This window comes from Equus caballus, chromosome 6 (genome assembly GCF_041296265.1).
Source record: "Equus caballus isolate H_3958 breed thoroughbred chromosome 6, TB-T2T, whole genome shotgun sequence".
NCBI classification, from domain to species: Eukaryota; Metazoa; Chordata; class Mammalia; order Perissodactyla; family Equidae; genus Equus; species Equus caballus.
In genome coordinates this window covers 77757748-77901926 of record NC_091689.1, presented here as the reverse complement: position 1 = coordinate 77901926, position 144179 = coordinate 77757748, and the positions used below count along the sequence as shown (strand labels likewise).

Below are 144179 nucleotides of genomic sequence, written 5' to 3'. Positions count from 1 at the left end.
TGTCTGCATTGTAGAAATACTTACTCTGAGAGGCATCCTCACAAACAGCAAGTTCTTCAGTTCATTTCTCTTACGGAGATCTTAGTAAACAGTGCTTATAGGCTAATGGGCTGTTATTGTTGGAAATGATCTTAAACACCATCCAGCCCAACTCTCATCTTTTAGGTGAAAAAAATAGATGAGATCTAGAAAAATAAAGTGATTCGATCAAGGTCATTTAGCTGGGTAATGTAAGCCAAATCTCTTAGTTAGTCTTGTGCTTTTTTTTCACTGCATTCCACATCTCTCAATTTTTAAATTGCTTAATTTGCCGGTCTCTCTACTTGGACTGATTGTTTACACAGACCACACCGTCTTATGTGAAAGTCTGACTTAATCTCAGAGAAATGTCTGATTAAAAACAGTTATTGCAGACTCTACTGTTTGACTACTTAATGCTCATTCCTTACCTCCACCCCAAGTTTGTAGTAGTATCCATCTTGCTGCCCTCATATCTCAAGGGACAATGACCCCATCCTCAAGGCAGAGACTATTTAGTCTAAGTCCAACCTGGAAATCCCATTTTCTTTTCAATGCTTAGCTTAGGAATGAGCATGTGACCCAATTTAGGACATTGGGACATAAGGGGAAATCTACTTAAGAGTTTCTGGAAAAGATTTCTTTGTTTCTAGCAGGCAAAAGCAAGGAAAGATCATTTCCTAGATGTGGCCACAATTGAATGTGAGGCCTGGAGCTTCTGCTGCCCTTTGGGACTGTGAGGGAACTTAGCTAGAGGGCAAACGTGACCGACTAAAGAAGATGGAACAGAGAGATGAAAGAACCCAGATTCCTTGAGGACATTGTTAAGCTGCTAGACTGCCTGTGTTGTTAGATATTAAATAGCTTTATTGTTTAAACGAGTTTAAGTTGAGGTTTTATGTTATTTGCAGCCAACATTAGCCTAATGGAAATGGTTATCAAAGACATAGTATCTTATATCCAAATTTTTCTTAAATATATACTTTGCTAAATTTAATATAAACCTGCTGCCTAAACATAGTCTCTGGTCCACAGAGACCATAGGAATATTTTCAGAGGAATCTAAGTACTGTCTAATTTCTATGCCTGTAAATCATGACCATGCTTCTCTATTCTTCCAGGTTCAGATGTTACAATTTGACCTACTGCCCTCGAATTGGCCTGCCAATTTTGGATTGTTCAGGAGAATTAAATGACTTTAATTCAGACATGTTCTCACCATTCCCTGTTATCTTGTGTTCTGCTGCTTTACACGTTTATAGGACCTGCTGGGCCCTTGAGTGTCTGTATTTAGGACAATGATGAACTGTTCTTCTCAGAGATGATTTGTTTTTTAAATCTCTAATCCCAACGCCCTCCACTCCAACAATTTCCGTAAATGATGGGTAGCTTAGAGATTCTGTATCTCTAGACACCAGGGTCGGCATAGGCTCGTGGTTCTCACCCCTGCCTGCACATAAGAATCAGCTGGAGAGAGCTTAAAGTCCTGAAGCCAGGGTTCCATCCTAGAGGAAGTAAGTCCGAATCTCCAGGAGCAGGATTCAGGCATCAGTGTTTCATTTTTTTAATTTTAAAATACTTTTGTTTTTAAATAATACAAAACTTACCAAAAAGTTGCAAAAATAGTGTAAAGAATTCCTGTATACCGTTAATCCAGTTTCTCTACAGTACCTTTATCATTCTCTTCCTCTCCATCTCTCTCCTCTGTCTCTCTAAGTATATATACTCTGCATATACACATATTTTTTTCTGAAATATTTGAGAGAAAGTTGAAGATGTGACACCACTCTACTTCAAAATATTTTAGTGTGTATTTCCTAAAAACAAGAACATTCTTTTAAATATTTATAGTATAATTATCAAAGTCAAGAACTTTACAGTGATAATTATCTTATCTTATCTACAAGTCTCTTTCAGATTTCTCCAAATGTCCCACTGATATTATTTTTCTGGTCTAGTTTCTAGTCTAGGATCCAATTCAAGATCACCATTGCATTTAGTTACCACGTTTCTTTACCGTCCCTTAATATGGAATTGTTTCTCATATTTTTCATGACCTGAAATGTTTCTAAATAACCGACTAGTTATTTTGTGGAATGTTACTAAATTTAGGTTTTTTTGTTTTTTCCTTATGATTAAATTCAGGTTCTGCGTTTTTGGCAGCAACACCCCAGAGTGATGCTGTGTCCTTACAGGGATACTGTAAGGACGTCCTTACCAGGAGGCAAATGACAGGCATCCATATTTTTAAAATTTCTTCATGTGATTCCAACATGTGCCCAAAGTTGAGAATTACTCATTTTGGCCAAGTATAAATAGACACTTATTTTTCAAGCTGAATATCTTTTTAACAGGTGGAACCAGGAAGCAACCAGGAAAGAATCTTCTAACTTTGCAAGGGGTGAATCAAACCAACAAGTCAAAAGGTGAAGTCAAAATGTTGTAAAGGTTGGTGACAAGACTGAAGGAAAGATAAAGGATGAAGGAGCTATGAAGTTTTCATGTTCTACCCAATTTAAGTCTATTTCTTAAACTGCTACTGAATTCATTATGTTCTTAAAAGGCACTCAAGTACATTTGGGTCTTTCCCTCAATCATCTATCTTGTTCTTCCACACTTATAAACCCTTTTCTCCTCTGTGTTCCCATGGGACTGTGTTCCTTTGTATTTAATGTACTTACCTGGTTTCTCTCTAGGTTGCAAGTTTCCCGGGTGCAAAAATTTCATCTTATTAAAATTTTATCTCCCTACACCATACAGATGATAGTATATTATTAGATACTCAGCGAAGACCTGCCAAAATAGATTATATGAAGTTGCCAGCTCACATTTTCTTTTCTTTTCTTTTTTGTTTTAAACAAGGTTTATGTAAACAACAAAACACTTGACTTGAAGGGAAAACTATATAGGATTCATTTCTTTTAAATTTTTCCCTATTTAAATACAGATTGCCCCATATGTAACAATTATGTACAAAAAAGTTACAAAATTGCCATTGGTTTTACAACGATAAATGAAAAAAATTAAAATTCTCCAATGGAACATGGTATGCAAGGATTTTTATGTTGTTGTTTGTTTTGGTTAAACAGTGAGAACAAAATAACTTACTGGAATATAAAGATAAGAACAAATGAGCATGCCACTAATGGAGAAAGGGAGTGTTTTCACAGAACCAGTATTTTTCTCCATTCCATCTCCATTTGATGTTGATCAAAACATACTATTGGCCATTTAGTTTAAAAAAAAAAAAAGCAATACCTGTGTGCACATACACCAGTCACTTTAGGTACAGTAAAAGAAAGGGGAGGGAGAAAATGAAAGAACTGAGAAAACTATACTGTAGTCATCAAGACGTACTGGAACCAAATTACAGTTTCTAACTGAGCATGTATTTTTGGTCTGTGGGAAGAGAGTCCTGGAGTAAAGTAGCAGGTTCCCTTTTTAGTAGATACCTCCTGTCTGCTGCAGGAACACGTCAGTGGTATCTTCATCCTCCATTTCCACCTGTGCAAGTGTCTCTGTTTCAGGGATTGGCTAACCATCAATTCGGAATCTGATCTGCTTCATTGACAAACTCTGTCATTCACAACTGGCTTTCATTAATTTACTAAGTTTATTAAGTAGTATATACCTCTTAATCTTAAACCACAGAAGCATCCTGCCCCGTCACCTTCAGATTAATATGAAGACATTGAGAAACCTAACTGCAGGCACTCATGGAGCTTCCTACCCCTTGCTTGCGTTCGTACCAAGAACCCAGGATTATAAATAGAGTCCAAAAATGTGTAACTGGAGGGGAGGAGATGAGATCCTCCTCGTCCAGTGGCCATTTCTTGTCAGTACTTTACCACTGAGATGACAATTATCTTTGTCCCCATGGTCCATACAGGTGTGATGGCTCTCTGTGGCTTCCATATCACAGGATTTGATGGTGACACAAGTTACGTCTCTGTATGGCCCTGGAGCCCAGGAAATGCAAATTTGGTTCACAAATATTTTGATGGCAAGCAAAGCTTTTTATAAAAAAAAGCAAACATCTTGCATGTCTTTAAGCAGGTCGTGTGCTCTCTAGTTAGCCACAGTTGCCACCACACCTTACTGCCTGCACACGTTTCACGCATTTGTATTACTCATGGTCCCAAAGACATTTGACTTCCAGCCCTTTCTCTTAGGCTTCATCCCTCTCGGCTGTCTTGCCAACTCTCAGAGAGGCACCTCCAGACCTTGGTCAGAGCTTGGTCTCCTCTTCTCCTGGAAACTACAGATCCCTCTTCTCTCCTTCTAGCCTACAGCTCGGGAAAGCTTTTTATTCTCAGGGAAGCTTCCTTCTTCCATGCCGCTCTGGCTCTTCCTCCACTCCATTCTCATTCTTCCACTTCACCCCACAGACCACCGTCATCTACCACGTCTGCATCTCTGCAGGTCGTTGTCTCCTTCTCTTCTGCATCCTGTCCCCTTTCTCTCCCAAGGCAGTGGAATTGAATGGTACCTTTCTCTTGGAATGGGAAGAAAATAGTCATAAAGACCAGGAGAAAAAATGGTTGATATTTCAAAATACAACTCCACTACCCACATATAGTTATAGTTATTCCAGGTTCCTATGCTGTAGAGTAACAATAAACTAATTGTTTTTGTCTCCCAGCTGAACTTGTCTACCATTAAATTATGATATTTCATAAGTAAAATGCACAGTTTAAAAAAGTAGAATACCTTGAAAATACACTTAAAACCCAGTAAGCTTTTCCTTTTTGCACATATCCATTTCTTTTAACCTTCAGCACATAAGACGCAAATTTTGCTGACCATAGATTTAAAGGGTGACCTCAGTTTAAGATAGCTAAAATGAAAGTCTCACAAGCCTCTCTCTCTATTCCCATCATCCTAGGGTTCCCCAAATGCCTAACCAACATTTTATTTCCTAAATCACAGTCTTCCCTTCCAAGGAAAAGCTCCACATCATTCTCAACTCCCCGAAGCAGGTCCTACCTCTGTAGGTCATGTTAGTTGCATGTTTGGGAGGACTTCCCCACCCTCAACCATTTAACCATTAAACAACTCGTAAATTACACTTTCAACATTCTTCCCAATGAGCGCTTTCTTCTGATTCATTAGACGTTTGGGAGCTGTTCCCATCCCGACCTCAGTCTGCCTGAACGTGCTGCTCTTTCATGGATGGTCTGTTTTATCTTTAAGATTTCTTGACATTCTCTATAACTCCATCCACGGCAACACCGCTTCTCAGATTCAAAGTGGAGGACAGCACAGCAAGTGTTTGCTTTGGTAAAAGCTCCCTGGAACTGGAACAGGCAGACAGAGCCCCAGCCGAACTTTCCCAGCTTGGTTACCCATCGTCTTCAGCACTAAGCCAGCCTGGTTGTAAACAATGATTAGGTTTCTAACAATGAGTAACTCTTCACAAGAGTTGTGATGTCTTTGTGGTTCCAGGAAGGATAAGTAAACACTGCATGAAGGTTGATAGGTGGAAATAAGAGGAATTCAAAGTCAGACCAGTTTAACCACAACGCATGCCTTCATGCAAGGCTCAGTTCCTCTCTCCCATTTCCCTTTAACTAATATTTCTGCCTTCTCAGTCTCCATTACTGGGTTTAAATTGTTTGCTCTTTGTTCTGTTCAGCTAAGGCTGGTTTTTCCACCTTGTCTCATGGACAGGTGGGGCTCATTTGCTTCTAGCTGTTATTCAGCTCCTGCGAGTCTGTCTTGACAAGAAGATTCCTTTGCCATCACTCATTTTACCGCTAATTGGGAGCTTTTCATTTATGGCCAATTATAACCATCAATTAAGCTTTGGTAAATAGTTTTTTCTTAAATCTTTTTTCACAAAATGAAAAGGAACTCTATTTAGTAAAAGACACAGTTTTTCTTTCTCTCCTATTATCAATAATTTTATTGTAGAAGCTGTTGTGAAACAGTAATATTACCTATTTTTTTATTTTCTGAAATTGCAAAGAACAATACTTTAAGTGCCTCCATTTTGATCCTTTTCAGATCAGTTACTCATTTAAATTCCACAAATGTTCATTGAACCCTATAAAGGAGCCCTACCAAAAAATATAAGATCCAGTTCTTGACTTCAGTAGTTGGTAACTTTGTAGAGCAGAAGATCATACGCACGATTATAATAGAAGATAAAATCTCTTAAATGCTGGGGAAGAAAAGAACACACACTACAAAGATGCACCACTAAGGGGAAGGCTGAGTCCAGCTGGGGAGCGGGTGGTGGATTTGGGAAGACTTAGAGACGAAGCTAGAAGGAAGGGCTGACTTTTGACAGGAAGAAATAGGAACGGAAGTAGAGAAGGCATTTCAGGTGGACAGAACAGAACAAGCAAGGGAATAGAGGTGGGAAAGAGCAGACACGCGCAGGGAGAGCTTGGGTTAGCTGCAACTTGGAAGGCGAGGGAGAATAAGGCTGGAAATGCAGCTTGGGCTTTGGTCATGGACAGCGTCGTACTCATGTCAACCAGTTTATACTGTGCTCCATAGTCTATATGGAGCCAGTGGAAGTTTTTGAAAAGGAAGGATATTGTCAGAGCTGTGCTCAGAGAAGCTTGTTTGAGGATATAACTTACAAAGTGGGAGTTTTAGCAGAGGTGGACAGATGACAGCCTGTGGCCAAATGCAGCCTATCACATATAAGTCAAGAGTTTTTTTACATTTTTAAATGGTTGAAAAAAAATCCAAAGAATAATATTTTGTGATACATCAAAATTATATGAAATTCAAATCTTAGAATCCATAAATGAAATTTCATTGGAACACAGCAACATTCATTCGTTTATATATTATCAGGACTGCTTTACTATAATGGCAGATTCTGAGTCAATTCCAGCAGATTCTGCTGTAACAGCAGAGCTGAGTGATTGCGACAAAGACCATATGGTTCACAAAGCCTAAAATATTTACTGTCTGGCCCTTTACAGAAAAAGTTTCTCAATCCCTCATTTAGAAGTCTAGTTTAAAGAAATCAGACTTTGCACAACTAGGAATTTCAGAAAAAAAATGTAAAATACACAGAACTAACACTTAGCCTCGATACCTAAAATTTTGCTCCACGTTAAAGCAGGACAAAGCATTTGTTACTGTTCATTCATTCATGTATCTACTCACCTTATGCTCACCAATTAGTAACAAGTTCACTCTTACAACTGTGAACTTCAAAGTAGAGAACCAAACAAAACAAAAACACAGAGTTTAACCCTGGATAGGCAAAGGCAGAGAAAGCATCACATTTCCTTTCCCTGGGCAAAGCAGAGCCGAGAAGGTCCTGGATCCATCACTTGCTCCGTCACCCTGGGAAAGCCACATAACTTCACTTTCACGTCTACAAATTAGGTTAAGAAAATCTTCCCTTCCTACCTCAGAGAGAATGAGATAATGCAGATGACAGTATTCTGTAAACATTAAGTTGAAACATAGTAAAATAACAGTTTCATATAAAATAACAAATATTGAGCATGGACCATGTGCCAGGCAGTATTCTAGTCTCTGAGGCACACGTAGAACAAAAAAAGATGCCTGCTCCCGTTTCTTAAGAAAATGTCAGTCTTACCATCCTTTCTCTCATCTATCCCTGTCCCCCTCCAGTGACAATTTCTATGCTATGGAAAATTGTTATCCAGTCACGCGCTGCATAACGATGTGTCAGTCAATAACAGACTGCACATATGATGGCGGTCCCATAAGATTAGTACGTAAGTGTGTAGTAGGCTTTACCATCTAGGTTTGTGTAAGTGCACTCTGTGATGTTCACACAACAACGAATTCTCCTAGTGAAGCTTTCCTCAGACTGTTTCCCCATTGTTAGGCGAGGCATTACTATAATTATACTTCATTGTAATGATCTTCGATTGAAGTTACTATATGCTAAATCCGATGGGCCCTTCTCTGACACGATAGTTTTCCCCCAGTCACTGGCCCTGAGCTAGAAGTGAAACTGCTATAAATTATTGTTGACATTCAGAGAGGGGAACTAGGCAGGCTTCTTATCCCTGGTAAGGATCAATCTATTTTGTCCAAGGATTTTAGTCATGGTGAATGTAAAAATTCCTTCCTAAGTGCAGACAATTTCAATTTCTCCTTGACAATATCAAATAGCTGGGTAAGGCTTTATAAAAACTGAGATGGACTCCCTGGGAAGGATCCCAAAAGACATATTCTAAGATTACAATGCAAAATAGGAAGTTATCTGAAGAGCCACATTGAAAGTATTTTAATAAAAATTTACGCACAGAAGACCCCTTCTGTCAAAGTCGGCCTTTAGATGTACTCTAAATTCTTAATTTAAAGGCATTTTCTTTTAGTTACTTTCTTGACCTGTTAAAATATGAAAGTTTATCTCTTTTTTTTTTTTTGAATGGACCTGAATCACACCACCTAGAAATTCATTGCAAGAAATATTTTATGTCTATCTCCAATAAATTAAGATCTTGGGTAGCACTGTCCAATAGAATTTTCTGGGATGGTAGTTTTCTGTATCAGTGCCGCTAGCCACACGTCGCTAATGAACACTTGAAATGTGTCTAGTATGATGCAAAAACTGAATTTCTAAATTCTATTTAATTTTAGTTAATTGAAATTTATCATTAAATAGCCACCTATGGGTAGCCGCTACTATTATGGACACTGCAGATCCAGGGCTGCTAGACCCTGAGAGCTGTGCCTTCTAATTCTCCCCAGTTAGAAGTCGAGTAAGAGTCTAAATTGCTACCACAGCACTTTTTACCTTTGAAGAAGAGCAGAACCATCGAAAGACATGAAGAAGAATCTTCCTCTTCGCCTCTGCACAGGGCAGAGGTTGGGAAGAGAGATGGAAACTCTGTGTTTGTATTTAGCTTTATGGGGCTAAAGGGAAAAAATGTTGTAAATACCCATAAACCATCACCTTCCCATGAATCCTGATTTATACTCTGTTTAATACAGAGAGAATTTTTTAAAAAGTACCTTTCTTTCTGACATCTTATAGACTCAAACAATTTCTCATTTTGCTCAGATCGGGGAATTTCCTCCTAAATCCCTTTCCCTTACACCAAGTTGGAGTTTTCCTCGTTCATTCAGCAGACGTCAATTCTGACATTTACTGGGCATCCCTACAGTGAATAGAGTTAAGTCCTGCAATCATCAATGCAAATCGAATATGCCTGTTGAATGAGCCAGTGGGGCACAATCAGAGATTCTCTTTATTCCTTTTCCCCTAGGACCCTACAGATCCACTCTCTCGCCAATTCTTTCCTGCTTGGGTTGTGGGGGGCGGGATACCCAGCAGATTCCACAGCTGTTAGAGTTCCCCGCGGTCACAAGAGTAGTTTCATTCGGTAGTTTTGAAAAGTACCTTCCTATCTAACCTTGAAATGTCCATCTTTTACCCAGTTTAAAACCTCTGTGTCTCCCATCAAAGCCTATCTTTGGCTGGGAAATCTGCAGGGTTAAGAGAGCCGGGTGAGATTCTTCTTCCTTGCTCCTTCTAGCCCCCTACTCCTCATCTACTCCCTAGTGCATTTTGGGCCCCTCCAGGGTTGGAGCATATGGGAAAAGAGAAATAATAGTGGGAGTCTATTCCAACTGTAATACCAGATTCCTAATCTGGTATTAGTGCCCTCTGGCTGTGGCACTAATGTGTGACCTCTTATCATGAGATCTTCTCTACCCAATATCTCCAACATCATCACAGGGGGTTTCACACTCATAGTTCTTTGACTTGGATGAAGATGCCTTCTTGACTGGCCACTGCCCATTCCCCACTCAGCCTCCTGGCTCCCAAGCAGTTTGCACTTACGTTGGACACCTTGGCCCTCCAGACCATCCTCTTAGCCAGAATCCTTCTCAAGACGATCCAATCAGCTCCCTTCTGCTGGCCCATGGGATATACTTCTGAACTTGAACCCTTCCAAAATGACTATCTCTCTGCTTTCAACAAGTCCAGGGCAATTTCAGCCACAGCCTCTTCCCTCTAAACTTTCAAGTGTGAGTCCCTATGTCCTTCAAACTCTATGGGACTCACATCAGGTTCTCCAAGTGGTTCTCTTGAAATCTCTCATTTGACTTGAGGTAAGAGGGTAACACCCCCAGCCACTTTCCCACAGAGAAGGGTATCCCTACATCAACAGTCCCTCCAAGGAAATTCAAACTCCCAGTTTCCCAACCTCCCGATGCATTCTTAGCATTCTATTATAAAGCCTACATAGATATCTTGTGGTAATGGGGTTATAGCTTTGCGACATTGATTGATACTTTTTCAAATGAATTATTAAGTGACAAACACTGACCAGTAGTTTTTGATTCAACATGTGCATCAGCTAAGGATGCTTTTGGCTGTAACCAGTGATGTACTAGAAAACGTTTAACAACCAGGTTTCCAGGGGGGATAAAACCCCTAACTCACAGTATTTGCCAATTTCCGAGTTGTAAATAGTCCTGTTATGGCCAATTTCAAGGTAATGACATGAAGTCACTGAATGTAGAGTTAGAAAGAGATGTGCACAACAGCTCTAGTGAGCACATATGAGCTGACTCCGGCACTTACAAATCAAACTGGCTTACACTATAAGGGAATATACTGATTTACATGACAGGAAATCTGGAGGCAGGGTGAGAGTTAGGGCTTGCTTATCTATTGGTTCGTGGAACTCATAAAAGACCCAAGTTCTTTCTGGCTCTCTGTGCTGCCAACAGCAATGTTAGCTTGATTCTGAGGCACTGCTCTTGACTTGAATAAAGGCAACTCATTCTGAATCTTTTCTTGGTCTGAGCTTTAGAACTTTAAAGTAACTTGGCCTCAAAGACCTTATAAGTAGATTTTTCTTTAGAATTTAATTTCTTTCTTCCTGTCTTAGTCTCAGTATAATTTTCAGGTGAAAAAAAAAGTTGTGCCAGATGATCTGTAGAGTCCCATCAGCTTTAAAAGAGTTATGACCTGCTCCCACAACTTGTTTCCACATATCCTTGTTTCTATGTACTTTTCCATGATGATCTCACTTCTCACATGGTTTCAATTATTCCCTCTATGTATTGTAGATAATTCCCAAATATGTAACTCTAGCTCTGAAATATCTTCATAACTACAGTATGTACCTACATTTCCAAATACCCAATCAACATTTTTTACATAGGTATCCCAGTGACCTCAAATTCAACCTATCTAATCTAAATAAATCAGTCCTCCTTTGTCCTTTCCAAAGAAATAAACAAACCAACACAAAACTTCTCCTGAAAGTGTCTGTCACTGTTCAGGGCACCACTACTCTCCAAGGTATACAAGTTGACTCATCTTTTGATAATCAAGGGTGATGCCCTGGTCAAATCTGATTTAAGAAAGTAGATGGCTGATAGTTCAATTCACTGTGGTAGGGAGGAGTGGAGAATAAAATGGTTTGTGATGGTATGGGTTGGTGGAGAAGGAGTAGAGCATAGGGGATGAAGTTGGCTTTGGATGTACTAAATTGAAAGTGTGATTGTGACGTCCAATAGATTTTTGGGAGACAATTATATTTGTTGGTCTGATACTCAGGAGAGAGATGTGGGCTGGAGAGAAAGAAGGACTTGGTATTGGCATGGATAAACACATCCAGGGGGAGTGGGAAGAGTGGGAAAAGTAGAAAAGCCCTGAATATGACACTGAAGGGAAAACAAGGGGGAAAAATCCTGAAAAGTCAACTGCAAAGAAGCAGAGAGGCCAGAAGAAAGCCAGGAAAATGAGGGGGCAATGAGGCCAAGACAAGAGAATGTTCAAGAAAAAGTTCAAGACGAGAGAGTCGAATCCTGCTGAAATCTGACGTAGGCTAAGTCTGTGAAGTGTTCTCTGGATCAGCAACAAAGAGCTCATGGGAGATCTTCCAAACAGCACTTTCAGGGGTGTGTTGGGTGCAGCAGCCAGAATGTGGTGAGTGGAAAGTGAGGATGTGGATGACTATTCAACAAATGGCGTTAGGAAAAGTCATAACCCTTTGGGAGGAACAATCAACAAATGTTCACTAAATATCTATTATGTGGCCAGAGTGAAATAAAAACAAACAAGAGATAAGTTCTAGTGCCTGCCTTTAAGGAAAATGAACAGAAGCCTGCATTTGAAATACAGCCAAAATTCACTGGCGTTTTCAGGGGTGGAAGTGTGAAGAGAATATTGAAAACACCGGAAGGGGCAGGAGTGGAGGTGTAATGAGAGCAGATTGGGACATGTACTGAGGAAGTGTAGGAGATAGTCCAGTGTGCTCTGAAATGAGCTTTAGAAAAATTAGCTAAGTTTAAGCAAGACAGAGCAAAAAGAAGGAAAGTTGGAAGTAGGAACACTGGTTGGGAAGCTCCTGGTCCACCACACTTTTCATGGACATTTCAATACCTTCAAGACCCTGCTATTTGAACAGCAACAACCACCACCACCACTATGGAAACTGCTTCCTCCAAGCCCATACTTTTCTCTAACGCTAGCCATATTCTCTTCTTCTCTTTACAACCAAACATTTGGAAATATTTTCTTAACCATGCATCCTGATCTCCTTAAAGTCCTTTTGAGTCAGTTTACATCAACCTCCTTATAAATTTTATCTCCAGGTTCTTTCTCATGGAGGAAGGGAAAAGGAAGGGGATGTGGACCACTGAGTGGTGCACTCACAGTACGTGTACCAGGCAGGCCTCTGTGCTTCTGCCAGGCAGAGAGGTTCTCCTCACTCTTCTTGGCTGCTGCCCCCATCCTCCACATCCTTCCTCCCTCTGTTTTATGCGTCATTGTGCTTCCATCCTCTCAATCTTCCAGATATTTTCTGAAACCTTTGTTCAATGCTGGTCCACTTTCTGTTCTCTTTGCTGTTATAAGTTTATCCCTTTACTACGGGGTCTTGGGAAGGTTCAGTTAGATTTTTGAAATAGTCTAAGAGAATAGAAATGAATAAGAAAAAACATTTCTCTCACAGATTCTGATTGGCCTACCTTAAAATGAATTTACATGCAAAGACAAAATTCATCTTCAAGTTATGGGTGACGGCATGCTCAGCTGTCCTCTCCCTGGGGACTTTGCCTCATTTTTCCCCACTAATGAAATGCTCTGACCTTCCCTTGTCTTGTTCCTTCTTTTCATTCAGGACTCTCCTCATATGTCACATCCTCAGAAAGCCCTTCCTTAATGGTCGACCTCTCCCTGCCCAGTCACTCTCCCGTCACCTGTGTTTGTTGTCTTCAACGTCATTATCACTGGCTGAGAGGCTCTTGCAGGCATGTTGTCTCTCGTGTTCAGGGTGGAATCCTAGGAGCTTAGAGCAGTCCCTGACCCATAGTAAATGTGCAATAGTTTCTATATAATTTATTTATTCAATGAGGTACATTCACAATGGTTGTAGCTTTTGTGTTTGAAACAAACAATATTCTTTTCCATCTTTCTCAAAAATTAGCAAAAAAATGTAGTTTACATGGTTAACTTTAGGTCCTAATTGTGGCATTTAAGTCTTTGAAAGCATTCATCACCATGCCACACTTCAATTCCACAAATATTTCCGAAATACCTACTAAGGGTAAGTATAGTAGAAGACACAGAAACGTAAGTGACAGTCACTGGGTTCTGCTGAACCATATAACATGGTTCCCTGTGCCATCTGGCATCAGGGAGAAATGTTCTAATCTGGCCTCCAAGATCCCCCACCCTTTCTCTCTTTAACTTGATCACACAGCACTCTTCTTCAGTCGAGCTCATAAATTAACCATTTCTGTACTTCTGTTAACTACATTACAGAATGCTTTCTTTCTACATAATCAAATCCCGGCCATCCTTCAAAGCCCAACTCAAAACTCTTTTCTCCATGTGCCTTTCCCCAAATCCCAAGTTTTATTGTTGTTCATCGTCTTTGAACACCGAGTACACAGTCTGTCAGAGAACTTCAGCTCTTTATTATCCACTCTTTCCTGTTGTAAGTTCTGGCTCCTCGTTGGATGATAAACTTCAAGAAGAGGTTACAGGAGGTGCTCCCTAAACACTGGTTGACTGAGCACCACCTGACTAAGTGCTCTGAAATAGGTTTGAAGTTCAGAACCATGCTCATGCAACAGGATGGAAAGAGATCTTGAGAGTTCTTCTAGAAAATCCTATTCTAGTCTCTACCTGAGCTAACAGACACTCTGCCGTAGTCACAAAACCCCCTTCCTCCATCATAGACATACGTGTTACATTGGGGATGATCTGGTAGCCCTGTGTATTCCCAACTCTCTCCTCCTCCCACTCTCCAACATCCTGAGTCCATATCACCAAGATGATAGACTCGTTGGAAGGATAAAAGTGACAAGGTGGAGGAAGGGCGAGGAGGAAATGGGATGGTTTGGATATTTTTTCGTTTAGAGAAATGTGGAAGTGTATTAATTTATCCACTCTGTGTCTAACTTCTGAAAAAGATTTCAGTGGGAAAAGAAATGGGATTACAACCCCTCGTGTCTTTCACACATCAAGCACTGAATTGTGTGTGTGTGTGTGTTTTCTGCCCAAATTAGCAGTGGAAAAGAAAGGATTCCGAAGCTGTTGGTGTCATGATGCCAAAATATCCAGATGAAGAATTCAATCAATTGTGCAGATGTTCCAAATGCATAATGCCAAATATCTCGATCTGTGGAAACATCCAGTGACAATCTTTTTTCACATTGTTCTTGATATTTTGGCAGGATACAATTGCAGCCTGGTTTGCTGAGCTTAAGAGCCAAAATCACATTTTCCATCTAAAGTTATGAGGTTGATACTCTGGAAAGGGCTTTTGGTGTCCTAAAGATTTATATTTTCTTCTTTCAGGGAACTCTTCGAGCAGGAATTATTTTTCTTTTATTACTTATTTAACTTAACCAGAAGTGGAAAAATGATAGACATATCTTCAGAAAGTGCTACAGAAATAAATAAATGCTGTATTCTTAAAAACAAATGGTGTACATCAGGACAAAATTTAAAAAGTGATTTAAATAGTCTAAGGAAAAAACGTACAGGATATTGTGAATTAAATTTTCTTGCATCAACATATTGTTTTAATAACACGACCTTTCCAAACTCGGGTCTATTTCAGGAAAGCTCTAATTTGGCCCCAACCATCCAGATCCTCAAATATCTGACACCCTGATTCCACAGGCCACCCTCTCTAGCATCAGAGCAACTTGACACCAGAGTTCCATTTGGAATTTTGCATCCAGATAATCCCCCCAGTTTCACATCCCCGTGATGCTGGGTCTGCCCAGACAACAAGCCCTGTGGTCATCTATCTTCTTCCTTACCCCAAACTGATTTTCTCTCTCCAGACCCACCCCTCCCGCCTTGAATGCTTGATTATTTGGAGAGAGGGGAGGCAAAGAACAAAGATTCTCCACTCTCACTTTTGACAGAGCTAAAGTTCTTTTCAATTATGTTACCATCTATGCTTATTTTTTAAAAAAATATTTTATGGTCACTATGATTAAATACACAACCAAGTGTTGTTTCTAAGGTACTCACTGACTGTCTTAACCAAGGGGCCAAATTTCCTCTCACAATTTTGTTTTATTTTTGCCTTCCAAAAATTTTATCCTAAATACTCAAAAAATAAAACAAAATTTTCAAGCTATCTTTTGTACCTAAAACTATCTTTGAGATTTCCCAGATGAAGCCTGAAAAATTACAAATATTGGTTCTTTCACCTTATAAAAAGAGAGGTGCTGGAAATAACTGGGTTTGTTTTGAGCTGAATGGGAAGAGCTGTCAAGTCAGCAGAGACGCTCAGCCATTCCTAGGTTAACTTCGTACAGGTAAAATTTTGTTCATATAAGTTTATCAGAAATTGTATGCTTTATGGGAAATCCTTGGTGATTTGTCAGTATCTTCACTGTCCACAGTGTAGTTTAACTCTCAGGGATAACATTGATCAAAACTCTAAGAAATTGGTGTGTCGGGTTTTCCTGTATTTATCAGAGTCCTGGTATTGCTTTGTCTGATGACCAGAAGGTGTTAGGCAACCGTAGTGTTACCATCAGAATTTCAGTAGTTTCAAATTTTACTTAGTTACGACCTGTCTCTTTAATTTGAATGTATCGTCTTCTAGGCCAGTTGCTCTCAAGCAGGGACATGTATCAGATTTACTCGTGGAGTTTTATAACAATGCAGCTGTCCACACCCTAGCCCTGATTTACTTAAACTCCTTACTTGATATTCTTGGCCTATTATGAGTCAGGATTATTAAATATTATAGCTCAAGATTTTTTCCTCTATAAAATGATGTTCATCCATTTGTATAAATCAGATGTAACATTCATTGAGTTCATTGAAAATACACTTCGTTATTATCCTTAGAGATATTTTATCTAAAAGAAAAAATTTAATGACTTTATTACCTTTGTGGTATACCATAACCTAATCCCACAAGTGAGGTCCATCCTATTCACAGGTCTGCTCTCCCCACACTCCAGGGGAGGGGGTTCTACGGGGCGTGTACACCAACGAGCAGGAAGCTTAGCAGGCAACTCAGAATTCTATTGTTTCTCAATCCATCCTCATCGACATTTAAGTTAGCAGAAATTTCTTTTTTTCTAATCTTTAAACTGCAACTGGCAGTTTTAACTTTGGTTATTTAGTATTTACTTCTTTTTGTAACTTCTTGTAATTGAAGTTGGAAGAGGCATAAGGTGACATTAAGCCTGTCCCCTTGGTCTCCTGGAGAGTGTAGCAGGCACTCTTCTAGTTCCTCTTGCTGCTTCTTCGTTTCTTTGCTGTTCCAGAGAGCTCTCTGCTCTTCTTTCCATCCTTTGTGTTGATATTCTTTGGGGTTCCATCCTCCGCTCTGCTGTCTTCTCCCTGGCTTTACTTTAACTGATTGGTTTCATCTATTCGTATTGCTTCAACTCCCAGCTACATGCTAATACCTCTCCGATTTATATCGCTAGCCCAGTCATCTCTCCCGTTTAAACATTATTATCCTCATTTTCCTTAATTTAAACCAAATCAGTTGTTAAAATGTTATTCACCATGTTTATATGTCAGAGATTCTAATAATTTGCACTTTCATGACATTTATAAATCTTGATTTATTTTAAAATCTATTTTATGTTACTGTTGATTTTATTAATAAAGCTTTAAACAGTTTTCATCTATGCTAGCTCAGGGACTGACAGATGGGATAATTGTCCTGTGAAAGCTTCATTGCAAATTCAGGAGATCTTCAGGATATTTGCTCTTGAAGCGTCACGAGTATGTTTTATAAGTGGCAGTCAGGAAAGTTCCAGCGGTTAGGCTAGCTTAACGACGTTTCCCCAGGAAATATTTTATTCCTGTGAGTCTTTGTATCATCCTCAGTATGGTATGGCAGGTGTTACCTGTCATTAATCAAAAAGTCTGAAATAAAAGATATTTTACAGTAATTTGCTATCATCAACATCATCACCATAACCACAACATACGCAAGTACATATCTAAGAAAACATTTCTTCTGTTTTGAGAGAGGAGATAGATGAAAAAAAAGAGGAACAGGTAAAAATGGAGGTGAAAAAGCAGAGATAAGTGGAAATATCAAACTGAGGATATTTGTAAGTTACCAAGAAGAGAGGGGAGACAGGTTTCCCTCCCACGGGAACTCATTCTTTGCGGCCCCACCAGCATCCCTTTGTTACCCAGGTGGAAACATAAGCTACAGTTTAGAAGGGTCTTTAGAAGGCAGCTAGAAAAGGCAGTGTTTATAGAATCAGAACTTTCAAACTATTTGGAAATAATGAGCAAATTGAGGTGATGAAGGGAGATAAGGAGAAGGAGTTAGTGGGAGACAGCGAGACAGAGACAGAGAGATACAAAGAAAGAGGGAGACCCACTCAGAAAGAGGACAAGAGAATACTTCCAGTCCAAGCCTCGAACAGAGGCCCACAGACAGGCATCTGGTTCAGAATTCTGAAGTCCTGGCATTAGGAAACCACCAGGCCACTAGCGCTCTGTCATCATGAGCCGCTATGAAATGAACAGGAAGGAAAATCTGCCAGTCTTCCCAGCTTGCAGGAAGTGCAATATCTTTGTCACCACATTTTGTCCACGTACTGAAAAAAATGAAATAACAAAGTGTTTAATAAACAGCTTCAGATGCTAAAAACTTCATACTTTTGTCACATGTAAAACTATACAAAACAGATAATAATAGATTAGACATCTACACAGTGCCACTTCCAAAGGTCAAAGTATCCTTCAGATCCTAAGATCACTTTAATCAATGGGAGCTTCCACAAAGGCTACTATACACAAGCCTTTCTAAACTCGTCTGTAGGTGAAAATATACCTGTTTGAATTAATGCAAACTACTGCATCAGAAACATAGAGAAGGGTTATTATTCACCCAAAAAAGTCTCAATTTTTGAGTGACATTTTTCAGAAATATTGTATTGTTCTACTGAAACTTCTTCTGGAAGTGTTCTGCTTCTCTCCCTAAAAATGTACACCGTTGCTCATTTGTCAGCTCTGATGTTTTTACTACAGAATAACGACAGTAATAATCGTAGCCATCATTTACTGAGCACTTCCTATGTGGCAGGTATTATTCTAAGCATTTCACAGATACTAGCTCATTTAATTCCCAACATGTTTAGTGTTATTGTTATCCCCATTTTACAGACGTGGAAATCAAGACACAGAGAGGCTAAATAATTTGCCTCCAGTTACACAGCGACTGGTAAATGGCTGAGGTTTTGCTCATGCTGGGACATATGCCTGCAAGGCCTGATTTCAGTATTTTTGCCCCTCAGTGCCCCATTTATTTTCAAGGTCTAGTTCAGAAACCACTATCTTCAAGAAAGCTTTTCCTGACACCTCCCGCCTTACTCCCACCCCCAGGAGAATGAATGACCCCCTCTTCCTCAAGCCCCCAGCACATTTTCACCCTTGCAGCATACGTCGCCTTTATACTTCTAGTTTTCTCTAACACAGCATCTAGTATAGCACACCACAGAGGCTTCATAAATGCTGTATACAATTATCTAATGCACTCTGGACACACCTCCTCCAACTAGAAGAATTTATTTCTCCTCGAACCCCCACAACATTTAGCACTTCTCTTACAAAACTTACTTTAACTCTTTTTCTACTGTTTTAATCCCTCATCTTTGTCCAATCTCTTGCCACATCTTATAAATTCCTTTCTGTTAGGGGCCTTATTTGATGTACAATACACAAAATCTGTGTGCAAGGAATGCACTTAGAAAATATCTGTTAAAATGAATGGATGGGAATGACATACACTCCCGTCAGATCATTCAGTCCTTAGGATGTATATTGTAAAAGATCTATTCCTTAATTATGTCCCTTAAGTGGATTCTTAACAGCCCTGTGCTCCGCTTAGCTGGATAGTTACATGTAGGTTATAATTCTACCCCTTTCCCTTTTAGACAAGGGCCCTGCTATGAGGCTCTATGGACATAAGAGTTTTGACATCCATTAATAATGTAGTAAACAGAGGTCGTCTGAAAGAGGGAAGCCGGGAGACCCAGAAAGTGAAAAGTGGGACCCTGGTCTGAGAAACTCACTCTTCTGATAAAAAGAGGTAATAAGTCATGAAACTAAGAATGTAGGAAGCCCTGAAGTGACAAGCTATGACTTTGACAAGGGTAGGTAGACAGGGGTCCTCTAATAGTGTGCCTTCAGGGGACTAAGGAAAAGGAATGCGAATAACCCCTCTCCTAGTTTGGGTAAAGAAGAACCCATGATTGGCTCTTTGGCCAAGGCAGAATGGACTTGACTTCTTCACGTTCTAGAACTATGAGAACTGGCTAACATGGCCACAGAAGCAGATAAATGTGTTAGCTCACATGAATGCCAGATTCTTTACTCTGTTCTCTGCTTAGATGCATATGGTTTGCACCACAGAATCTCTCATGTGGCGATGGAGTTGACTGTTGACTCTGTCCGTACACTGGGATTTAGGATGAAAGCAAAGACTGAAAGGATGGGACTTGATTGTTGATAGAAGGTGGTCTGAAAGGTTTGGTTTAAAGGGGAGAATTCTATTGTCCCTTGGCGGGTGGCCTTGCAAGGTTCAGAAGGGTTGAGGCCAGCCTCCATCCTGATGCCTTGGTATCTTTAACACACAGCCCCCCGCAACACCCTTCAGTTGATTCTCCAGAACTGCCCAGAGTCTTCTCCCTCTATTTTGCTTATCTTTCCACCTGGCAGCCAGGCTTTGAGATTAACACATGAACACTGTCCTTTCTTTTTTCCTGTGCTTCCTTCCAAGATCTCTAAAAAGTCTATATCTCGTGGTTAAAGAGTTTTTCCAAGATGGTTCAGAATTAAAACTTAGACTATTGCAGTTTGATGATGGTCTTCAAAGGGAAAGAACATGTCTTTTGTAAACTTGGTAAAATTTCTGACAGCCTGTGTCTGCACTTCACAGTGCTTTTTCTGTCAATCATTAAAAAATGGATTAAAAACAGTTTATCCAAATTAATGCACGGACATGGCTTAAAAAACTAAGGTGTATTAAAGCATTTTTATTAAAAATCAACAGTTGGTTAGCCCACCTCTCTCCATCATCCTGTCCAAACAACTTTGAATTTCTTTAACTATTTCTTTTGGGTTTTACCTTTCTGTTTTAAAACTGTAACTTCTCTATCTTGATTTTTTTCAACTTTAGCCAATACTTATCATTGAGATTATTTAACTCTCACAAGTCCTACCTCCTTAGTAACTTTCCCTTGCCCTTTCTCCCAATACAGATATATCACACTTTCTAAAATTAAATGATTCCTTCATGATTGCGCTATTATAGTTATCTAAACATTGACCAATGCTGAGTCAAACATTGCAGTTTGATATATTTTCTTTCTTGTATAAAGAACTCTTTTGTTTTTCTTCCCTTTTTTGCAGTTTCTCATGTGTCTATCCAACTGCTCCATGAGATCTGTCAAATGCTTATCAGATTATCCAAACGGCTTCATCAGATATTTACTGATGTCATTCCCGTCCCCCACCCTACCCGACTCCCCTCCCAAATCTCCATGCTCAGTCTTCTTTTCTCCTGCTCCAATTGACATGAATTACTTTCTGGTCCTGAGTGGAGTTCTCATCCTGGTCCTGCTCGTGCTGTTTTCCTGTGTTGGGCCCCCAGTTTCCTGGGTTGCATAACTTCTTCTTTCTTGGCTTATTTCCTCCTTTTCTAAAGTATATTCTCCAGTACATTCCTAAGAAAGGGTGCATGGGTAGTTATTTTTCTGAGTCCTAACATAACTGAACATGTCTTTTGCTCTCATACTTGATTGATAGTTAGGCTGAGTATAGAACTTTTGACCTAAAGTCTTTTTTTTCGTTTTCTCAGATTTTGAAGACTGATCCATTGTCTTATAGCTTTCAGTGTTACAACAGAAAGATCTGATGCTATGCCATTGATTTTATATATACACACACACACTCACATATATGGTCACATAAATGTGTGTATATGTTCATATATGTGCATATATGTATATATATGTTCAGGGTGTTTAAATCTTCTCTAAGAAATTTTTTTGGTGCTCCTAAATTTCAAGATGCTTTGGAATAAATTTTTAAAAAATTCATTATTCAGAGTGCTCTGTGAGTTTTTAAATGTGGAAGCTCATGTCCTCTAGTCATAGGAATTTTTCTTGCTATTTCTTTTACCTTTCTCTATGCTGTATTCTCTGCTCTTTCTTTCTAGAAATCTTATTGTTGAAATTCCTGGGTTGATCCTCTAATTTTGTTATCTTGTCTCTATTGGGTTGCAACTCTTTTCTTTTTGTTTCGCTTTTTGGGATAGTTCCTTTGATTTGCTTGTAATCATATTTTTATATTCAGGGGCTCTTTCTTTATTCCCCAATAGCAGCCTGGTCTGCTAGGAAAATACCGAGATGAAATATTTTCTCTTATCTCTCTGAGGATACTAACAAAATATGTTCAATTTGACCTTTTCTTCTATTTCTCATATCATGTCTTTTTCTTCCAAGTTCATTTTTGTGGTTTGTTTTCATTACTGTGTTTTCGTGGTGGCTTTCCACAGATGTTTGGTATTCTGTGGGTGTCCATTCACATTTTCCTAAGAGCTTTATTGAGATATACTTCACATACCATACAATTTACCCAAAGTATGCACTTCAGTGGTTTGTAGTGTTGTCACAGAGTTGTGCAACCATCACCACAATACACTTTAGAACATTTTTATCACCCCAAAAAGAAGCCCTATACTCACTAGTAGTCATTTTCCGCTTCCCCTCAATCAATCTACTCTCCCCTGCCCTCGCCTGACCCAGCCTTAGGAAACCACTAATTTACGTTCGATTTCTATTTATTTGCCAATTCTCAACATTTCCTATAAATGGGGTCACACAAAGTACGTCTTCCATGACTGACTTCTTTCGCTTAAAATGTTTTCAGGATTCATCCACGTTACAGTATGTATCAGTACTTCAGTCCTTTTCATTGCTGAATAGTATTCCCCTGTATGGATATACCGTATTTAGTTTAACCATTCATCAGTTTATGGATATTTGGGTTGTTTCTACTTTTTGACTATTATGAGTAAGGCTGCTATGAACATTCATGTATAACTTTTTGTGTGAACATATGTTTTCATTTTTCTTGGGTTTGTATCTAGGAGTGGAACTGCTGGATCATATGATAACTCTACAAGTAACTCTTTAAGGTACTGTCAGAGAGATTTCCAAAGTGCTGCACCATTTTATATTCCTACCAGCAATGTAGGAGGTTTCAATTTCTCTACATTCTTGCCAATAGCTGGTAGCTGTTATTATCTGACCTTTTGCTAATAGCCATGCTAGAGGGTAGGAAGTGGTATCTTGCAGTTTTGATTTGCATTTCTCTAATGGCTAATGATATTGAGCATCTTTTCATGTGCTTATTGCCTATGTGTATGTTTTCTTTGGAGAAATGTCTCTTCAGATCCTCTGTCCATTTTTAATTGAGCTATTTGTCTTTTTATTATTGAGTTGTAAAGGTTTTCATATATTCTCGATGCAAGTCCTTTATCAGATATATGATTTGCAAGTTTTTTCTCACATTCTGTTGGTTGTCTTTTTGCTTTCTTGATGGTATCCTTTGAAACACAAAAATTTTAATTTTAATAAAGCCCAATTTATCTATATTTTTTCTTGCTTAACCTACAGTCACAAAGATTTAATCCTATCTTTTCTTCTATGAGTTTTATAGTTTTAGTTCTTACATTTAGATCTATGATTCATGTGGAGTTGTTTTTTGTGTTTGATGTGAGGAAGCAGTCCAATTTAATTCTTTTGCATATGAATATCCCGTTGCCCCAACACCATTTGCTGAAAAGACTTGTCCATCCGTATTTAAGAGTGAAATACTAAAAGACTAATTGGAAGTGCTGTGTGCATGAGAGGGGCTAAGCAACTGGTAGGCTTTACTCTAGGGTTATTGGGCTGTGAGCTGGCCTTTTCCCTAGGTTCCCTAAGAAGATAACATTCAAAGATATATCGCTCTGTCCTCAACCCTGCTCCTTACCCCATTGTACCTACTACTTTTAGGTTCAGAACATCTCTTGCTTAACTTCTCCAAAGAATTAGCCTGTGGTCCCTTAGAGAGAGGTGATGGGTAGGTAGGTAGGAGAAGGTTGTCACTTGTCCAGTGAGAGTTGGAGGAGAAAGATCTGGGGGTGTGCCACTACTTCAAATGCAGACTTCCACCTTATTCCCCTGATTTTAACCTTTTGTTATATCCACAGCTTGGTGCCTCCGAGTCTTGAGATTTCTATGTGAGTTTCGGTGGAGCAAATTGACTCATTCCTCATCTGTGTCTCTTTCAGCAGGCACTTCAGTTTTAGCTTCTTCCACTCTGCTAAGTCACTTCCCATGCCTTCTTTCAATTTTATCATCTGAAAATCTACTGAAAGCCTTTGTCTACTGATGACTCATCTCCCTTTCTTGTTTTGGTCATTTATCATTTTAATGGTGTTTGGGAGCAAGAGAAGACAACCACGTGATAAGTATGCCACGTTTAAAGGAAATTTCTCTTTAGTTCTAACTGTGCTCTGCTTTCAACTGAACTGCATTTCAAATCAGAGTATAGCTCATTTCAGTAGGAGAATCTGATTTAACAAATGTAAATTTACAGTTAAAGAGGAAGAAAGTGACAGAGAATAATTTTTCTAAATTTAGAGCCTATTTTCTTTATTAGATGCCATCGCATTGACAAGTTTAACCTCCCTTAATGGCAGGCACCATGTCTCTTGGTTTCACCAATTATTTCTCAGAGCTTAGCACAGTATTTAATGCTTTGGGAGTTCTCAATAAATGTTTTGTAAATGAATGGAAGGATTAATGAGCAATCATATGATACCAATCAGAGTTTCCAATTACCATTAGTAGCCTCCTGTTACCCAGTAATTTTTTTCAGCACTTACAGAACTGATTTTGACTGACTTTTACATCCTGACTTGAGGGAGGTAAATGAAGTACATTAGTTTCTCAACTCTAGCTCCAAAGCTGAACTGTGTTTTACTCATATGCGAGTCAATACAGACTGATGAGGTATAAGAATTTACTCCTAGTTCAAAGAAATCGACTTCAAAGCAAGTTAAATTTACTCTTAAGTCAATCTTCCCACATTCTTCCTCCCACCAACTCCAGAAGACAAAGTGCTATTGTTCACTAACTCGTCTCTGAAATTGAATTAATAAATTCAATCCATTTTGGTAGTTATAAAAAGATACCTAAATTTGTAACAAGATACTAATATATTACCATGCTGTTTCAAGATTATTTATCCTTTAAAGCCTATTTAGATATATGAGACAAAATAAATATTTCCGTTGGGTGTGCTTTGGTTTTATTTTATCAAGAAAATTCTAAAAAGATATTTAGAGTCATATCACTTAGAGACATTTTCTCTGAGTTTAATATTTTTCTTGTATGAGGTCATCAAATGCCATGAGAGCTGTAAAAATAATAAGTTACTCAAAGTTGAGCAAGCAGGAGGAAAATGGGCAAATAGAGAACATTAGATATTATATGATTATAGTTTTATGTAGTTTTACTCACTGTATTTACTACACCTTAATTTAATCTATTAGTAAACTCTGGAAATGGAAAAAGCAAAATAGAAGATGTTGGTGAATTGACTTCTGAAAATGCTTAGCTTGCTGAGAAAGTTTCAGATAACTTTTTAGATAACAGCACATCTAAATTGTTAAACTCATCTCAATCCATTGCCTGCATCTTGGATTGCTGCCTAGCAATTTCTTTAGAATTGTTGGAAGGTGTTGTTGCTTGTCTTTTCGAGAATAGCTGAGACATGATCAAGAAAAGAACATGTTCCCATCATTCTGAAAAAATGTAGAAGCAAAGTGTTTTTCTCCCCAAAGCAGAGAAAAAAGTTGTTTGATCTCAACTAAGTTCTGCTTGATAATTACAATGCTTTGTTTGTGTTTGTTTTTGTTTTTGTTTTGGCTTAAATGTTTATAATTAGTGGCCCTCATTGGTTTTATTTGTTATCATTCAAGTATTTTTTAAATTATATGAACATCGTTTTTAAAAATCTCAAATAACAATAAGTTGAAAAGTCATTTATGTTACATTACTTATACTATGATTATGTAAATATTTTGCTAGCAGAACCAAATGCTGAGCTTGGAGTTCCAGAGAAGTAAGTATATTGTTTTCATTTATATTTTTCTGAAGAGGACCTTTTACAAGCTCCAGCCTAATGAGTTCACTTTTAATTTTGTTCTGGAATCTTTCATTTCTGCATTATATTCAACTGCTGATGTTTCCTGTAACTCAAGTCCTACTGCTTCTTAAAATTATTTTGCTGTAGACTGAATGTTTGTGTCCTCCCTCTCAAAATTCAGATGTTGAAAGCTTATCCCCCCATGTGATGGTATTTGGAGGTGGCGCCTTTGGGAGGTCATTAGTCATCATGCAGGTGGAGGTCTCATGAATGGGATTAGTGTCCTTATAAGAGATCCCAGAGAGCTCCCTCACCTCTTCTGCTATGTGAGGGCACAGAGAGAAGACAGCCGACTGTGAACCAGGAAGCAGGCTCTCGCCAGACATCGAATCTGCCCACACCTTGATCTTGGACCTCCAGCCTCCAGAACAGTGAGAAATAAACAAGTGCTGTTTATAAACCACCTAGTCTATGGTATTCTCTTATAGCAGCCCAAACTGACTAAGATACACTTTATAGTTTATAAATTTGTCTGTCCAAATAGCAATGGATGCTAGACTTTGAGAATTCTTGAATGACCAAAAATGTCTTTATTTTGCCTGACCATTTGATTAATATTTGTCTGGGTATAGAATTTTAAGTCCAAAACTTCAGAATTTATCAACCATTATTCCATTGCTCTATATGAAACATCTGAGGCTAACCTGATTTGCAGTACTCTAGCTAGTTGTTTTTTCTCTGGAGGCTTTTAAGTTTTTCTCTTTATCCAGGAGTTCTAAAATTTCACGATATGTGTCTAGATATGTTATCTTTTTAAGTTATTATGCTGGGCACTTCATGGGGTCTTTCAAGTCTTTCTCTAGCTCAGTACAGTTTCTACACTTGTTTCTTGGTTATTTCCTTCTTTCTATTCATCCTGTTTGCTTCTTTTGAATTCCAATTAGGTGGTCATTGGACTTCCTGAATATATCTTCCATGTCTCTTAACTTATCTCCTCCTTTTTAAATAGGCAATGTAGAATACAATAATTTAAGAGCAAGGACTCTGGGATCAGATTCCCTAGATTTGAATTTCATCTCTGTTATCCCATTAGCTGTGTGACTTTGGGCATGTTACTTAATCTCTCTCTACATATAACAATAGTAGTTCTTAGCTCAGAGAGTTGCTATGAAAATTAAATAAGTTATTATAACTAAAACACTTAAAACAGTCTGGCACGTTTTAAGTGCTACCATTATTTCCCACCTCATTGACTCTTTGCTCTGTATGTTCTAAAGCGTTCCCTGAATTTACCATCCATATCATCAACTTTTCTAGTTGTCCAATTCATTATTTAGACCATTCATTAGTTTCTTTCATTTGGGTAATTGTATTTTTAATTGCAATAAGTCTTCCCCATTTTCTGATTGCCTTGTTTTCATAGCAGCCTGTTTTCATTTTCAACCGCAAAATCTTCTTAATTCTAATATTGTTTCTTTGAAAAGCATAAGGTCTTTTTTGTTCACTAACTTAGTTCCTTTTCTCTAGGGTTAGTTTTTCTGTTGTTCTTCTTGGTCTTTCCTTCCATGGTGTTGATTTCCCTCAAATGCCTGGTGACCCTTGATTTTCTTTTCATATTTGTGAATATTGATAAGTACATATACTGACCTTGCGTTTCCTTTGTAGTCGTGTTCCATCTGGCTCTATATCAGTCAGAGTCCGAAGAGGAATACAGAAGCCACACTAGGTATTTCAAACATTAATACAGATCAAATTTAATACAAGGCTCCTTTACAAGATTGTTGGAAATTTTGGAGAAGCAAAGTTACTCAAGAGATTACTCAAGTTACTCAGAGATTAGTAACTAAAGGAAAGTGCTACCATCTCTATGCTTAAGAGGCAAAACTTTGCCCAAAGGCCAGGTTTGGTGTGCTGCTCAGGTTCCTGACGTTGGAGCCCAGTTGCACAAGCAGGAACCAGTAATTTGAGGTAAATGTTTGGGACTAGGGTCTACAAACTCAAATGCCTTCAGGGGCTTGGCAAGCCCCATAATATATGAAGCAGGTGGGCTGGAGGGCATGAAACAACAAGGGCGGCAGGCACCGTGGCTAGCGGGAGAAGGCATGCCGGGCCAAAGACCTTTGCATTCAATTTCTACAGAAAACAAAACTGATTTTCAGCTAGATTCTATGTCTATTGGTTTCCACTCCCCCAAACTATTTTAAATATATGTCTTAAAGAAAAACTTCTTTTCAAATTTACCAAAGGCTTAATGCACTCCTCAGAGAGTGAGTTTACTATTATTTGTGGAATTTGACCATTTGCAACTTGTATCCAACTTTATTTTGTTTTAGTCATTTATCTCAGTATGATTTTGGTCATACTGGACTAATCATTCAGTTGTTTTTTTGTGTCAGTTCTTTGGAGGATATAGGAAAATATTTCTGTTCCTTTTAATATTTTATGTTCTGTTTTTTGTAGCCCTGTCTGACAAACATGAGCTGGAGTATCATTATGATTTGGATGCTTTCCAGATATGAATATCACTTTTCAGACCATAAAAGGAGTGATAGGATCCTTGGCAAGTGGACTAGAACTGACTGAACCTCAGAAGGACTGCCTGTATGCTGACTGAGGCACTGGGGAAAAGAAAGCAAGGAAAAGCAGAGCGAATCTGTCATAGAATGGCTCGGATTTTTCCATATACTATCAAACTTATGGGGGAAAAGCTCACACCAAGATCAAGCAATTATCCTCAACACTAGGAGAAAGGAACCAAGAGGTTGCTGTGCCAAATACGTGCCAGGCACTGTACATGTGTGGTTTTGTTTTCTCAAGTTAACCCCAGGCGGCAAGCGTTTTAGCGCACGTTATGGATGGAAACCTGAGACTTAGAGAATTTAAGTCACTTGACCAAACAGCCATTCAGTGGCAGTTCTACTAGTCCAACATAAATCTGTCTGATTCCAACACTCAGGTCCTTTCCTGTACCCTCTACTATCTCTTTATGAAGTCAGAAGTTGGTGAGAAATTTCAGAAGACCTTGGGGAATTTGTCAACAAAGAAATGTTTTCAAGAGCTGTCTATTTTCCCCAACAATGTGTTGAAAAAGTGTTATAAGTTTTAGACGTTTTACTGGTTAATTTGCAAGCAGAGCAATAAAAGAGTAGAATCATTCGAACTTAACATCCATTTAGATAGCTGTTGAGCCAAGTCACGCATCGAAGATCCCCCAGCGTCTTTGCCCTGTTCCACAAATAGAGCAGTGATGACTCATGTGCATAGAGTGGTATGAAACCCACTCACTCACACATGCATGCTGAGCTGTGGTCCCCAGTGATTTACTGCATCTCTGAATATTGACAGTCAGCCACATCTAAAATCACAGCTAGGAATAGAAGGGGCCCAAGAAACCGGACACTGCTCTCTACTTCTAGAACCTCACAGCAGCATAATGGAAAAACCAAGGCAGGTCTTCAGTGGGCAGTTGAATGATTATGTTCTGGGATGGCAGAATTAACCAAGCTGAAAAGTAATTGTTCAAGGGGCAATTCATCCTGTGACTTGCAGTAAATAAGAGGCCCCCGAAAGCCTGGCAGTTCACTGAACACTGTCTGGTTGTATTCCCTTTAAGATCAACACGTTGATAGGTTTATGAGCATCTAATGGGCACTGCCTAATACCGCTAATTGCCACTTAGTGTTAATCTTGGCCTTTATTCCTTCCGTGTACTTTCTGAGCCCTTACTTGGTTAATTAGACCAGCACTGGCTGCGTTGCCTCCTGCTTCTTCTGGTAAGAGACTAGAAGTCCTACACTATCCTATGGAGACCACACCTCGAGTTTTCCTTTGCCACATCTTGTTTTGAAATTAGGTACACTGGGAAGGCCCTTCACACTTTTGTTAATTTTAACTAAAAAGGTCCTAAATGGTTTCCCAACATCCTCTCTTGCCTCTCTAACGAAGTGGTCCTCAAACTTTAGCATGCATCCAAATCACCTGGTGGGCTTGTTAAACCGAAGATTGAGGGCCCCACCCTGAGAGCTTCCTATTCACTAAGTCAAGCATGGAGCCCCAAAAGGTGCATTTCTAGCAAGTTCCCCGGTGATGCTGATGCTGCTGGCTGGGGTCACACTTGGGGCACTACTGCTCTGACTGGATGCTTCAAAGCTGCCCTAGGAGACAAAGACCTGGGGGGTCCTCAAAGACCTCGTCTTGCAGAAGCCCAAGCTGGAGACTCAGGACTTTGTGGAGAGAAACATTGAGGTAAAAACCAAACTCTGTTTTTTCCCTTTGAAATGAATAGAAACGGGGGAAAGCCACAATGGGCCCCTGATTTAGTGGTTCTCAAAGTGTTCTTCCTTAACCAGAAGTCTCAGCATCACCTGGGAACTTGTTAGAAATGCTAAGTCTCAGGCCCCACCCCAGACCAGCCAACTCAGAAATTCTGGAGGTGGAGCCCAGGACTGGAGTGGGAGAACCACGGCTTCAAATCCACTCTTTACAGAGCAGTCAGGGTGACCGTTTTTTTAATTGAAATTTTTATTGTGATAATTGTAAATTCACATGTAGTTGTAAGAAATAGTATGGGGAGATTCCTTGCACACTTTGCCCAGTTTCCCTCAATGATAACATTTTGCAAAACCATGGTATAGTGTCATAACCAGGACTTTTTTTTTTTTTTTTGCTGAGGAAGATTCACCCTAAGCTAACATCTGTTGCCAATCTTCCTCTTTTCGTATGTGAGCCACCACCACAGCATGGCCACTGACAGATGAGTGGCATAGGTCCATGCCCAGGAATTGGTTGAACCTGGGCCACTGAAGCAAAGCACACCAAAATTAACCACTAGGTCACCAGGCCTGGCCTGATAACCAGGATTTTAAGATTGATATCATGCATCTGTTTTATTCAGATTTCCATAGTTTTACCTGTAGTGATGTGTGTGTGTGTGTATTAATCTCCATGCAGTTTTATCACCAGTGTATACCATGTGTCCACCACCACGGTCAAGTTCTAACACCATAAAGATCCTTCAGTTTGTTTATGACAATACCCACCATTCTCATCCCTAACCCCTGGCAACTACTAATCTGTTTTCCATTTCTAAAACTTTGTCATTTCAAAAACGCTATATAAATGGAATCATACAGCTTTAACCTTTTGAGATTGGCTTTTTTCACTTGGCATAATTCCCTGGAGATTCATCCAAGTTGTGTGTATCAATAATTCATTCCTTTTTATTCCTGAGTAGTTTCCATGGTCATTATGTACCCCAGTTTGTTTAAGCACTCCTGTTGAAGGACACCTAGACTGATAGATTTTGGCACTTATGAATAAAGCAGCTGTGAACATTCATGTATACGTCGTTGTGTTAACATAAGTTTTCCTTTTTCTGAGGATAAATACTCAAGAATGCAATTTCTGGGTGGCATGTAGTTGCATGTTTAGTTTTGTAAGAAACTCTTAAACTATTTTTCCGAGTGGCTAGACCATTCACCTTCCCACAGCAAAGTATGAACGATCCAGTTTCTCCACATTCTCGCCAGCACTGGGTGTTCTCACTACTTTTTGTTTTAGCCATTCTGATAGGCATGTAGTGATATCTCAATGGGGTTTTAATTTCCATTTCCCTAATGGTTAATGATATTGAGCATCTGTTCATGTGCTTATTTTCTATCTATATCTCCTCAGTGAAATGGCCATGCATGTCTTTTGTCAAGGTTCTAATTGCATTATTTTGCTGTTGCTGCTGTTTTTACTATTAAGTTTTGAGAATTCTTTACATATTCTAGATATTAATCTTTTGTTAGATGTGTGGTTTGCAAACATTTTCTCCCAGTCTGTAGCTTGTCTTTTCATCCCCTTCACGTAGGCTTTCACAGAGCAAAAGTTTCTAACTTTGATGAGGTCCAATTTTGTTCTTTTATGGAAAAATTGTCCATAGTGACTTTTTAAAAATATTGTGGTAAGACATACAGAACATAGTGACCTTTTAAAACACAAATCTGATTATGTTGCTTCCCTGTTTAAAACCTCTTCATGTTTACCTATTGCCCTTAGGATAAAGTTTAAAGCCCATAAAGTAGATTGAAGCCCTCCACTGTCCCACTGTGAGGTCACTCTTCTCTGCTCTTCAGTCAAATGGGGACTATTAGTTCCTCTAAGATATCTGGCTTTCTCTCTCTTCTCACCCCAAATTCTCATACCCGCTCCCCTCCTCTTCACAAAGTCTTTCAGATATTAGCTGTGTGTGGTTCCGCTCCTATACATTTCATAGCACTAACATCTACACTCATGAGGCACTTACCACATGGAGTTGTAAACCCACATTTTTCTGCTTTCCCCATTCTCTAAGCTCCTTGAAGGCAAGAACTATTTATTCATTGCTCTCTTTCCGTTGCTTGTCGACATGCCCGCCACACTGGATGCTTAGATCTAAGTCACTAACTCCCACAATCTGCAGCCCTCCTCACAGGACCACCCCACAAGAAAAGAAAACAAAAATCTAACCAGAACATTAGCTCCAAAATTAACATCACCGTCATCGTCTCTGATCAGCTTTCAAAACATTCTGCAGTTACAAAGCAGCCTTTATTATTGAGCACTTGTGTGGCATGGTATTTTGGCAAAAGTGTTTTATAATTATCTTGTTGATTGTTTCTCAAAATCCTTAAGGAGAAATGTTCACCCTCCCTCCGAGATTAGGGAACTGAGCCCAGAGAGATCAGAAAACTGCATCTAAGATCATATGGCAAATCATCAGCCCTTAACACAAAGTGTCTTTGTCTCCTTGGCTTTGACCCCGAGGTGTAACTGCTCATTCTATTGGGGAAATCCACAAAACCAAGAGGACACCAGTGGGTCGGGGTGGGGGGCGGGGGGGAGTGGTTATCCAATACAACTGTCCCTTTTGGACTATTAACAAAAATCAAATGATGACTATTTTAAATGTCTGTTGAATGTATGAATTGAACAAACACATGATTACCTTTTAAATGTGGAAGTAGTATTTCTGTTTGAAGAGGTGGACTCATTATGAGTGCTGCTCATCATTAGCTTACTAAATAGTTTCTGGTTTACGGAATAGACTCCACAAATTACTATGATCATAATATTGCAAGTAAAGAAAAATATTCACAAATGGCACTAGTTCTTTATTTTGCACAGTTGAATCTGGACCTCTTCTCTATTAATTGGGTGGAATTAAAGATATCCATTGTAACCCACCCACATTGTCAGATCAACTGGAGCCTTCAATACTGGGTCCTTGCAAAAGGAGGAAGGGCCTACTCAAAGGGAATAGTATACAATAAAGAAAATTCAGGAAGAAGACTGACCAGCCCATCCCCCATATAGCCTGCTTTTTTAATTTTAAGGTAATATATTCTGAGAATGTACATAATCTCCCTTGGGGCAGCTGGTATTGGGCAAATGTAGTATTAGGGGTCCTTCTCGGGCCAAGGCTCAATTGCTGCGGGATCTCCATCCCACATTCTCATCCACAGGAAGAAGACATAGGGAACAGGTCAGTCTCAAAGCAGCACCAGAACCAGTGAGCCGGGTACAATAGTAGCCCTGGCCTGCCCGGGGCTCAGGGCTCACCCCACATCCATCATTAGAGCAGGACCTGCTCATCTCTGCTTGATCTACACCAGAGCTGTTGCATCAGGAGCAGAAATTTACTTTCCATAGACTTATTTTCTCCTAATCTCAGTCCGAAATAGATTATAGGCTCAATGGTTTTATCTTGCTTATGAAGATAACATTTAACTAATACCAGGATTTAAAACGTTTTTGTAGTCTTGTTTTACCGACCAAGATAAAACTGGCGTTCATGTATTTATTCAACATATACTTACTGCGCCCTTCCTCTGTGCCAGACACTGTTTGGCACTGAGAATAGAGTGGTGAACAACATAAGCAGAGCCTCTGCCCTCTTGAGGCTTACAGTCCAGCAGGGGAAGCGCTTATGTTAAAGTCATACAAGGAGACACATAACTCCTTTAAAGCCAGTCTATGTATGCAGCATTGATTTATTATAACTACATTTAAATTGGAAACATTTTCCTTAAAAGAGTCACACATACACACACACTCACACACACACACACAGAGTACGTTATATATAAAACACTGTATTGCGGTGCATTGTGGGTATGTGAGTTTCCCCCAGGCTCAGCGAGAGTCGGCTCAGCCTTTGGAGCATCGTGCACCCCCACCAACCACACTGCAAAGACCCTCAACCTGCATGCGTTTCTCAGGAAAGCAACACTGCATTGCCTACATCCGCATGGAGCTGAATTCTGCCAACACTTTGAAGGAGCTTGAAAGAGGATTTATCCCCAGAGCCTCCAGAAAGGAATGTAGTCCTGCCGACATTTTGGACTTCGTAAATCCTGGGTTAGAAAACCAACCAAGCCTGTTGGATTGCTGTGAAACGGAGATTATGAGTGTTGTTTTAAAATGCTGAGTTTTGATATTTTGTTACCGCAACAGAAAACTCATACAGGAGTAAGGGCACAAACACTAACCAAGAAATTATTGCAAAATTCTAGGAAGATGGTGGCGGTGTGGTCCAGGCAACAGTATGGAAGTGATGAGAAGTGGTCAGATTCTGTACATATTTTGAAGGTAACGCCTGAATGATTAGCTGATATAGTGTGTGATTGGGAGGAGCTGAGGGTCATTCCAAGGTTTTTGGTCTGAGCAACTGGAAGGATGGAGTGTCCATTGAAATAGAGTCAACTGTGGGAGGAGCAATTTGTAAAGATGAATTTAGAGAGGTAGGTGGGAACGGAATTATACAGAGCTCTCTGAGCTATGTTAAGAATTTTGAACATTATCTTAAAAACAAAGGAAAATTGTTGAATACTTTTAAGTAGGCAAAGGTTAGAATCAGATTTGCTGGTTTTTTTTTTTTTTTTGAGGAAGATTAGCCCTGAGCTAATTGCTGCCAATCCTCCTCTTTTTGCTGAGGAAGAGTGGCCCTGAGCTAACATCCATGCCCATCTTCCTCCACTTTATATATGGGACGTCTACCACAGCATGGCTTTCGGCAAGTGGTGCCATGTCTGCACCCGGGATCCGAACCAGCGAACCCCAGACTGCCAAGAAGCGGAATGTGCCAACTTAACTGCTGTGCCACTGGGCCGGCCCCCAGATTTGCATTTTAACAAGAGTGCTCAGGAGCCCTCACAGAGGTGAAGCTGGTGTAGTGAGGTACACCCATCTATGTAAGCAGGTAACTTGCACATTTAGGAAGACCAGCAAAGCCAGGACCCTCCAAAGTGAAGCCAGGGAGAACCTTCTAGCTAGTTACACAATTTCTCAAACGTAAGTAATAAAACAAGAGACAATTTCAAAGGAAAAAAAGCCTCATAGATCAGCAGGGTTTATTAAAAACTATTTTAATTATAATGTTACTTAAGTATATAATAAAACTAGGCATAAACAATGTATAATTATAGTTTTATACCTCTATAAAACCAAATAAATTTACAAATTAAACACTAGGAAAAATATAACTCACATTTAGAACATTAATATGCTATTAGAGAAGATGTTATTTTGCAAAAACTAAATTGCCAAAGCTTGATTTAGTCGTTGAAAGATAGACTGTTTTTCTTTTTTTTAACATGCACAATGCAAATGCCAATGCTTGCTCTCAAATGTGTTGTAAAAAGTGATGTTCCTAACATCAGAGCTTTTCTTGCTAGTTCAAGATAATCAGGTATCATATTAGTCAAAATTTTGCCAATAGGCAATCTTCAAATGGCATTTTTAATGAGGCACAGTTTGATAATTCTGTAAAGTGTTCTTACAGGCCACAAGATCATATAGGATTGCAATATCTTAGAAATCTTCATTAACACAACATTTAATAGTTTTGTTGAACATTCTTCATTGTGTATTTACCTCTCCACTTACTGCCCATGAACTATTGCAAATGGATGCACATAAAGGTGGAATCTGCATAATACATCTACTTACAACACATCACCATTTCTTTTGAATTTAGCATGCCTAAATGCAAAGAAGACAAGGAGAAGAAAGTAAAATTCCAAGGATTAGAAAGAGAGAAACAAAACAGAAATTACTTGCAAATGCTGTGATTTTGTGCATAAACACTTCAAAAGACACTTTAGAAAATTAGTAGAAATAACAAGAGAGTTTAACCAAGTTGCTGGAAATAGAATCAAATAAATGTTGATATGCATTTCACATACCAGCAGCAGTTGAAAAATAAAGTTAAAGACATATTATTTAAAATAACATGAAAACAAAGTACCTAATAATGAATATAACAGGAGGTAGGCAATACCTTTCTGGGTAAATGTATCGAATTTTTCTGAATAATGTTTAAGGAGGCCTAAAGAAATGGAAAGATAGAACACATTCATTGATTAGAAAATGAAATATTTTTAAAAAGATCAAGTCTCTCTAAATTGATTCAATGAAACACTAATCATATACCCAATAGATTTCTTTTCTTTTTTGAAAATCGGTAAGCTAATTGTAAATTTTATATATGGCACAGAGTCAAGAATAACTGACAGTTTCAAAGAAAAAAACTTCTTGGGGTGTCAAGTGAGGGGACACCCCAAGAAGACACTCTTTGCATAAGCCATATCATGCTAACATAATTAAGACTGTGAGGTGTTGGTGCAGACATAGGAAAACATACCAGCAAAGCAAATTAGAAACTGCCAAAACGAACCCATTAATATATAACACATGGGTACTACTGCAGATCAATAGGAAATGACTTTTTTCAGTAAATCATTCTAGGAAATTGGCTATCTTTTCAGAAAAAAAGAAAGTCAGATGCCTTTCTTATACCATAAACAAGAAATAATCACAGATGGGTTAAAAATCTAAATGAGAAAGCCAAAATTATCAAACTTTAAAAAGATAAAATACAATATTTTTATGACGTCAAGGTAGGGAAGAATGTTGTGAATATGATATAAAGAGTGTAAGCCATGAAAGATTGCTGAATTTAATTACCTTAAAGTTAAGAACTCGTGTTCCTTAAAAGACACCAGAAAGAGAGTAAAATGACAAGCCACAAACTGGGAAAGGATGTTGATAGCACATCAATAAGATGAATGAAACCAGAGTTTCTTCTTAAGATGAGAGGGATCTACATAAAAGGGAAGACACGGGGCTGGGATATGATAATTTGTCAGATCGAGGTCTTTGGGAAGGCAGGAAAAGATCTGAGCGCCCAAGGAAACGCTTGCTTTTGATAACTGCGGAAACATTTGTCCCTTAACAGAAAGGATGAAAAAGAAAAGAATAGAGACAGGAATAGTTGTAGATTTGCTGGAGCGAAGAAGGCAGGCTCCTGAGTGATGGTATCTATTTTCTTTATAATTCATGAGGCAGTCATAAGCTAAGTTTAGGGGGGTCAGATGCGAGATTTAAGATGAGGGAAGAGACTCTCCTTTCTCCATCGTAAGCTCTTGGCTCCCTTGTCGAATATTAGCTGTCCATAAATATGTATTATGATGAGTGAAATAAGTCAGAGGGAGAAAGTCAAATGATCTCACTCATAAGTAGAAGATAAAAGCAACGACAAACAAACACATAGCAACGGAGAATGGATTGGTGGTTACCATGGGGGAATGGGGTGAGGGGCAAAAGGGGTGATTAGGCTCACATGTGAGGGGATGGACTATAATTAGTTTTTGGGTGGTGAACATGATGTAATCTACACAGAATTCGAAATATATTATGATGTACATCCAAAAGCTATATAACGTTATAACCCAATGTTACTGCAATTAAAAAATAAATAAATAAATAAAATTGGAAAAAAAATAAGATGAGGGAAGAACATACGAAATAATTGTAGAAGGAAAAACAAATTTCCTTCGAGCAGTATTGAGAGTCTATTTGAGTTTGATGATGAAGAGTACCTACGGCTACTATTTTTTACAATTACATGAAAATTTTCTGGTAATGATCAGTCTTTGAATACATGCTCAGAGAATACCAGCAATTGGGTTTATCCAGGCTTGGTTGTTTGGTGGGGGGTGGGCAGGACAGAATAATACTTATTTAGTACTGTCTCAGTTTCAGGTAAACTTCTAAGTGTTTCACATACACTAACATTTAATTCTCCTAACAACCCTATGAGATAAGAACTAGTGTTATTCTCATTTTAAAGATGAAGCAACGGGATTTGAATTCTGACCAAGGGAATGGAGATTACCAGGGGAGAGAGAGTGTAGTGATGCACCACGGAATCAAGGCTGGATGAGGCGTTAGAGAAGGGAGAAGGAGATACAGACAGAAATCGGCAGGGTCGGTGAATTGGAAGTCTTAATGGAGTTAAAACACTATTTCAGTGAGTGTTCTTGAGCAAAGAACCAGAAAGATAGTGGGCTGTGATAGCAGAGGAATGTTAGAATTAGTGGTTCCAGGGAAGATCTGTTTCCGGTGATGACAAGGCATAGGGAAAAAGCGAGTGCTGTCTGAGTTGGAGGTCAGGAGGTCACTGGAGGTCAAGGAATAGGAGGCTGGGATGTTGGGTAGCACAGCTTCGTGGGCATGGATGTCCTTTAGGAGGAAGGCACAGTAACCCTCTGGACTGGGATGGGGAAGACTGTCACCCAGGGGCTGTCTAGTCAGCGAGCAAGAGTGCTTAAGGACGTTATGAGGTGAAGGTGATTAGAAAGAAGAAGGAGTTGTAGCTGGATAGGACAAGCGTCAAAGGCAGGAATTTCACAAGAGGGAAGGGAAACAATAATCTTGACGCAGCATAAAAACCATCAGGAGCAACCCATCTTGACTCTGGCAGCACAAAAAGAAACAGCCCCCCCGGAAAAGGCTGCAGGGGAAACAGCCTGGGGGGTTATTTCAGTGACGCCAAGGAGGTGGAGCTAACGTCCAGCAAAGAAGTTGAAGATATAGGGAAGATTGATGGTGACAGTGCAGGAATTCTAGAGATCACAGGGGTTGGGTTATGAGAGTGAGGGGAGGATGGGGTCTGGTTAACAGACAGGAAATAGAAAGCAGTGTGGGAACGACCAGAGATGCCTGCATGTGCTTCACGTGCCCCACGTAAACTCGATTAGGAGGTGAGCACCTAGATTTAGTAGAACTTGGCTGTGTCCTTAAAGTAAGACCGATCACTATAGTGGGAGCCTGGCGTCACTTCCCCGGCTATGGTAGCCGCCGTGACCACGCTGTGGTTGGAGAAGACGCACAGTAAGCGTGAGCCTCCAGTCTCTCCGTGGAGGACCAGGGAACCCAGTTTCCTCTTCTCAGGAGTGGGTTGGCATTTTGTGTGCTTTAACAGGTTCCCCGTGTACAAGCTGATAACTAGTGTCCTTACCTTCCTTCCCAAGGGAAGATAAACTTAACTTTTAAGGTATCTCATTTGAATATTGGAAGTTGAGCCATTTAACCTTGTTTATGAACATTTAAAAGTATACATACGCCAATTATTTACTCTGGGTTAGTAGATCAAGGCTGACTGAATATCAAACATTTGCTAGTTGGGTTTTTTGGGAGGCTATAATAGGTCCTGTGGTAACACCAGATAATATGACCGTATGCCTTAATAAAAGATTTCTACTATATTTTAAAAGATACATAACACTATGGAAAGGCTTATGGATATAACTGGACAGGTGTGGTAGCCTTATGTCAGCAAGGATTTGCTGATAGGTAGAAAAGAAATTTAGGCAAAGGAGCATGGATAGCTCAGGGATTTAACTGAAAGCACAGAGGCAGAGCCACCATATGCTGGCAGAACCCTGCAGCTGCCAGGAGGGGGTGCTTTTTTCTTTTTCACACAAAGGTCTCAACAGGCTCATGGAGTCCTCGGGTGGAAAATTTAGTATAGGGTGACAGATCTAGAAAATGCCACTATCACACCAGAGCACTGGTCTAGGGAAGCCATCACTGCCACCTCCTGAGCACTGCAGGCTGAAGAGTGACAGAGCAAGCACAGGCTCAGCCCACACCGCTGGCAGTCCTGTGCTGCTGCCAGAGAGAGCGCCCCGCAAGTCTCGGTGGCTGAAGACACTGGAGATGCTTTTGGCCCTCACTTCAAAGGAGGTGGAGAAAGCAAGTCCCTGACATATTCATCTTTAATAATGAAGAGTGTTGGAGCCACTCACCTAGACTCAAAAGGTGAGGAATTCCCCAAACACAGGAAGGGACACTGGGCAGCTAGCAAGAATGCTTCAGGCTTATTTGTTGTTGTTGTTCCCCGTCTTTGTTGGGTTTTTTTTAACCTTTATTTTAACTTTACCCTGGCATTCTAAAACACAGGCAGAAGAGATGGTGCCTAAACGCAATACAAGGCTATGTAAGGAAATCAGCACAAAGTTGAAAAAGGGTTAGCCCACAGATAAGTGAGGACCTTAACTCAGAGGAGAAACCATTTTTCCAACAACTATGCTGTCTTTCAGGCTACCTCATGTGCGCTCCATTCACATGCATCACTGTGCGACATGAAGAGATGTGGAAACTGAGGTGTTAGTTTAAAATGAAAGAACTAGATATGATTAAGTTTAACCCCATTTCCTATTTATTAAAATTCGACCCTGTAATATTATTGCTTTATATATACAAACACAAGGATGGAGACTGCTACATATATACATACGTGTAGCAGGACATATGTGTGTGTATCTAACAGTATAGATATACATATGTAACAGTATAGACATATGTATGTTGCAGTGTAGACATATGTATGTAACCGTATAGATAAATGTATGTAACAGTATAGATGTATGTATGTTACAGTATAGACATATGGATATAACAGCATAGATATATGGATGTAACAGTATAGATATGTATTATATATAATGTCTGTATGTACCAATCCCCATCCTTCTTATCACTCTCTCTGCACTTTGCTCCTGTTTTCTTACTTTGTTTTGTATTTTGCCTATTTTATTTCCATTTTTTTCCCCCAGGAAGATTGATTCAACTTGATACCATGGCAGCATGTATTTCAACCATCAGCCACATGTACTTGATCCTGATTCACTTTACTTCAATCAATAAATATTTATTATTTGCTATTCTATGCAACATATACAGACATTACCAACAATTCAGCAACATATCTTTTGTCTCGTAGTCGGCCTCCTCACAGCTCATAACAGATCAAGCTGCCCCAGATGGATAACCCATACAAAGCAATGAGGTGAATGGATGGATATGGCCAGAAACACACCAAAGGAATCAGTTCTCCATAAAATAGCAGTAATGTACTTTGTCACAACTTCTTTTTTGTTGTTATTCTTTAACATCTGAAAACGCCCTGATTTTAGTCCACCACTCAACAGCAAACTCCAAATGTATTTAGAAATTCACTACATAGGGAATAAAACCTGTGGATAAATTAAATAACGCATACTTCATACAAGAAAAAAATGTCAGAGATGCCTGTCTCATGTTTAATTCTCTTTTCCAATCTTCAGCAAATATATTCGCATAAAATAGTGAATGACAATAAGAAATGTGAACTGAAGATTAAGAAAAAAGTTGCTGAGGCACTTATAATTTACAAGAATTTAATTAAGATGTTATTGTTTAAATATGCTAGATACAACTGGAGGCAATTTATTGGTAACACGCTTTTGAAGCTTAACCAGGGCTATGTGTCTGTGTCCTAGGGAGGCAGTGGTTCCGAGCTTGCCAAAGCCCACAGGAAGAGGGCTCAATGACTCCTAAGAGCAGCGTGTTACAATCTAATTAAGAACCTAATAAAGACACAGATGTATTGATTTTAATCTAAACATTTATCTTGTCACTTCACAGCCCTGAAGACGTGGATTAGCTCTTACTAGTACCATTACTGTGAATTGAAGATACTTCTGCAGAAGGAGGTTGTTGTTGGCGATGCCAAAGACAGCAGTGATCGACAGATTCTGAAAAAGAAAAGGACTTGCTTTTCTAAAGCAAATACGTGACACACATGGCCAGCTTAAAATCGAGTTCTGGGACTTGAATTTGGAGAGATTCAAGCAAGAAGGATGCCCCACTCTGCTCTTGTTTTCATATCCCTGGTCTGACTGTTGCCCTTTCCTCACCACTCCTCTTCCTAAACTCCGTGGTTCCCTTCAAGGCCCCCTCTCAATTCCATCCCCTTTCTGAGCACATGACCTTGCCTCCTACCTTTGAGCGAAAACAGAAGCTTTCAGGGTCGAACTCTTCCAGAGTCCCAACTTTCGTACTGATGTAAATACGTGTGTAATTATTTGCTTAGTGTCCGCGCGTCTCCCTTGATAAACAGAAAGCTCCGTGAAATCAGGGATGGACCCTGTTCACAGTGGCCCCAGCACCCAGCACATGGCCTGCCTGGGGCTCCATAGGTATCTGTTGCATAAATGAATGAACAAATTTCTTTGCCCTCATTTATAAGTTTTGTTTTAAAAACAAAAGTTTCATTTTTAACATAATTTATTATTATGGTCAAAAACCAAAATACTACAGAATTATATTAAAGGAAATGCTAAAGTCGCCCTCCTCAGTAAGTTCCACCAGCTCCCTTCCTCAGCTCCGTCTCTCCAGCCGCAGAAGCTAACTTTTCCCCTGGGCCTCAGATTTCCTCCTCGTGTGGCGATCTCCTCCAGGAAGCACTTCTCCTCCACGTGGACAAGTCAGGGACGGGGGCTCGGCCAGAGGGTACTCAGAGTGGCGCAGAGTTGCAACAGCTGAGGGTGAGGGCGATAGTGTAGCCAAGGAGAACAGTGGCCGGGAGCCAGAAAAGCTAAATCAGTCATCAGATCTTAAGAGGGAGTGCAGGCTAAAGAAAATAAGAGGCAAAGGGAAATGTCAGGAGAATGTAGTAGGAGGTCAAGAATGTAAATGCGAGGTAGGACCAAGTGAGAGGGTCAGGGGCCACATAGATGAATGGAGAAGGGATACCGAGAATGTCTTTTTATTAATTTGGGGGGATCTTGCTAAGGGGTGCACAGTAGGTTACTGAGGGCTGGGCTGGCACCCTGACAGCTCTTCAGAACTTCACCTCTATTAATGATCCTCTCTGTCCAGTACACTGGACATCTGCCTTTCCCCTAATTCTCTTTCTCAGACTATAAATAGGCCAAGCCTCTTTCCCCTAAAAACAAAACTACAAACAACAAACTTTCTCTCAGTCCTGTCTCTCACTTTCAACCTCCCCCACTCAATCTCTCCTCTGCCAATTCTAAACAAATTTCTTGAAAGAATACTGTAAGATCGCTGTGTGTTCCTTGCCTCCACTCGCTGCCCTGCTTAATTGATTCTGCCTTCTGCCCCAACGCTTTCCTGACAATAGTCTCTGCCAGTGCTCACTGACCTTCATGTGGCTATATTAGCTCTAGATAACACATTTTCGTTTCAATCTGAATTGACTCTTTGGAGATCTGACGCTGTTGGCCACTACCTCCTCCTTGGCCCCTCTGATGTACCCTCCCCTCTGCTGGTGCTACTCCACCATCTCTGGCTTATCCTTTCATTTCTTTTGTGAGACCCTATCTCTCCACTCAAGTTTATCTATAGCTGCCTATGGACATCAGGTCACGTTGTGTGGTAGGCAACTGATTGTACGTATTTCCATTCCTGAGCAATTAAGAATCAACCTGCTTAGACACCACACCCTGAAACAAGACTGCCCTGGATTGTTCTCCAGGACTGCTCCCCGCTTCTATTCCCACATCAGCTCCCTGCTTCCTTTTTCTTACAAGAAAGCATTCTCATCAGTCATGTATCATATTATGATGTTACGATTCACTGGGCACTTGCTACTTGTTCAGACTCCAGTGACTTCTTCACTTTCACTGATTCATTCATTCATTGAGTTGTTTCTTTAGTCTGCAGATATTAACTATGGTGCAGGTACTGTAGACATATAATTTCTAGTTATTACAACTAACTTAGAAGATAGCATATTGTTATTTTACAGATGATGAGACAGCCTGGGAGTTGTCCATCTTGGCTAAACCTCTAAGAAGACTTAAGAGGCAGACCAGGGATTTAACTCACATCTCTTTCCATTTCACTAAAATACCTGAAAAATTAGTGAGCATCTTATGCCAGGATCTTTCTCCTCTTTTATCTCATTATGCCAGTGAGAGTATTAGCCTACGACATGATGTTGTTTTTGAAACACAGGAGGGAGAGATTCATAGCAAATAAAGACCCAGAATTCCCTCACTTTGTTATCAGCACTATCACAACTCGTTTCCACATGATCCAGACAAGGCTACCTAAAAATCATGTAGCTCAAGATTGACTCATTTATTCACATTCTCATAGAGCTCATGATATATTAGTCTAGGGGGCAACGAGGTGGGGAGACAGATTTTAATCAATTAAATGAACAAGAGAATATATTATTCTACCTGAGAAAAGTCCCAGGAAGGAAAAAGAGGAGAGTTAAATATGAGCTAATAACAAAGAAACTTGACCCAGATTGGGAGGTCAGAGAGGCTTCCCTACAGAAGTGACATGTGAGAGGAGGTCTGAGTGATGAATGGAAGGTAACTCCATAAATGAGTCAGGAGGAGCACCGGGATGAGGGAACAGTGAAAGCAAAGCGTCTGAGAGGAGGAGCATCACGCTTTCAGAACCCAGAAGGCTGGGGCATAGAGCGAAGGAGTCTGAAGAGGCCAAGAGAGGTAGCCTGGCCAGACCATGCAGACCTCGCATCATTCTTTCCATCCTACTAATCACAGTCTAACAGGAGGAGGTCTTATCATCAGATCTGTACACTGGGAAGTTCACTCTGGCGACAGCGCAGAGAACCTGCTGGAGGTGCCCAGGAAAGATGCATAGTCATTTAAAAGGAAGACATTTTCTGAAGAAATTTATGAACTTCTTAAAATAAAATTTCTCTTAACCAAATTTTAAAATGTGAACATCAATAAGGAGGTTAAAATAAAAACTCTGCACCTATCTGACCCCAAATGAAACTGTAATGTTTTACTTATTGAAAAAAAAAATGCCAGAGCATGCAAGATATTGGCATCTGTTTAAATCTAAGAGTGGATACATGGGTGTTTGTTTTATGTCTTGGTACTTTTTGTATGAATGAAATATTTCATATTAAAAACAATAGCAACAACAAAAAATTCCAGGAAATAAAGCCTAAGCCAATAAAAACTCAGGTCAGAAAATTAAATACAAGAAGCAGCTGAAGGAAAATTAAAGGATCACAGACATTGCCAAGGAGCCCGTTGGGCCCAGTGGGAAAGGTTTTAGATCCAACTCAATAAAATGTACCCCAAAAGATTCTGCTGGCACTTTTGTAGGAATTTCCAATATTATAGACACCATAGCAAATAAAATCTTGGCTCTATTTATATTTCAAGATAATGAGAAGCAAGAAGTTGGCCGATATTATTTGCTTTGGCTGCACATAAAAGTCATTAGTCTGGTTTAATGAATGGATATTACTCTTGTGGGACTATACAAACAGAAATGTTTTTCAAAATTTGGAAGCAAACTATGTCTGAAATAAGAGTAGTGATCCTCAAGTGATCTCTAGCCAGAAATGGCTTTGGTAGTACAACAGAATAATGAAACCGCTGTCTCCTACCCCACTACCACCTACTACTACAACCAGCATCATCTCTTCCTATCTCCTGCCCCCCAAAGAGGGTAATGGATGATTTTAGAAGGGTGCTTTCTCTAAGAACTAACCCAGGCCCTTATGTTAAGGGATATATGACCCATTTTCTCATAGTACCTAACAGAATACAAATTCCATTGTTTTCAGAAACTGTCCTTAAGAGATACGGAGACAATCAGAAAAAGAAAGGGGCATAGCTGTAACGCACAATGGTGGTGTTATTTCAGAAGGAATTGGGCATGGAGTGCTACACCTCGCCCGGATTTTTCTACAGTGGTGAGGGGGTCCCAAGCTCACCTTGGACCATCCCGTTGGACTCAGCCTTGTGATGTTACTCTAATAGAAAATAACTTAGCCTTAGGAAAATGGTTAGTGATGACTGGGTCTATGGGCTGCCTGGTGGGCAAAGGAAAGGTCCCTAGGGTAAGGCCAACCCCTGAAGGGACAGTCACAATGTGAAGTTTTGAAGAAGGAAGCCCTCCTACAGGCCTTATGGGCTTGAAGTAGAAGTCCTATTATTCATGGGGTGATGGCTATGAAAGGTTTAATTTCTTGAGGTCGCTTTTATTTAGTCCAAGAAAATCATATTTAGATATAGTTCTTTTTCCCTTACATGCTGCAATTCCTTTTTATTTTCACCAAACTTTCAGCAAAATCTGATTAACCCACATAATTTTGTGTAGTGACATTGTAGAGGGGCAAAAGATTAGGCCGAAAAGAGAAGTATTCACTCACCTCTTGTAATGGGTTGAATAGTGTCCTCCAGTAATTCATGTTCCCCTGAAACCTCACACTGTGATCTTATTTGGAATAAGTCTTTGTCGATATCATTAAAGTAAAGATCTCTAGATGAGATTATCCTGGAGTAGGGTGTGCTCTAAATCCAATGACTAGCGTCCTTTATAAGAGACAGAAAAGGGGAAGACACAGAGACAAGAGGAAAAGGCCATGTGAAGACTGAGGCAGAGGTTAGAGAGACCCATACGACCAGAAACATCAAGGATTGCCAGCAGCCACCAGAAGCTAAGAGAGAAGCATGGAATGGATTCCATGCCTCCGGAAGGAAGCAATCCTTCTGATACCTCGATCTCAGACTTCCCGCCTCCCAAACTGTGAGAGAATAAATTTCTGTTGTTTTAAGCCATCCAGTTTGTGTTTATTTGTTACAGCAGCGCTAACAAGCTAATGCGCCTCCACAAAGGCCCTTGTGAAGGTGGCAGTGTTTCTTTGAGAGTGGCTGGAATCCTTGAGTCTGGGGCTGTGAAGCACAGCAGAGCAAGGAGCGGCCCATGGCCAAGAGCAGTGGAGCAGAGTGGAACACGAAACTTGAAGGATCAGTGCTCAAGTAGACCGTTAGAAATGGACATAAAGCAAGTCCACTCTGCTTTTCCAACCATGCTGGAAAGAGGTACTCCAAGGGAAGAGGGACAAACTGATGCTCGGGTTTCGTGAGAATCTGCCTTCAGATCACAAGAGCATTCGTGATCTCCTCTTCTCTTTTCTTCTAATGACCTTCTGACTTCTATGCTTGGCAGGGCTGTACAGCTCACCTACGCCCACATGCATCTTGTTCTGAAGCTTATAAACAATTTGGGATAATGCAAGCTTAAATTCCAATTAATGTCGGGTAAAATTTCCCGTGTATTGTTAGAGAATGAGCTATCAAGTGAAGAGCTATTTTTTTCACTTAAAAAAAGGACAGCTGTATTAGGTATAATTCACATACCATACAATTCACTTCATTTAAAGGGGTCAATGTAATCGCTTTTGGTATACTCACACACATGTGCAACAATAACCACAATCAATTTTTTTCAGTTTTATTGACAAATAATTGACACATCACTGTATAAGTTTAAGGCTTACAACATGATGGTTTGATTTACATATATCGTGAAATAATTAGCAAAACATGGTCAGCTAACATCCATCTTCTCATACAGATACAATAAAAAGAAAAGAAAGAAGAAAAGAAAAAAATTTTCTTCTTGTGACGAGAACTCTTAGGATTTACTCTCTCAATAACTTTCCTATCTGTCACACAGCAGTATTAACTATAGTCATCATGTTGTTCAGTACGTCCTTAGTACTTATTCATCTTATAACTGGAATTCTGTGCCTTTTGACCACCTTCCTCCAATTCCCCCTCCCCCCTACCCTTTGCCTCTGGTAATCACAAGTCTGATCTCTTTTTCTACAAGCTTTGTTTTTGGTTTCCACATATAAGTGAGATAGTACGGTATTTGTCTTTCTCTATGTGACTTATTTCACTTAGCATAATGCCTTCAAGGTCCAACATGTTGTCCAAAATGGTAGTATTTTCTCATTTTTTGTGGCTGAATAATATTCCATTTTACATATATATACATATATATATATATATGTATATATGACAACTTCTTTATCCACTCATCCATCGATTGACACTTAGGTTGTTTCCACGTCTTGGCTACTGCGAATAATACTGCAAAGAACATGGGGGTACAGATATCTTTTCGAGTTAGTGTTTTTGTTTCCCAGAAGCAGAATTGCTGGATCATATGGTAGTTCTATTTTTAATCTTTTGAAGAATCTCCATACTGTTTTCCATAATGGCTGCACCAATTTATAATCCCACCAGTAGTGCACAAATGTTCCCTTTTCTCCACATTTTCACCAGCATTTATTATCTCTTGTCTTTTTGATGATAACCATTTTAACAGGTGTGAGGTGATATCTCATTGTGGTTTTAATTTGCACACAATCAATTTTAGAACATTTTCATCACTCCAAAAAGAAACTCCATACCTATTAGCAGTCACTCGCCATTTTCCTCCACATCTTCAGTCCCTACACCTATCCACAGCCCTAAGCAACCACCAACCTATTTTTCTCTATATAGGTTTGCCTACTTTGGACATTTCATATAAATAGAAACATATGGTATGTGTGGTTTTGGTGGTTGACTTCTTTCACTTAGCATAATGTTTTCAGTGTTCATCTGTGTTGTAGCATGTATCAATATTTCTTTTTTTTTTTGACAACTAATATTCCAATAAATGAAAAGACCACATTTTATTTATCCATTCATCAGTTGATGAACATTTGCCTTATTTCCATTTTATGAATAATGAATTTATTATGGCCATTATAAATAATGCTGCTATAAACATTAGTGTACAAGTTTCGGGTGGATGTAGGTTTTCATAGGAGTGTGATTACTATATCATATGGGAATTCTTGGTTTAACTTTTTGAGTAACTGCCAGATTGTTTTCCAAAGCAAAAACGTTTTTATTTATTTCTCTTGAAATGTCTTTATTTCACCTTCACTTTTGAAAAATAGTTTTAGTGAATATAAAACTTCTGTTTGACCTTTTTATCCTTTGAGCACTTTGAATACCTCATCCCACTGCCTTCTGGCCTCCATTGTTTCTGATGGGAAGTAGGCTGTCAATCTTATTAGTTTTCCCTTGTACATAAAAAATAATTTCTTTCTCTCTGCTTTCAAAAGTTTCTCTTTGTCTTTTGCTTTCAGAATTTTTACTATAATGCGTCTTGGGATGGATCTGTTTGTGTTTCTCTCACTTGGAGTTTGTTGAGCTTCTTAGATGTGTAGATTAATGTTTTTCATCAAATAGGTAAGTGTTCAGTCATTATTTCTTTAAGCACTTTTTTTCCTTCTCCTTTCTCTCCCTCCTCTCCCTCTGGTACTCCCATTATACATATGTTGGTGTGCTTAGTAGTATCTTACATTTCTCTGAGGCTCTGTTCATTTCTTCATTCTTTTTTCTCTCTGTTCTTCATACTGCATAATCCCTGTTGATCTATCTTCAAGTTCACTAATTCCTTCTTATGCCAGTGAGAATAAACTGATGAGCTCCTCTTCATTTCAGTTCTTCTATCTTTTGTCATCAGAATTTCCATTTGGTTCTTTTAAATACTTTTAATCTCTTCATTAACATTCTCTATTTCATGAGACATTATCATCATAATTTTCTTTTTTTCTTTAAACACAACTTCCTTTAGTTCTTTGAATACATTTATTGCTGCATTGGAGTCTTTGTCTGTGAAATCCAACATCTGGACCCTGTCGTAGGCAGTTTCTGCTGCCTGCTTTTTTTCATGTGTATGGGTCACGCTTTCCTTCATCTTTTATGTCTCATAATTTTTTTTTGTTAAAAACTGGATATTTGAGGTAAAATATAATAGTAAGTCTGGGTATCGTACTCCCCTTCCCCTTGGGTTTATTTTCTTTATTGTTCACTTGTTCATTTGTTTAGTGACTTTGCTGGAAAATTTTAAATGAAGTACATTTCCTATGCCACATAAAGTCTCGGTCATTCCTTAGAGGGCAAAGTCACATGCATGCACACATTGACCCTGGGAGTATGGTAGTTTTAACAGGGTTCTCTTTGTCTGTCTCTTTCCCAGATTTATCTATCAAGTTGTCTGCCTCTGCTGGTATCACATCCAGATGTTAAGCTCCACTAATTGCTTGCTGGTTGCTCTTTTGTTTTGACAATGCCCTGGAGCACACACTGTTCCACAGTATGATCCAATTAAATTTAGGCTCCTTTGCAAGGGTAGTCTTTCAAGAGAGTCTTTGAGGTTTGTTCTGACTACAGAAGGGATCTTCTCAGTGGTCTCTTTCTCTGGTTCCCTTGGTAGACTAGCTGGCCTACAGTTTAGCTTGTTACCTTCATAAAGATATCAGACTCCTCTTAATTGCTTACCACCAAAACCTCCATTGTTTTTAAGAATGTTTGGGTTTGAACTTCCCCAAAGTCTGTTTCAAATAAAATCAGTTCCTCTGGGAAGAGCTCTGAGCTGTTCTTATGGACTGCCTCTCTCTCTAAGCAAAATTTCTGAGTCCCTGCTCTGGAGCTGTGGGTGGAGATAACTGTCTACTTCTCTCAGAGTGACCCCTGATTTATGAGCAGAGTGCTGGGTGAGAGTGATAGCCTCTGGTCTCTGCTTGCCTCTCCTGGTGTGGAACTCTCTCTGAGTGAGCTAGTGTGAAGGCAATCAGTCCCCAGTATTCTTGCTGCCACACTTGGTGTGAATATCCATCTTATAAATGGAGGCTGGATGGAGCAGGGAACTCCTGATCTCTTGGTTGCACGCACCAGGAATTTAGCATCTGCAACTGAGAGAAAGGAGTAACGAGAAACACTAGCAGCCTTCCCTCATAGTGAGAAATTGCACCCCTTAACTATGATCTGAGGAAAGAAGGAGCTCCATTTTCTTAGCCACATCCCCCAGAGTGGAGCTTCCATTCCACTGAGCTGGGTAGCAAGAACAGATCATGGCTCGAGACCCACAGACTCTTGCTATTCTTACTTAGATTTAGTAGATTTTCTTGAGTAAATGTTTCTTCGCTTGCTGTATGCTTTGGGGACAATTTCCAGAGACTTTAATTTTTTTTTTAAATAATTTTAACTAGTGTGGTTGTTTCTCTGAAGGGCAGATCTAGCAGAGCACCTCAAGCTGCCATTCTAGACATAAGTCCTAGCACTATTTTTAAACCTTTTATTTAATAGAAATCTTCCTAAAACATGCTATACGCTTAACTGTACTAAAGATGATTTTTCTTATTCCTGTTAATTCATGCTCATTGTGATAGACTCAATACGGTCTCAAAGTTTCGACACTTTTGTCATTAAGAGAACAAGGGTCAAGCTCTATGACTGCTTGATCAATAAAATATGGTGGCGGTGACACTGTACCTTTTTCTAGGCTCTAACTTAAGAGATTAGCCGTTTCCAATTCCTGCTTCCTGGGACATTCATTCTTGGAAGTCAGTCACCACAACTATGAGGAAACTCATGCAGTTCCATGTGAGAGGCCCATGTGGAGAAGAACTGAAGCTCTCAGACCACAGCCCCAGATGAATTACCAGTTGACATTCATCACCAACTTGCCAGCCATGTGAGTGAGCTCTCTTGGAAGAGAATTCTCACAGTTGATGCTCTTTAGAGCAGAAATGAGTCATTTCTGCTGAGCAAATTCATGAGCAAAATAAATTACTGTTTTAATTTTAAAAGATTAAGTTTTAGGATAGTTTATTATGCAGCCATAAATAACTAGAACACCCAATAAAATCATTCACTAAACTTGTTATTACATAGTTTGCCCTCATACGCACTTCCTCAGCTCTTTGCCTATGACTTTACTTGTGCATTTGAACAAGAGCTACCCAGAGCTCAAAAGATATTAGAAAATAAAGATTACAGTTGGCATTACAATGATCTCCATAGCATCCACTCCATCACTTCATCATTCATAACAACCAAGTAGTTTGGGTGGGATTAACCTAACTCCAAGATGCAGAGAAGAGACTCTGATTGGTAATCAGTCAGGGCACCCTAATTCCTTTAGCTAGCTTGAATGACTCAAAAATAGGGAAATTACTTATTATTTTCTAATCAGAGATAATTCCAGGACTTTGGTTTTGATAACCAATAGAGAGCTGTTCTCTCTATCTCTCTTTCTCCCTCTCTCTCTCTTGATCTCGGATGCATGCATGTGGATGTCAAAGGATGTAGCCCTGAGTGAGAGTTGTTGGCAGTCACCCAGGGACCTTAAGAAGAAGCCAGCCTTAGTATAAAGCTGATACTGCAGGAGATAACATGGAGACACAGAAAGAAAACCATGATATTGCTAAGCTGCTGAATCACACCATCCCTGAAGTCTACCCTACCTCTAGATTTTCCAGTTATGGGAGCTAATAAGAGCCTTTATTTTTTAAGCCAATTTGAGTTGTATTTTCTGTTACTTGTACATAAAAGCATCTTCACCGATACAATGACTAATGATGAAAGGCAAAAAGCATAGTCAAAAAGACATAGGATTTGTATTTTGGTTTCTTGTTTGACCATTGTTTCTGATTGTCTGCCAAGGACCAAGCACTTTTACTTACATGCTCTGGCTACTTACCACCGGTGTGACCTTAGGCAAGTCTTACTTCTTTGTACCTAAGTTCCTTCATCTGTAAGGAAGAGATGGTGGGATTGGAAGGAATGGACTAAATTATTTTTAAGATCTCTTCCTGCTCTGATGTTTAGACTTTATTTTTTAAATTTTAAATAAATTATTAAATTTAATAATAAATTATTTAAAATATTTTAAAGTTTAAAAAACGAATAATATCATCCCTCTAGCATTGTTAATTCCATCATTATTCATTAAGTGAAATTAACTGGATATATACAAGCAATGTACTGAACAATGTACAAGCGATGTACTAAAAGGATAAATAAGATATGGTCCTTGATCTTAAGGACTCCATAGTTATTAGGGAGATAGATATATAAGCAATTAACTGTAATGAGTGTAATGAGTGATATTAATGACATAGGTAACAAAGCACAGTTGTGACTCAGATAGGAGAGTGGATCGGGAAAGGCTTCAAAGAGAAAAATACACTTGAGCTAGGTCATGCAGACGGAAAGTTTAGAGATAGATGGTAGGAAAGAGAGCAAACTGTTTATATATTTTCTATATTTCTCTCAATAGATAGATAGAAAGACAGATGGATATAGATATATTATTCTATAGAACTCTGGTCTGGATTCTTCATCCGCTTTCATTTATCAGCAAGAATGTGCTAACTTTGGTCCCCATCTTTCATGACTCTTTGAGACTCAGGTGTTATAAACTGAATGTTTGTGTTTCCCTAAATTCATGTGTCGAAATCCTAATCCCCAATGTGATGGCATTAGGAAGTGGGGGCTTTTTGGAGGTAACTAGGTCATGAGGGTGGAGCCCTCATGAATGGGATTAGTATCCTTATCAAAGAAACCCCAGAGAGCTCTCTAGTCCTCTTTCTGCTGTGTGAGATCACAGTGAGAAGTTGCCAGTCTGCAACCCAAAAGAGGGTCCTTACTAGAACCCAACCATGCTGGCAATCTGATCTCAGACATCCAGCCTCAGAACTGTGAGAAATAAATTTCTCTTGTTAATGAGCCACCCAGCCTATGGCGCTTTGTTGTAGATGCCCACACTGACTAAGACATCAGGTTAGGAAGCCCCTCCTTACGACCTCCTGCCCTCAGATGAAGTTGAGTGTCAGGTTCTGGGTACGTATCTTAATCTTAGCACGCCTTTCTGCCCGCACTACCACCTTGAAAACTCACTTGTGTCTGTCACCCCCATTAGATTATAAGCTCCCTCCTCATGTTTATATTGTGTCATGGCATAGAGAAGATGGATGTTCAAGAAATAGTCATTGAATGAATGAAAAACATCAACTTTTCACTTTGCAAAAAAGGGAAGTAAGGGGCCAGCCCTGTGGCCGAGTGGTTAAGTTCGCCTGCTCCGCTGCGGCATTCCAAGGTTTCCCAGGTTCGGATCCTGGGCGTGGGCATGGCACCGCTCATCAGGCCATGCTGAGGCGCCATGCCACATGCCACAACTAGAAGGACCCACAACTAAAATTTTCAACTTTGTAGTGGGGGCATTTAGGGAGAAAAAGCCAAAAAAAAAGGAAGTAAAAGGGAACTCGGTCACCGAGTTCCTCAGATTCTTCCTTTTCTTGCAGGTATATTAGCATCATCGATAATATCTCCATGAAAGAAGTTAGGCCAGAGTTTGAGATGGCCACTTGGAAATTCTATGTCTGCACCTTTGAGGCCTCTTTCAACACAAGGGCCAGGCACTTAGCTAAAGGTGTTACTGATAGAGCAAATCTCCAAATTTCTTTTTAGTGGCTACCTGAGGGGGGTGGGGAGGTGGGGGAAATACTGCAAACCATGGGATTCTTGTGTATGTTCTTTGTCAGGAGAGCCCAGAAAGCTGTTTCTTAAATGTAAGCGCAGGGCTGTATACACATCACTCTTTTTTGGTAGCCATGAACCTTGTCTTTTTGTCAACTCTGGGGCACAGCTGTGCCGGCAGGTTTAGTGTGAGACGATGGGCTCCTGGCATGGAGAACAGTGAACATTCCTGGAGATGGCAGCACTAGCGTCTGTCCCTGGTCATCACAGAGAGCCAGAATCTGAGGTCTCAGGGCGTGAGAGGCCACGGAGACTCCTAAGGCACCCAGCCTGAGGCCAGGGAAGCCGCACCAGCTCCTCCTATCTTCCCTGCTCTGTCCTACCCCTCCCAGCATGGCCCGCCCTCCGATCTCCCAACCCCCGAAGCCGGCCTTTAACATTCTGACCCAGAGGAAGGAAGGGCAACTTTCTATGGAGCACCAGGGTCTGGGGGCCTCTGCTTCCTAAAGTGAAGGCCTGCTGATGCCTTTCTCTCCAGCCCTCTCTCAACATAAATAGAGCGCAGCCCACACAAGGGTCCCAATTATTTTGTCAGACTGAAGTCACTAGTTACTGTACTTATTTGTGAGCTGGTAATATGCAGTAATGGGAAGCCACCTCCCCTGTGACTTTAAAAGGAACTTTAATATCAGATCTTTGTGTTTCCCAAAGCAATAAAAAGAGATGATTCGCCAGAAGAGCAAAATTTAGTTAACTAAATATTAGCATTCTAATCACTTCAAATATATTTGCCTCTTTTCCTGTCCTATACAGAGAGAAAACTATATTTGCCTAAAAGCAATGTTTGCCTCATAGACCACAGGAATGAGAGGCCATACTCCTTGGTAGCTGTCCTAAAATCTGATAGAAAACATGATTCTCCTCTCCAGTGCTAAGCACAGCCCGGGATGGGTTCAGCAGTTGAGAAAGTCACACTTGGGGCTCAGTTGCTGCCAATCTAGGAGGTGCCAAGCCCCAGCCCCTTTCCCGCCCCCCGCTGCCCTCAACTCATTTCCTGCCGGTAACATACAGGGAAGGCTTTTATGGCTGGAGGGCTGGAGGCTGAGCCAGGAGGAGGGCGAGGATGCAGGGGCCAGGGTGGCTCCTGCTTCCCGCCCAGGGCCCAAGGAACAGAGAAGTTCCTCTCCCCACCACTGTCCCAGCCCATCCAGGCCCTGCTGGACACTTGGGCATCTGGAGACCACACTGTGGGTGTGGGCCAGTATGTCCCTCTCTGGGCTTTTCCAAGTGTCCCTTTGGACAGCTGGGGTGGAGTAGGTGCCAGAGCAGGGGAGGAGGAATAGGATGGTGACTGTGGCTGACTGCAGTGGCGGGTCTGTGGGCATGTGTGGGATGTCCCGTTCGGGCATACTTGGAAATAACTGGGACACTTTGAAAGAGAGGAACCAGAGATCCTCATGTTACTTTGATGGGAGATTATGTATATATACATGCACACATAATATAATATACATATTATGTATATATGTATATAATATATAGTAATATAAATAACTTATATATGTTATATAAATAATATAAATATTGTATCATTTTATATTATATATGATATTATATTTTGTATCATATCATATAGTATTATATTATCCTCTATTAAGTTTAGACTTATATGGGGTAGAACTGTCTATCTTAGAATAGATAGGCAATAAATATTCGCAAGAGAAAAAACATACATTTTTAGGTGGGTAAAACTCTATACAATGCCTTCATACATTAAACATGCAGAAAGGGACAATGACTGAATTTATTCGTTTGCTTAATTTCACATTTAAAAAATTTGCTATTTATTCCAATTCACATAACACAAATTGCTGATAACGTATTATTTTCTTAAAAAGCACCTCCAGATTGGGATTGTTTTCCCTAAAGTCTATTGGTCTACTTCTCTTAGTTATGTACTGTCTTTTACATCCTTTTGTTTCATTTTTCTTTATAATTATTTTCTTGTAGGACTGAAATATTATGAGAAAATAGTACTCTAGAATGATTACCCCAGAGTTGGGGTGCAGGACTGTTCTCCACTAGTTAGGATGCTGTGGCATGCTCCCCTGCACCGTGGCCTACCGTTGACGCAGTGCTGTCAAGTCCTGCTCTCCCCCACCTTAAACCTCCCGTCACTCATAGTGGCCATTTGATTCCCCGCCTGCAGAATCAATTTCAACTCAGTTCAGAGAAATCTTCTATTCAGGGACTCCACCTTGAGTCACTGTTGTATCAGAGTTGTCAGCAAGTTTCGACATTCTTTCTTCCACCTAAATTCTTCCTTGGGAGCCTGCCTTGGACCCCGGTTTCCTTGAAGAGATGGCATCCTTCCTCCAGTTCCCAGTGCCATACCTGGAGTCCTTCTGCTCAGACAACCCCATTACCAATACAGCAGGGCCTCCCTCCACCCTCCCCAAACCACCCCCTACAATTTCCTCCTCAGCTGCTCCTCTCGCTTGGCCCTCTTGCTCCCCTACACTACGTCAAGTTATCACTAGACCCTTGAGGTACTCTATTTGGCCTGCTGGACCTGCCACTTTGCAACACAGCCCTCAAACCTGACTCCTCAATGGGTAAGCCTGGTCTAGGCATACTCAATCTTAGCAGGAACAGGAACCACTTGAGGAAACTGTTCAATATGCGGATTCCTGCTCCTTTCCAGAGATCCTGATTCAACAGGCCAGGAATGGGATCAGGGAATTTTTCACAAGTACCCTGGGGAATTCTCATTCAGGTGGCCATGCAGGGACCCTGCTTTGTAAAACATTGATCTGGTCCCAGGTCCCATGCTGTTCGGCCCCATCCTACTGAAGTTCATGCACCAGGGTTCCAGAGCAAGAAGCATCCGTGGAACAGGTTTGGACACTGAAACACAAAAAACCCAGTCTGTCTGGAGCCTAAGTCATTCTCTGACACTAAGTTAGGGTCCTGGGGAAGGACGAGAGCTGATTTTCAAAACAGACATGCCCTGACCTGGTATAATTTCAGGCATTTCAAGAGATAGCACAATAGTTTCCAAACTTGGCCACCCATTAAAATGACCTGCGGTATGTGATTAAAATACAGATTCAACGGCCACAGCCTGATATTATGGAATCAGCTTGTCCAGAAAGGAGACTGGGAGGTTCTACTTCACCCGTGCTCCAGATGACTCTGTCACAAACCAGAGTGGCCCTGTGGACTCATGCACAGACCTCTCAGCGACTGGGGGCTACAAGGATACAGCACGTTCCTTCCTGGTACCTGAATTTCCACAATTACAAGTTCTAGGTCTTTTTGGCCAAAAGATTGTTTTGTTGTTCTGTTAATTTTAAACATCTTCAGGAAAAAGGGCCCCTTCGAACAGCAGAGAATAGGAATAATTAACATTAAATGCCACCCTGTTGCTTTTGGGAGGGTACTGAGCTTTGTACCCCATGTCCCAACTGGAACCCTGAGGCTGCTGCTTCCTCCATCCATGCTCCTCAACCCCACACTCTACCCGATCCCAACAATTACTCTCATTTAAAGTAATTGTTTTCACATGTTTGCTCCCCTCCACTGGACGGTAAATTCTTAAGAACAGAGAATGTCTAATTTGTCTCTCTGTGTCTTAAACATTATCCAGCACGTGAGTTTCCAATAAATTGTCACTTGATAAACAAAAGATAGTAGCTTACATCCTCACACCTTAATGCCAGGGGGATTATCAAGCCTTTTCCTCTGAGCAAGTTTTGATATGGAGAAGGAAGAGAGTGTGAGGGCACTGGGACACCCCGCCCCACGCACACACCCCGCCTCCCATGGAGCAAGAGAAAGCTGAAGACACGTTAGACAGATGCCAAACATTCTTCTTGTGTGCTGAGGTCAGTTCCAGAAAGGCTGATGGCTCCTCTCTCATATCAGAATGCCTCTGCGGCTGCCCTAACATATTTCTTTCCAGGGCTTACTCTGCAAGCCAGCAGAGGAGGTAACCCTCTGCGGGTTTGGGTTTAGGAGACACCTAAAGCCCTGCATGCTCTAAATATTCAGTCTGCTGATAGCTAAGGAAGAACAAGTTTCTGACAAAATGAGAGAAAGGGTAAGTTTCAATGGGGTGTTTGGAGATTGGGATGCTACGCCAGGGAGCAAAGTAGGGAATTTGTCTTCCCTATAGACAGAAAGCTCTTTCTCGTCCTGCAAAAAATAGGAAATAGGACTGTGGACAGGCATGCAGGGACCAGAGGACACTCAATGGGGAAAGTAGGACTGTGTGCCAAAGTCTCATTCCATCCAATTTACTCTTCCACCTAAGGCCACCTAAAGAGGGGTGTGCTTAGGCACAGAGTGGGGACCTCGTGTAGTGGCATGCTTTTAAAGTGAGAGCAAGGCTAACAAAATAATAGGTTTACGAGCAGAAGACTCAGTTTGATTTGGAATTTATATTTGGAAACCAATTGTCAAGGTCATCTTGACAAACTCGTGTACTAGCTCATCCCTTTGAAAAGGGATGGCCAAATTTGTCTGGTGGAATTTTTCCCTTTACGTTATAAGTTAAACTGCTAGCATGAAAACTGATTACAGTAAAAAACACAAAACCCAGAACCTAGGATTGAGGTGTGACTTTGTCCTTTACACATTAAATATTGCAACACATCTTTCCTAACATACTATGTGCCGCAATATGTCAACATAAGTTTAAGAAGAAATGCAAGGACTGACTGTAAATCTCAGTTTCAAACTGACTTTCCCACCTTTTGTCTGTTTGTTTAAGATTTAAAGGGACCTCTCTCTGTTTTAGTTACCAGACCCTCCTCAAAATGGAGGTACTCAATGTCCCCGCATTTGAGGCTCATTCTTTACTGACTTACTCAGAGGCTATCTCCAATTCACAGTCCAGCCTTTAAGAAGCAGAATCTTCTTCTCCTCTGAACTCCCTGTGGCAAGTTGAGCTAACAGATTCCTCCCTCCCTGACCTCGATCATCAGCAGAGGCTCTGATATGAAAAAGACTCCATCAAACTGGATCATTCCTGCAGACAGCAAAGGAAACAACCACTGACAACCAGTGGACTATGATCTTTAGTGCAATGTGGCTGGCCTAAGGTGGGGCAGAGAAAGAGTCAAAAGCTTTATATCAGGGGTAGGGTGGGGTTCTCTGTTATTCTTAAAGGATTAGGCAAAGGGAGGGTAACTCTGGTTATCTCTAGATGAGTAATGTGTGTCTCTGCAAGATGTGTTGAATCACAGGGGATCCAGTAACACAGACCAGCCAATCCATGACTGTCACTGGTAGACACAGACCTGGGATCAGGGCCCCTCATTTATCTCATTTTGGAAACAGGAGCTTGTCTGCCTCTGGAGAGCGTGAGTAGGGGAAACTGAGGAATCCGTCTTGCTACCTAAGGCACTCACTCCACTTGAGATGGATCCACCCCTCCCGCCACCTCAAGAGCACGAGCTTATATCCTGTCTCAACTGCAGGCATGGGCTTCCTGTGGGCATATAAATATGCTAAAGTTGCTACCATCTTAAGAAACAAAAATTTTCCTCAAAGTCATCCTCAAGAGTGACTTCCTCAGGGAAGTCTTCCCTTAGGCCCAGAGCATCCTTCCTTCTCTGCAGTCTTTGTCATTTTATATTTATTTGTCTCACACTTTTTTTGAGGATGCTTAGCCCTGAGCTAACATCTGCTGCCAATCCTCCTCTTTTTTGCTAAGGAAGACTGGCCCTGAGCTAACATCCATGTCCATCTTCCTCTACTTTATATGCGGGACGCCTGCCACAGCATGGCTCGCCAAGCAGTGGTGCATAGGTCTGTAGCCGGAATCCAAACTGGTGAACCCCAGGCCCCTGAAGCAGAACGTGCGAACTTAACTGCTGCACCACGGGGCCAACCCCTATTTGTGTCACACTTTGATTAAAATATTTCTTCCTACCAAACTATAAACTCCACAAGGACAAGGATTACGTCTATTTTCACCCAAGGTTCTGTCCCTAACACCTACCACTAAGCAGGTACCCAATAAATGGCCATTAAATCAGAGGGTGAGCACATGTGGACAGGACTGGGTTTCCTGCGGGAGGAGATGGGGTCACCAGATTTGACTAGAAGGCTACCTGTGGGCAGGCGGACTCCAGAAGGGAGAAACATCTCAAGTGAAGGCAGCATTCGAGAGGCTTCGTGCCAGTCTTCCTCTGTGCAGTAAAATTAGTCAGAATTTCAGCCTTCAAACTTCCACATTGGAATACCCTTCTGAGGTGCATCTCACTCTTCAGAATTTAGCATATCTACATACTCCTGCATTTGAAGGCTGCTGAAGGCTCATCAGGTAGGATGGCCATGAAAGAGAAGGGCCCAGACCTCCTACCTTGCTGAAAGCCTCATCAGAGAAGGGGCTGGAAGAGCATTGGCCCCTCAAGAGGAATGGAAGGCAGCATCCCCCTTGATGCTGAAGACAACCTCAGTAAGACAACTTCTCCAATGTCCCACGTAGGTTAGGAAAATCCCCCTTCCAGACTGGAATGCAACAGGGCCCCCCATAAACCCAGGTTATAATTTTAAAACCAATAAATTCCAAAGTCTTCTTCATAGCAGTATTTTAGCCTGAAATGTTTTTGTTTGATAAAACTCCATCCTTGCCTTTAAGAAAATTATTGCTCAATTTTTCAACATCTTGAAAAACAGAGAAGCATCAATTGATTTACCCATCCATCCCTCCATTTATTTCTTCAGCAAATACATTTTGACAAGGCAGCCGCAGAACTTACAGTGTCAAGAGGAGCCACGCAAACAACCTATTACACAATGAGAAAGAACCAAGCAGCACGCAGCCTGGAGCGGCCAAACATCGGAGGACCGCGCAGAAATAAGCACGTAATCCTGACCTCTTCCACACCATCCATCGCCTGCATTTGAGGACTAAAATTTAATGTTTTCATGGACTTTGTAAGTTTTGTTTTATTTTAGACTCAGTCTTGTGAAAATTAGAAAATAGATTAATAATAGTTTCCTGTTCTCCATCTCTTTAGAAGGCAAATAAAAGGAAACCAGAGTTTTGTTGTGGCAACCAGGGAAGAAGTAAACACCAGAAGCTGTGCAATGGCAAAACGTTAAGATCCTGCAGGACCCGAGGATCAGATTGTGTGTCCTCTTGTACTCAGGATGAGGAAACAGGCCCAGGGGAATAGAATGAAGCTTGGGTAATTACAAGAATTTTTCACTAACAAATGATGTGACTATAATTAGCATTTTCCATTTGAAAAAGGATATATGGTTTAAGTGCCTTAAGTAATTCATTTAAATTTTTTTAACAACTCTATGAATAGGCACAATTGTTATCCCCACATTACAGATGAGGAAATTGAAGCATAGAAAGGTTAATTTGCCTAATTATTGTATAAACAACAACTACTTGTCAGCTAGTAAGTATTAGAGCTGGAATTCAAACCCAGGGAGTCTGGTTCCAGAAATCAGAAACAAGGTGTTTAACGTCACATGTTTTACCTCTTGTACTTTTGGAAAATACACACGCGTTTTTTTAATGGGATCATTCTCATTGAACAGGTCTAGTTTTTGGTGATGAGTGGTTTCATTTTATTTTTCCAGATAAAGGAAATATGAAGTTAAGACGGACATGAATACGTTTCTAACTCTCAGGGAATATCACAAAGGGTAAAATGTGCTTTTACAGTAATTTAATATCATTTTCTGAAAGCTGCCATGCTATTGCGTTACCTGGCAATATCAGATCAACGTCAGTCTCTGTTCAAACACCAGTTGTGCAAAGCCGGTCAGAGTAGCTGGTAGCCAGGCAGACTCAGTCACAGACTGTCTCTCTAGGCACCGAAATTATAATTGGCCACCTAATCACGGTGCCTCTTCACTTTAGAGAAAGAAAATACAAGATACAAAATATCATTAGGGATAAATCACAGGTAACTTTATTTAACAAATAACACAGGCACAGATAGTGTTTGTTAAAATATGCAAATAATAGGGGCGTTCTTCATTTGTTCATTCACTCATTCAGCACGTGTCTACTAAGTACCTATGTGCCAAATGCCGCGGCAAATGCCAGGAACAGATAAGAACGAACAGGGACTGGCTGCTAAGGGGCACGAAGTCTGGTGGGGGCCAAAACAGTGTATTATCATGTGCTTCTGGAACCCAAATGAGGGCAAGTCTCCTGATGGGACTGGATGGGAAGAGCTTTGGAATCACATACACCCGAGTCCTAATCAAGCCACTTAACTCAATCACTCTCTGTGCTCTCATCTGAAAAGTAGAGATAAATACACCCACCTCACAGGCAGTAAGGACTAAATTCCATGCCCCAAACATGCTGGTTCTCTTTTCCACCGTTCTTCAAACTTCCCAATCACCCCATGCTCCCCACCTACCAAGAAAAAAAAATAGCTGGAGGAGCTGGGGAAGGTTTCATTCACTTAAGTGGCGACACATGAGCTGGGGCTTGAAAGATGAGTAAAAGGTGAAGTTGACAGGCAGAGTCAGGAGCCAGGGCTTCCAGGAAGTGGGGACAGTGTGTTCAAAAGCACTAAGGTATGAAAGACCGTGGCACTAGGGAGCTGGGGACAGTAAGGGTTTAGAACACGGGCTGCATAGAGGGGCGTAGTTGACCAGTGCTGTGAGCACCAAGCTGGGAAAGGCAGGTGGATATGATTGGTCAGCTGTGTGCATATAGTGCCATTTCCAGACTAGAGAGACAAAAGCCGACCTCCCTGGAGCTGGGTGTTGAACGCTGACCACGTGATACACATTCTCCTCTCTGAGCTCCATCCAGGCGCAGCGTGGGCTCTGCTCCCCCTCTTCACCCCCCGGAGAGGAGCTCAGAGTCCAGGCCTCACGTCCCAATGTTGGACACTGAGTTGGATCTTCTAAGATCCTAGATCTTCCTTGATATTTTAGTTTTGAGACCCAGTATCTAGTTGTTTCATCATGCGTGAAACCGAGACAGTGAGCGATCTACTCAAGTATCTTCTTCCTACCAGTAGGAAATAGTAGCCCATTTAGGGAGCACGACTCTAAAGAAACCCAACCATAAATGTAAGTCATGGTATTACTCAGTTTCTCACTTAAATCAAATTCAAATTCATAGAAAAGAAAATCATTATACTGACATTAGAAGTTTATAGAGGTTCATGTAATTATGATAAAGAAAGAGATCATTACTTTTATAGTAATTATTTTAAAAATCATAATTTTATGGCTAACTATGCTGCATTGTAGGGTTGGCTACTTTGTAGGCAGGAAAACAGTAATCAGCTTTAGTAAAGAAAATGCTCAGGGGCCGGCCCGGTGGCGCAGTGGTTAAGTTTGCACGTTCTGCTTCTCGGTGGCCCAGGGTTCGCCAGTTCAGATCCCTGGTGCAGACATGGCACCGCTTGGCACACCATGCTGCGGTAGGCATCCCACATATACAGTAGAGGAAGATGGGCATGGATGTTAGCTCAGAGTCAGTCTTCCTCAGCAAAAAGAGGAGGATTGGCAGTAGTTAGCTCAGGGCTAATCTTCCTAAAAAAAAAAAGAAGAAGAAGAAAATGCTCAGAAGAAAAGGGAGGTGAGCTGTGGAAGGGGAGACATTGCATTTGAAGCCAGAAAACCTGGTTCATGCTCCAGTCTGTCATTTATTGGCTCTGTGTCTTTGGAGAAGTCATTTAACCTCTCTGAACTCCACTTTCCCCTCTCACTGAATAGGGAAAATAATAATACCTACATGATTGGCTTATTTTAGTATCAAGTGGCATAACATATGTCAAGGTGTTTTGTAACCTAAAGTCATTTTACTATTTATAATAATTACTAATTGGAAAAATAATCTATGTTAAAAGTGTACTATCAAAGAAAAAATTTATACAAAAGCCTACTAACATCACCGCTATCAAACTTTGCAAGGATATTATGGAAAACAAGAAACTTCCTATGTATGTTGCTTGAATAATAATGTTCTATTTTCTTCCTAAGGCATTCATTTATGCTAAAATTTAGTAATGGCTGTTCTCTGGATCATTAGAGATGTTCCTGTGAATAGGGCTCATGATCATAGAGAAATACTGCACATTCCATCCCAACTTAGAGAGACTGATTAAAACCTCTGAGAAACCCCACAATAACTTTAACTTGGTGTTTCCCAAACTTATTGGAGTGTAGAACTCTGTTTTCAAGTGTTAGCTTGAGTTAAAAGAACATACTTGGGGAATATTTTTATACATACTTTTCTTAAAAGCATCCACAACAAACCCAATAACGCTTGCTAGGAGCAGTGTGTCAATATAATTTCAGAGCAGAGAGCTCAATCGATCAAGCTTTGTCAGAATGGTAGTAAATTCCAACTGCTTTCTAAGCTTTTCTCTGGATTGCAAACGTTTTGTTTTCCTCTATCACTAGGCGAATGTGTAGTACTGTCTGAAAATAAGTCACGAAAATAATGTCTCAAGAAGCGTGCTCTGTTTTTCAGATGGAGAGACTGAGTCACTAAGAACTGAAGTGGTCACGGTGGCCAAGCTTGCACAGCTGGTAGGTGGCGGCTCTGAGATTCGGACTCAAGCGATCTGCTCCAGAGTCAGCGAATCATCTGACGATAAATGAAAATGTGTTTCTCGATGTGGTCCTGCAGAGAGATTCATATCGCCAGTGAGAGCTGCCAGTGAGAGCTGCTCCATATTCCTTCACACACTAGTTTAAAACAAACCCTTGAGGAGCGTTGAGTCAATTCAGCACAGCTGTTAATAGCTCAAGTTTTTGACGGTAGCAAGTTAGATAATGGTTGTCAGCTGTGTCACACCACCCAGACATTGCTGCTTTGAGCTTTTCTAAAACTCTAATGATGTACAATAGCTATGAAGGCTGACAAACTTGAACTTTACTCAGCACTTCATTGCTTCATAGATGAATGCAACTCATTTTACCTCAACCTATAACCTGATTAATATTAACAGCATATATAGATGAATAACCCATAGTTCTCTAATAAATTAGGCAATGAACTGCTGTTTTTGATCTTCTCTGTACTAGCTAAGATAAAATGCTAAGAACTTATTAAATAAGCAGTTCACTAAAAAGTTGAGCAGTTGCATAGTCAACTAGTATTCGGCTTAGAATTGCATTGATGCCATCTTCATTTGTGCTTTCTCTGGAATGGCTTTTCATTTTAGATACCTGGGTTTTGCTTTTACTGAATCTCAAGTTAGGCAGAGAGAAACATCTATCTATCTCAATCTCTCACTAATTCTCTCTCAAGCTTACCAATTTTGACACTTTACTCGCTTCTTAAAAGATGTTTATATTTATTAAATAAGATTCAATGGAGAAGTGTGGTAGTATAAAGATAATCTAGTTTCAACAAGCTTAAGGGGACTTCACAATTATTCAGATGTATTCTAATTTCACAAAATGGAAACTTCTAGTTATGAGAAACTAAAGAGGTATACCATATTTGGTCAAGTGGGAGATAATCAGCTTTTATAAAACAATATTTCTTATATACTCCTTCTTATCTGGTTTTTCTAAGTTCCAAAACAGTAACTCCTGGGAAGATATTTATTGCATCATCTTTCTAATGAATCTGCCTTGTCGGATGGTGTTAGTACAATTTGATGCATGGATGTGCACATCAATGTCGTATTTTGTTAACGTTCCTGGTTATCATACATCATCCAGGTGGATTTTTGTTGTGTTATCCTGTTTCTTAGAGTAGTAAGTTGCTGCTGGTGTTTTCGTTAATGGGAACTGTAAAATGAGAAGATTCCGGGTATTCATGGTATGAACAAACAGTTAGACCTACCATTCTGAATCAAGCTCAATTGGATATGCGAGAATTCAGAAAGGAATTTGTGTTGCCTGGTGAGTTTGCTAAACTGTGGGGTCAGGTCTCCGTAGGAGAGTTTTTTTTTCCCTAAAGAACGACAAATGAGTACTAAATAAACAGGAGATTGTGGACATATTTGTTACGTGGGCCTTCTTTGAAACAAAAATTTTGGTTAACATCAGAAAATGGCTTTAATATAAACAGTTTTTCTTAGAATGGTAGGTAGTGCCTTTAATAACCAGAATTGAAATTATACTGCTATTTATTTTTTCCTAATTCCTTCTTTATATATACTGAGGATTATGCTTAAACTGAAATCCTAGGGAAAAAAATTACTACAAAAGCCCCCTACCCGTAGTTAAGCGCCAGCAGCTTATTCCCTGCTTCGCTCTTGCATAAGTGACTTTTACTGTGAATGACAGGTTTTTCATTTGTACCCCTTCCCCAGATGTTTACTTTTTTCCCTTTATGTCAAGTTCAGGTTTGACATCCCCAAACCTGGAGGAAATTTAGAGTCACCAACCAGATGGACACTTTTACAGACCAAAAAATGAAGATCAACCTGCATTCCTGCCTGTGTGGCAGATCCAATAAACACAACCTTGACCAAGGAAGAAAGTTAATCATCAAAAAAAAAAAGAAAAGAAAAATAACAACCAACTCACACCAAGATCTTCTGTGTTATGGGGCTCCAGGAAGGAGAAGCAGGGGCTTACAGCTCCCAGGCTTCACTCTTGAGGGACAGCTGGACAACTCAGCCCCACCTGGGAGGATGCTGTCGTTTACATCTCAGGTTGCCGCCTGACGATTGGTGGCTGGGCTGGAAGGGAGGGTCCGCAGGAAACGCGACACTGGGGATGCTGCCCCCTATCACATGATGGAAATTTCCACTCTTTAGGAAGGCGAAAAGAAAAGAAAGAAGGGTCTGTCTATCCACCCTTTTCCGATACTTCCCCTGGATCCTAATCGGAAGAGAGTAGAAAAAGAGGCAGGTGAGTGAAACTTTTCGTATTTTCTGTTGGACTTAGAAACGTGTCAATGTGCAAACTCGTGGCTGGATCCCAGCCGGGATGGGTGTTTGCGTGTGTGTGCGCGCGCACGGGGACACTCACACGTGTGCAGCGCAGTCCTTCAACTGTCCGGGGCTTAGGTTAGGCGTTGCTGCTCATCAGACCTTGTTGATGGTCCCCAGTTATTCTTACTATTTTCCAAAGGATCACAGTTTGGGTGGGTTATTGCAGGCTAGTGACCAGGTTGACTCCAAGTTAAGTAAACCAGGGCACACGCAGGGAAGGGAGACTGGCTGGGCAGGCTCATGTGTGACTCCGTTTGCAAGGAAAGGTGGCTGTGCCAAGGCAGCCTATTCCCGGGGGGCAGGAGGGGGGTGGCTGGGGCACCCCCGGCCGCGGCCCCGGAATTCCCTGGGCGCTTGGGTTTCGAGTTGGGTGTACTGGGACCGCTTCCACCGCCGGGGCCGCGCCGCCTGCCTAGTGGAGGGGACTCGACCCCGCTGCGGAAGCTGGCTCTGCCTCAGCTCGGGATTCTGCTGGCAAGGTGTTACCCGAGGCGCGGGACCTGGGCCAGGTGGGGACACTGGGTGCAGGACTCAAAATAGAGCCCTTGTCCTTGACAGCTGGGCCACCCAGGAGGCCAGCACAGTTCCTTGGGTGGGGGGGGCACAGTTCCTCGGGTGGGGGGCTCCGGCCTGGGGATCCCCCGCGGAGTCTCCTTCAGGAGAGGAGGAAGGCGAGAGCATTGCTGGGTCTGGGGGGGCCTCTGCCCTGGGCGGTGGGCGGCTTCGCACACTGAGCCCGTGGCTCCGAGGGAGGCGTCCCGCGCCGTCGGATTGGAAAGCGCGGGGCGCGCTGGAAAGAGGGAGGCGCAGCGCAGAAATGGGGAACGGAAAGGCGAGTGGAGTCCGGGAAAGGGAGAGAGGGCGTCGGAGAAGAGGGGAGAAGCCCACGGAGGAGAGGAGAAGGGAAGAGTCATAAGAGGCCAGACCCCAAGAGGGTGGGAGTGGGAGGGAAAATGGAGAGAAGAGGAGAGAAGGGAGGAGGGATCCTGTACGCAGGGGGCCTCCCCAGTCCGGGAGAGGAGAGAGCTGAGCGCAGGGACGAGCCAGCCGCGCGCTGGGGGCGGCGCGCAGGGAGGGGCTCTTGGTCTCGCGGTGGCACCGGTAGGCTCTGCGCCCCTGGTCGGCGTGGGCTGGAGTGGAGGCGCGGAGCGGGGGGACTCGCGAGTCTTCCGGGATCCCTTTGCTGATCAAGCAGGGAGAGGTGGAGAGTGTCCCTTCCATGCGCGCAGGGACCAGCCCAGGGAGGAGAACCGGGCTGCTGACTTGGTTGGAGGAAAGGGGACGAACTAAACTGGGAACCCAGGCCTGGGAGAGTTAGTCGCTGGTGTGCCAGGGCGTGTGCGGAGGAGTGCGGGGTAGTGGTTGGGGGCCTAGAGGGACTTGGCGAGGCCGGGAGATCCCGAGCCGCAGTCCTCCGCCGAGCCCTTAGCTACCTGGGCTTGATTTCACTGAAGGGGGACCGGTTACTCTTGATACCTGTTTCTCAGTGCGAAAGGTATATGTCTACCTGTCTCAAGGGGCTCTCAGATTCCCAGAAAAAGAGATGAAGGAAGTAGCAGCGGCCCTGGAGGTGTAAGCAGACCCTGACTGCCCACTTCCCACGGCCGCCCCCTCCCCCAGGGCTCCTGGACCTGCTTGCTTTGTTATCCGTTGGGAGTCGCACAGCTTCTCACCCTTAAGGAGAGGAGGCAGCGGACTTCACCATGGATGGCCTTTTTCTCAGTTTCCTGGTTTCCTATATTCAGCTGCTGCTTCTTTTTTTCTTTTTGTTTGTTCGTTTGTTTGTTGCTTCCAGGCAGCGCGGGCATAATCATGAGGCCTGAATTGTCTCATGCTGTAAAGACAGCATCCTACACCTGGATCACAATTTCCAGGGCCTGGGAGCTGGGGCTGTAGCTTGGGTTCGTTCCAACTTTAGCTTTGCCTTTGGCAGACCTTAACTTTTTTGTGGAGCTGGGGTGGGGAAATTAGTCCCCTCTTGTTTTTTGTTCTTGTTGTTTTTGTCCCCACTGCACTGCAAACACGTCTCTAAGGAGTCAGTGAGATTGGTGGACTCTCTCTTATGGAACACAAGAAATACGTGTGTGTGATATACCCTTTCAAATTCTAGAAAAATCAATCTACAGAAAATCTATGTTCCAGGTAGAAGTTTGTGACAGAGATGCTAAAGAGAACATCTGATCTTCCGAAATTACTGAAATCATGTGTTCAGAGACAGGAGGCTTTTTTGGGCTGATTTTTATCACAAAACATCAAAAAGCAGGAAGACTGGTATAAGGGGATAAGTAACTTTCCCAGCTGCAGGGGTGGGAGCTCTTCTGCCAGAGGAGGCAGAGAAGGTGCCCCCAGGAGGCTAGTGGCTACCAGATTAATGATAATAATGGCTCACACATTAATATCAGTTATTAGATTCCTGATGTGTTACTAAGTGCTTCTTTGACGTTAACATTTGATGCTCATAACAACTTTATAAGATAGATTCTATTATTATACCCATTTGACAGATCAGGAAATGGAGATACATAGTGTGGAAAACACAGAATGTCTTTGGAAGTTCTATTTGGGTGTTCATTATTCTCAAATGTAAATGGGCAATTCTTTTTCACTTTGCCCTTTGTCATGGGCAGGACTGGACAGGTGACTTCTAGGGACCCAAAGCTGACTTCTTGGTCTATTACAGACTAATCCTATCCAAGAAAGCCAAGGACATGATCCTGCAGCTAAGACTGAATCTTTGCAGGCCCAGGACTGGATTTGCTATCCAGTGACATTTGAGAAATGCATTGTCTAACTATGGTTACCTGGCGGCTTATCAAACGCTGAGGGTGGGCAAAAAATGGACAGCACCTGGTAGACTTCTGTGCTAAATATTTCTCTTCTGTATCATTGTCTTTGTTCATTTCTGCAGTGTTTTCAGGTATCTATTCCTTTTTTTCCCCCTTATCCCTTGGACAGACTTACTAATATTTTCTAACTATTTTTAAAAATTTAAACTCCTTTTTTTTTACTTTTTATATATCCAAAGCAATGATTTTTATAAAATCATAGGTTTAATGGGGTTTAATAACTAGTGAAATATTGTAATGTATGTCAAAATAATAATACAGTTTTTAAAAACGTGCTTCCATGGATCACCTGAAATCATCTTGCCTGCCACTACTGCCCTGATGACATCTTGTAGGGACAATAAGGGGTGGGAGTAGGGAAGAGACAAAGGAAAGAAAAGAAGGACTCTCGGAGCCAGACTTGGAGCTAAGCCCTTTACACATGTGAACCACATTTCATCGTCATACAGGACTCTCTACTACAGGTGTTTGTTATCTTCATTTTACAGAGGAGGAAATCAACGCTCAGAGAAATTAAGGAAAGAACCAAGGGTCACACAGCTAGTAAGCAACAGTTCTGGCATCAGAACTATGTCCCTCCTATGCCAAAGTTCCTGCTTCTAGTAAAGAGAGCAGTGAGAGAAAGACTACTAGAGAACAAAAACTTAAGGAAACGAGAAGCTTAGAAAGATGTTACACAACAGAGAAGGATTGAGAGATAGGAGAATGGAAAAAACCGAATCACTTTCATGTGACTGCTAATCTGCCCCTGGACTTCCTTTACTGTTTTCGTAATGACCTAATTCCATTCATTCATTCCACAAACAATCATTGAGTTTTATTATCTTCCAGAAACTGTATTAAGAGTTTCTTTTATGCCTGTCTTCCTAAATCCTACCACTGTCCTGGGCAAAGACTAGGTGCTCAAGAAATGTTTGTCGAATAAACGAATTAGTCTGGCACGGGAAAGAATAAATAAGCAAATAGTTGCACCAACAGCATGTTAACGGCCAGGGAAAAATCAGATTTGAGCGCTCTGCCACTGAACCTGGCTTAGGAAAGGGGTCAGAGAACATTTCAAGACCAGGTGATGCCTGAGCTGGGTTTTGAAGCAGAAGTAAATGTTAGCCAGGCAAAGAAGTGAAGAAAGTGGGAGAGGATTCTCAACAGAAAGACCGGCCTGAACAGAGGAAGGAGAAGGTGGGAGCCACTTTGGGAACTGACATTCAGTACTGGGAAGTGAAGAATGCCAGAGAAGGGGCTGGGACGGAGGTGTGGTCTGGGAGGTGGAAGGTGTGGTCTGGGAGGTCCTTAAACATTCCCTCTGCAAGTGTCTCATAGCTCTCTACCCGGCCCTTGGATTTCGGAAGTGAACTATAAACAAAATGACTGAACCCAGGAATTAGCAATACATTTTATTATTTTATCATTTTATTATGGCCCTAGAACAGTGAACCTATAGTGTTTAGACTCCTTACACTGTTAGGGTTTTAAAATCTGTGTTCAAATGGAAAGACGAGACTTTGTCGTCCCATGTATGGGAAAACCAAATTATTTTTCTTGTTCTCAAGGGGCATTTCTCTTTTAGCATAGATACAATCTACACCATCACGAAAAAGACTTCCAAACAAATGTTCTAGGTTTTTCTTGGAGGGTAGCAGGGGAGGGGGGGATTTCTCTCTTTATATCAGTTTTTAGTGGTTTTATTTTTTATATTAGTGTGTTACAGAGTAGTCAGGAAGTAAAATGTATTTCAAAAAAATAAGATGAGATGGGGAATGGAATGTCACCCTCCTATCTCCAAAGTAGATGTTTCTCCCAGTCAAGACTCTGGCTTTTGATACTAGACTTTGAAAACTCAACTGCTAATGTCTCTTCTCTCTGTAGGCATCTTTTATACCAATTTGTCTTTCTAGGCTCAGAGGTCTGCATGCCACTTCCACACTTGCAAAATACTCTTAGTCATACTGCTATTAGGAAGGGAATTCAAAGGATAAATGAAATTACAAATAATCCAAAACCTAATTTCGGTTCATAGATTAAATCCTCCACTTTTTAGCATTATCCTTGAGCAAGTTTTGTAATCTTTCTGAGCTTCAATCTCTTTATCTATAAAATCAGGATCATAATAATATCTACCTCGTGAGACTGTTATGAGGATGAAATGAGTTAACAGATGTAAAATGCTTAGGCTAATGACTGATACAGAGTAAGCACTCAATATGTGATAACTGTTATTTATTATCTGCCGCCCGAAGCATTATTTGAAATGTTAACAAACGTCTATACTAAATGTTCTTTGATAATGTGTTTTCCTCTAACTGTTGTAACTAAAATGAAGGAAGCAGAAGGGAGGGAATGAAAAAAGGACTAAATATGTAATACTCAAGCAGGACAGTCCAGCTCAGAATAACATCATTCCGTGTATAATAAGACTGAAAAGTTCCCTTATTTCCTGTTGGCTATTTGCTGCTATGGCTCCTGATAAATCTACTGTGTATTCATCATTAAAATGAACAGCAACTCCAGTTCCCTTGTTTTCTCTCATTTTTCTCTTTTGATCATGCAGTCACCCTGGTGCCTCACATAGTACCCAGCATACATAACACACTCAGGCTTGTTTGTTGAATGGATGAAGGAAGGGAAACCTATTTCTTTTTTTTTTTTAACAGTATTTATTCTTCAACTGAACATTTTTTCATTGCAATATTAAAAGCCTTTGCAAAGTGAATTTGTTCATTGTTGATAGTATAAATATTTTAAAATTATTTATTGAGTATGCATTGCTGCGTATGAAGTACGCATTGCTGCATGTGAAGTACTCAGGCTTGCGCGTCAGGCTGTGTGGATACGAATCCCAGTGCCCTCAGAGCTGAGCTACCTGCATTCAGTTCTTTGCTGTCTTATTTGGACTTCCTGCATTCAAATTTTGGCCCTGCCACTTTATAGCCAAGTGACCTTCAGCAGGTCGCTTAACCTGACTGCTTCTCTTCATCTGTAAAATGATGGGAATAGTTCCTACTTCATAAGGATTTTATGAGCATTAAATGAGTTAATATGTGTAAAGTATTTGGAACCACATTTGGCACTTTGTGAGCTCTAGGGGTGTCTGTTAAACAGTTAAAAAAAGCCCTGGTTTTCCAATTAGATATAATAACAGTACCTACCTTACAGAATTGGTTCAATGCACATAATTGCAGGGCACATAAGAAACACTCAAAAAATGTGACAATTACTATCGCTATTATTGCAAATCTTTATTTATTTTTCTGTTATGAGCAATGGGAGCCCCGACTTAGTCTTTCCATTTTTTGGTCTATTGAAAGTCTTGTTGATTCTAACTCAATTTCCACTGCTAACTTTTTCTCCCCACCCTGTGTTTGTCCTGTCATTTTACCTTGCGTCGTTTGCACCTTTTACACCACATACTCCTCAAACCAGGACTTTGCTCTTTGTTTTGGCATAATTTTATAACACTGGGTACACTCACGGTACTATAAAAATGTTAAGAAAAAAGATGTAATTCACCAAGAGGCCACTTTGGCCGACACCTGGTCGGGCTGCTGTTCTGTTTGCCGTGTTGGTCCTGAGGCCGGCCGCCCGGCAGCATCTCCCACGGTGGCTGGTGGCTGGGGCCTCGCGGGTGACGAGCGCGTCGAGCGCGTCCTGCGCGGCCGCCGGGGTGCAAGGAGCGTGAGCTGAGTGGTGGCGCGCGGAAAGGACCGCGGGAAGCCACTGGCTCAGGACACCGCGCCGCTCACAGATTTGCTGGCGTTGCTGCCACTCTGCTAGAGACCAGGCAAGGGAGTGACATGCACTTGGAAGGAGAAGTGAACAAGGTGGGAAGAGGGAGGGATTCATTAAGGAGAGAAGCTACGGTGGCCCTTGCTGTTTTAGGAAACATTTGCTGCGTGCTACCTGGGGCTACACCTGCTATGGTCTGATTTTCTGGAATTTTTCCAAATGGGAGGAATGCCGTACCTGAATGCAGAATGTACTTGTAAACAATATAACCAAACTGACCTCGGTTGTTAAAGCGCTCCCTGACAGGGTTCGTGTTTCCGGTCTTGCTTCCTGAATGCCTGAAAAGCAATCAGATGGTTCAGAGCACTACATAAATGGAGCGATTTTATTATAGTCCTGAGAACACTTTTCATCACTATTTTATTCCTTCTTGTTTTTCAAAGCAATTCTTTAATAACAGCACACTTTAAAAAAAATCAGACATTTTTGACGTGTGTCTCTATGCTATGTTTACACTTGCTCTGCAGATGAGTTCATACTGTTGGTTGACTTACATATATTTAAATTTTTTATTTTGAAGTAATTATAGAGTCACAGGAAGTTACAAAGGCAATGCAGAGAGGCCCCATATCCCTTTCACCTAGTTTCCTCCAATCCTTATATGGGACCTGATTTTCTTAGAATATCAAAAGCAGGAAATTGGCATTGGTACAATACGTGTGTATCGTTTCTATGTCACTTTATCACATACATAGATTTGTGCAAACACCGCCACAACCAAGATACAAGACTTCCATCGCTACAAAGCTCTCCCTTATAATTACACCCACTCCTTCTCCCTACTCCTGGCAACCAGGTGTTTTCCATCTCTAGATTTTTAACATTTTGAGAATGTGACATAAATGGAATTGTACTGTATGTGATCTTTTTGAGACTGATTTTCTTTATTCAGCATGATGCTCTTGAGATCCATTTGAGTTGTTGTATCAATAGTTTGGTCCTTTTTATTGGCAAGTAGTATTTCAGTTGCTTGACTATATTTAGTGGTATATTTTTTTCTCTCCATTGACATACTTATTTAGAGCTTCAGTTGGTTTAAAGAGATGCTGAGGGCACTTGGTAAGGTGAAAATTGTGAGGGCAAAATTTGAATAAGCTTTTCTCTTCACAGTGACATTTATGTGTGATAGGGCAAAAGGATGGATAAACTACATCATCGTTTAAGATAGGCCACCTGAGGATTGGAACGGAGAAAAGGAATAGGGCAGAGAAAAGTGTGTAATTAGATGATAAAGTATAAAATTGGTCACATTTTAAAATTTCCACACCCATATGATAATCTATCCTGTGATTTCACCCTTAGTAGGACAACTCAGATTTCTTGAAACTAATAAAAACAATGCCTCTGCAATAGAGAATTCCCTCCCAGTCTATGCTCAGTCACATTACTGACAACTTCGGGACAGAGGCATGGCTGGAAATGACAGCAAGTCATTCTAGGGTTTGACAGGGGTCACCCAGAATCAAAAGAGCATCTTTAGCCCTAAGGTAGCTATCAACTCTCAAGAGACTGTCAGTTTTATACTACTCTGACCTTTCACCCACACCTACTGGTGGGAGGAGCTTAAGTCAGTTTTTTTTGTTTTGCTTTGTTTTGCTTTTGCTGAGGAAGATTTGCCCTGAGCTAATATCTACGCCAGTCTTCCTCTATGTTGTGTGTGGGTCGCCATCACAGCATGGCCACCAATGAGTAGTGTAGGTCCACACCTGGGAACCGAATTTGAGCCACCGAAGCAGAGCATGCCGAACTTAACCACTAGGCCATGAGGCAGCCCCAAAGTCAGGTTTTATTTAAAACAAAGATGTTATCCTTCACCCAAATGCCCACCAGCATGGGGAACCTGGGCACTAGTGGCTATACCTAGCTAAGCGAAGCGCCTCACTTCTCAATAGTCCCTAGAGGAGTTGGGAGCGTCCCTGCCTTCAGCCAGCATGTATTGGAGAGCTCTCGCCCCACCCTACCCGGGTCCCCAAGCGGAGGAGAGGACAACATATCCACTACTCTCTGAAAGTGTAAATATCCCTTTGAGTTTTTAGAATTTTACATTTGGGACTTTCAAAGACATATTGTCAATTCACAAAATAACAAAAACTATCAGTCTAGAGCCCTGACTAGACCCACGTCTAACTGAGGGTACACCCCAAGTCTCCATTCTGATGATTTCTGTTACCAGAAAAATATTCATTATCCTAAGCCCTGCCAGAGGATGGAGGGCAGGTAGGGGATGCTGGTTCCAAAGTCTAAACAGAGGAATGACCGTCATAACTAAAATAACATATAACTCCTTTTATAGACAAATCTACTTTTCTGAATCTTTCGAAATGGAATAGAATCATTTGTGCTGTCTTTACGATTTATTTTATTTTGTGTAAACCTTGGATATCTCGTGTGGCTTTGCAGGCTGTTCTTCTGGGTCCTGTCTCCTGTGTGTGGACCATACGGTCCCCCAGCCTGCGGGAGGGCAGATAACTCAGGCCTGTAATCGTGAGGGAGTGCATACTTCGCTGTCCACGGGGAAACTGAACAAAAGGTCCACTGGACTTTGTTTCCCTCTCTTACATTGTGCTGTTTACTTATTTGACTAATGATGACAGTCCTTAGAGGGGTGTGACAAGAAATGTAAACACATAGACTATGGTTCCCAACATTGCAGGCATTGTTTTCTTAAGGGGTGACTGGAGAGCTTGTTTGTTTTTTAAACTTTGTCTGTAAAGAGAAGAACTAGAGTTTCTCTGAAGGAAAAATAAAATACAAATGCTTCATGCACTGTATCAATATAGACAAAAATCAAGCATTAGCTGTACAATTACTTTCGAGCAATTTTGTAATACTATAGCAGTACTACACTTTGAAGAATGAAAACAAATACAATGCTTTCCATTATTTTTTTATACCAGAATTCCATAAAGTGCAAACTCTTTAACCTGGCAGGCAGGGTCAGCCTCAGCCGGCCTCTAACAAACATTCCATTTGAGCTCAAGTGGACTCTAGCTGTTTTGGTGTTCCTGAGGCCAACCTTCTGATCCCATTTCTCCTGCCTGGAACCCCTGCTCCCCACGCGAAATCACGCCATTGAAATCACTCCATGAAACCTGGTCACTTTGCCCCAGCTCCCGTGCTGAGCTCTCCAGTTCAGTCCCAAGACTTAAATATCGGGATCCTGTTAGGAATAGTGTCCAAAACAAAGTAAGCGCCCAAAGGTGATGGAATGTCATTAGGAGCCAGGCTCTGCAGTCAGCCATGGAGGTGAGTCCTGGCTCAGCCACTCCTTCACTAGCTTTGGTCTCTAGGTAAGTTACTCCGTCTTTCTGAGCATCAGTTGCGTCACTTGTAAACTGGGGATAATGATAACACCTATCCCAGAGGTGAGGGTATTACTGATTTGATACATGTCAAGTGCTTGGCACTGTGCTGGGCTACCACGAATATGCTTACTACTAGTGAGAACTTTAAAAAACGAGATTTCAGACTTTACAAAATTATCAGGATTATGGTCTGAGTGAAGGATGCAGACCACAAAACTTGAATGTTTAGGCTTCTCTGTGTCTCTCAACCCTAATTGCTATCATAAGAAGGGACAGGGCCCCTCTATACCTATCAACCAGGAGGAAAGACTCTCCAGTTGGCCACCCAGTGAGATTAAACACAAACAGATTGAAACAGAATGACTCTTCCCTTCTTAGATGTAATAGAAATATGTGTGGTTTGGCACAGATTTTATTTTTGGTAAGAAGTAATCAAATCATGGATGAATTTCTATAAAGAAGGGAGCAAATGCTAGATATTAGCTTAAAGAGTGATTAAAATAGCCTCATGATGAGTCATCCATCCTTGAAGCTATTTACAAATACAACCTGTAGCCTTAGAAAAGTGAAAATTTTAATGAATTCACTGGTTGTTTGAGCTACATGATATAAATTATTAGGTTTTCTGATATTCTACAGATCGATTGATATTTTACTGAAGCATGGCTTCAGTCAAATCAAGGGCATAACCATTAGTGCCTTTTTTGGTTACACTGGTATCTAAACAAACCCCTTTTGTGTCTTGCATTACACTTCTGAAAATGATGTGTTCAGACCACAGCATACAGTTACAAACAGAACAGCAATACTTGCAATAAACAGCAAGGTAGATTGGATTGGGATAAAGGCTGCAGTCAAATGCAGATTCTGGTGTCGTCCTGTTCCTGAGGCCACATCTTAAATAATTACTCTGTGTTCAGTGATTGGAACTCTATATGTACCAGTGTTTGAAAACAACAACCCCCCCCCCCAAAGATGTCCTTAAAATTAAGTAAGGTGCACATGTGCACATGGATATGCATAAATTTTACAGGTACGAAAGATGGAAATTCTGCTCAAAAGTCTCACTTGTCTAACTAAGGATATGGAAAAACTCTTTGTTACGTGATTAGAGAATGTGGTGTTCTAGTTAAGAGGAGATTATACCTGCCTTGGATCGTCAATTTTCAGAGAATTAGAATACAGCAAGATCTATTTTAAAATCAAAATTCTATTGAACATAATTTAATCTTTCAATGTTTCAGAGTGCCTTAGGCTCACTATTGTTAACTTCATCTATAATGGCAAAACTCAAAAGTGCTAGTTAGTAGAAGTTTCTGGTTGGCTGAAGGAATTTGTAGTATCATCCTTCTGCAAACTTTTGGGAAGAATATCAAGAAAAATATATGTAGTAGTTCTAAACTAAGATACTTAAACCTTTCTAATACAGAAAATTTCTAACATATTCTAAAGCAGAGAATAGTATAATGAAACTCCAGCTTCACCCAGGTTCAACAATTATCAATATTCATCTGTTGCATTTCATCCATACCCACATCTTTCCTCGCTGCTACCCCCACCACCATCATCACTAGATTATTTCCTAGGAAATCCAAGTCATCATATAATTTTATCCATACATGATTCAGTATGCATCTCAAAAAGATAAAAGTCTTTAAGAATAACTAAAATATTATCTCATCTTAAATAAACCAACATTTCCTTAATATTATCAAATATCCAGGCTGTGTTTAAATATCTCTGTCTCCTTCTTTTTTGTTTTACCCTTAGTTTGTTTGAATCCTAATCCAAACAGACTTCACACACTCACTGGTTGATGTCTCTTAAGTCTGTTTCAATCTGTAGGTTCAGTGACCTCTCATCTCTTTTTTTTCCCCTTACAATTTATTTAATGATGAAACCCAGTCATTTGTCCTACAGAATCTCCACTATTCTGAATTTTGTTTATTTATACAACTTTTAAAGTCCTCAGACTCCGATATTCTCCCTTTTCTATCCAACCCTCATAACCGCCTTCTCTTTTAAAGAAAAATTGTACCTTGTTGTCGTTTCTTTACCTGTTTCCTTGAGGATCCTCCAGCCTACGTTTTGCCCAATTTTGCCCAAATCTTTTCTCTTAATACCCATGATTTACCTAACACTTCTTCCTGATGGAACCTGGCTGACCTTTTCAATCAAGTTTCAAAATGTGTCCTGGTCTACTCACCCAGGGGGCTTATGCAACTCTCTAAGATTGCAAGACATCACCAGTAAACAAGAGGGGTTGTTTTGATTTAAGAAATTGTGCCACCTATTTTTTAAAAAGTACTTCTCTATAACTGATACACAGATATATTTACTAGGAAATTATATATTTGGGATTTGCTTTAAAATAATGGGGTGGTGGGGGTGGTTTACGTGTAATAAGATTGGCCACGGCTGATAATTATTGAAACTGGATAATGCATGTGTGAGGTTTCACTGTATTTTTCCATCTACAGTCGTATAATTTGAAATTTTCCATAGAAAGAAAGAAAAATGAAGTGTGCCATATTGTCTAAGCTAAGTAATGAAACATTTTGTTTGGGAGGCTTATATTGTAACACTTTGATGTCTAAGGAAGAATGCACTTGCTTTTCTCAGTCTGCAACTCTGGTTCCCCTAAAAACAAGTCAGTTTTTAAGTAAAAAATCAGCAAACAAATAATATTTAAATGAAATGGGGAAGTGGTTTGGAAAGATTGAAAATGTGACTCGTGCAGAGGTAATTCATAGGTTTTCGGATTTGTCTGAGCTGCCTTCCTTAAGATTCTAGTGTGGCAGAGCTCCTTGACGTGCCCCTGTAGTCTACCAAGAGCTGATGAATGACTCTTGAAAGAGGAGCGACCCAAACCATTTGGTTATCTCATGACAAAAGATGCTAGGATGGATTATGAAGGCCACACTTACAAGCTTTCCCTGCTACTATGCAGGTGAGCAGGCAGATCCTATTTTCCAATGAGCAAGTCAAAAGCAAACCTTTCCCACAACCCATCAGCTTTTAACTTTGGTCTGATTTCTCTTTATTCTATTCAACTGTTGAAAACAGAACAGCATTTAACACCTTGGGTTTACGCTAGCCGTCTACACTAGAAAACGCTTTAAAGGACACTTAGCCTTTATTAATAATAATGTCCTATTACTTCATTAGATTATATTTAATTGAGTAATTTATTTGCTAGTAATTAATTTTTCACTGTAATCAGCCACACAACAGCAAAATTTAAGGTTTTAGAAATATTTTCGTGAGCAAAAGGTGAGAAGTCAACATTTAATCGTATTTATTATTACCAATTTAAATACATAATAATATTGTTGGTGATATTTTTACTTTTACAAGTGTAAAAGTATCTTACAGATTCGTGCAGGCTGGGCCCCAACTCCGTAAGCCATATCTTCTTTGTAAGCTCTTAAGTTGCTCAACCTGGAACTCTCCTGTCATGGATTTTTCAGGAATTTGATCCTCTCCACTGGTGCAAGGTTAGTCTATACTCAGATCCCCAGTGCCTCTGAGCTGTTACTTCCTACATAGTCACTTTTTAAAAATTTTTATCAGAATTGAAATAAAAAGCCAGATGCTGCCCCTTTGTAATTCTTTCAATAAAACTAATATTATATATGTCTATATTTCTGAGTTTCTAGGTTTGTAAATATTTTACGTTTTGCAAAAAAAATTAGCAAAACAATTCAATGGCCCATGTGAATACACTTTTTATTCTTTTATTCTCCACCAAAATCGACTGAGAAAGATAAATGAGGGCAGCACACTTTTGAACACTGACAGTAAGGAAATAGTTGTGTGATGGATTTTAAATTCCATGTGATATGAGCCCCAAATATACCAGTTATTGAGGCCAAAAGAAGGCCCAACCACCTGCCTACCTCACACTAAAGCACAATCATTTTCTCACAATAAAAGTAAATGTTTCATACTTGTCCTTTAGAAACAGTATAGAGTGGCTTTTTTGCAGATTCTTCAATGTTTACTTTTAACAAATAAACTTCAAGCATACATAGAAAATATCAAGCAAAATAAAAATGAGGCATTATATTTACGTATCATGTTTTTATGAAGCAATAGTTGTCGACTTCAATTCTTACATTGCTATGGTTGTATCTTCTTTGCCAGAGTCACTGTTATGTATCCAAATACATTACACCTTTAAGATTCCTTTTGTAAATATAACAATAGTAATAATAAGTACTTAGAAATATGCAAACTACTTAGAAATATTCTTATGTCTCATATGAAATATTATCACTGTACACATTTCCATTTTGCAGAACATCTAATCTGTACCTGTACAACTAACATATTTTTGTATGTTTCTTTAAAAAAAAAGTTCTCTTTATCTTAGAAACATGTATATGCTTTGTATTGCAGTGGTTGCTATGGCAAATCTGTATATTTTTTAAAATACCAGACCAGAGTAAACAGACATTGCAGAAGACTGAGGGAGTGCTGGAGGCATCAAGACCGTGTCAGCATTTCTGTTATAAATATATGTTTTTTCAGGGTTTCCTAAGTGTGAAATGTTAACTCCATAACAAGTTAACACAATGCTAATGCCCGAGTGGCTGAATATTTTAAAGGGCCTGCTATAAAGAAACAATTTCTCTTGGGGATCTGTGACTATTGCAGATAACAAAAGTTTGGGGACCATTCGTGGACCATTCATGGAATGTTTGCCGGTAGGCCTAGGAATTAAATTTGCCATCTGGTTTTTAGCCAAGAATACGGAATGAAATTTTTGAATTGGGGTTTAGTTAATATATGATTCTTCTGAATGAAAAATAATCTTCTGTTGAAGAGTAGATTCTCATAAAAATATTAAGCACCTAGGCTATTTTATGTGGCTCCCCGATTTAAAAATGTACAACCAACAGCAACAATTCATATTTATTTAGTTCTCACTGTATTCCAGGCTCTGTACTAAGTTCTTTACATATATTATCTCACTTGTGGAAAAGTAAATAAAGAATATATATGGCATCTTTAATAAGTTACTATTCTGTGCAAAAATAAGGAAAGAAGGAAGGAAGGAATAACAGAATAAAAAATAAGAAGAGGTCTTAATTTACCAGTCTGCTCAAGATATAAAATGAAGGCCATCTCCGTATGTTTGTAGAGCCAGAGAGAGAGAGCAAGATAGGAACCACTTAGAATCCTTGAAAAGTTATTTCCCCCGCAAATTTACTCAAATACAAGCCTTGTGTCAATTATTCTTAAATAGTTTCAGCAGTCCCAACATAGAATAGCTGTGATTGGATGAGATCATGCAAAGCTTTGAAAGAAAATTGTTTCTTAAACACTTTAGGTGAAAACTCATGTGCCACAAAGCCATGTGGCCTCATCTGTTTCTGCATACTCAAAATGAATTTATATATACTCCTGAATATTCCTCATGGCTATGTATAAACATTTGTGCTGATGCGTATAGAAACTGAGTAATTTTGTGTGCTGAAATCCTAGGAAAAAAAGAATAAACAGAGCCTCAAATTTTTCACTGTAGCTGGAGTGATTTAGCTTATTGAGTTCATCATAAGGAGATTTCTCTGCTGAGAAGGCATCTAAAAATGCGTTTCATCTTTTTGCCATATATTCATAAATCCTTATATTAGTGTAATAAAAATAAACTATACTGGATATTAAAGAGATATCTAAATAATGTTTCTTGTGACACAAACATGACCAGAAAACACTGAGTAAAATCCTAGGAGCTTCTTCAACAACTCCCTGCAGCTTCATTTTCTGTATTTTGTGTTGTGGTTCTTGCTCCTGTTGATTCTTTCCCTAATTGGGTATGCGAGTAATGCTAATCTTTTTTTTTTTGAGAAAGATTAGCCCTGAGCTAACATCTGCTGCCAATCCTCTTTTTGCTGAGGAAGACTGGCCCTGAGCTAACATCCGTGCCCATCTTCCTCTGCTTTATATGTGGGATGCCTATCACAGCATGGCTTGACACTTGGTGCCATGTCCGCACCCAGGATCCGAACTGGCAAACTCTGGGCCGCCGAAGCGGAATCCGCACACTTAACCACTGCGCCATCGGGCTCGCCCCTGAGTAATGCTAATCTTGTTTACTTACTGATTGCCCCAGGAAAACCAGTCTAGAGGACTATACATTAGACAATGAATAATTCAGCAGACTAGGTATTGCTATCCTACCAGCAAATAGTGGGATTGATTTTTTAAGACTAAATTTACCTTATAAAAATTAAACTGAGTTGTTGAGACCATGAATTTTAGTAGTCTGAATAGGTACTAAGCTTAAAAACATCTATATTTGTGTAAAAAATATACTTCAATATTATTCTGTTTAGGAGAAAAACAGGAAGTTAGTCCTGTCAGTATATTTACACTCATGTGAAAACAGCTCAATATCTCAGCAACTGGAAGACCAACTGTTTGAAAGAGAAAGAGATGGAAAGCAAGTAAATTATCAGAGCGGACATCAGCAGCTTCCATCAGCATTGTATTCATTCCCGTTTAGACCCATAGCACCTAATGGGTGAAAAAACTGGCATGTTTCTGAAATAGCATAAGAATATTTTATAAGAACACTAAAGTTTTTTTTTTTTTTCAAATAAACAAGTTAGCTTTATTATTTGGCTTGTATTTCACTGTAGAAATGTGCAATATAAAATTTAACATAAAAACAATAGAATTTTGTACAGTATAAAATTCTTTGAACAAGCAATAAACACACAAACACTAACATACACCATGTATAAGGAGGATCAATAGATAGATGAGAGACAGATATAATATTGGGACTATTATAAGGAAAACAACTCAAAATTAATGAAAATTCTGTTAAGAAGTATCCATAATTTCAGGTATAGAACTATAAGTAGTGATTCTTTTTTTTTTTTTATTGCAGTAACATTGGATTATAACATTATATAGCTTTCGGATGTACATCGTAATATATTTCAAATTCTGTATAGATTACATCATGTTCACCACCCAAAAACTAATTATAGTCCGTGAGCACACATGAACCTAATTACCCCTTTCACCCTCCCCACTCCTTCCGTCCCCTCTGGTAACCACCAATCCAATCTCTGTTGCTATGTCTTTGTTTGTCATTTTTATCTTCTACTTATGAGTGAGATCATATGGTATTTGACTTTCTCCCTCTGACTTAATTCACTTAGCATAATACCCTCAGAGTCCATCCATGTTGTCACAAATGGCTGGATTTCATCATTTCCTTTGACTGAATAGTATTCCATTGTGTATAAATACCGTATCTTCTTTAACCATTCATCCCTTGATGGGCACCTAGGTCGCTTCCAAGTCTTGGCTATTGTGTATAATGCTGCGATGAACATAGGGGTGCATGTATCTTTATGCATTTGTGTTTTCAAGTTCTTTGAATAAATACCCAGCAGTGGGATAGCTGGATCAAATGGTAGATCTATTCTTAATTTTCTGAGGATACTCCATAATTCTTTCCATAGTGGCTGCAGCAGTTTGCACTCCCACCAGCAGTGTACAAGGGTTCCCTTCTCTCCACATCCTCTCCAACACTTGTTGTTTCCTGTCTTGTTAATTATAGCCATTCTGACCAGAGTGAGGTGATATCTCATTGTAGTTTTGATTTGCATTTCCCTGATAGCTAATGATGCTGGACATCTTTTCATATGCCTGTTGGCCATCTGTATATCTTCTTCGGGGAAATCTCTCTTCAGATCTTTTTCCCATTTTTTAATTGGATTGTTGGTTTTTTCGTTGTTGACACATATGAGAAGAACACTAAAGATTTTAAAATAATGTTTTTAATTTCTATAAAGCTTTCTATTTGAAAACACCTACATATGTGTTTCCTCATTTCTAAATCTCAAAGAGTGAATCAAACTAGACCTAATAAGGGATTTGACACCATAGTCTTTCAGACTTCAACTCAAATTCTAAGCAGTCTTATCCAGGTTAACGTCAAATTAATGAGAAGTAGCAATATATGCATGCTTGTAAGACTTCCTTATATTCAAGAGATGTAAAGATGGAAGCTATGGAGTCCTGTTTGATCAAGGAGCTGCCTCGAAGAGAGCCAGCCATCTGTTTACACTGCCAGCTTACCGTGCACTGATTCACAGTGCTTAAAGAGGTCTTACCTTTGAATCAACTCACTACGATTAGACCAAAACTATGTGGTTAGCAAATTTCAGAATTAGTACAAAAATGCCCACAAATCTCAAATCCTAGAGGGTAAGCAAAATGTAGATCACTTACTTTGGCATTTAGAAAATGTGTCTTGGCACATCTTTGGGTCTTGATGTTTTGTCAGTCTCACCAAAAGGAAAAATAACCCAAAGCAAAGCCTAACCAAACCCCCCAAAATCTACCAGTGAGTTTGTATGTTTAAACACTGCCTCTGAGCACAGGCCCAGAGGTAAATATGTACCGTGGTGCTGTGCAGCTTCACAGGTTGGTTAACGTTAAACACGTTTTGCAAACCATCTTATTACGAGGTTGTTTTCTGAGATTCCATGGGTCAGGGTCAAAACCTGCCGTTTTCTAGCTTTTCAGCCGTGCTAATCAGTAGTTTAACAAATGAAATAATGGTCCGATAAGCAGTAACAATACCCTTCCAAAGCAAAAGGTGTTGAAATGAATTTAATTCTATGATCAATTTTGCTAATATCACATTGCTCTTATAAATGAACGGCAATAAAAATACCTTTCACGTTTATAGTGCTTAAATATCCATTAGCTCATTTAACTCTCGTAGTAACCTTGTGTAATAGCTTTTATTAGACCCAGTTTTAAAGAGAAAATTGAGTTCCAGAATATTTACATGACTTTATCTATTTATTCAACAAAGACTTATCAGGTAGGTACCATATTAGGTTTTGAAGTTACAGACAATTCATTAAATATACATATATAACAAATACTTACATCATGTTTACTTTGTGCCAGACACTCTTCTAAATGTTCTACAAATATTAACTTCAATAATCCTCATAACAGCAGTGTGAGGTGGGCACTATTATGTCCTTTTTACAGATGAGGAAACTGAGGCACGGAGATGGCAAACAACTTGCCCAAAGTCAAAGCAGCTAATAAGTGACAGGAATCGGATTTAAGTGTAGGCAGTCGAGCTCCAGAATCTATACTAGTTGACCTTGTGCTATGCTGAATAAGATACTGTGTCTGTTCCTGAGGACTTTGAAGTCTAGAAGGGCAGATGTAGACCAATATATTAGGACAGCGTATAAGCACAACAGCAAAGCTTGTAGGAAGCAGAGACAGCACAGAGGAGGGAGGCGTTAACTCTACCTGGTCTAGAGTCTCTTAGCTATGGGGAATGGGGAGATCCCATTGGAATGGCGTACAATGGGGATCACATCTGAATGCTTGAATTTGAACTTCAGAGTCAATAGGTTCTGCATTTCACAGGGCAGTCCCATATTTGGTAAAAGAATTTGGAATTACAGTGAGAAGACAACAGTGCACTTATAGGAACATAGCATATGAACTAAAGGATAAAAACTGAGCTTCTTTGAACAGGAAAAATAAGCACTATGGTTCCTACTAGATATAAATGTAAACATAGATACAGGATTACAGATCTCTGTCTTCATATATGTAACATAGAACACATAATTTAATATATACGTAGATACCAACAGAACTTTCCTGTGTATCTACTCAACTGTAGAGCTCTTTAGTTATTCTAAGGCTTGTGGTCACTCAGAAAACACAGAGCCAGACATTCGGAAATAGAAGGAAAGCCTAAAGACAGGGAGGCACTGATGGACATGATTCGGGGCACATTATAGATGTTCAGTGGTTACTCCCTCATGGAATGATTGCTTGATTGACAGATTGAAAAGACGAATGGCGGGGCTGGCCCCATGGCCGAGTGGTTAAGTTTGTGGTTCTGCTTGGGCAGCTCAGGGTTTCGCCAGTTCGGATCCTGGGCACAGACATGGTGCCACTCATCAGGCCATGTTGAGGCGGCATCCCACATGCCACGACTAGAAGGACCCACAACTAAAAAAAACATATATACAACTATGTACTTGGGGGATTTAGGGTGAAAACGCAATAAAAAATTTATTTATTTAAAAACAGGAATGGGAAAGAAAAAAAGACTAAAGACAATTCATTTGTTCTTCGCCTTTTAACTTTGGTAAAAATTTTGGTGAAGAGAATTAGTTAAGTCGAAATATTTAAAACCAGAATTTTATGTCAAATGTTAGAATTTTACATCCAACATGTTTCTGTTAGACAACTACTTTACTATTTTTTTTACTGCTACATAAGTGTACCTACCACCTATTTACATTTTTAAGTTTTCTAGTCCAAAGAGTGGCAAAGGAGCTCCGTGGGAAGAAAGAAATAACTATTTTGCCAGTTTAAACTACAGTCATGTTTACAAGTGTATTTTCCTCCCATTGTAGATCCTCGATAAATGAATGAGTGAATTTCATTTGTGCCTCCCAATGGTCCTGTTGTCACCCCAGAAATCAAATACTTTTTTTTTTCTTGTGAGGAAGACTTGCCCTGACCTAACATCTGGTGCCAATTCTCCTCTCTTTTTGCTTGAGGAAGATTCGCCCTGAGCTAACATCTGTGCCAGTCTTCCTCTACTTTGCAGGTGGGATGCCTCCACAGCATGACTGATGAGTGGAGTAGGTCTGCATCTGGGATCCAAACCCACAAACCCGGGCCACCAAAGCACAGCACATAGAACTTTAACCTCTAGACCACTGGGCCAGCCCCAATTATATACTTTTTCTAAATGAGAAGATGAAGGCCCAGAGAGTTTACTGACTTGTTGATACTTCCACAGCTAGTACGTGATGGAGTTAGAACTTGAACCCCAATCTTCTGAATGGGAATCCACTGCTAAACGTTAGCATAACAAAGGAGGAAGGACTCGTTCAGCCATTCAGATCCTTTGGGTGCCAGAAGCCTTCCCTTGTAGATTAGAAAGGATAAACAAGACAGTTGCAAGACAGAAAAAGTGAGCTCCTCTCAGCATTCCTTTGAAAAAATTAATGTTTAAAGTCTTAAGCAAGCTTCCAAGAAAATGCCATCAGCCTTTTTAACTGGAGAAAAGGGCACGAGCAAAATTATTTGCATAAATACGATTGTCTTATGCATATATAAAAATCAGATCACCCATCTTAAAAAGCAAGTGTCAGTCTTCCAGTTGTTACTTATCACACTACACTAAATACTGTAAAAAAGAATTAGAGACTATAGAGGCTTGCAAATTAAGATATTAATATTACTGGGTAAATTACTGATCTAATTTACTTAAGTATCAGTCTGTACTCAGATGTATTTTACGATAATTAAGAAAAGGTTAAATGTGTGGAACCTTGGATTTTATCTCAAAAAATAATCTTCAAATATCTAGGAAAGAATAGAGAAAGAGTGGAAATTTCTAGAGTTAAAGTTCAATTTCCTTAAGACTTGTAATTAGCTCCTTTCTCATATATTTTACATTATTTGAAGCAAAATACCTCATGAACCTGAACTTTTCTGTTCTTAGCCAAATTGTATAACATAACAATCCTGATGGTCCCAGCCCAGGCGAACACTCTCTCCAGGGATGCAATGCAGGCAAGAACTGGCTCGTGCTAGCCTGGTGGTTTTTACTGTTTGTGGCGACCTTTATTAACACAATTTCTAAGGAATCACACTTTCTTCACATGTCTGAAATTTTGGCACTGATCAGCTGCTTTTGTTATGAACTCATTTGAACTAAACAGAACAAAGAGAAGACAAGGCACCCAAACCTCTTGTGATTGCACCAGTGACCCCTACAGTCACATTCCTCAGTGTTCCAGGAACTCCAGGTGGCCGGGAGCTTTCTTTCTTGCCCTTGCTCATGCTGTCCCTCTGCCTGCAGTCTGCTCCCCACCCCATTGCCCCTGGCCAGCTCCTGTTTATTCTTTCAGTCTGAGCCCATCTGTCACCTTCTCCAGGAAGTCTTCTTTGTCCCTTTCAAGCCGAGGTGGGTGCCACTCTTCTCTTGCACGCAGTTCCCACGGACATCTCACCCACCACATTATAACATCATGACCACTTAAGTAATGGATTCCCTTGAGAGACTAGGGACTGTATCTTATTTTTTCATTCTCTCTCTTGCCTTAGCCTCTACCGTAAAGTCTGGCACATAGGTGTTCAGTAATATTTATTGAATGAGTAAATAAAGATGACTCCTTATCATGCTGTAATAGAAACTATCTCATAGCATTACTGAAAAAATATTGAGGCTCAAATATATTCAAAAATCTCCATTTTTCTCAACAATATTTTGAGGTCTATTGGAGTACCTCTTGCTGATGGGGAAGAAACAACCCATCCTTCCAGAACAAACTGGACATGTATAATTTTGTCTAGACTCTAAATAACACATGAGAATTGAAGATTTTTTAAGAGAGTTGATTGTTGCTGGCCACGCACCCAAAATATTCTCACTACAAGTAGAGATTTAGCTAGTGGCTACTATGTGGGTTGATTAATAATTGTAGCAAAACATAAGGGAGGAACTGTTTGTTTGTTGCTTTTGTTTTTAGTAATGTTTACTGTTTTTCTTATAATAATCCATACTTTTTTTTTAAAGATTAGCACCTGAGCTAACATCTGTTACCAATTTTTTTTTTCTTTTCTTCTTCTTCTTCTCCCCAAAGCCCCCCAGTACATAGTTGTATATTCTAGTTGTGGGTCCTTCTGGTTGTGCTATGTGGGATGCCACCTCAGCGTGGCCTGACGAGCGCTGCCATGTCTGTGCCCAGGATCCCAACCAGCGGAACCCTGGGCCACCAAAGCAGAGCACATGACCTTAACCGCGTGGCCACGGGGCCAGCCCCTAATCTATACTTTTTAAAAGTTACTTGGCAAATACAGATGAGAAAAAGAAAAGATTATCTACATTCCCATAATCTGAAATAACCACTATTCATATTTTGATATATGTTCTTTCAGGCATTTTTTCTTTTGCATATGTTTTTATATATTATATATATATATATTACTTAATTTAAAAAACAACATAAGGATCATATTAGTATTAGACTTTGTATCTTGCTTCTAAAAACTTATTATTGTTTTCCTATGCCCTTATTATTCTTAGAATATTCTTTGAACATGTGATTGGTAATTACTGCTTCATATTCCAGGAAGGCAGCTCTCTGTGAAGGGACTAATGCAGACAGCATGCGCATTCACTTTACCATCTCACAGCGGCTCTGAGCACCAAAGGAGCTACTGCCTTTTAACATATCAGTGGATCCATCAGTTAGAATAATTGTTACAATGTTTCCTGCTCCTGACATTCCTCATCAATAAGTTTTAAAGAAAGGTTTTGGATACACAGATTGAATCAGTGCCTTTAATAGAAACTCTCATTCATTCAACATTTATACAGTACCGACTATGAACCAGGCATAGGCTAATATTAATTGGGGTAAACGAACAAGAGATTGTTTACAGTTAGTTAATGTAAATTGGCTGTTTAGATATGCTTGAATCCATTCCACACTTCCTAAATAGACCATCTGCCTGAATGTCCCCCCTTTGCTACCATCGTGCTGCATGAGGTCAAGACATTTGCTTTCTCTGAGTCAGCTTTCCTATATTTAAAGAAAGACTGGTGCTACCAACTTTATACCCAGCCCTCCAGGAATTATAATTCCTGACTCAAGCAACCCATAAAGTACAAAAACTCAGTTAATTTTGCCATGCTGGGCACTGGTGACCCTGGCAGCAAAGGACAGGACATCAGTCAACAAGCGCCCTATTAAGAGCTCTGACAACACTATGGTCCAACCCTGGAGTTGCTTACAGCCCAGCAGGAGAGATGAGATCCCCAGGCAGAAACCTGCCCTCTCGCTGAGGAGACCTGACTCAGGAAATCCTGTGCCTTCACTGAAAAGTCCATTAGAAAATGTCAACGTCACTATTATATAGCTTGCTCTGCTCAAAGTCCTTTGAAGAACACTTCATGGTGGGCATGCATTCCTATTTCAACATTTTGGGTAGGATACCGAAAAGGCCAGCCCGAGCATATCTTTGTTATTAGGGACACTGATTCTTTTACAGCACGGGTTCATGTTATCACCTTTTACGAGAGAGCCCCTTTCCTTTAAAAAACCTGCTGAGCGCCATTCTGCCTCTTTGTCCTCTATCTCATCCCACTCTAGCCAGGCAGCCAATTGGGTCACAGCTCAAGAAACTGTTGGGAATCCAAATTCAAGCAAGATGACACCAGGTTGACAAACTCCAGTCACTGATGAAATTACAAAAGCCAAATGCACAGACATCATTCTGGGAGGGAATTTGCTTTTAAAGGAAAGGGATGAGGGGGAATGTGAAAGAGAGCAATGGAAATTAGTGTACTGTGGCCCGAAAAGAATGGAATTTGTTACACCATCCATTGCTATTAACTAGAAAGGCAGTCAACAACCTAGCACTGTATTAATACTGCGTTCTGTACGAAGAACTTAAATTAACAAGGCGACTTATTTGTTTAGGAAGTATTGTTATCATTATTATACGTCTCTTAGCAGTGCTATTTCTTTCTCAAGCGGGCATTTTAAAGGATAGGAATCATTCTTTAAAGCAAGCCTCTAAAAGCTCTAATTTAACGTTTGGAATTTCCATACATTATTGAAGTTGTAATCACCCAGACACCGCAGAAACCTCGTTACCTGTCTTCACCATGATGTATCTGCTTAGGCAGAAACCTGCAGTGAACTTGTGACACCTATTCCTCTGCGTCGTTTCAACGTGGGATTAAGAAATGAAATGGACAAAGGATTTCAGTTGCTTAAATGAGGAAATGCAGAGAACAAAACAACAATATGAGCTGTCTTCTAATTTGTTTTTTCCGTCAGCTGAGGCTAAAAGGAATTTTCTATTTAGGTCTGTGGCAAAGTCAGTAAGTTTGTCAAACTGCGCCAAACTTGTTTGCTAATTTTGCGATGCAGTAGTTGACTATTCAAACATTTCCAGAATGCTCCATTGTACTGGAAAGGTGGTTTAGGCTGGGCTGAAGAGGGGGCATGCCATCAACTAAGTCATTTCCTCGGAACGCATGGGTGGTGACATTTCCCTTGCTCAGGGAGGTTTTTAGAACAGAAAAGCAAAGCCTCTCCCAGGGGCCTGGGCTGGGAACCCCTTTGGGGTCTCATATTCAGCAAGGTCCCAAATTTAGACTTTTTGAAGGTATCATCAAATGAGGATATTCATAAAGTTGTTTATATTATATATGGGTTAAAGTGTTATTTTGTTAAATAGGAATATTGAAAATGTACTACAACCTAGCAACCCTGTTTTGGATTTTTAAAAATTTTTAAAAATAAATTTGGAGCCTCAAAAGATAGACGTGGCCTGAGTTTCCATGGATATCTGAGAGGATCTGTCGAAGGGGAATTAAAAAATTATTAATCTTTACTTCTGTGTTTACGATTAACTTGATGTGTGGCTTTTTTGGGTAATAGTCATTGTTTTCTTCTTTTATTCCCTCTTTCTTTCTTTTTTTTTAGGAGATTGGCCCTGAACCAACATCTGTTGCCAATCTTCTTCCTCTTCTTTTTTTTTCCTTGCCAAAGCCTCAGTACATAGTTGTATATCCTAGCTGTAGGTCATTCTAGTTCTTCTATGTGGGACACCACCACAGCGTGGCTTGATGAGCGGTGCTAGGTCCGTGCCCAGGATCCGAACCGGCAAACCTTGGGTTGCCAAAGCAGAGCGAACAAACTTAACCACTTGGCCATGGGGCTGGCCCCTCGTTATTTCTTACAATGTAAATTGAAGTTAATAATTGCATAACTGTGAAGAGAGACACCTATGGCATACCTAAGCTTTCATCCCTCTGCAAGTGATGCACAGAATATGGTAGCACAAGTATATAGTGCTCAAGTCACCTTCAGGATAACATGGAATTCTACTATTTGAATGATTTAGAAAGACTTCTGTAACATTTCTATATGGATTTCCTTCTTTTTCTTTTTTTGCATGTATCCACATTAAGAGACATAAAATGAAGAATTTGGAGTGCCAAACCGTGACATCAAAAAAGATCACAAAGGGCCTGGCCCCGTGGTGCAGCAGTTAAGTGTGCACGTTCTGCCTCGGCCGCCCGGGGTTTGCCGGTTTGGATCCCAGGTGCGGACATGGCACTGCTTGGCAGGCCATGCTGTGGCAGGCGTCCCACACGTAAAGTAGAGGAAGACGGGCACGGATGTTAGCTCAGGGCCAGTCTTCCTCAGCAGAAAGAGGAGGTTTGGCAGCAGTTAGCTCAGGGCTAATCTTCCTCAAAAAAAAAAAATCACAAATTCTCCTCATAACTGTAAGCCTGAAACCCAAAAGCCAGAGGGTAAATCCTACATTAAAAAGAAATAATCCAAATCTTGTTTCTAGCTGCAATGGTGCTACTGTCTTCTGTTTTTAGGAATGACTCGGTAGGTCAGATAGACATTTACCTACAGTACCAGAAACAGCAGTTGGACTAATGGAAGTGTTACTCCTCGGAAGCACTAATGTTGGCTGTCGGATCAGGACACACATCTAGTCTTGGCACTTGATCTGCTTTATTAGACTTTGAGTTTACAAGTCTAAAGGCTGAAAATGATAAAAGGTAACTCTTCTTGGAGAATAAGACATCATAAAAACAGTGCAGTATACAAAAGTTAAAAAGAAACAGAATCAAGAAAAAAAGATAGGTGACCTACAGGGAAATTGAAGTAGGAGCAAAGAAAAGCAAGTGAGTGCAGACACCAAGGCAACACAGAATTACTAAAACTTCGGTAATTTGGCTTCTTAATCCTTACTGTTTTTATCTGTCTTCTTCCAATTTGGCCATAACCAGATTCTATTTCCAAGTATTATTTTGTCTCATGATTAAAATTAGAAATTTGGGAACAGTGGTGATAAGAACAAGAGGCTATCTTTCCCAGTGTCAGTGCAAAATGCCGTGATGGTCTGGCTAAGAGATTTTCTGTTTTTAATTGTTAACCAGTTTTGACTTGATCCAGCTGGAACTTTCTCTTTGAGGACATCATTGAAGGTAGAAATTTTAAATAAGACGATCAATGATTTTAAATATGGGCAAGAAAAATCCTGAGTCAATGCATAGGTATGATCTGAATCACTTTATTTTGACCCAACAATTTTGTACTTTCAGTAGATAACTTTATTTTGGGATATTACATTCTAAGGCCCTCCTCTGTACTATTTGAAATGATATCCACAGATTGATGGAAGAGGTGCTGAAATTGATGAGTTATCACCGTATATTCCCCATCTCTATGTAAAGAAAAATGAAGATTTTGTTGCAAGTTTCTAGATTCTCAGAGAATGAGCACATGAAATTCATAGCATGTATTGTGAGCTAGTGAAAGCGATAAATAGAAACAGTAGTACGAGAAACAGGCAAACTACCATTGACCCCAGTTTAAATCCTTTCCATGTGCCTTTTCCTCTGCCGTCATTCTCAGACAGGCAACAACTGCCAAAGCCAAACTATTAGTCAACTTCCTCACTGTCCTCCTTGTCCCCACCGCTATCTCCACCCCATCATCCCACCTACATCCCTTCCCTGGTGATTTTATGATTTTCTTCAGAAGCTGTCGAGAGACCCTCATCGATAAAAATCTGAGGTCAGTAGACTTAATGCCTTTTATAGTCTGGACTAATCCATTCTATTCTCCTATTTTGCTCCAGAAAGTTTCTACTGCAGCCAGACTGGTTCTCAGGGTTGCCAGAATATGCTTTAGCATGACTGCATTTTTTCATCCAGGATGTCTTTCCTCTTTCTCTCTACCTATTAGAATCTCACCTGGACTTTAAGGCCCTCTTCAAAGTCCACGGGCTCCCTGGAGCCTTCTTGGATGGCCTCGGGCCCTGGGGACTCTTCATCTTCTGGAGTCCTGGGGCATATTGTGCGGTTCTGCTGACATTAGTTACGCTATGGTCCAGGAAGCCAGTTATCCCTTTATGTGGTCCTATCTTACCCCTTGCAAACCGCCCCCCGGCACCCACAGATCAAGTCTCATATACCTGTTCGTGGTGGCGCTTATATGACTTCCTCATGTGAAGGATCAGTTAAAGTGTTTGTCATCTCCTTGCTCAGATTGGCTTCATTATTCACTACCCACATATTTTTCTTTTTATTCATTTTTTTTAAGTCTATACATATTCTAGTTCATTGTTTGTTTCTACAGTGATACTTGAGCCAAATCAGAGTCTAACTGAATATAGTTCATTGGCCATGTTTTAAAACTCAAAAGAGCATAGAACTATTACCAAATGTATATGAAATTACATCATGTATCATTTTAAGAAATATTCAGAACATTAAACTGTAATGTTTAAGTTTGTGTTTTCCTTATGAAAGGAAAGTTACACTGAGATTTGTCAAGACCAGACCACACGTTTCTTCATTAATTTTGCTATGTCTAAACATGTCAAATATCAAGGGAAGAAAATAGTCAGACAGCAAACAAGTTCCTAAGCTTTTTTAATTAACCTGACTTTTGTCAAATTAACTTCAAATGTGTATATTTGATTCTTGAGTCAGTGTTAGGAAAGTTTGTGATAAAAATTTTGCAATTAGAATAGGTTCAAAAAAAATATAAGACCCTTCATAGAACACTCTTACGTGTGCTTTGTATTTTAATCCAACATTCTAATTTACTATAATTATTTAGTATACTCAAAGAAGATCAGAATTATAAGGTCAACACTTAAAATTTTAAGAGAGGTAAAACTTTAGATATTTTACGTTTATCTCCACCCTATTTTATATGAAGATATCATAGTTTGAATTCACACAGTGGAGTACATTCATTCACAGTTGAGCCACTATTAAATGGAGTTTTACTACAAGTATTTAATTTTCTAACAATTATTGCATGCTTTTGCTTGCTTAGTCTTATACCCATCTGATAACTTTGAAAGTAGAAGGAAGTCTTAAGTTGGAAAGATCACAATTAAATGATGGAAGTAATTTGAAAAGGAATATTCCTTAAATTTCCCTGAAATTAAAGTTAGTATATTTGTTATCATTTTTTCTCTAGACCATAGTAATTTTCATCAGATAAAATTAAAATTTCCAGATTGTCTGGAAAATAAGGAACAAGCTAACAGACAAATAAAAGTAAAGATACCACGTTAAAGTTAACAGACCAAATGGGCACATCTGAAAAGGAATAGAAAAATGGGCAACTGGACGTGTTGTTTAATGTTTAATGTCTTGCATCAACTTAAGAATTTCTTATTCAAAGAACAAAGTTTAGTCGTTTTTTATAGAAATAGGGAATTGACTCAACTGTTGTAATCTAGCATTTCTTTCGATTGGTTATCAGATTGCTCATTCATGTTAGAAATCTTGAAAAGGCAAAGAACCCTTCATTCTGGGTTAATTTTTAAACTGTTTTTCTCACCTCACTTTCAGAATGATAAGTCTACTTGATACATTTTCATAACAGAATCAATTATTTGCTAACGCACGTGAACTCTTCCTCTGATATGTGGAGAGCCAAGTAGAATTTTTTTGAAAGGGGGAAAATATTTGTTTAGAAAGTCTTTAAAAACTTCACACAGGCTTCTGCTTCCCCCGCTCACTGCCTTTGGAATGACAGCAGTGGCTGATAACAGCCCATGATTTCCAACCTCATGTCACCTGGAGTAGCTTAGTGCCATTTACAAGTCTCTGTCATTCTGTATCATTTCCTCTGGATGAATCAACAATTCTAAAGCAAATGACTCTCCTACTATAGAATTAATATTTCCCATGCATTCTGATTATAATATTTCATTAAACAATCTGACTCCATAAATATTACGGTTACTGTACTGTTTGACTTCAATTCATAAACCTTTTGAAAAATTAACATTTCTGGATTTATCGGTCAATCAACCTATAGAATCTTGATCTGGAATGACACCAGTCAAGGTAAAACTTTCAGTAAGTGAGGGTTTTGTTGTATAAAAGCCAGAATTCTAAAAGCAAATAGAAATGGGTGTAACGGATGTTGAATCCAAATGTACAACAGTAAACTGATTTAGCTTCTCTCTTTTTTTAAAGAGCTGACGCAAGTTAGACACAGGGAGGTGTTGGGGTGAGGTGGTGGTGATGATTGGCTTGTCTCATTCACGCCCACTGGTCTTTAAATCATTGTCTAGATCGCCAAAGGTTCATATAAGTCACCTCTGTTGCAGGAGTCTGCCCTTCCAAACAATTCTGGAAAGATTGCACAGGACTGGATAAACAATTAAGGTAAAGCTGTTTTTCCCATAAATATTTGCAGGGTTAAAACAAGGCTTCCTTTCTTCTTTTTATGGTGTTGATTGTTTAGTCATTACAAATTTAAACATTTGAAAATACTACCTGAGTAATTTTTTTCTCATTTTAAAAAAGGATCAGTTCAATATAATGTCAGGCATTGAAATTATTTACCCAGATCCTGATTGCAGTTTTCTTTTAGCAGATAATTTTAGGTTTGAGCATAAAATTAGGGCAGTGGATATAGGAAAGCAAAACATTGCAAAACAAGCAGGTAAAAATTATTTATTTATTTACGTCCTGGTTAATCGTTGAGTAGAGTGAAGAGTTGATGTAATTTGTCTTAGGAAAATATATAAAGTTTTAGAAGTACATTCTCAATGTTCTAATGTTAAAGATTTTCTTTATCTTGGAAACAACACTACCCACAAAAACTTAGACTACAAAGAAAGAACATCACGTGACTGCAGCAGATGTGAAAGCCTAAGGGTTTGGGCTGCATCATTGTCAAATGAAAAAGAAAAAAAGTTGTCTTAGCTTGTCTTCTTATGTGACCATTTTAATGAAGGAGTACTTTTAGAGCAAACTTACTAGAAGAAACTGAGAAATTGTGTAGAATATAAACATAGCTTTAGATTTTGAAGGACTGGAATCAATTAACTAAAAATAAAGAGCTGTACTCAAATTTATTAATCAGACAGGAGGAGAATTCTCAGTGGATTCAAGTATCCTTGTATTTTGGGCATCTTATAGAGCACATGGTGATGGTATTAATTAAATGCCCAGGTGATAACAAAACTGAGTGCTTTATAACTCAGAGAGAAAATATTTTAATTGATGACGTTTATCATATTCATGGACAGTTGGCTGAAAGAAAATTTATTTTTGACAAACTAAAGAGATTTAGCTGTGATTTTTAGAAAGGATTGCCATTTATTTTATAGGTCAAGATCCTTCAGTCAGTCAGATTTTTACTTAGATAACATTTTGGGATTTTCAATAAAGTCTTTTATTTATACTCCTAAGAAGTATATTAGTAACATTTAAGTATTGAGAAATGTATTGGAAGGCTGAACTCTTGACTTCTCTTTAACCTTGTTATGCAGTACACTTTATGCATTATTTTTAATATAGGAGTTACTTTAAAGAAAGAGAAATAATTTATTTTAAGAAGAAAACAGTACCTCTGGGAGTGGTCCAGTGTATATTATATAGAATGTAGACATTTTGGAATTTACTGCATCTACATTTCATGAAGGCTATTAAATATCATGCATTAATATGTATAGCATAAAGAGTTAACTATGTTAATATCATATATGCTACATATCTCTGTACATTTCTGGAAACTACTGCTTGGAAAATAGGAACTAAAATTTTGTAGAAATTTAAAATGTTTCTTAATTTTTAAGATGACTAGAGAATCTAAGTCTTCTACGAACAGAGCTGGAAGGTTTGTAAGCAGGTTTTGCGCATAGTCCTTCATACCTCATCAAACGGCTGCTATAATTCTTCTATTAGCACGCATGTAATCTTCTTAGCAAAGGGAAAGGACTTCAGCATAGGGTTATTTATTTTAACTTTTTTAGTTCTCCCTGGATATTATTTCTAAGTTATGTCTGAGTAAAGGAAAAATGGAAATGCTAAAATATTAGCATGAGCAACAGGAAGTAGTCAAGTAACTATGGTTCTTCTGCTATAGCAGTTTCTTTTCTAAGATGGACCTCAGACAATGACAGTGGATGCTTTTTATGGATGCTGATTTCTGTGAGAAGTCATGCCATAGACAAATAAGCCATCTGACTATTGATGTGTGACTAGGATGGCGCTGTTGGAGAAATTGTTTAAGAGAATTTGATATAAAGATAATGTTAGATTGATTTCGTTGTCAAAGGTCTGTTCATTTATCTGAGATATATCTTGGATGTGGATTTAAGTCAGTTCCCTGGATGCAAGAAGTTGCCTGACCAGTTGCTTCCCACTTGCTCAACCAAAGGGTAAATGGCTTGTGGGCCGTCTGCTACCTAAACCTAGATTTCAGAGTAGATTCATCAGAACTGGGTTGGCATGAGAGACCAAACAGATAGCCATGATGGGAAATGCTCTGACAATGTTAGCTCCCTTTTCACTTTCACTTATCAGGTAAAATAAATGTTTGCAGTAACTAGGGAGGGTCATAACTTTTGTCTCTTGATTCAAGGACAGTTTTGTTTCCCAGACTTGATGTCTTTCTCTGAAGTTGAACTACATAAGTAGAAACGTGAGAAATTTTTTTTTGAGAATCTTCCATCCTGAGTTTCTTAAGAACCTATTCAAAGAACAAGACATTACGATGTTTAATAGGTAGAATTTGGGTATAAGGAATCAGCTAATCAGGACATTTAGATATCTCCTAATAAATGCGATGAAACAAAGTTTTCTAATGGTGATAGTATTCTAAATATCTTTGTTTCAAGTTTTGATTTTGCATCTTTATGAATGAGCAAATAGAAGCAACAGTGCAGAAGTTACTGCCCTGGAGTATCTAGTCTGTTTCTGCAAAATCTCTTCATATCACAGAGAAACTTAACTTCACTGGGGAGAAGGGCTACACTACAGAAAGTTCTGTCAAACCAAATTTGATTTTTCACATTCTTTGTACAACAAAGCTGTTCCTTCTCCTGGCAACCAGAGGGGAACATTTCCATTTCACTATAAACTATAACAAGAATTATTACAATATTGACTTATGAAGCTATTACAAGAATGCATACTTGGATCTATGAAGATCATACTAAGTTGCACTGGTCTTAGTAGACTATAACATCAGGCACTATTCTAGATATTGGAAATATGTAGAGTCTACAAACCCAGCGCTGGCCCCACCTTATGAAGCTTTCTGCCTAGTGGGGGAGGCAGTTACTTATCAAATAGTCACACAACTAAAAGTGTACCTACAAAGTGTGATGAATACTGTGAGGGAGAGGAGAACATGCTATGAGCACATATAAGGGAAAATTTAATTTAGATGTGGGGCCCCTCTGACCACATGGCATTTAAAGATTTTCAGCTTCTTTTGGTTAACTTTGGGAGACACCTGGGTTAAGAACGTAGGGAAAGCATTTCAGGAAGGGGGAACAGCATGAGAAAAGGTCCTGCAGTGGCAATGGGGAAATGAAAAGAGCCCGGTGTGTTTGGTGAGTGAGGGCAGATGCGATTCATTATGGCACTAACAAGCTGTGTGTGCTTAGAACATGTAGACCCTTGCAGCCTATTAGGAAATTTGACTTTATTCTAAAAAAGTGATGAGAAAATTATTTTGGGGGCCTTTAGCAAGTAGTCATTTCGAATAACGTATGGTCATGGAGAGGGATGCATGTGAATTCTAAATAAATGTTGAAAAAAGGATTGATAGGACTTGGTGATAGATTGGACATGGCTCAGGAGTCAGGACAGAGAATGAGAGATGTCCAGACTGACAGCCAGATTCCTCTCAAGAGCAGGGGGCGAATGGAGGTGCCATGTACTGAGACGGGGAGCAGCAGAAGCATCTATGCCTATGAAAATTATACTTTTTTTGGTCAGGAAGATTGTCCCTGAGCTAACATCTATGCCAATCTTTCCTCTATTTTTTGTATGTGGGATGCCACCACAGCATGGCTTGATGAGTGATGTGTAGGTCCATGCATGGGATCCAAACCTGTGAACCTCGGGCCACCAAAGTGGAGCACAGGAACTTAACCACTACGCCACCAGTGATGCCTGAAAATTATGCTTTTCAATCACAGTGTTTGCCAGCATCATTCTTTTCCATCCATGATTCATTGATTAGTTCAGTAAATATTGGCTCAGAGAAAAAAGTAAAAATGTTAGTTTTGTTATACTATAACAGTTTGTTCAAAAATCTATTTTGTGGGGCCAGCCCTGTGGCCGAGTGGTTTAAGTTTGCGCAATTTGCTTTGGGGGCCCAGGGTTTCACCGGTTCGGATCTAGCACTGCTCATCAGGCCATGCCGAGGCAGCATCCCACACAGCACAACCAGAAGGACCTACAACTAGAATATACAACTATGTACTGGGGAGGGTTTGGGGAGAAGAAGAGAAAAAAGAGATTGGCAACAGATGTTAGCTCAGGTGCCAATCTTTAAAAACAAGAAAATCTATTTTTTCTGCTAAGTAGAGTTCATCAGATGAAGGGAGTCTGTCTTACTCACGCTTTATTTTTCACAGTTTCTGGCTCATATTTTATTTTCGATATCTGTGGAATGAATAAATAAATGCCATCTGTAAAATTCCTCTATACTGAAATTTAATCATGTGATTAAATTTTAGGAATTATGGTGTAGTCCAAATGCTTCAAAGTACCTACTTTGTACTGCTGGCAAATGATTCAGAATATCTAGTTTCTCATAATGTTCTAATTCTTTTTAAATTGTGCTTTGAGCTGTTGCTCCTTTAAAATCAATCAGTACTAGAATCTTCAAAGCTAAAGATGGGAGCTATGAAAAGTGTTCCAACTTTCATGAGACAATCTCTTTTGGCCAGGGCCAAAATTAGGATTAGGGGCCGAGTGGTTTGCTTTAAAGAAACCACTATTTCATACTTAATGGGATAAATCATATCACCTTCAAAAGAGAGTGGAATAAGTGTTTTACATACAGTAAAAATAACATAAGATTAGATTCAATTTCCTTATCTGTGAAAGGGCGCCTACCTAGCTTACAATGTTTGTGAGAGTTTTGAGATTTGTAAAGTCCTCTTTTATAACTGTCTAAGGTAAACTATGTGTATATATAGATATACATATAAAATACTGTATATATTTGCATGCTGATGAAGAGGACAAATGGATTCTGATTATTGGAAGAGAGAAAAGGGATTTAAGTTTATTCAGGGCCTACTACACACCAAGCTTTGACAGCATAATCTCACTTAAACCCCCACAATGTTGCCTGGCAGTAAATGCTATTACCCTAATTTTGCAAATGGACAGAAAAAAACAAAAGTTAGTTAATCTGGCCAGGATTTACACTAGTTTTATTTATCCTAAGCCTGAGTTTCTGTCCCCTGTCCAGGCTTTAGTCCTCTCTAGTGGAGACAACAGGACAGAGGTGGATGGCAAGGAGGCCTCTTAACCCCTCTGTGCCTCCATTATCTCATGTGTAAAATGAGAGTAAGGGCAAAATTAGTACCTGCCTCAGAGGGCTGCTGGGAGCATTAAATGAGTTGATAGATGTGAAGCCCTTTGAACAGTGTCTGGCATGTAAAAAGTGCCATATGAGTGTTTGATACGTATTTTTTTAATCCTGGGATTAGCATGGCTTAATGTGAATAAAATCAGTGAGGTTCCTATGAATAAGTTCAAAGTGAAGCAGACCTTAGCTGAAGCCCTCAGGGCTACTGCCATGTATGCTCTTGTAACCCCTTCGAGGGGTTGACTAAGTAAAGCGCGGAATGCAGGAGGGAGAGAATATTCCAGATGCTGTGACCTGAATGTGCAAATGACCTGAGGTGATAGAGAACACAGTTCCTGAAACAGAAAGAAAGCTAGTGAAGCTAGAACAGCAAGATGCGGAAGGTGTGGAAGGAGATGAGAACAGAGAAGTGAGCGGACCATGTAGAACATTGTGGGCATGTTGAGAATCTTAGATTTTATCCTAAGAGTAAACAGAAGACGTTAAAGAGATAAATGATATGATCTAAGTTTTGTTTTTAAAAGATCATTCTGGCTGTTTTGTGAAAGATGAATCCATGGGGAAGGTCAGAAAGAGAGGATTCAAGGACAGCTATTAGGATTGTTGCAGTTGACGATGTAAGAAATGATGGTTGCTTGGACAAGAGTGATGGTGGAAGAAAGGGAAAGAAGTAGACTAATTTGAGAACTACTTTAGTTAGTTGTAAAATCAACCAGATTTTGTACAAGACTGGAGGTGGGGGTAAGAAAGAAAAATTTATAACAGAAGATGCGTATGTTTTTGGTTTGAGTAATTGGATAAATGGTGACAACAATCTTTGGATAGGAACTATTGGAAGAAGCGGAAACTGTCATGGGTTAGATTTCTGGCACACGGAATTTAAACTGCCTTTGAGATATGCAAGGCTGTATATCTGTTAGGGGAGGCCTGGGCCAAAGATGAAGCTTGAGGAGTCCTTGGTATTTGAAGTCTTGGGAGTAGACTGGAAGAAGGGGGGCTTAGGACCTAGCCTTGAGGAATTCAAGCAATGGAACTTCAAACAAAATAATACTTCTTCAAAGAACAAAACCACAACAGTTCTGAAAAATATTAGCAGTGTCATTGACAAACAGAAGTTTAGAATTCCTAGAAGCCAGAAAGCAGATAGGGCTGGAAAAATCTGTGAAAGATAATAAAGCCAAGGTAAACCAGGATCAGTGGGCTTTTTCCAGAGGGCGCCCCAGAGCAGCTCCAAGTAAGTCAACAGAAACAAAGAGGAGGCGTGGGTCACGGGGAACCAATGACCAGGTACTCCTCAGGGAACCGCAGGTCGGACATCTTGGTCTGTTTAGGCTGCCATTTTTGCCCATAGGATAAGGCTGTGGTCTAGTCTATAAAGAAAGCCTGTGAACGGACTCCAGAATGGGTATTAGGGCCTCTACAGGACACAATGAGGAACAACAAGCAAGAATGGAAGCTCCACCAAGAGGAAAGTACATCACAGCGCTTTGCTCCCAGAGGCACCTGTCCTAGAGACGGCTGAGTCTGGAAGTGGGCTTCTCCAGGATGCTCCGCACACAGACAAGCTGCAGAGAAGCCACTTCCACAGCACCTACAAGGGAGCAAACCATCAGAGAAACAGGCCTGCATGATTTCACAGGAACCCCGAGTACTAGTTGTCTCAGCTAACCAATATACTCTTCCTTCATAAATATGAACGAGGATTGCTAAGAATTTAAGGAAAAAGCCATATGAAAGAGAAGGGCCAAGATAAACAAACAGAATAACTCTAGAAAAAATACATGATTTGGGGAACAAAAGGAGCTTTTGAAACTTCTACTCAGTATCCTTAGAAAGATTTGAGAAAAGATTGCATCTGTAAAACAAAAAAAGTTGATATGAAAAGGAGGAAGAAGAACAAATAATTAGAAATTAAGAAGATGATTGTGAAAAATAATTCATTGGGATGAAAAATAAAACAGATACAGTTCAAAAGTAAACTATGTTTTCCTGCTCTACTCTCAATGCTTCCTTCTGATTCTAGGTGTGTGGGATTTTTTCCCACATGGACCAATTCTCCCACACCAGCTGGGTGTACTATAATTTAATTCAATTCTGACACTGTCTGCCTGGAGTTAGCATCAGATCCCACAGTGACCTGTCCCACAAGACTGCCCCCACTTCCAATGCCAGTAGTAAGTCCAGATCTCCTGTGCTTCTGCCTGACTGGCTGGCTATATCAATCAGGAGTTCCCACAACTCCCCTCTCGGGTTTGATAATTTGCTAGAACAGTTTACAGAACTCAGGAAACAGTGTACTTACTGGATTACTGGTTTATTACAAAAGGATACCACTCAGGAACAGGCAGGTGGAAGAGATGCACAGGGCAAAGTATGGGGAAGGAGTGTGGAGCTTCCGTGCTCTTTCCTGGTGTGCCACCTTCGCAGCCACTCCTTGTGTTCACCATTCTGGAAGCTCTCCAAACCCCTTGGGTTAGGATTTTTCTTGGAAGCTTCATTACATAAGCCCGACTAATTAGCTCAACCTCCAGCCTCTCTTCTCTCCCTGGAGGTAAGGGGTGGGGATGAAAGTTTCAACTTTCTAATCATCTGTTTGGTTCCCCTGGCAACCAGCCCCCAACCTTAGGGGCTTTTCAGAAATCACTACATTAACATAAATTTAGGTGTGGTCGAAAGGGGCTTGTTATGAATAACAAAAGATGCTCCTTTGACTTTATCATTCCAGAGCTATTTCAGGAACTGGGGACCAAAACCAAATATTAATTTATTGTATTACATTAGGAACTCTGTGCCAGGAACCAGGAATGAAAACCAAATATATATTTCTTATTATATCACAATATCACACAGCTGAAAATCAAATTTGTTATTTTGAACATAGCATCAAGGAAAGATCTCTGAACTTTGAGTAATAAGACAAAGAGATGGAACATAAAGGGAAAATTTTAGCAATATAGATCAAGAGGTCTAATAACTTGACTAATAAAAGTTTTAAAAGGAGTAAATATAGGGAGGAAACCATTTTAAAAATAACACAGCATTTTTCTGATCACAAGAAAGATACGTGTCTTTTGATTTGAATGGGCTCTCCACCTGCTGAGCAAGATGAATTTTAGAAACCACTCACATTTATTTGCATCCTGGAGAAATTTCAGTTGATGATAAGGAGAAAAGTTCTAAAATCCTTCAGAAGAAAAAAATCAAATAAATGAGAATCAGACTCATCAGTAGAAACTAGAAGTTGAGACAAATGTCTTCAAGATTATGAAGGAAAATGATTTTGAATCTAGAATTCAAACAATCAGCAAAGTTTGAGCACAAAGTAAAGACATTTTCCAACATGAAACAACTCAAATTCTGTTTACAAACATAGACACGTTGTGTGAAAAAAAGTTATTCAAGGCGAATGGCATTTAAGAATCATTGGCAGCTGGGTGAGGTCCGGAGGATGGAGGAGGAAGCCACTCTGAAAGTAAAAAAGCATGGAAAATTCACTTTCAAAGTTTTAGTAATATAAGATTCTATTTTATTTATTATGTAGTCAAATATGCCGCTTGGTTCTTTGGAACATACTATTTACACAATCATAATGCTGTAAATGCTAATTATTGGTTTTTAGTATTTAGAAATAACCTATAGACAAATTATGAGACATTTAATTGCTTTACAGAATAGGATGAAAATATTATGAATCTCAACATTGTAAAAAATATTTCATTAACTAAAACTGAAATTAGGAGCAGGAGGAAAGGCAAGATAGAAAGAAGTACACTAATTTTCTTATCTGTCATAGGTGCCATAGAGTTGATACACCAAGTCAAAGGTTTTAGTGAATAATTTAAAGTTAGAATGACTAACTTTGAAGAACTAAAAACAGAAACTGTCGTTAGTGAGTGGTGGCTACTGGGAAATGAAACTGCTACTAGGTGATGGGTGAGAGAAACCTTTGTACTCGTTTATTATGTTTCTATTTTTTCTTTTAACCATATGTATGTCTTACTTCTACTTCCTCTGGTGACTTTTAAGAGTTTTCTCTTTATCTTTGATGTTACACATGTACACTACCTTGTATTAATAAATATGTTCATTTTTATTCCTCCCACTTGAAGCAATTTGTGCTTTTTTTTAAATCCTGAGAATTACTGACTTTTCCATTTCTGGACAACTCTCCGCCATTATGTCTTTCTATTTTGTCTCTCCCTAGTCTCACAATTCTCTCATATTAGAAAGACTATTAGAGTATATTTGAACTTCTTATTTCCCCCCCCCCATATTTCTTAACTTCTTCATATTTTTTTTTGTTTACCTCTTTGTGATATAATTTGAGTGATTTCCACAGATCCGTCTTCCAATTTCATTACTCTCCCTTCAGCTGAACTTTCTTTATTTCAATGACTATATTTTGTTTTTTAGAATTCCTTTTTCAGCTTTTGTTCAAGCTAGCCTGATCTTCTTTTACAACATTCTTATTCTGTGGATATTTCTTATTTTGAATCTTTTTATTACTCTTTATTATATTAATTTTAGTCCCTTTTAATTTGCTTTGCAATCTGTAGTTACTCAAGCATGAATCTTATCATTTCTTGTGCCTCCTGACACTCATCCTAATGAGTTTCCACGTGTGTTTTGTAACTTTTGTAATTTGGAGTGTGAACTCATCCCACGCGTGAATGACCTTCCACAGATGTGCTGCTGCAGCACTGGATTGTGGAGGCATTCCCTTGTGGTTGTTTCATTTTGTCACAGGATTTAAGGATTTCATGAGTTCCAGAGCAATTTTTATGTTAATTTCTCTGCTCAGGATTTCCTTATCAAATGGATAGTGTGCCTTCCAGAACCATACCTTCCAAGAATTATGGTGTTTTTATCAATACGGTATTCCCTCCTTTCCACAATTTTGCTTTCTGTGAATTCAGTTACCTGTGGTCAACCATGGTCCAAAATGATTACATGGAAAATTTCAGAAATAAACAATTTATGAGTTTTAAATTGCTTGTCGTTCTGAGTAGTGTGATGAAATCTCCTGCCATCCTGCCCAGGATATGAATCGTCCCTTTGTCCAGCATGTCCACCCTGTATGTGCTACTGCTACCATCTTTTAGTCACTTAGTAGCCATCTCAGTTATCAGATTGACTGTTGCAGTATCTCAGTGCTTGTGTTAAAGTAATCCTTATTTTACTTAATAATGGCCCAAAGTGCAAGAGTAGTGGTGCTGGCAATTCAGATATGCCAAAGAGAAGCCGTAAAATGCTTCCTTAAGTGAACAGGTAAAAGTTCTCAACTTCATAAGAAAAAAAATTGTATGCTGAGGTTGCTAAGATCAATGGCAATTTTTATTACAGTATATTGCTATAATTGTTCTGTTTTATTATTAGTTATTCTTGTTAATCTCTTACTGTGCCTAATTTGTAAATTAAACTTTACCAAAGGTATGTACGTATGGGAAAAAACATAGTATATATAGGATTCGGTTCTATCCACAGTTTCAGACATTTACTGGGCGTCTTGGAACATATCCCCCATGGATAAGAGGGGCCTACTGTACAACGATTCAACAAGAATTGAATGATTTTAGTAGTAAAAATTTCAGAAGAAATTGTATCAACAAAATATAATGCATTCGTACCTTTTTTTTTTCTTTTTACGCAATGCCAGTCCACCCCTTTTCACTTTATGATTGAGGAAAATAAAGTCTAAAAAAGTTAAATAACTTGTGCTGAGATTCAATGAATTAAAGACAAAGCAGAGCCTAAAATCTGGATCTCATGGTTGTTAAAATGCATTTTAATTTTGTAAAGATGGTGACTGATGCTGATTCAAAGATAAACCTGTGCTCCCTCTTGTTACTATTCTTGACTTCGGCTTCATGAACCAAGTGCCTGCAAGTGGCCCCCTAAACGTGATCCTACCCTGTATTGCATGTACCAAGCATTTTGGTGGTGTTAATACTTTCATGCCCAATTAACAAATTAAAGTGGTAATTTTCCTGTGTTACTGCTAGTAGAGACACTGATAGATTCTGCCTTGGCAACTCTTCCTTAGTCAACAATTTACTTTTGATGCCATTTCTCTTAATTCATGCAATCTGCTTACAAATACCTAAAGCTTCTTGAAGACTGCTGCCATGTCTTAAGATTTACTTTTTTCTTCCCACAGTGACTAGCAAAGTACCTGCCATGTTCGTATATAGGCACTCTATAAATATCTGCTGATTTGGCAGTTTATTAATAATTTTCCTTCTTCTCTCCCATTTTCCATTCTTGTATTGGATAAAGGAAACTTTCCAGATATATTTATGTGACATTTTCAAGAGTTTACTTCCTTTCCATGTTTTTACAGAAAGGATACACGAAGTAGGTGATTCATATTCATTTATCTAATTTAAAGAAAGATGTAATGATTTATTTTGTGTTCTGTTTGCAGAACAGAGTGTTCTGAACATCAACACAAAGTAGAAGAGCCTTAAGCTGAAGGTACAGTATCTTGTTTACACTGAAGGAGCTTGTGTGTGGACAAGAAAGCGCTGACAGCTCAAATGGACCCCATGGAACTGAGAAATGTCAACATCGAACCTGATGATGAGAGCATCAGTGGAGAAAGTGTTCCAGATAGCTACAACGGGATGGGAAATTTAGAAAAGTCAGCAATGAGCAGGTATGGGGTTAAAAATGACCAAGTTCCATGGAAAAATAAGAAACATTTATGGATGTGAAAAACCAGATTTTTGTTAAAGAATTGGATTTATTGTCCATTTGAGAGATGACGATGACATCGATGTTAATATATCAACTCCCTGATCCTGAAGTACACATTATTATATCATTATTACGTGTCAATCCTTTGTGTGACTCTTTTAGAAGTGAAGTTACAGGATTCTTGTCCCTGTTAGTAATCTGGAATAACTTAAATTATATTAGCCTATCACTCATCTTGCCTTTTGGACTATTCTCTCTCAGCTTCCTCCTCCTTTGACTGCCCTTTTAATGTTGCTGCATCTCCATTGTTCTGTAAGGATTCTTTTCTCACTAAAAATATCCTATGAGCAAGCTCATTCACAACTCTCCCGGCTTCACCCACTGAACATATGCCATATCTTCAGCCTGCTAGACTTCTCAACCAGATTTCACATCATTATATCCAACTGTTTATTACACATCTCTACTCATGTGTCTGAATTGCCTCATTTATAAAGTCCAATTGTAATGTCTAATGTTGAGTGCCTATAATTCCCTTCAATATCCGCTCCTCCTCCAGTAATCCCAATCTTGGTGAAAGTCACCACTACCATTCAGCAGCTCAATCAAAAGATCCTAGGGTTCAACTTTGACTCATTTCTTCCCCCAAACTGCACATCTATTGTTTGATTATATCCAGTTGGTTCTACCTTGTTAATGTTTCAGATCCACCCTCTTCTCTGTATTCTATTGCCATCTTACTTTGGGCCCTCATCATCTGTCACCTGTCTATTACACCAGCTCTGATTTGTCTCCCTGTCTTACATTTTGCTCTCTTCCAACTAGCCCTCCATGTCCCTACAAAAATAATCTTTTGTAACTGCAGACTGACTCGTGGTCCATCCCTGGGTAAAGCCCTTCAGTGGCTCCCCATTAACTATCAGGTAAAGACTAGACTATCCATTGCTTGGCATGTAAGGCCTTTCATGAGCTGTTCCTCCCCGAGCTCTCCTCTCCTCTCTCTTGCTCTGTTCCTAGATTGTACTCTCTTCTCTAGCCTTGTTGAGCCACCACAGCTCCCTGTGACTTCACTCATTCTGCTCCATCTGCCTGGAGTGCCCACTTTAAGTATCATCCACCCACCTTCCCCTTTCTCTCTGTTGATGCCTCTCATCCTTCAAGACTCAGCCCAGTGTCAGGTCTCCTGTGAAGCCTTCCACCAGGTAGAAGTGACCACTCCGTCTTTTGTGCACCCCTTCCCTATCCAGATGGTCATCATGTCACTACAACAGGTTAATAGCCTCTGGTCCTAGCACATATCACACTGCCTGGTACGTAATAGTGCATGATAGTTATTTGAGAAGTCAATTAATTTCTCACAAAATGTTATATAACACAAATAGGGCGTGTAACGCAAATAGGACTTAGGACATGCAGAAGTGAATTTTGGACCAAATCTAGACCCGAAATAGAGAATATTATCCTCAAACAAGGACGTCTCATTTCATTCATCACATCCAGGAAAGGCCCATCAGGAGGAGCACTGTCCTTCCTCCAAGGAGTCAGTGCAGACAACTCCGGTGTTGGGCTAGAGAGGCCATGGAGATGGAAATCGTAGCGTCTTCCGGGTTGCACGATTTGAGGAGGCACAGCGTGGTAGAACACAGGGCTTTTGAATCTTCAAAGTAGTTGCCTGACTTTGGAGAAGATATTTCACTTCTTTGAGCTTCAGTGGAAAATGCAGAATGGCAAACCAGCACCTACTTTCCTGGGGATGAAATGAGTACCTGGAAGGCAGATGAAGCTCAGTAAACTTTTGTTCTTTCTCTTCCACTTCATAGCCCTTAGTAAATCGATCAAGTCTGAGGGCTCCTTTGTTTCTGAGAAGGATGCACACAGATATGAGTTCTGCAGAGCTGCCCAAGCTGAAGGGGACACTGTCCCCAAAACAGTCCTACAGAGTCATTTGATTTGGTCTTCTAAAAGTCTTAGTGGAAAGAGCAAGAATGTTTTTGTTAAGCTTCGTATAGTGTTTCCTGGATGACTTCCAGTGACTTAGCTTTTAACTCCTGACTCAAACATGAGGCAGTATTCTGCAATTTTGTAATCACTTTAAAAAGATGGGTTTTGTTTATATTTGCTTTAAACCGATCCCTTAAATGTAAATTTTTGGGAAATTCTACATAATGCATTTATTTGGAATCATTATACTTACTTTTTCAATACATGCTGGGTTCAGTATCAAAACATTTCAGACACTGGGGACATTTCTCATGTATTTTATACAATCTTGGCGTGTTTTATGACTACAACTCATCTCTTGCCAAAATAAGAATATGCAAATGCCTCAAAAAAGAAAATCTATTTGCTTTCACATTCTAAATTTTAAACACTACTCACGAACTAAAGGATTCTAGTTTATTGATTAAGGTAAAAAAATAGAATGTTGAACATTCCAGAGTTTAAATTCAGATGACACTTTTGTTTTTATAATCCTTAGACCTATTTTAGGCTCCATTTCATCTTATTGTCAACTATGAACGTTATGTACCAGTCTCCACATAGCAAGTAGATTAACTACAGACTAATAAAATAAAGCACAAAAAGGAGGGGGGAGTGGAGGGCAGAGATGGGAGAAGGCAGCATGTGAGGGCATAACACTTCCTACGGGAAATACGAGGAGAACACCAGGAAATGTTCCTATCTTGTACACCGTGAAGTTCTAGAAAACCCACTCCTTGGGTTCTAGGAAAGCACATAAAACTGTGATTTCGTCTGCTGTTTCCATCTACAACTGATATTGTTCTCTATTCTCAAAAAGTAAGCCTGTTATCCCTCTTTCTCACAAGATATTTTCAGGATTAGCTCCTATTATAAAAGGGAATTTGTACAGATCTTCTGTAATAATTATTTTCCACTTTTTTATTTCCACGGCTTATTTTGATAAAACACTCTCCAACTATTTTATCTTACTCTCTCATGCAAGAGATGCCCTAAAAAAATGCCCTAAAAATTGGAATCTATCTAATTATAAAGCACTTTTAAGACACATATATAGTCAAACATTTCATGCAACAAAAAGAAAGCCTGTGTGATGTTTTTCAATGTCAGAATGCAATGGTGGCAGCTGGACTCATTAGTCGAGCCTTCTAGAAATATGGCTGCCACTAGACCCGTGTCCTCAAAGCCCCTGGCGTGTAACTGCAGGAGCCGACCAGCACAGACAGGCGTGCACAGCTCCAGCCTATGCCCAAGCAGACCGTGATCTCAGTGTTCCGTGGGTAGTGAGATTTTAAGGCCCTGCTTCCCTCCCAACCCCTCTACTAATTCACTGAGTATTTAAAAAATATTTTTGTTAGTTTCGTCTATTGTCTAATAACCCGAGTACATTTTCAGAGTAATTAAAATACACACACTCACATATGAAAACAACCAAACAGAACACAGAGCTACCGTTGAACTACTTTCCAGCAACGGGTATGTGGATAAACAGATGGAGCCAAAAGAGAGGAAAATACCAGCTACAGGGCCCTGCCTGGGACTGCAGGGTGCTCTGGAAGATCCTAGACTTGCAGTCCGGTGGGTAGGGGCCTGCTGCTTCACCTTTCTCGGCCACAGTCGCCTCATCTTTAGATTTCCTCTCTTATGGATACTTGAGCATGAAATAACATGAAGATCACAGTACCTAGGCACTTAATAAATATTTATTGAATTAATAAAATCGTCTGATCACGGTGTGTTAGTTGAGAAAACTCAGCCACTACTCTGTACGCTTTCTTGGGAAGGGCTCTAAATGGCAGCAGAATTAGCTCTAATTCTTCTCTTTCTTGCACAGTTAATGTGGGAAGAAGAAATGTGGCTTAAAAATGGTCTCCATTAAAAGAATATTTTCTTCCTCCATAACTTCCTCCCTCCCTCCCAAGGTACATTCCTAACTGGATCTCAGGTGTTGGTCTGGAAGGAACATTAGCAGGAAGGAGGAGAAGAAAACGGTTTTAGGTGTCTTGTTTTTCCTCCCCTTAATCAGTTACTTACATCACCTGAAACATTCGTGTAACGTAGAGCATTTGCTTAGATGTTTTTACATTCCTATTTTCCTTTTTTTGTGTGTGCATTCAGTCAATTTGCTAATGGAGATGATGAAAGTCAGAAGTTCCTGACAAGTGGATTTTTGGGGGAAAAGAAGCTGGCAGATTATGATGATGAACATGTGAGTGAATCTCTGCTCTCAGGCAGTAAACAGGACTTAAGGGTGTCTGATCTACCTAGGTCTCTGCGGGAAAACAATGTGACTGAAATTTTCCAAGCCTTCATCAGCACATTCTCTGTTTATTCAGGCCCTTACTGGAATAAGGGCTTGTTTTTCCTGTTCGCCATATGGCTGTATAAATCATTTATGAAATTTATTTGTTTTTTGGAGAAATCATTCTAACCCAAATGGAATCTGCCATCATACATGCTTTCCCTTCTTTGTGTTACTTGACCTGTATTTTTTATTTTTACTGAGATCCCTGCTGAAACCAAGCGCAACATTCCATTGAAAATTACACGCTTTTATTGAAATTGAGTAATGGCTGTAGTCACTCTGATTTTATCTTAGTCTTCTATTTTGGACCATAATCTCCTGCAGTAAAGATGATGTGAGAGTAAGAATAACCCCCAAAAGCTTCATCCTTTGGCAAATATGTGTTTATAATGTGTCCCTTTTTCTTCAAGCATCCTGGAACCACCTCCTTTGGAATGTCTTCATTCAACCTGAGTAATGCCATCATGGGCAGTGGGATCTTGGGCCTGTCCTATGCCATGGCCAACACAGGGATCATACTTTTTGTGTAAGTGAATGGACATATCTGCATGGTTCAAAGGTTGTACATACCTGGTGTTCTGTCAGTTAGCAATCTGAAGTTTGATCTTTGTGAACAGGAATAATCTGAGAAAGTATTAGCATATTGCTCTTTCTTTTAGATAAAACAGCAACCCGAGGAATAATCAAAGCAGTCTAATCATAGTACTTGTTCAACCAACCATCCCTAACCCAGTGGCAGAGAGTTTATGTGCTCAACCACCCCAAGTGCTGGAGCAGCCCCACCAGTCCATAGGAACCGTTTTACAAAGTAATTCTTTGTTCAGGGGATGCTTAAAATAATTTGCTGTTGTTTCCCAGAAGCAAATCTGACTTTATCGCACTCTTAGGAAAAAGACCACTTCCCACACCAGGCCTACAGAGCCGTGCATGCCCTGGTTCCATCTCATGCCCCATCTCCTCTGCCCCTAAGCACCAGGTACACTGGGCACACTGGCCTTCTCTCCATCCCATGAAGGTGCCGTGTTCTCTCTCACCATAGGGCCTTTGCACATGATCTTAGAATCCTCTTCCCTTTTCCTTTTCTTCTGGTTAACTGCTCATATCTCAGCTCAGCCTCACCTCAGTGCTGCCTTCCCTGACCTCCATAACTCAGACAAACCACCTTATTATACACTCACTAGTTTTAATGTTTTAGTGCAGTTGTCTGATTCATTTGGGTAATGTCTGTATCCCTTGCCAGACTGCAGTCTCCAGAGAGTTGAGCCCATGTCTGTTTTTACTCACCACATGTCTGTATCCCCAAGTCCTAGCACAGTGCCTGGCACAGGGAATGTCAGCAGAGTGGCCGAAGCTTATTCCTAAACCTACACACTTTAACCAAACTTGGTCAAATGCTACCTAAGGGTAGCAGTGTCACATAGCTGACCTGGAGGGTGGACACCGCATCGTCTGTGACAGACGGGCACAGACATTTGTGTGCATTATGTATGACCTGGTATTTTCCAGGACACAGTTGGCAGCAGTGGAATTCTTCACAGGAATAAAGTCTAATGTTAGGCATCTGTGTGAATGCAGATCACAATCCCTAAGGCAATGCTGGAGAGTTAAATAACTGTCTAAGAATGCAGCATTTATATTATAAATATATGCTATTTATGTTTTGAGCATCACTTCTGATTAGATAATCACACAGCTATTTGAGGGCTAAGGAATAGGCAGGACTATAAATATTTATATTGTGTTAGTGCTTTGATGGAAGAGTTTTAGGTATAATATTTTTTAGCCAAATGGGTTTTTATATCAACTTTACTTTTAGAAGCCATGTTTTAAATAAACTAGTTTTTTTTAATTTTCTGAATCTTAACGGCTAGAGATGTATTCATATGTGTATTTGTATACTTTTGTAATGTATGGTATCTCTAAGACAAAAAGACTGCCTTCTCCTTATTAATTATACATACCATTCAAATAATTAGGGAGTTATCATAGATCACTGATGAACAGAAAAAAGAAGCACTCCCCCCAATCCTGGAGTCACAGATCATTCTCATAGGATTTAAAACCAAGGGCCTCATTTCAGGCCTATAAACATGTAGCCGAATAATTTGGCCCAAGCAATTAAATTGCTAGACATCGTGGGTCTGTTTTGCGTACCCCAATAGACAGACTGGGTTCAGCAATCTCCTTTAATTCACAGCAAGTGACACAGGATTTGATTGGTTTCACTTTTAGTATTTTCTGCCAAAACAAGTCTATGTTTAGAATACAGGGAATGCTGTTATTTTCCCAGGGAACAAAATTATATAGTCTAAATTACATAATTCTTTAAGAACAGGTAAATTCATAAGGCCTGTGGAAAAATATATGTCATTGATTAGACAGCTCTGGCAACATATTTTATGGAAAATGAGTATAATATAGCTATGGTAGTTATAAAATTTATAACTCATGGTCCAAATATACATTTGCAACATTGGCTTCATCGGGAATTACCAGAGAATCAGATCAGCTGTGGGGAAGTTGTTTAGTGTGCTCTCATTATGTAAAATAGACAAAGAATAAGAGTTTTTTTAAAATTTCAGGTGAAGTTTAGTGTTGTTCCTTAATGTATTACAAGGTACTTTTATCTATATTCTTATTTTTGCTCTCCAATTCCTAGTTTTGGAGAAACACTGATCGCTGTGTACATGAAACCATATCTGCCTGTGGACATGTGGAGGGTCCCGAATCAGAAATGCTTCTTTCTGAATACAGCAAAGGAATTTTCCTGCAGCCTGCATTTCCCTTTCTCTGTTTCTCTATTACACAGGCGATTGTCTGACCCTCTGTTTCGCAAGGTGTCTTGCCATCTAATGCACACGATCAGTGGTAATGAAGCTCTGACTCCGCATGCCTTGGCTTCTATATTTCTAGATTTTCAATTAGGGTTTAGTCGGACGATTGAATAGCCATTGCATTATAAATGTTGATGCATATGTCATGCAAATATGATGTACATATACCCGTATGTTGAGTAAATAGATACAGTATTTGCTAACTTGCTATACATTTAGCATCTAAATTATGAACCAGATTCTACCACTGGGTCACACTAAAAAAAATACGTTAGGAAATTCAGGTAGTAGGTTTTGGCACATAAAATTTGGCAAATCCCAGTTCTGTGACATTTAAGAGTATGTGTGGAGTTCTGAAAAAAATTTCTCAGCTTCCCCAAAATACACATCCTTTGGAAAGATAATGACCAATGTGATAATCTATTGTAACATCTAACATTATGTCTTATTTGTTATAAACACTTTATTTTTGACTCTCGATTCTCTCCACAGAATCATGCTGCTTGCTGTGGCAATATTATCGCTCTATTCAGTTCACCTCTTATTAAAGACTGCCAAGGAAGGAGGTACGCTACCCCCTAAGTCGCAGATGTTCCATTTTGATTCTCGTTAAAGGGTATTTCAGCCTGTAGCGCCGTAACGGTGGGATGATTTTGGTCAATTTCATATCTCATTTTCTTCTGACCCCAATGACATGGTTTCTCAATGCTTTTAGTTATTCGGGCAACTGAGAGAAGTGAAAGTCAATTAGCTCAGGTTGAAATCAAATAGAAAGAGATTTTTGGTGGATGATGCAAATAACAGTTTTGACTTGCTGCATGGAGCTAACACGAATGAAGCCATTGCTTCTTGTTAGGAGAATATTCTAATGTCTTTCATACCGGTTTTTGAGATTGCGTCTTTTGGGTTTATAATTTCCGGATGGTCTTTCTTTACATTTTTGAGACTCCAGTGTCGAATTACATTATAGAAATATGTTAGTCGTTAAAATAACCTTTTTAACAAGGATATTTTATCTTTGATTGTAGGGTCTTTAATTTATGAAGAATTAGGGGAAAGAGCATTTGGATGGCCTGGGAAAATCGGAGCTTTTATTTCCATTACAATGCAGAACATTGGAGGTAAGGGGATATAGCTTTCAATAGACCGCTTAAGCTTTCCTAAAGAATGTTCAATAAATAAGAAAACTCTTATGGCAATGAACAAGCACTTTAAATACAAGAAAATATCTGCTTTATAGTTCTTAAATGTAAAAAATAAATTTTCTCATTTATTGTTTCCCCTTAATTAAAAATAGCAATATCTAACAGTGAAATACTGTATAAAACCCCATCAATTGAATTCTAGAATTAAAACATAGAATAAAATTTCTCTTGATTTCAAATGTTATTATGGCTTTAATTATTACTTGTGAAAACTAAAGCATTAGTGTTTCTTCCTATCCTTGCCAGAACGGGTGATGTTTCATACGTATGATTGAATTTATTTCATAAAATTTAAAATTAAGTATCTGAGGGACATAGCCAAATTTTGGGGTCCTTGAGACACAAGCCTGCACAGAGCCAACCCACTGGAGACTGTCCCTAGAAATTGTGCTAAGGCAAAAATCTAGCTAGGCGTCAGAAGCATCTAGACCCATGTTTCAGATGTCCAACTGGCTACATCCTCTTGCAGAGCTATCCCCACATAGTGACACTTATTCCTCAACTTCTACTTGCTTCTTGCCCAAACCTGCTATTCTATTCCTCCGTTCTTCCTTCTCTCAATGAACAATACCAGCAGCATCCAGTTTCTTAAGCCAGAAATCTGGGTCTCAGCCTAAGCTTTTCCCTTTCTCCCTAACCTTGGACATCCAGTCAAATACCAACTCCTGTCCATTCTGTCTCATACTTAGCTCTTGAATCTCTCCTCTCCTGTTCTCTTCTCCCCAGTTCAGGTGATCATTATTTCTAGCTCAGACTGTTGCAGTAGCTTTCTAACTGGTCTCCTTGTCTTGAACGTCCCCTGCTCCCATCTCTAATTCATCTTCCAGATTCACTTTCTCAAACTCAAATTAATTCTTGTTTCTCTTGTGTGTAAAATTCTTCAGTGTACCCTCATTATTTTCAGGTAAAATTTAAACTCTTTGTCCTGACACATAAGGTTCTTCATCATCTTTCCTCTCCCTACTTTTCTGATACCTTCCCTACCAAACCCACAGCTGTCATCTATCTATCCATCTCTCTCTCTATTTATCATCCATCTATCTCTATCTGTATGTATCACCTATCTCTATCTATCATCTATATCTATCCACCTGTCTATCTATCCCCTATGTGTCCTGTGTCATGCCATAACAAACTGTATTCAGTTCCCTCCTCTTGTCCTGCATCCCTAACACACACACACACACACACACACACACACACACACACACACGCATTCTCTCTCTGTTTGCTCACACAATCCATCACTTCTCTGGGCTGTTAGGTATCAGTTCCTCTGGGCTCCCTTGGCCCTGTTTGTATGTATCTGGTATGTTACTGTTTTTAAAAAGATATCTTAAAACTCTTGAATAGAGAATAGACTTTTGGAGTGTGATGTACCTGAATTTTACTCTGTTTCTGTCACTGTCTGTGACCTTTACTCCTCTAATTTTTCCATCTATCAAAATGAGAGTAATATCCCATCCCCACGAGGTCATTGTGAGGATGAAATAAGATAACATATGGTGCATAATAAGGGTTCAGTACAGGCTTCCTTCCTTCCTGGTTCTCGGATTCAATTTCCACGTCTCTGGAGCCCACCTGATAACTTGTTAAATGGATATTTTTACAATTATAAGACAAATATATGCTAATTGTGAAAAGCTAAAACATTACATAAATACATAAATTACAAAGAAATGTTTATGTATGGCACCTTTAGAAATAACTACTCCATGTTTGCCTCTATGCCAAATTTAGCAAGTATATTGTAACTGATAAAATTGGGTCATCTTGCAATACTGATTTGCAGCTTCCTTTTTTATTTAACAGTATGTCTTGAATGCTTTTGCATACTATTCTTTTTAATGGCTTTTGAGTTTTCCGCTATGCAAATGTGCCATAATTGGTTTACTGAAGACTTTATTGATGAACAGTTGGATTCTGTCCAATTTTTCTCTGCTATAAATGATGCTGCAATAAATAAACTTGCACAGAGGTGACCCTTTTGGTAAATAAAATCACTGGGGTCACCTAGGGTTTCTGGAATGCAGCGATTCTTTTAATAACCTTTATCCAACCATACCTGTTCCTGATAATGGATACTTGGTAAGCAGATAAATAAATTCCAGCCATATCTTAATGATTTGTTTTTATTTCTTTTCACATTTTTATGTATTGAGACTACAGTCCTGGGTGGAATTTGACAGTCACACCAGGATTGTTCCATTCATTTTACTGGTTTTGGGCCACAAGCATATAAGCCCTCCTCCCCAACCAAATAGACTGCTTTAATTTACTTGTTTGGACAACTGAAATAACTGGACATACACATATTTAGCTCTGAACCCAAAAGGCTGAGTGGCAACAGGACCGTCTGCTGCCCAAAGTGTAGCTATTATTGTGCTTCTAAATAATGAAATAAACTATAAAGTGGACTCTCGATCAAGCCACATACACACACACCAAAGAAGCATGGCTTTAAGGGAGTAAGACGAAATTTCATATACCTTCTCTGAAAATGCTCTCATTTTGGTTACTCTATATGATTAGTGGTTATTTTGCCTAAGGCAAATCATTTGTATTTCTGTATTTAGCAATTCCACATTTAGAATGTTTAACTTTCTCATTCCCCTGAAAAATTAACCTTTACCACAGATGTTTCAACATTAGCAGAATAGTGTTGACATTACTCAGACAAGTCTGGATCATTCTGAATTTTCAAAGACCAAACACATTAACAGCAATGACATCACTGAAAGTCAGCAATTAATAGCTCTAAAATTGAATGGTACCCCACTGAGCCAGTTAATCAGAAATATCTCCTGTGTTTACGCTCTGTAAGATTTAGCTTTAGCCAAGGTCTTTGTAAAGATTAACCAAATAATGTTGACAAAAGACACATCGGGTATTGTAAAAAATCATTTCACCTCACGATAGAGAAGAAAGCCTAGCCCCAAATCAGGGATCTTGTATTTTGGATATGGTCTGTCATTTTCCAGCAGTGTGTGATCTTGGACATGTCATTGAAGCTCTCAAAATCTTTATATCCTCAGCTGTGGAGTGAAGATAATAATATACATCTTGCTGTTTCACATGGCTTTTCAGCTGATCAAACGGAGTGACTTGCAGAACTAAACAATGTGGGGAATTATTTTCATCATTATCACTTTTGTTTGAGGAAATATTTTTTTAAGGAAATATTTTTAAACTATTAATAGTTCAGTTTGCAACTTAGATATCTGCTTTAAATGTCTGTTAGCAAAAATTCACCAGAAGGTTGTAGCACACACTTAAATCTTGCAATGTAACACTTATCAATTTAATTTTTAATTGAGTCTTTTGACCATATGTCAATAACAAATTAGTATTATACTTCACTGAGTGAATGGACTTGGGAAGGGATGTTGCATAAATCCCTACAATTGTAGCAAAATTGTGTGTTATGCATATGTATATATACGCATTTTTCCAGAGAGAGAGTTTATAGATTTCATCAGATTTTCAGAAGAATACATGATCACACATATATCACTTATCTAGATGCTCAAGAAATTTTGCCACTTTGCAGAATTTGTTATTTGGCCAAGGGGAGACTAGGATATAGAAAAGAAAAAAAAAAACTCCATTGACAAAGGGAGGAGAAGCTATCATCTCTTGTATTCTTGTATCAGTCTAGTATGACTCCGGCTTAGACGACCAGTGATCTGAGACTCCGTGTGCCCCTCAGGGAGATTACAGAAGACTAGACTGGTGCCCACACAGGGAGAGCCAGAGGCACACGTAGTCTACCTAGCTCTGCCCTGCAATTTTGTCCTTTCTCTTCTGGCCCATGTCTTTGGTTGCCAGACCCCTACCCAAGTTATAGACACTAAAACAGGCACACTCAGTACAGGCCATGATGACTCATAACTAACGAGGGTAAAACTTGGAAACTGCAGTTTCACTGAAAACATCAGAGCTGAATTGAACCCAGAATCAGCATTGATAGTATTAGCAAAGGTCCATATGCAAGAGCCAGAGGGCTGAATGTCTAGTTTTGAAAAGAACTTGGAAGAGTACAGAATATACACTGAGTGGCTTTTTTTTTCTGTTTGGGGGATTAGATGTTCATCTTACTGAGAAGAATGGATGTCCCAAATGCCGGGACTTCTCACAACTTGCCTGTGACTTTAGTGCTGTGCACACCACTAAGTTGTCACGTTTTCCATTTTAGCAATGTCAAGCTACCTCTTTATCATTAAATATGAACTACCTGAAGTAATCAGAGCATTCATGGGACTTGAAGAAAATACTGGGTATGTCTTATGTTCTCTCTGTAACGTTAAGTGATTCACTCTACTTGGTCTTTTCTGATCCTAACATTCTTGTCTCTCTTTGTCTTCTAGAGAATGGTACCTCAACGGCAACTACCTCGTCATATTTGTGTCTGTTGGAATCATTCTTCCACTTTCTCTTCTTAAAACTTTAGGTAAAGTCAATTTTAATTTTTCTTTTCATTTCATTTTCTAATAGCTAAGCTGTTTGTAGATGCCATATTCACCTTCCAGAATTTCTCTGCTAACTCCTAGGTTACCTTGGTTATACCAGTGGATTTTCTCTTACCTGCATGATGTTTTTTGTCAGTGTGGTAAGTGATTTATTGACATGCTCTTTATAGCTTGGTGAGCATGAGATGCTTTTAGTGACTGAATTAATGTTCTCATTTTTATTCAAGCACTTCACTAACATGAAATAGTTCTTGCATCACAAGCAATTTTCTTATATTCTAATTTGGAATGAGAAAAGAACAGTCATGTGTTTAAAAATAGTTGTTAGAATGTCAAGGCCATTACTAATTGTATGTTCTAGACACACTGAATGTATATTTGGACAAAAGGAACACTTCAGGCAGGAATGTGACAATAACCCAATATTTAGAAAGGAAGAGGAAGAAGACGTGAAGAGTCTCAGAAGAGAAATGAGTAGGCCATAGAATTAGCCATATCTGCATGAATCTGCCATTTTCTCTTACACATTCTACCCATGAAGAAAGGACAACCATAGTGGACCCAAAAAGGGGAATTTCTTATAATATGGATGCCCAAAGAGGCAAAAGAGGAGGGGCGACTTTTTAGTGAACCATATTATCGTTAGTTTAAAGAAATAAAAGATTTGAAATGTAGCAAGGAAATTCTCATCTTTCTCATTGTTGAGTCTGAATGAAGCTTGGGATAGATTCATGCAAAATACTGTCCCGTGTTGACTCTAAGGGGCAGGGCAGCCAATCATAGTTTCAATTCTTTCCTTAGCACAAAGGTTAGAGAGTCTCCATTGCCCAATAATCTGAAAGGAATCCTGAGGAGAGGCCCCTCACCTCTACCTCATAAGCCATATGGATTTTTGTTTTATTGTTTTTCTCAAAAGGCTGATTTTTTCTTTCTTTCTTTTTTTTAATGACCATGTCTAGGTGATTTACAAGAAATTCCAAATACCCTGCCCTCTGCCTCTTCTGGACCACAATGTTGGAAATCTGACATTCAACAATACAGTTCCAATGCACGTGGTAATGCTACCCAACAACTCTGAGAGTAGTGGTGTGAACTTCATGATGGATTACACCCACCAGAATCCTACAGGGCTCGATGAGAACGAGGCCAAGGGCTCTCTTCACAGCAGTGGAGTAGAGTATGAAGCACACAGTGATGACAAGTGTCAACCCAAATACTTCATATTCAACTCCCGGGTAAGTCACAGGCCTGGGGATGTGCCCTCTGAGTTTTTATGTCGTAAGCTGAGATGGCCTGGCATTGCCATCTGTGTTGGAATGCTAAACATGCTGTGTTGTCTTTGTTTTGCAGACCGCCTATGCAATTCCTATCCTAGCATTTGCTTTCGTATGCCACCCTGAGGTCCTTCCCATCTACAGTGAACTTAAAGAGTAAGGCAGTCATCATTTTAGCCTTCTAATTTGCTTTGAAAATGAGCTCATATGTTCAAAGGTGTTTTATATAGAAGCGTAGTTTATAGCTTTCTCTTCACAGAAAGTTTGTGCTACAACCACTTATCAGTAATGTACTTTAACCAAAAAGGTACGAATCAGCCCCCTCACCTCATTACCTATTCTTCCACCCTAATGGTCCAGGGGAGAGGTTCAGGGCAGGGGGAGGGGGAGCTGAGGCTGTAAGGATTTGGGCAGGCATGGGGAATGGGAATTTGAATTTTGGTAGAAAGAAGTGATGTCACCTAAACTGGATATGATGGCACCCATGAAGATGAAAAATTTTAGTTAGAGTGGCCTTGCTAAGCCACTGATGTCACTTGTGGTCACTTCCTAACCCTTACTTGCAAGACATTCATCACAGAGATGTGCCAATATCTGGCCTTCATTATCTTATCTGTACATGGAGACTCTGGTTAGACAATCTTGTTTCTTCCAGCTCATATTCTATGACTTGTTCATATTCCTTTCCCTTTGAGGTTGTTGACATCTACTTGGGGATGAAGTGGATCTGAGCCCACTACCACAGCTTCTTTCTTTACCCTTAGGGGACAGTGTCATGTAATAATTCAACTTCTTTAACTCAGACATCAATAACCTCAGTCTTTGTTCTCACTAAATACCAATAACTTTCCCCATAAATTCTGATCTACCTCATAAAAACTTTTTGGAACACTTTCAAGTGTTTTGATGTCTTTGATTTACTTGAAAAATCGTATGTAGCAGTTACTCTAGAGGCCTGAGAATTGACGTTAAAAAGCTGGGTGCCCTCTAGAAATGGTTTCCAGAAACTACAGGAAACAATATCAGGCTTCCTGGTAGTCTGAACTCCTGGAGGTAGCGCTTAGCTGATTCTAGTAGGTTCTTCTCCTCATTAAACCCGTCGCATTGTGAAATATGGAGGCTTCTACACCAGGAGCCAATTTAATCCTCACATTAATTACATCCTTAAATCTTCAGTAGACAAGCTTACTTATCAACATGAAATAAACAGGTGCTCTTCCAGAAAAATGGTTGCTTCTAAGACTGAAGATCCAGTGTTTAAGAAAAATGGAAACGAATCCTCCGCAGCTCTCTAAGATAAATTTAAAGAAGCTATATTTCTGCACTAGAAATGTGGTTTTATAATGAACAAAACAGACATAGATTCTTCCATTATTTTTTAATTTTATTTGTAAAAAGTGATCTTTTCATAAGTTTAGAAAAACAAAACTCAGTGTTCTTTGTCTTTTCAGTCGGTCCCGGAGGAAAATGCAAACAGTTTCAAATGTTTCCATCACAGGGGTGCTTGTCATGTACCTGCTGGCTGCCCTCTTTGGTTACCTAACCTTTTATGGTAGGTCACTCTGTCACAGTCATTCTCTTTGTGCAAATCCTAGTTGGACTGATCATTAACCCGGGTAGGTATAATTCTTTTAATTACCCTCTATAAGCAGCATGATCTGTAGATACATGTATTCAATTCATATACTTTGTCACTTGACCTAAGAAAATGGGACCCGAACCAGTCTGGCTAACAGGCTACAACAATTTGTGAATAACACATGTTTCATAAAAACCACCCTTCAAATTTAATTATTTTCCTTAAGGTATAAGTTATATTTATTTGGCTTGACTCTCTAGGCCATCTCAAGCTAGGAGCAATGAGAGGGAATCCAATTGCATGTTGTAAAGCTCTTTTGGTGGAGTAACTACTAAGCAAATGGCAGAAAAAGTACAAAGTCCTTGAATTGGAACTTGCTTTTTATTTACTGGTCAAGTGGAATCTGGGGGCTTAGAGCATTAGGCAAATTTTCTGGCTTATCCCATTCTATTCTGTTGTAGTGAATAGTTCCCTTAGAAAAGAGAAGGATATGACAGCATTGCCTTCAATCTAAGAATGTACTACCAAAAGGAAAAAACTGCCTATGGCCACATTAGATTTTGCCTGAAACATTTCCTCTTTTTGTTTTTCTCCCCGAAGTCTGAGTATACAGTTGTATATCCTGGTTGTAGGTCTTTCTAGTTCGTCTATGTGGGATACCACCTCAGCATGGCTTGATGAGAGGTGTGTAGGTCCGCGCCCAGAATCCCAACAGGCAAACCCTGGGCCACCAAAGCAGAGTGCACAAACTTAACCACTACGCCAGTGGGCTGGCCCCTCCTCTATGGCATCTTAACAGGATGCAAAAGGAGTAGGATTCCCTTCCATGAAGCATGGCCCTATAGACTAATTTCAGGGGATCAAACATTGACCTGGTAGCCGATGTTCACACTAATCTATGTTCTCAACATAACTATATTTTTTGTATAAACCTCTCTAACTTTTTGGATTTTTTTCCTGATTTGGTAAATTAAATTGATTGCAAGACAAATTAGGGAAGAAAGGTATGAGGAGAGCACATCTGCTTGGGTTTTATTCTATTTGACTAATATTTGGCTGTTAACCAAGCACTCGCTTTAGATTGGACAGCAACTCCTTGCTGGTTGTGAGTTAATGAAAGTCAGGCCAATACCATTGAAGGTATTTTTACCCCCCACTTTGTCTGATTTTGAGGGGACTAGTGGGAAAATCAAACTTCATCTGATTCTAAAAGCACCTCCATGTCATTTGTGTCTGGAATTCTGAATGAATGTGTCTTCCAGGAAGGCAGCATCTCATTCTTAGAGCAACATTCATTGGGAGACCCTGTAAAAGTCATAGTAACTCATTCTTGCATGTTACTTATACTGACTCCAATGAGTTTCGAAAGACAAGCAAAAGCTTGACAAAGCCCAAAAATATGTGTTTCAGTATCGTGTTGGAGTCATAATTGTTGACTTGAAAAAATATTAGAGATCATTTGTTCTAGAATTTCCCTACTGGGTTCAGAGAAGCTGCATCAGGGATAGCTGGGCAGGTGGGGACAGAGGAAGGTGGTAGGATGTGAGGGACAGGCTGGTGAGGCTTGGGTCTTTCACACCCTCCAATCAGAGCCCCTCAACTTGTCATCTGTTTTGTGATGTTTCTGAAGAGCAAAGATAGATTTACCACAATGCAGATGAGCTGGAGGAGCGCCTTAGTAATTTTATATTAGCTCCTGCAACTTTATAAACTTCAGGGCCCCTTTGATCATTTGAACAAAGGTCACACAGCTTAATAAGCTCAGAGACGGGATAAAAATGGAGGTGTGTGGATTCCCAGATCTGGGTTCTTTCTACTGTACTGTGTTCCCTCTGTAAAATGTTACCATGGGTAACCAGTGCCGACTTGACAACACGCGGTGGACTCATTCTCTTCTTGCTCTTTGCAGGAGAAGTTGAAGATGAACTACTTTATGCTTACAGCAAAGTGTACACATTTGACACCCCTCTCCTCATGGTGCGCCTGGCGGTCCTTGTGGCAGTAATGCTAACTGTGCCCATTGTCCTGTTCCCAGTAAGTACATGCAGGTTTGATGAAATCTTGACCCCCGAGATTAGTACATATGTTCTCACTTGATGTGGATTTAATTTTATTGTGAGTTTGCAATTGCAGTGCCCAAGGACATGATTATTTTTATGTAGCATTTTGGAGCCATTTAAAATAAGACCATTTAATATGTAGATATAACAAATATTTTTAGATGTTAAATATTTTTGAAGTGAAGGAAAAAAGTTACAAAATTTATTCCTATTTTCCAGTTTTACAGAGGTCAAAATTTATTTTTAAACAAATTCAAAAGGCTGTTCTTCAATTTCTATCTTGTGGATCAGTAGAAATGAATAGGAATTCATATAACTTCTGAAACTTGAAAGCCAAAGCCATATAAACTTTTGAATCATATCGCATTTTCACCACAGTTTTGAAGATATTTCATTTTCTCCCCCCAGTTTTTTGTGTTGCAGTAATATTCAAAATTCACCTATTTAATCTCATTCCTTGAAGGCTAACGAGAAGGGGACTCATGTTAAGTAAATGACGTACTCGAACCAAGTTTCTTGAAAAATAGTTATATTATTCATCATATGTCTCTTCTGTTGCCCCCAGAACTGATGCATGCCCTCTGCCGACTTACACTGGGCTCGCCCCTTCTTGGCATTTGCCATTGGCGGCAGTCGTTCTGGCATCACAGAGCAGGGCAGGTTGTGGAAATTTGGGCTCCGTGAGTGAAAACCACCACCTATGGATAAACACAATTCTCCAGTCCCCTGCCACTCTTCTCTTTTCATAAACACTGAAGTTGCTCATTCATTTTAGGGGGAAAAGTAAGAGACACAGTAACCAGCACTGTTCTGTCCAGAATATTCCATAGGACCTAGCATATGAGGACAAGTCACATAATGACACTGTGGTCGCTTTAAATGCAGCTCACGTGCTGAAATATTTTTTGGCACATTCCTTTTGCATGAGCGCATGAAATCAGATCCTTATAACTATGGTGGCTAATATTTGACTCTTAAATAACATCTTGCCTTTCATATATCTGAAGGTATTTTTCAAGTGACATGCACACAGCTTTAGCCTAAAATCAGCTCCATGGTGGGTGCAACGCAGAGACAGCTGTAGGCGGAAAGTGTACCGTGGGGTAAAATTCCAAGCAAACCGCATCTCTGAGAAAAGAGTATCTGGAACCTTTGTTTTTGTGTGTAAAGATATCACTAACTAAATTTTGGCACACGGTAGGCTCTCACATCGTTACTGAATCAAAGCCTTTTATAAAAGAAATCTGTGATGGGCTTCTGTATTGCTTTATTTATAAGCGCTAAATATGGTGCTTTCAAGTTGTGGTCTCAGGAGATTAATGGACTTGGCCGAGGTCACGCAGCGGGTTGGTAACTGTTGAACTAACGCAGTGCTCAGAGCATGACGCTGATAGCTGGCATCACAATAATGGGAAGGGAAAGTCAGCCTTTCATTCACTAATGACCATGTCACTTCAACATTAAAAAGCCAGACCTCCCCATAGAAATTCTTCCCCTCTGTGACGATAAGGCTCTTGTGTAAATCTGACCATCAGGAAGGGCAATAGTTTGTAAACATCTCCCACTAGATGTCCATTAGAACCAAAATTGACCATTAGAACCAGATCTCAGAAAAATAACTACTGCTGGCCTTTTTTATGTATTTTCACTCAACAGTAGCATCTATGAAACATTTTGCACATAATTCTGCCCTGGCCCTTAGAGTGTTAATTGAGACGATCTGTGTATCATTGAGACGATCCACCTTTTCCTCTGGGTTATAAATCACTGGAGGATAGGGATGCACACAGTGACTGACTGGCACAGGATGAGTTCAGCAATGTTTGCTAAGAAAAACTGTCTCCAAAGGAGTCTTGCCTTTTCCTCAGATGTATAAACTGCCTTTTCTAGCAAAAGCATAGGCTATTCCCCTTGCCACCGTTTGCCATGGACTTCAGCTGGAATGAGGATCCTGGCTCAATGATCCATCCGTGGATGTGATGGACGACATCAAAGCAGGTCCTGCCTCCTTGTCTCAGTCAAGTCGCACAAGGCTACATTTAGAATCTTTTCCCCCAAAGTGATAGAAGTTGTTAGTGGTGTTTTTGTTTGTTTCTTTCAATTTAGAGCCACGATTTTCAATGTGTCAAATGAAAAGTCACAGCACCGTTCTCCTGACAGGTTTCTTTGAAGTAAGTTTATTTGACCAATAAGTTTATTTACTTTGCCTTGATATCCCCGCATACAAGTAGTAAAACAAACAAAACATAATCTGGATTAAAATCTGTCAGTTTTAGGTATTATTTTGTGTTCTCCTTCTTTCAACAAATGATAAGTGGGCTCTCTTTCTTAGGAGCCCAGGCAAAGATGACAAAGGTTTTGTTGGTGGTGTGTGGTTGGTTGGGTGGTTTTTTCTTTTATTACTCCATTTATTATCTTTCTTTTCTCCAGTTAGATTAGTTTTTCCTTCTTAGTGGAAGGCACAAAGTAACTGCTTGAATTGCTTGTTGAACAAATGAATAAATGAAGTGAATTGAGACTAGCTTTTTTACCAGCAGCCTAACATTTTCTCTTCTCTTTCTTCCTAGTGGGAGGGGGGTGATATGGGGCAGAGGTGTCTATTATGGGACTGCACGTCCTTCCCAGGGACTCATAATGCCATCATCAGCTTGTGCTTCCTTTTATGTAGTAAAATTCACACATCACCATGAAAAACAGAAAACCAAATAATCTGAACAGGTTTGTCAAGAACACACAGATTCAAATTCCACCCGCCACACCTTTAAAAAAAAAAAGAGGTCATGTCGCAGATTAGCTTCTTCTATTTCATTTTATCCTAGTAAAATCATTCTTTTCACTTATGTTGCCTTCAGATCTCCTGTTTTGAAGCAGACGTAGATGTAGGCATCAAAATATGGCAGGTGATGCTGTGAACTGGAATAGAGTAGTGATCCACAGGTATTTCCAACAGTCTTGTCCTAAGCAATCCTGCGAGGTGAAACCGGTTCACTTCTAAGCGATAAAAGTGGTTTTTTTTTTTAGTTCAGGCTCCCACTTTTCACTCTGCTTCCACATTTCTGAGTCTCACATTGGGTCCCCACATTAGAACATAGCACCCTCCTAATAGATTCCTGTTCTGAACACTCTGGAAATAACAGATGTTTTCTCTACAAGCTGCATAGAACTTTTCTGGAATCCTTCTGAGTCAGAGGCCATGACTGTTGCTGGGGACTTCCTCTACTCATAGCTTTTGACCCACATTTCCAGGTTCTTATCAGTATGCCCCAGTAGAGAAAAGGGCACTTAAATGAGTGGAACAGCAGGCAATGCTTTGTGGGCAATAAGCCAGAGTTGTCTCGATCCTGACATAGGTAAATAGAACTGCTGAGGACCTTTTGATCCCAGGCTCACCCCTCAAGGCAGCATTTTAACATGGAATGACCAGTGAGTTTCCTTCTGTTCTTTTCCACCACCATCTACTGCCAGTAGCAGCCTACTCGCTCCCTGTTCCTCTCTCCTGGAATGCTTTGGCAACTCTATATGCCTTGAGTTCCGTTTGGGATTTTGTTATTCCTTACTCACTATGAGGAGCAGGCTTTCGCAATTTACTCCAACCATTATTCCTGTGAACTGTCTGTGTTCTTACAGCAGTAGGCCAAACCTTAGTCTTTCTGGGAGCCATGAGACCTTCGGAAGCTGCATTTACATCCGGAGGCCCTGTACATATGGGGTTGCCTCTAACTCAGCTCATTAAATTAAATGCATTATTTTAGCAAAAGACTAAAAAGTGCATAGAAGTGCCCTCTGCCTAAAAACAACCTTTTATCTGCTTGTTTATTCTATAATGTTAGCACTTTTAGACAAAAAATCCTTAAGCACTATGTACGTACCACAGAAAGCTTATGGTAAGCCTGCTAATTAGACCAGTTTGGACAACATTGAATAGGCACTAAGTGTAGGTCATAATGTAGAATCTCTAGGCTGCTGGGAAAACGAAATCAAACAATTTGCTTTCCTCAGTCTACGTTTCAGAGTGAGTTTCATAATTTTTGCCAATTCAATGTTTAAAATCCTTACAAAGTCACTCGTGAAGCGTTTCCAGAGACTCTCTGGTTTGCCATTCTGGAAATGAGATTGCCTTTTAAACCTAAACATATGGCTTTAATTTTTGGTCGAGTGGTATGAAAGGAATGTCACATTAGTCACTGCAAGCAATTCAGCGCGAAGTTTTTGTCATTCATACGTGCGTTTCAAAATGTAGTTTACATTTTCTCTCCTTGAAATGGGTTCTCGTCTCCACACCATTAAGACACTTCAGAAGTAAAATTTGAAAGTGACAATCAATCCTAGTATTTCTAAAAATGTTAAGTCCTAGCTTAACTGAAGTGCTCACTTATTGAAAAGCCAGTAGACTAATTCCACTAAGTCAAAAGTGTCCTCTAAAAGATTCCAAAGATAAGAGTGATTTCAACTTGGTTCAGCTGTTGAAATACAAACACCACTCCCTCCCTTTACTCACAAGGATCTTTTTATCCAGTTACACGAGAGTAACTTGAGCCACTGCCACAAATGAGCCTCTCTTCACCCTTCACCTACTTATTTCAACTGCTGAAATAAGGCTGAAATCTGTCAAGGATCCTGGAGGGGGGAAAAGATTCATTCTCTTAATTTAATTCAACATTTATTGAGTGCCTGCTGTGTGCAAGACACTAAGCTAGAAATTTTGAGGAATGTTAATATTATCAGACCCTGTTCCTTGACCTGTGCGTTTATAATCTGTGGATGAGGGGCAAATAAAAGGGAAAAAGAGAAGGGCATAAATACCAAGAGTATCATATGTTTTTAAATGTGAGGTAGCAAAATTGTTAAATAAAATGCAAAATTAAGAAAAACCCAAATTTGCAAAAATTCTGTTCACAATCACATGCAGATCATTTCGGTGCTTGCCCTTCATACTTAATCCAGTTGGATGAGACATAACTAGAAACCAGCAAGGGTTTGGCTGTGCCTCTGAGTTATATATCTGGTCTGTTGTTTTATCTCCTTCTGAGATGATTTTTAAGAAAAAATTCTGAAAGCTGAGAATGTAAGCACAAGACATATCACCACGGAAAAATGACACTATCTCAAACATCAAAAATCAGCATCAAGTTTGCACAACAATATGAATGTGCTGAAAACCACTGAAGTGAACGCTTCGAAACGATTAAGATGGTAAATTTTATGTTGTGTGTTTTGCCACAATAAAAAAAATTAGGAAAGAAATCAGCATCCAGATCTTTTCTTGGAAAAAAATGCAAAACAAAGAAAATGCTTTAGAGGGATGAGAATGTTTGAAATAGTAGATAAAGTCAAAAGCAAAGCAGTGACCTTGGCTTTGAACTTTGTTGCAGATTCGTGCATCGGTGACCACACTGTTATTTCCCAAAAAACCCTTCAGCTGGATAAGACATTTCCTGATTGCAGCCATAGTGATTGCGCTTAATAATGTTTTGGTCATCCTTGTACCAGCGATAAAAGACATCTTTGGATTCATAGGTAAGTTTCAGAAAGGCATTTATTTAGTCAACTCAAGCTGATAGCTCCTCAAAGGGCAGACAGGGAGCCAGTGCTGGGAGATCGAGGATCCCCGGTCTATCTCAGCCTCACAGTATTCCTACCAGCCCAGCCAGGCTCCAGCTCGTCACTTTCCCTCCCTCCCAGGTGACACTGGAGGTTATTCACAGGATCAGAAAATGTCAGCGCTAAAAGCTATCTTATAGTTCATCTAGTCCAACTGCTTTTTCTGACATATGAGGAAACTGAGCCCCATAGAAATCAAGTCATATACCCTGGAGTGGACCCAGGATTTGGACGTAGGTCTTAATGCTGCATCAAAGGGTAAGGAAGATAGATTTAACCGACAGGATGCTCTCTCAGGTCTGTGAGGATCAGCTGAGCATTAAAGGGTACCTTTAAAGGAGAAGGAGGAGGTTGACTTTGTAAAGCATGTTATTTCCCTTAACTATGTGACCTGTTAATACATTTAATTTTTCATTCTGCTGATTTGAAGGATGACTCAAACTTAAAATACAATATAAAACTTTCAAAAATTAGGTGTAAGCACCTAGAAAAGTTAGAAGTGGATAGGAAGGGTGTGTGATGAGTTCAGCCTCCTTGGTACGTGTTTCTATTACTAATTTCCCGTAAATTTGTAACATTCAGCCTTTTTGTTGTTTATTATATGTCGTGTATACTTAGTCTGCAGCTAAATTTGGGCACATTTTAATTTTCTTTCTAAACATATTTTCTTTGAATAAGCAACCAAGACAAGCTTATAGTGCTTTGACTGCTAGGACTGGGGTAGCTGTAGATTTGGTTTCTTTAAGAAGCTTGTCCCCGGGCTCTGCCTCGGCGAGTCGGACCTGCTGTGTATGACATTGACTTGTCCTATGTCTCTCTCCTCAGGGGCTTCTTCTGCCACTATGCTGATTTTCATTCTTCCGGCAGGTTTTTATCTTAAACTGGTCAAGAAAGAACCTCTTAGGTCACCCCAAAAAATCGGAGTAAGTAAGGCTTGCAATTCTCCCCTTGTAAATTGCTCTTTGACCACTTAGAGTAAACCAGAAAATACACTTGGCTGAGAACAATGAATTGATGGACAAGAACCCCAAATCAAAGATGGGCCGAAACTCTCCGGTGGAGAGAAAGGGGGGTAGATTTCTGGCACCCAGATGATTCCAGGACTTCTTCTCTTCAAGTATCAAATGTCTTGTGTTGAGTCCTTCCTACTTGTCAAATGCTAATGGAGTGTTCCCACAGGTGGACATGTGTGTCAGTTTCCACCCCCACCAAGCCATTGCTGCAACATCTACAGGAAATTACGCAGGAAGGAATTAGGCTCCCTAGCAGAGTGTGAAATAATTTAAGCATTTCGGTCTTATTTGTTAGGTTTGCAAGGCTAAAAAGAAAAAAGATGCTGCTTTTTTTCCCCCTCCATAGTACCTTGTTGTCCCCTGGTATGGACTGAGATCCAGAACAGAACCATTTGTTTTCCAATTAACCTCTTTAGACATAAAATATAGTTTTATTAAACTAGAGAGTATATATTTCTTTTCCATAACTGTACTACAGAAACATATACTAGAAATAACTTTTTTCTAATAATTAAATGTTATCAATGACTGCTTAATAAAGTCTTATATCAAGACTTGAAATGAATGGCTCTTACAGCATTACCCTGAATTTTGCCTGGGAGCCATTCATCTCTTGGGATGGGTCAGGGATTCAGGCCAGTCTGGTATCAAAAGCTCCTCCTATCATCTCATCCCCAGATTTCCACTCTATGCAGTCCATCTTCTTGGACGTTGACAGCAGTGTGACCTTAGCAAATTACTTGTCCTGTTTGTGACCCATTCTCAGTTTTGCAAGATGTAAAAATGAGTAAAATTATCTCCTAGATTCTTTCTAGTGAAAAAAATTTTAGCTGCTGCTTCCTCGTATATAGAATTAGGAGGGTGATCTGTGTGGTAATATATAAGGCCTCTTCCAGTGTTGAAATTCTGAAATATTGTGTATTACATATGCATACACATATATACACTCTGGGTTTTTTTCAAGGAATGTACAACATATTATTAGACTTTTGCTTTTATTTGTTTGCTTTATAAAATCTAATACTGCTCTTTTATGACTCACCCTCTTTCACCTAAAACATTGTGAGCACTCCCTAGGTCATTAATCTTTTTTCCATCACTTGATTTTTAATGATCACGGGCTGTTCCATCATTTTGATGTACCAAATCAATTAACCATTATTCTGTTTTGAACATTTGGAAAGAACATAAATCTTTCTATTGTATTCACCCTCTTTTGCCAACTAGGGTTCTAAATAGACTGAACTGCTAGGCATGGACATCTGAGCTACAAGAATAATATAATTCAATATGAAAATCAGATCATGGCCTTAGGTAACCAACTTATACAAGCAAACTGTGCTAAGTCAGTATGGTTCCTGTGTTCCCTAACAAGTTCGCTCTGACTTACAGGCGTTAATTTTCCTTGTGGTGGGAATCATCTTCATGATTGGAAGCATGGCACTCATTATAATTGACTGGATTTACAATCCCCCAAATTCTAAGCATCACTAACCCGAGGAAAAATACTTTCTTTTCCTATTGGAAATGGTTGCAAATTATGCTCCAAAAGACCTTTGTGTTATCTTGATTGGAATGTTATCCATAGGAAATAACAGGAAGATTCCAAAGACGTTTACTAGTAACATCACCGGGGACCTGCGGAAGAGAAAATCATCGTGTTGGTCAAGAATGGCTGTTTGTATGTTTAAAATCTGTGGTGCACATTTCTACCCAGGTTTTACTGGAGCAGTGTGAGAAGATGTATTTTTGCTGCTGTACAAGCAGAATAAGTGTAACTGCATGTAATGGCCATCAGATTCCACCCTTTCCCCTACCCTCCCCTTCCTCCTCCTCAAAAAAGTACCAAATACTTGTATTCTCAGAACATCAAACCAAAGTGCCCTGGTGGCAAAGCCATCACCACTTAATGCCTTCCGCCAGTCTTGCACCAAATACTCTGGGTCGATGTAGTAACAGAGGCAAAAGGCATGTCTTCTGAACTGTCCCTGTCAGACACATGAACGATCAGACACCAGGCTAGAACATCTTATTGTCAACAGTAAAGGAATATTTTGCCCATCCTGTTTGTGACATTGAATTAGTGACTTCTTTATTAAATAGATTTTTTGTAAATGTTAAAACATCTGACTAAACATAGAGAGGGGCTTTATTTAAAATATAGAGCAACGACAAAAAAAATAAGCATTATTGCTTACAGCTCACCTGCCTGTTCTGGAAGCATTTGCTTTTTAATGTTATTCCTCGTCCTCTTGTCATGCTTTGTCATTGAACAATGCTCTCCCTCTCGTCTTCCATTCTCATTCAGAATTTTTAGAAGGCCACGATTCATGTGGAGATATGCTACCCAGTATTGTTTGATACATTTTTATTTGATAAACATTCAGTGCAGGAAACTGTGATTGCTATACGTTTATGTATATAATCTTATTCTGTAGTCATCAGAATTTTAATGTATGGTACAGTTGATTTTTATTTTTTACATGTGTAGTAGTCTCTCTTCACAGTCCAAACATTTATATTATTGGGGGTGGGAGGGAATTAAGTTGATCGGCTCAAAAATCCATTTGTATGTATCTGTCTATTGGGGATATTTTAAATTTGAGACCTAAGTTATATATAGTTCAGTAATGCTCTTCAACATTTACGATAATATCATAATCATATACAAGAGAATAAGTTCTTTATTTGCAGGTAATTATCAATCCTAAGGTCATTCTTTTAATTTAGCTTGTCTAGTATAGGACTTGGTTTATTTTAGCTTGCACAGGTGTTCGCTGACATTCGTTTGCCATTTAATACAATGTTGACTGGTTCTCCACAAAAATAAAAGTGCTAACATCACAAAGAGATGCAAACTATTATTATTGCTCACTTCTGCAACATACTTACATGAAATGGACTTAAAAATTAGTACTTACTGCCTAGAATTTCTGGAGCTTGCTACTATTTTTTTTCAAATCAGTAGCAGCATTTGTTGTATATTTTATATTTTTAGTAAAGCCAAGAATGAAATAAAAGTATCGTATATGTCTGATAATGTTAAGTCATATTTCAATAGTTTTTCTAGAATGTGCCTTAAGAAAATATATATTTGTTTTGTGCATTACTTTTTAGAGGCATAATACTGTAACATGGTGCAAAGCTATGGAAATTGAGCATTACTAGAAACTATCATAACTTGTGAGTTACTACTATTGGAAAAAATTTGCCAAAGAGCACCTTTAAGACATATTTTCATTTTCATTCATCTAAAGAGTGTATCAAAATAGAAAGTGGAAATAGGTACCTTCTGAGTGTTAAAAAAAATGTTTAATCTGAATGTATTTAAATGTAAATATCAATGATTAATCCAAAAAAATTGGAATACTGTAAAATCTGTATATATTTTGAATGCTTTATGTTTGAAATGACTAACTTGAAAATATCAACATGTGTAATTTATAAATATTCAAGAGCAATACTGTGTGCCAAATGATAAAGCGCCGTCTTGTTCTCAGAGCCATCTTCTGGATTAGAGTTCATATGGACTGCAGGGCAGACACACATATGGTATCTTGGACTGGTGAATTTAACCCCATTTATAAACAGATGAAAATTTTATTTTCTTATTTCATTTATAAGATGGTTCAATGTATTGGGAGGCTTTTTTTTTATTACAGAAAGTGTATATTGGTATATAATAAATGAACTTATCAAATGACTATGATGTGATTTTCTTTCTATTGTTGAAGGCTGTGAATTATTTGCATAAAAAATTTAAATCTAAATAATATCTTATATTGGTATATGTTCCATTTTTATCGTTACTTTTGACATATAACTAACATGTATAGGTGTCAAAAAAATAGTTGCCATCTTATTTTGGCAAAATACACAGCTCACCCTAAATCATTTTTATTTTATGTCATCACATATTTACCTCCTAGAATGAATGTGGAAGAAATGAGTCTCTTTGTGGTTAATTAGGGAGAATTCATTTAGAATGGAAAAAAGAGAAAATAGAAGAAACATGAGAATAGTAAAACAAAGACATGGGAGATTTGAGAGAGTGGAAAGCAACATGGGAGCACTGAGGATTGGGTAGAAACAGACTACTAGCGGCATTGACAGGTCATATGGTGAGTGTATGCTTAACTTTCTAAGAAACTTCCAAATGGCTCTCCAAAGTGGCTCCCCCATTTTCATTTTCATCAGTAATATATAGGAGTCCCAGTTGCTCCACAGCCTTGCCAACATTTGGCATTCTCTTTTGTACTTTACAGCCTTTTGAGTGGGTGTGAAATGCTACCTCATTGGAATTTTCATTTCCATTTCCTTGATCACTAGTGTTGTAAACTTTGCATGCATTTAGTGGCCATTCATGTCTCCTTTTATGAAGTGTCTATTCAAAGCTTTTGCCCATTTTTAAAATTAGGTTGTCTTTTTGTTGTAGATTTGTCAGAGGTCTTTATATATTCTTTATATATACATGTCCTTTGTCGGATTACAAATATATTTTCCTAGTTTGTGATATGCCTATTCATTTTCCTAAGATGTCTTAATTACATCCTTCTGGGGCCAGGTCTTTATAGCTTGAAGTTCTGCAATTTCTGTCTTACTGAGATAAGATTAATTAGAATGGTCTTGTCATAATTAATGTTTAGATTTTCAAATTTGGAGGGTACGAGTCTTCTTTTTTTCTTTTTCTTTTTGTTGGTATATATATTTGCCTTGTAATTAGCTTTATTTAATGTATGCTAACCTAGTTCTTGTTTTATAGAGATATCTGGTTAAGAATAACTTTTTCTAAGTTACTTTGAATCTTGATTAGGAAACCCAGTACTACCTAGATAGGCCCAAGACATCAAAAACCATCTCTGGCTATTTGTAATCAACTTTATATTAGTTTTCTCTGCCATTGTTACAGGCACATATCGATGAAACAGGAGAAATGACTTCATTTGTTTCTTACCTATCAGCTTGGAAGTTCTGCCATTTTCTCTTGATTCTGCATTTTCCTTCATGTGCAGAAGCAGTTTGCATAGCCTTGCTCCTGCAGCATGCACCCTCGTGGGTGTCTTTTCCCAATAAAAAGTTTTGTGCTAATTATTCAATAGACAGTGTTGAAGAAACTGATTGAAAAACTCAATTTAGAGCTTTTCTTCACACCTCACACCAAAATGAAAAAGTTCAATGTGAAAGCCAAAACCAGTAGATATTTCAGGAAGAACTATTGATAGCTGCGTGTGAAAGTAAAACACAATGGAAGAAATCACAAAGGCAATGATGAATACATACAACTAAACAATAGTAAAAAATAATTCTGTACATTAAAGAATAAACAATTGAAAAAACAGTAGCTAGTATAAAATACAGACCAATATACCCTCAATGTGTGAAGAGATAATACAAATCAACAAGGGAAATACTAAGAATCTAATAGAAGAATGGGCAATGGACATGAAATCACAGAAGAAAAATGAATGGTGAAGTATTTGTAATGGTTTGACCTCACTATGAATCAAAGACATCAAGTAAAAACACAATCAAATACAATTGCTTTGTCTACCGTATTACTAAAATAAAAAAAGAGAACCTTCTGTGCTGGTGAGTGTGGGGAGTTGAGTTTGTCTCATTCAATGCTGGTAGCAGAAATCTTGGCTCAGTTGTCTGGAAAGAATTCTGGCAATACTTATAAAGATCCCACAAAATGTTTGTAGTAGCCAGAATGGCCCCCCAAAGATGATCACTTTCTAGTCCCTGGAGCCTGAGAATATGTTAGTTTACATGGCAAATAAATCTTCATAGATGTAATTGAAGTACAGATCTTAAAATAAGGAGATTATCTTGAATAATCACATGAGCCTCGAAAATCAGAGAATAAATTAACAGATTCTAGTACCTTCATAGGCTGAAATATGATGCAGTCATTAAAAATGTTTTCAGGATCTTGCCCTGTGGCTGAGTGGTTAAGTTCATGCACTCCACTTCGGTGGCCCAGTGTTTCGCTGGTTCGAATCCTGGGCGCTGACATGGCACCACTCATCAAGCCATGCTGAGGCGGCATGCCACATGCCACAACTAGAAGAACCCACAACTAAAAATACACAACCATGTACCAGGGGACTTTGGGGAAAAAAAGGAAAAATAAAATCTTAAAAAAAAATGTTTTCAAATAATCATGAATTTCAAATAAAAAACTATGGTATAATATTAAGTGGGAAAAAAACAAGAATAAATGCTTTATTATCTCAATTTTACATATTAAAAATGCATGTAGTATAAAAACAGGAAGAGAAAAAAAGAAATAGGACTAAAATGTTAAAAGTAGATATTTGTAGGTAGCAAAATAACGAGTGATGTTAGTTTTGATCTTCATATGTTTCTGTTATTTTCTAAATTTCCTACAAAGACTATTCCTTTTGTAGTTAGGAAAAACTTTTAAGAAAGAGAAAAGTTTTTCTGCCAATTTGTATTTTCTGGAAAAAGAACTAAAGCATGCTGCCAATTTCTATACATTTTTATATATTCAACTGAGTCTAAAGGCAGAATTGGATAAAAGTGCAGTTCACAACTGGGGAACCATCGTTGATGACTGAAGCAGAAGCTGAAAGGATGAGGCAGACCCTGGCCAGAGGTGGGGCTGGGAAGAGACGGGAATGACTTGTTGAAAAAAATGGTGTAGCATAGCTAGTAGACCAGGATTTGAGCCGAACCCACGTTTTGAGCAAGTCACTTGATTTGTTGAGCTTTAGTTTCTTCATTTTTGTTGGAATGATTTCTGTGTAATGCAGTTGCCAAGATCATTTAGCTTGGAATCATTGGAAATATCAAAGGCCCTTATAACATAGTCTCATCTCTAGTACAAATGTTTGGCAATAGTCATAGATGAGGGATCACCAGAGAGCTTCAAAGCACACCTTGCAGCAATGATTTCTGCAGCTTGGTCCTGTAGGTGAATAGATAAGTCAAATGCTTCTGAGGAATACTATGCCTTACCACTCAAGCTGAGTAATTAATGGACAAACATTTATTCAGCGAAGACCACACATCAGATGCGGCCGTAGGCACGGTAGTATAGAGTAATCTAGGTCTTTACGTAGCTTACAGTCTAGAGGAGGGGGCACAGGTATACAGATAGTTACAACATAAAATGGAAAATGCTATATTATATACTCAGGATTCCTTGGAGCCTCCAAAGGGAGTGCCCAAGTCAGCCTTGGGGAGAGAGAAGTAGTCAGATTTTGAGCAGCAAATGCCCCCTAAAATGAATCCTAAAGGACACATTGGAGTTATCAGGCAAAGAGATGGAGAAGCAAAGTGAGCAGCGTGCACAAAAATGATTCCTTCAGGGAGCCCCCACCCTACACATACTCACAAATACATATATGCATACACCTTCCACATCTACTGTATTAGATTCTTTTTGCTGCTATAACAGATTACTACACACTTAGTGACTCAAAAGAGCACATTTTATTATCTTATAGGCAACAATAGTGGGGATCAATAGAAGCCCCAGCAGAATCATATAAAACCAAGCAGACCAAGTAAAACAACAAAGATTCTTAAAATTAGATTGTGATTAGTACTACAGATGTAAAGTAGGCCAGGAACTGTGTGCCAAATCGAAAGAGTAACTGCTTGCTACAATAAAAGATCTAAATAGACAAAATGTCTAATACACAACTGAAAATCACCCATCATGCCAAGAACGAGGAAAATTACAACTTGAATGAGAAAAGATAATCAACTGATGCTAACACTGAGACAAATCAGATGTTGAAATATCTGAAAAGGATTTTAAAGCAGTCATCATGAAAATGCTTCAATGATCAATTATGAATTCTCTTAAAACAAATGGAAAAATAGAACATTTCAGCAAAGGAAGTGAAGTTATAAAAAAAGAGTCAACTGGAAATTGTAAACTGAAAAGAATAATAATAGAAATTTAAAGAAAAATTCATTGGATGTGCTCAGGAGTAGAATGGAGATAATGGAGGAAAGAATCACTGAACTTGAATAAATATCAGTAGTAATTCACCCAATACGAACAACAGAAAGGGAAGAGAATGGGGAAAATAAAGAAAGGAAAGAACAGGGCTGTGGACACTGTGGGACAAAAACAAAAATAAAGTGAGCATTTATATTACCAGAGTCCCAGAAGGAGAGGAGAGAGAGATTGGGCTAAAAGACAATTTGAAGAAATAATGGCTGAAAACTTCCCAAATTTGGTGAAAGACACAAAGCTATATATTTAAAAAGCTGAGAGAATCCCCAAAAGGATGAATCCAAAGAAATCCATACTAAGTAGTAGTCAAACTTAGGAAAACTAAAGAGAAATAAAAAATCTTGAAAATATCCTGACAGCAACAACACATTACCTATAGGGGAACGTTAATTCAAATGTCAGAGGATTTCTCATCAAAATATGTGGAGATCAGAAAGAAGTGGCAGATTTTTCAAGCACTAAGAGAAAAGAACTGTCAACTGCAAATTTTATATTCAGCAAAATTATCCTTCACAAATGAAAGAGAAATAAGTAGCAACATTCTAGAAAAAGAAAAACTAAAAAAATTTTTGCAGATCTATCCTTAAAGATTGACTAAAGGACATTCTTCAAACAGAAAATAAATGATAAACAAATGTTAGAGCATCAGGAAGGAAGAAACACAGGAAAGACCAGAAATATGGACATATACAATAGATTATCCTTTTCTTCATCAGTTTTATAAATACATTTCCTGATTGAAACAAAAATTATAATACCATCTGATATTCAAGGCAATGATTTTTTTAAAGCAGGGAAGGTAAAAGAGATTTAAATTGAAGTGTGGTTTTCACAATTTGCCCAAGATGGTAAAATGTTGATAACAATACACTGTGATAAGTCACATATGTATACTGCCATTCCCAGAGCAAACACTACAAAAATGATTAATAGTAAAATGGCAGACTTAAACGATGACGTATCAGCAATTACTTTAAATGTAAATGGTCTAAGCACATCAATCAAAAAACAGAGATTGGAAGAATGAAGAAAAATCATGACCTAACTCTATGCTGATTACAAGAAACTCACTTTGATGTCAAGCAATGGGCTGGCTCTGCTCCCCATGATCTGAGCCAATTAATCACAATGAGTTAGGGATGGAGAAAGGAAGTTTTAACTTAATTAGTCAGTATAATCAGGAAGATAGCAGACCAATGTCTCAAAAAAACCATCTTCCAAAAATTACAGAATCTTGAGGTAGTTATATAGGGAAAATGGGCAATAAGGAGGGGTTTTCCTTCAGGCATGATGGACTTCAGGGTCTTTTATTGTTCCATTCTTCTGTTAGTTGTGACGGATACCTTGTAGGTATGTTTCCTGCCTGTGATCAACCTGCTCCTGGAGAGAAACTCATAGAACAAAGTTCTAATTTATCAACTATCAGAGAGTACATAAATTGGAGGCCATAAGCCAGGAGAGCATGTGAATTTTTTAGAGTATGTGCAGAGCAGCAAGTAGCCACATAAAAGAAAGGCTGGGGCCATTTAGTGTAACAAGATGGCCTCACTCTTGCTCACTTATAACTTCAAATTCAATGGGATAGGTAGGTTGAAAGTAAGAGTGGGAAAAGATATACATGCCAAAAATTAATAATAATAGAAAAGCAAGAGTGGCTATGTTAATATCTGATAAAGTAGACTTCAAAGGAAAGGAAATTATTGAAGACAAAGAGCTGTCTCTATCATGTACATAATGATAAAAGGATCAATCCAGCAGGAAGACATACCAATCCTAAGTGTGCACACATCAAATAGCAGAGCCTCAAAATACATGAAGCAAAAAGGGACAGAGTGGAAGGAGAAATAGATGAACCCATGATTATAGCTGCAGGCTTCTCCACTCATCTCTCAGAAACTGATAGAACTACTAGACAGAAAATCAGCAATGATGGAGACGATCTGAACAACCCAATCAACCAAGAGGTTCTAACTGATATATACAGAACACTCCACCACCACCAGCAGAATACAGTTTTTTCAAGCACCGATGGAACATCCACCAAGCTATAGACCAAATCTTGGGCCATGAAATAAACCTCAAAAAGTTTAAGAGAGTTGTTGTCATACAGAGTGTGTTTTCTGACCATAATGCTATCAACTAGAAATCAATAACAGAAAGGCATGGAAATTAAACAACACACTTCCATACAATCCATGGATAAAAGAAAAGGTATCAAAGGAAATTTTAAACACATAGAACTGAATAAAAGTGAAAAAACAATATGTCAAAATATGTAGGATGCATCTAATGCAGTGCTAAGAGGGAAATTTATAGCACTAAATGCTTACATTAGGAATGAGAAAAGGTCTCAAGCCAATAATTTAAGTTCCTACACTAAGAAACCAGAAAAAGAAGATCAAAATAAACCCAAAGCAAGGAGAAGGATGAAAGGATAAAGATAAGAGCATATATCACTGAAACCAAAAATAGGAAAATAGAGAAAATCAATGAAAGAATAGCTGGTTCTTTGGAAAACTCAATAAAATCAATAAACTTCTAGCAAGATTGACAAAAATAAAAAGAGGAAAAGATGCATTGTGTCTCAGTTTAATAGGCAGCATTTTTCCTCCTCTAACGGCACTTAAAATACTGTGCATCTTAAAATAAAAACATCTACATTTAATAAAGTACACTTTTGTAAAAAAAAAAAAAAAAAAGGCAAGCTTATTAGCCATCTGTGGTCAAAAGGATATAGGCCCATTTTTTTAGAGTTTCTGTACACGGTAGTACAAAATGGTATGGGTACCATCACCATGTGCCAGTCTAATTCCAGGATGGTAGGGAGTGTGTGTGTGTGTATGTGTGTGTGTGTGTGTGTGTGTGTTTTGAGGTGGGATGGAGGGGGCTGGGCCAGACCAAAGGAAGGTTACAAAAAGTAACCAAATAAAACACAAACCCACTGCCATCTGGATTTTTTCCCAAATCAGTCTGATT

The 144179-nt window shown here is 39.4% G+C and overlaps 1 protein-coding gene and 1 long non-coding RNA gene across 11 annotated transcripts; both read left to right on the top strand.

The window, feature by feature from the left end:
• Window positions 1-60645: 60645 nt before the first annotated feature.
• Window positions 60646-66387, top strand: LOC138924797 (uncharacterized). The gene is made up of 3 exons (XR_011440059.1): window positions 60646-60858; window positions 60942-61112; window positions 64388-66387. It is a non-coding gene; the product is annotated as an uncharacterized lncRNA (long non-coding RNA).
• A 188-nt stretch (window positions 66388-66575) lies between these two features.
• On the top strand, window positions 66576-136914 carry SLC38A4 (solute carrier family 38 member 4). 10 transcript variants are annotated; one of them, XM_070271292.1, is made up of 17 exons: window positions 66612-66729; window positions 96958-97015; window positions 108619-108849; window positions 112989-113079; window positions 113586-113701; window positions 116502-116575; window positions 117038-117130; window positions 121410-121491; window positions 121582-121664; window positions 121765-121823; window positions 122643-122918; window positions 123034-123113; window positions 124409-124509; window positions 126446-126570; window positions 131969-132113; window positions 133023-133120; window positions 134799-136914. In XM_070271292.1, the coding sequence occupies exons 3-17, from the start codon at window positions 108731-108733 to the stop codon at window positions 135189-135191; spliced, it is 1935 nt and encodes a 644-aa protein (XP_070127393.1). In that variant the 5' UTR covers window positions 66612-66729; window positions 96958-97015; window positions 108619-108730; the 3' UTR covers window positions 135192-136914. The 10 variants fall into 10 exon arrangements, with proteins under 10 accessions (XP_023499201.1, XP_070127394.1, XP_070127393.1 ...); XM_001489564.6 differs by having other exon boundaries at window positions 66614-66729; window positions 134603-136914; XM_023643433.2 differs by lacking the exon at window positions 96958-97015 and having other exon boundaries at window positions 66576-66729; window positions 134603-136914.
• Window positions 136915-144179: the final 7265 nt, after the last annotated feature.

What these genes read in the sequence shown, in the direction of transcription:
- SLC38A4 (XM_070271293.1), top strand. Translation starts at nt 108,731, where the DNA reads ATGGACCCCATGGAACTGAGAAATGTCAACATCGAACCTGATGATGAG. An exon ending in TTCTCTTCTTAAAACTTTAG is followed by an intron (nt 121,665 to 121,764) that starts GTAAAGTCAATT and finishes GCTAACTCCTAG; the next exon opens with GTTACCTTGGTTATACCAGT. An exon ending in ATCTACAGTGAACTTAAAGA is followed by an intron (nt 123,114 to 124,408) that starts GTAAGGCAGTCA and finishes TTGTCTTTTCAG; the next exon opens with TCGGTCCCGGAGGAAAATGC.